At 42.1% G+C, this 144,179-nt stretch overlaps 5 protein-coding genes across 8 annotated transcripts; 3 read left to right on the top strand and 2 right to left on the bottom strand.

The window, feature by feature from the left end:
* Positions 1–42,288: 42,288 nt before the first annotated feature.
* Positions 42,289–49,442, bottom strand: LOC306748162 (eIF5-mimic protein 2-A). Its single transcript, XM_079231294.1, has 12 exons — positions 49,335–49,442; positions 48,595–48,668; positions 47,952–48,128; positions 47,679–47,773; positions 47,530–47,595; positions 47,237–47,372; positions 45,300–45,409; positions 44,906–45,076; positions 43,870–44,016; positions 43,608–43,746; positions 43,254–43,376; positions 42,289–43,001 (listed from the first exon to the last, which is right to left on the bottom strand). Exons 2-12 carry the CDS (start codon positions 48,656–48,658, stop codon positions 42,967–42,969), a joined length of 1,263 nt encoding a protein of 420 aa, XP_079087420.1. The 5' UTR covers positions 48,659–48,668; positions 49,335–49,442; the 3' UTR covers positions 42,289–42,966.
* A 9,154-nt stretch (positions 49,443–58,596) lies between these two features.
* Positions 58,597–102,218, top strand: myo1b (myosin IB; the record flags this gene model as incomplete). 4 transcript variants are annotated; one of them, XM_079230635.1, is made up of 30 exons in its annotated part: positions 58,597–58,722; positions 61,081–61,196; positions 74,610–74,704; positions 77,415–77,519; positions 78,827–78,873; positions 80,330–80,393; positions 82,092–82,190; positions 83,314–83,417; positions 85,341–85,488; positions 86,184–86,302; positions 86,896–86,982; positions 87,124–87,189; positions 90,257–90,361; positions 92,127–92,189; positions 92,336–92,536; positions 92,814–93,040; positions 93,156–93,356; positions 94,317–94,410; positions 95,577–95,726; positions 95,824–95,892; positions 96,005–96,091; positions 96,503–96,589; positions 98,397–98,483; positions 99,738–99,812; positions 99,924–100,058; positions 100,383–100,489; positions 100,606–100,738; positions 101,132–101,284; positions 101,837–101,967; positions 102,074–102,218. In XM_079230635.1, the coding sequence occupies 30 exons, from the start codon at positions 58,597–58,599 to the stop codon at positions 102,204–102,206; spliced, it is 3,414 nt and encodes a 1,137-aa protein (XP_079086761.1). In that variant the 3' UTR covers positions 102,207–102,218. The 4 variants fall into 4 exon arrangements, with proteins under 4 accessions (XP_079086761.1, XP_079086762.1, XP_079086764.1 ...); XM_079230636.1 differs by lacking the exon at positions 96,503–96,589; XM_079230638.1 differs by lacking the exon at positions 98,397–98,483.
* A 14,183-nt stretch (positions 102,219–116,401) lies between these two features.
* LOC306748063 (uncharacterized protein) lies at positions 116,402–118,624 on the top strand (the record flags this gene model as incomplete). Its single annotated transcript, XM_079231185.1, has 3 exons — positions 116,402–116,864; positions 117,834–117,994; positions 118,292–118,624. 3 exons carry the CDS (start codon positions 116,402–116,404, stop codon positions 118,622–118,624), a joined length of 957 nt encoding a protein of 318 aa, XP_079087311.1.
* Positions 118,625–120,343: 1,719 nt separating this feature from the next.
* On the top strand, positions 120,344–131,552 carry cfap65 (cilia and flagella associated protein 65; the record flags this gene model as incomplete). The annotated part of the gene is made up of 34 exons (XM_079230565.1): positions 120,344–120,421; positions 120,825–120,994; positions 121,081–121,183; positions 121,578–121,744; positions 122,003–122,211; positions 122,319–122,455; positions 122,543–122,768; positions 122,908–123,176; positions 123,271–123,465; positions 123,599–123,804; positions 123,950–124,106; positions 124,311–124,439; positions 124,701–124,952; positions 125,057–125,196; positions 125,331–125,415; positions 125,533–125,679; positions 125,839–126,004; positions 126,399–126,527; positions 126,639–126,852; positions 126,995–127,114; positions 127,329–127,419; positions 127,564–127,649; positions 127,788–127,854; positions 128,091–128,201; positions 128,611–128,802; positions 129,117–129,275; positions 129,438–129,578; positions 129,748–129,864; positions 130,027–130,161; positions 130,245–130,295; positions 130,398–130,579; positions 130,680–130,811; positions 130,990–131,367; positions 131,477–131,552. The coding sequence occupies 34 exons, from the start codon at positions 120,344–120,346 to the stop codon at positions 131,550–131,552; spliced, it is 5,217 nt and encodes a 1,738-aa protein (XP_079086691.1).
* Positions 131,553–132,094: 542 nt separating this feature from the next.
* LOC306747506 (FAST kinase domain-containing protein 3, mitochondrial-like) lies at positions 132,095–136,139 on the bottom strand (the record flags this gene model as incomplete). Its single annotated transcript, XM_079230563.1, has 9 exons — positions 132,095–133,023; positions 133,121–133,235; positions 133,392–133,461; positions 133,596–133,767; positions 133,948–134,033; positions 134,209–134,377; positions 134,491–134,678; positions 134,940–135,090; positions 135,261–136,139. The coding sequence occupies 9 exons, from the start codon at positions 136,137–136,139 to the stop codon at positions 132,925–132,927; spliced, it is 1,929 nt and encodes a 642-aa protein (XP_079086689.1). The 3' UTR covers positions 132,095–132,924.
* Positions 136,140–144,179: the final 8,040 nt, after the last annotated feature.

The following is a 144,179-nucleotide window of genomic DNA, read 5'->3' as shown; positions in this document are numbered from 1 at the left end:
GCAGCACAATTCAATTCCATGCACTGTAACTGGAGGCCAGGGCACCAGGAAGTAATCTGACAGCCACGTACGGGGGGAAGGGCATCAAGCAAGAGGATCCTCGTTCAAGTCTAAGAAATATAAGGCCAGCCTTCTACATATATTATATATTATATTATATTATAATTATTATTATATATATTTCTGTCAGAACAAATGACAGAAATAAAAATACAACAAAATACAAATGAATATTTTAGAATAAACAATGTACTAAAATTAAATAACAAAACACAAAGATAATGCAAATTAATTGTAGCAGTCATAAAAAAGCAAGCAGGAAAGTGCTCACTGGGAGACACAACATGTTCTGCCTTAAAACCTGGTACCTAAAAGTCAAACAAAAAATACACATCCAGAGCCAGCAATCAGAGCACTTTTGCAACAATTGCCGAGAAGAGAAAGAGAACACTGCTTGGGACCAGATGTGTGTGTGAAAGAGAGAGAGAGTGAGAGAGAGAGAGAGAGAGAGAGAGAGAGAGAGAGAGAGAGAGAGAGAGAGATCTTAACAAAAGGAGGTGGATGCACTGATGGCTACTAATAATTTTCTCCAGGCAAGCTATGGAAATAAAAAACTAATTGCAGGAAAGCGTTATGTAAATAGCATTAGCGTGAGTAGAATGATGAGCTGTGATGTGCTTGAAGGTCACTCAAGGCCTTTGTCTGTTCTTAGCTACTAAGAGCACTGATATACAACAACTTGAAATGTGAAATACAAAAGAAAAATGGTGAAACCTAACCTTAGAGTTGCTAAGAAATAGCACACAGCCACAAAAATAAAGACTGTTTCTGTATATTCCCACAAACAATGTTTTGCATACAGAGTTTTAGAGAATTATTATTTCATTAAGAATTAATTTGAAGACCACAAGAATAAGATTCATATTAAGTGGATGAATTGTGTTATATGAGTTTTAGCCTCTGCTTAAACCCTGTTCTCACAGACTAAATAAATATTGATAGGACTCACAAACCTCGCTCAAAAAAGTTGATTAAATAGTTAATTAGTGATTAAATACGGCTTATTTGCATAAAACCTCTATATGAGTCAACTGGGAGTTCCCACATAATTGCAACCCAACTAATAAATTAGTATATTAAAAATGCAAAAAAAAAAATGTGTACAGCCTGCAAGCACCCAACAGACACATATTAACAGCACCTCAGGGCTTGGTTTTGAGAAAAGGAATATTTCAAGCATAAATGTGTCTCTGGTAGTCTTGCCCACCAGAGAAACCTGCCCATAGCCTAATAAGATAGAGAGCAAGTTTGAGATTAAATAATGAATATTTAATATCTGATGAGTCTTCAGTTTGATGGCATATTAGGGGCATTGTCGGAATATATAACATTATATGAAAAACACGGATCCAGTGAAGGGTGGGTAATATTGCTAGACAACTCTCATCTTTAGCGATCTAAATTGGTAAATGTACAAGACAAAACTCACAAATGTAAGAGAAAAAATGTACATCTCTGAAAAAAACTTTTCCTAGCAGTTGTTGGAAAAGTTCACTTAAAAACACAAATGTTAAAAGGTCAGTGGATCACCAAAGTCGTCGGGATACATTGGCTGGGGACAATTAGTGTCTGTACCACATTTTGTGTCAAACCATTCTGTAAATGTTGACATATTTAAATGTAAAATTGAAAACTTTGACCTGCTGCCGGTACTACATGACAAGTCAGGGGATCACCAAAGTCAGTAGGATTGGGAATGGGAATATCTGTGCCAAATTGAAAACATTTAATGCTATAGTTGCAATATTTCAATTTGGATCAAAACACTGAACCGACCAACTGACAGCCTGACATTGCCATCCCTAAAGTTACACCACCAGCATGGCTCATAGAAATACTGCAATACAGCTGATTGTTGGCCCTGCTGAAGGCCATCACTGGAATACATTTTCCCAGGATGCTGAGCGGTGTGATAACGCGGTAATTGGTGCACACCCTCCTCTTCCCTTTTTAAGTGAGAACCGCCACTCCTGTCCACTTCTTACGACACTAAAGAAGCGTCTCAGACAATGTCCTGAGCCGTCAGCATATCAGGGAGAATCTCAACCACTGCTGGCGCCTTGCCAGTTTGAATTTTGTCAAAAATCTGTCAAACATTTCATCACACAGCAAGTTTTCAACTGATGGCAGTGTCCCACCAAAACATGGAGTCTTAGGTTTGAATATTTCCCTCAGTGTAATCATCATGTAGCTTCAATGAAGAGCTGATACAGAATATATACGCCTGCAGTTAGATAAGTCACTGCCAGACACAACAAATCACATCATTTCCTGTATTTTTCAACTTACTCGTGATCTATTTAAACCTTTCATCCATGATATAAATCATTAAATCAAAATAAAGAATACAGATTTATACTTTAAATAGAGGTAAATTGACTGACTGTAGTTTACATTGTTACGGGTTTAGAGTTTCAGAGAGATTTGTTCAACTGGAGGATTGCTGATACTTGCAAGATCCCCAACTGTCAAAAGTTTCTTCTTTAACAGGAAGCTGATCTATTTCAACTCAGCACATTCCAATTTATATTTGTGCCCCGACGTTGTGTCCCGTCCTCCCCTGCTGTCACTCTGCTGTCCGTCTTACAGTGCTTCCAAGCTGCTCATCCCTGTCGTAATGACCTCCTCAGGGACCTGGAGGCACTGTCTGCAATCCCCATGCTGCTTGGTGAAGGTCTTTGCCACTTCATGTGAAACAATAAAGAGCGGTGACAAAGCGTGGTGCCGACTGTCCTCTTGTTAAAAGCTCTGATGGCAGAGTGCATAGAAAACCTTCACACTAAGATGAAAAGGACAGTAACTTACAGGGCAAAGCCCTCTCTCTTCGTGCGATGATGGAATGGGATGGGGAGCAAAAAGTCTCTTTGATATCGACTCTGTTTGACAGCCATTCATGCTAGCCTGTGAAACAGATATCCTCTGAATAGAAATATGAGGCAAATTACCTGAAAGAGGAGCAAGCTAAGACACATGCTGTAGTATTCAAAGTGTGGTTTTGAATGTAACTTGTGGTTCTATTTTTGTCCTGCAGAGGTGAGGCATGTACAGAATGTTGTTTTGTATCATGGAAAAGAGGGATGATGTCAGCCTTCTAGCTGTGCATCAACCATTACATATCATATAGTTTCAATTTATAAATGTTTTGTCTCTATAGACGACAAGGGAGAGAATATGAATACAATCTAATGCAAAGCAGACCGTGAGTATCTATTGTATGCGGCAATGTTAAAAGGTCCTGAACTGAAGCACTATATTATTCTAAAACTAATGTTTAGTGCTGCAGGCCTTGCACTCTGTGGGGAACACTCAAACATTGCATGTCTGCTCAAGTAGAGTTTATGCTAGAGCGGCGCGTTTCCTCAATTTATGATATGTAACCGCGACTCTGGTGCACTTAGGTAACCACTTCAGGATGTGCAAATATTTCCCCAAGTTTGAGTCTCCGTCCCACAGCAGGGCCCTGACTTTCCAAAAGTGGCAACTCTGCAAAGAAAACACCCATTTGTTCCCTCCCTTCGGTGCACTTCTGTGATGATTAAAATCCAACAGAATCATTGAAAACAATTAGAATCACGTCCAAGCTGTCATGTGCTTGACATGTGGCAACCCCCCTCCGGCTGCAGCTCCAGATCGACTGGTTTCTCTTATGGTAATGGAACTGTCTATTTTGGGATAAGGTTGTGACAGTAGCAACTCATGCGACTCTGTCATCAGTCTGCTGGTTTGGCATTAATCGTTTTGGAAAACAACAGTGGTTGTTCAGGTGTCTTTTATGAATTATTGCTGGAGGTAGCTTTCCCTGTGGATAAGCTTGTTTGTGTTTGTATTTGACATATTTCAAGGAGATGTGGAAACATGGGATGATTTATTGGAATAGTTGAGATTCTGTTTGTGTTTGAGATAAACAATGCCGAACCAGTGGCGGAAGAAATACTTAGATACTTTACTTTACTAAAAGTACCAATTGAACTGTGTAAAAATACTACAATAATGGTACAAGATCCTACTCAAGTTAAAGTACGGAAGTACCAGCTAAATATACTAAAAGTGACCCATTTTATGACATTATTAGACATGAAAGGCTTCTCCATCAGAAGGTAGCATTTTGCTGCTGTAGCTGGACAAGGTAAGTGCCCAACTACAGTATAATTATGGAACAAATGTTTTAATGAATAGAAATTAAATGTGTCATGCAAAGAAAATGTACAGGTGTATAAATGTGTCTAAATGAAGCTCTACTGAAAAGGCAGGGTCCATGCTGGTAACATTGAAGAAGCAATTAATGAATTCTCCGATGTATATGTGCAGTACAAAGGTACAGGTATAAATAGACGGGGCTTAGATGGCTGAGCATTGTACCTTTTGTGTTTCGGTCAGATGCTGAGATTAATCAGCAGGGCACCTCTATAGGACCGATTTCTATAACCAATCTCCCAGAGCTGTGATCCGGATGATCTTTTTTGGTCCTTCGAACAAAACAGGAATCATGAATACAGAAGGAGGGGGAGAGCAGCCCCTCCAGGCCTCGTAAAAAGCGACATTAAGCTTCCCTAATTAAACTGAACTCTCCCCTTCCGAACGGCACGCATGACTTTGGAGACTTAATAGAGCCTCCTTGGCTCCTCTCTGCCTCATATTGGTCTCCTGCACCAGCTCCACTGCTGGAACACTGCAGGCTGCAACAATCAATACAGAGCAACTTCATGAATAGAACATATCTTCTCCATTATAAACAGTTACTATTTTGAACACGCTGGCCATGGAGGAATGGCTTGATTTAAATGCATTGCATTCTGAGTTACACCACAGTTTACATCTGGTAAAGGTAATCTGTAATCCTCTGTACTAGCCGAAAGAAAAGAGCAAGCATGCCCTGATTGAATGAATTACACAAACATCCCCGCACATAAACTAAGGAGCATTATTCAATTCTGGCAAAGTAGTGGCAAATCACATTAATGTTGTTGTGTGTGGTTGAGAATGCTGTTTGTTTTCCATTTGCCTTGTGGGCCGCTGTGTTACTGTGAGGGAGAAATTAACCCAAATTAAGGATAACGTACCACATATGAAAAACAAAACACTCAGCAAAAACGTCATATTTCAATATGGTCCTTTCTGAGATCCATTTTTGACAGCTGTGCAAAGAGACTGCTTTGTTTTTCTGTCCCGGTGGAATTCATTTGGGATTCTCATGAAAGCTGCAGGTAAGGCCAAAGAGCACAAAGACTGACTAGTGAGCATCAGAATACACAGAAATCAAGAATTTTGACATTTCGTTCAATTGACACCATTAGACACGTCATGATGAATAACGGAAACGATAATACTCCTTGTCATGGACAAATAGCACCATACAGTCACCTTTTTCCTCAGGTTTTGTGAGTTTGTGAAAACATAAAGCTTTCATCAAGTTCTTATCATCTGACCAAGGGTTGAATATTCCCATCAGCGACACAAAAGGTCATGCATAAAAGCTTATGGAATTCTAAAGATCACTTTTGGTGAATTTAAAGGTGCTATTCGAGATTGGGAGCATTTCTATTGCCTCTCGGTGGCTCTTAACACGGCAACGGCTGAGGATTAACAATTTTCACCTGAGGAAGAAACGTAAGAGGTGGGGGGGTGCTATGCTTCAGCTATAATAGCCATGTGCGCACACTGAAAAAGGGCGAGCTCGCTCACATGCACTAACAAGCACTAACATAGTGCGCCGACTACGCCAACAAAGCAAAGAGATGCTCTGATAATACACACAGAGGGAGAGCCGTTTCAGTCTTTGCTCAGGAATTATATTACTCCACTATTTCTTTAAATAACAAATAGGTGTTTGCTGCTATATTAAAGCTCTGCAACCGGTATATTGCACCTTTACAAACTAAAATAACAACAATGAGCTGGTTCATGATCAGATAAGAACAAACAGTGGAGGACAGAGATCTAAAGTGCGTCTTCCCTGAATTACAATAGTTGTGAGCCAAAGGGACTGTGCTTGTCCATCCTGTCCTTCTCCTCTTGCCAGAGGCTCCACTGCTGCGACCTAAACACCTCTGTGATGCCGCGCAAATAATTTTTTCCCTTGATGCACAAAAAGAAATCAATCCACACTGTCATCTTGTCTGTATTAACTTACACTGTAGGGCATGAATGCTGCGGGTGGACTCCAAAGTGATTAACAATGTTGCATTCAGATAGATTTAGTTACATTCAGATGAGGCAAGGATGCTCTCTCATCAATATCTAGCAGCGTTTTTTTTTTAAAGATTGATGGAAACAAGATGCTGTTTTTCAGTCGTCTTCCAAATTTGTGATTTCTCAATTCTGGTGCAGAGCTACCATAATGTCTTCAACAGGGCCGCGTTGACAAAGAAGCCATTGTTGGGCAAACAATCATTAACATGCAGTAACACGAAGAGAGCAGCATGGCAGGAGAAAAACGCCACTCGTTATCCCCAGCTGGTGCTCTCGTCATAATTCAGAGAGCGTTCTTCATGTTCATTATAGATCCTGTTTGTCACTTTTATGTGTAGCACTTTGCGATGTAACCTTGCATAAGGATTGCTATATATAAAGTAGGGCTGACATCTGGCTGGTTGGTCGATATGGCCTTGTTTGACCAAATGTGATAGAAAGAAACAGAGAAAGAGAAAGAGACAGAGTTATTTGATAAAGTTACTTGTTTTGCTTCTATTCAGCAATAAAAAAAAAACGGTTCGAGTCCATCTTCCCAATCCTGTGGACTGGGGGAGATAGAGAACATTCTGGACCGCCCTCCAGCTGAAGCTGCCCCTGCAGGGTGCCAGTGTTTGCTCTGTCCTTGTCTCAGTCCTCTGTCCTCACAATTGTGCTACTATAATACATAAAGTTGGCGGCCTGCCGGTGGTGTTGGGGTGGTCGATTAAAGCATGTTTTGGCAGGTGGAGCAGGGGCTCTCGTAACGGCTTGGTGGGGTGCAGGTATAAAACCAACCTGACCCGCGCAACACTTCTTGATAGGCTTTGAGTGTAAACATTTCAGAATTGGCATATTTAACTATGTTTGATCTAATCTAATAAACTTGTTTTGTTTGAAATAGAACTGTGTTGCTGTCGCAATAAAAACATTTCCTCTGGTGTCTACAGGAGCTGCTCCTCCTGCTGAGTTTTCCGATGTTTCCTAATGAGTTGCTCTCACTGAATCACATCAATTTGCCTGTTCTGTTCCACATAATAAAGTTGTGCAACCCATGAACATCTTGTTTCAATCCCGACTCCTAACTGTTTACAATAAGTGCTGAATACTCGTGGCTAAGTTAGTGATTAGCCAATAAAAGGCTGCCGCTCTCACTGTTTTATTGGTGCGCATGTGGCTCTTCCTGGGGGGGAAATGTGTATGTGTGAATCTGGAAGCTACCTGCATGCAGGGTTAACTTCTGCACATCAGATGGGACACTGAGCTCCCACAGTTAAAAAGACTTGACTCCAACATTAACATCTTGATGTTGTTTTCAGGACATCTGCTAATGTGGTCAACTATATAAAGGATTTTGTTCATTTAGCACTTCACTACCTCACTCAAACTACACTTAAAGCTGGAGAATAGGCAACTTTGGAGAAAGCAGCGAGAGCTAACTAGATTTTAAAATGATCTGACTGAAAGAATCTGTGCACCTCCCTCCAAAGTCAGTCCCTCAAAACACATGACTACTGCCAGACTGCTGCTGGAGGGCGAGTCCTCAAGCGCAGCGCATCGTTGTTATTGCTAACCGTATCCAACTACCTCAATAAGCGCACTGGCAGTGTGTGCAGTCGACAGGCAGGAAGGCCATCCAATTATTTCATGCCAGCCAAATGAAACGGTAGGACGAACTTATTACAGAACCACGGCAGCCCCAGATACCTGATTATTTTTCATTTCATTTATTGATTTCTGTCGGGATGTAAAGAGAATTTCAACAAATGTAATGCGTCTAAAATAAATTGCAGACCCTCGCTTTTACCTGGAGAGTAATACAGAATAATAAATTCTAACCATAATGAGGATGGAGGGTGCTTGCCTGAGCATTGGACACAGCGTCACCAAGCAACATCTGAAAGCTGTAACGGTATAAGAGAGGTTCAAGCTATTGTACATTGAAGCATGAAGCTGGTACTGCTTACTGCTACAGCAATTATGCAACCTGTTGAATTTGCATAATTTTCCATTCTGGCCTGCATTTATGTTCCCAATTTACAACAAAAATAATGACGCCTTTACAAATCTATCTACCTTTTAAAAAAACAGTCTGTTTCAGCAGAGGTATAGTTGTGGAGTCCAGGAAACCAAATGACTATCCTTGAAAAGAAAAAAATCCCCAATGTGTTTCATTTAACACAAGGTAATACAAATTCTAATCCCTGTGACAGAAAAGACATCAACTCGTCCACTGCACTGATGTAAGCCTCACACCTCCAAGCCAGAAATGAGACGCAGAGGGGTGGACAGAAGGTACACCTGAGACGACTCCCCCATTTTTTTGTGCGCCGCAATCTTTCTGAGGCTGTACTTTGTGATGGTGTCGCATGGGATTGCATTGTATTAAAAGGTGTTCCTAATAATTTGTGTCACATTGACACGTGTGGAGAGGTACATGTGTTCAGAACATGGAGACAGGATAGAGAGCCGGTCAGACTGGCAAACGGACATGGTTAACAAATCAAGACTGAGACAGGTGATTACATCTCACAGTAAAACTCGCCAACGCATTCATTATTGATATTAGCACATCAAAAAACTTGACCCTGTTTGGTGCAGGTTTTTCTCCACCTGCTATGATTGTCTATGTCTCCTGAACAACGTCTGGCACATTTAGCTGTCTCAATCGTTGGATTATTCTTTGAAGTGCCCATTGTTCCATGTATTTTTATCCACTGAGGTTTTCATTTGACTGCCTCTTTGTGCGATTAGACGGTCTGTGGTTAATACCAGGGAACTCAAGGCCGGTTCACCTTTGTTTTTTCATTTGATTTAAATTGATCTAAGTATTCCTGTGACTGTAATGACCTCTTATACATGCTACAAAAATGAACCTGGACCAGAACATGAATGTTTCTAAGTAGTGGAATTACAAAAGAAAAGAAAAGAAAATGTTGTAACATCACTCTCATAATGTCACTTCTTTGAGATGAGCCTTTAATGCTGAAATGTCATACAATAGCACCATTTTGTCTTGCTTATATTACCCCTGCACTCGGGGAGGATTCACTCCAGCTCACTGGGTCAAAGCAAAAAGTGTGTATGACCTGAAATCCAATGGCACGTGAAGGCCAGGTTTATCAGCGGTGCAGTTCCTCTGGACGCGCTTATCTTACTCTGTTCCCCGGTATCAGCTGCCAACATAATTTCACTGTAAAAAGGGAATTCAAACTATTCCCATTGCTAATTATATTACTGGATGTTTATCTACCAAAATTGAATTATTTTAGAAGAGTGATGCATAACATCAAATTATGAATTCTCACCTAGGAATGTTTCTATGTGTGGAACCAGGTTCCCACCTAATTAAGGCAGAATAATTACTTTGAAAAGTTGTTTAAGTGTTGATGCTTTATCCGGCTCCTCTGCTCAGGCTTCATTAAGGGCTTTGTCTTGTTGTGTGAAGAAACAATGATAGCACAATGGATTCAAAACAAAGCAAGTCTGTCGACAGTCTAACTTTCTAACACATTCAAAACTTTTGTCATGCTTGAGTTAAAGTCAGTATTTTCTGTAATGTGCAGTTTAATTGCCAGGTCAATACTGTCAGTCACTTTAGCCACTGAAATACTGTGCAGGATACTGCATTTTATTTTATGTTTGGGTTTCTGCCCCTATACCCTACACAGATACATATCACTGGACTCAGAGTGCTTTTGCACATTTCATCTTATTGTTTGGGGTTTAGTGGGCTGTAACTTTACCGTTCTGGTCTTCTCATCCTGGTTTTCAAGTTCTTATACGCCTACTGTATGCTACCTGCACAGTGGCAAAAGGCAGACAGACAAGTTGGTGATCATAAATACAGTGAGTTAAGAAGACATATGTTTTGGGGGGGAGGGAGTGGGTGGAGACCAAAACAGAGCTTAAATGAGTAAATATGGACTTGCATTTGCCAGACACGTGATACCAAATACATGCTAAATACTAGCACCACTTTGCCAACACATTTAAAATGTTAAGGTCAAAATTTGAAAAGAAAAAAACAACCAATAACGCAACTTTAAAAATATGTCTGTTAGCGCGTACAAATGAGTGGATGCGTGGTGTAGCCTCCAGAAGAACTAAGTCAAACAACTTCTCTCGTTCTTCCTTGATGACAAGTAAAGGAGCAAAGCAGCTGCAATCGCGATAGCAGGGAGTTGTCCAGTCAACACGCAGGGAGACCGTCCAAAAAACACACCGAACAGCCGGAAGTTTGACTCTTTAATACACGGTTTTCCGTCATGAACATCTAACATTTCTATTGGCTCTAACTTGTCTAAGAGGAGGGGAATCGTGTTCTCATCTTTTCTCACAAGGCTGGAACATGCAACGACCAGTCTGCTTCTCTAATGTCAATACACTGATAAACAGGTGTGAGTGCAAAGCGTGGAACCTTGAGGAATGTTTCTCACACAAACGTCTCACAGACAGTATCTGTTAAACTGACCTCACACAACTTGAGCTCTAATAGACATAAGAATAATGAAGTGCAGAATATCTACAGAATATAACGATTTATATTATCACTCATCACTACATGGTCTGATACTATATTCCCCCAAAAGTACACATAGACCCATGGATTAAACAAAACATGTAACAAGTAGTAAATAATAAAATGCCGCATGGAAACAGCAGCTGAAATGAATATGTCTTAGTACCTTGACACTAATTAAACAGACAGTGGTCAGCTGTATTTTGGTTTATCCTCAACAGTTCCTGTAATACAGTGAATAGTTCATCCATTTTCACTTGTTCAAAGCCTATTGTGGAGAAGATGAGCCCCTCTAGCTCTTCTGTGATTCAAAATTCAAAGGTTGAGGCACATGGGGCAGCTGTCGCTCAGCGAGAGGAGTGGGCCGTCCTTTAACCACAAGTTGGCGGTCCGATGCCCGGCTCCTCCTGTCCGAATGTCCTCGACAACCCCAAGTTGCTCCCAGGCCACTTTGCAGCAGCTCACTGCTCTGGAAAAAATGCGTCGGGTGGGATGGGTTCAATGCAAAGGTCAAACATCATGTATGTACCTGTAATAGTAAAGTTCTCTGGTCTGTAAAACAAGATCGCTATAATCCAGAGCAGAAAGCAAACCACTGTTAGGAGCACGTTTACCTTCAAAGAAGATTCAATCCATCAAGCCACAAGGCTAGTGTATTCTCTTTATTCAGATTTAAATATTTTGTACTTTTCCTTTCAAGTGAAGTATTTTCCATTCTGTTTTGTCTTTTATTGTCTCTGAAGGGTAGGATGTGCAATGTGAATGATGTGCAGTGTGGAGAGTAGGCTACTCTTGCACACATATGTTTTTGTTAACATCTACAACCCTGTAACCTTGCAACTTTGAATTCAAAGATTTTATTCACAAGTGAAATTGAATGAATGCACGTTATTTACGCCATACTTTTACAGTTTGAAGAGCAGGCAGCAGGGGATGGACCCCAAACCTAGATAAAAGATGAGCCGGCAACGGGAACAATGCAATGAATTCATGCAAGTGGAGTACAAGGTTCAGTTCCAGTTTGACCCCTGCACCCTCCCACTCTGTGACGGAGTGAACTCAGTTTGTACACACTCACAGCTAAACGAAGCACCCTTCTTCGCCATTCAAGGCACAAATACACAAATACAGCTGCAAGCTTTGTGAAGAACTTCCATCTATCAGGCAAGGAAACTATTAATAATTATTCAAAATCAGAAATACTGTATTGAACCATGGGGGATTGAGTTGTGTTACAGCTGCTCCCATTCCCAATACATAACCTAGAGTCATAAAAGAAAATATCCTTAAGAATACGTATATAAAAATATGTGCTTTATACTACAATATAACGACAATACATGTGCAAAGATGAAAATATGTTACAATATGGAGGAGCTCAAAAGTCTGCCTGTTATGTTTCATTCAGGGCAAAATACTGCTGGAACCATTCTTTCCTGTTTGAACCCTTGTACAGCGTGCTCTTCATGTACTGGACATGACTTTTTGTAGCAAACCTAAAACAACATTTATTCTAGAAAGAAGGAATTTCTACAAACTAAAAGCATGAAAGACCAATCAAAAATATAGATTAATCCTCTAAGCCATGTAACAAATCAAGCATGTGTGGCAGGTGACCCCAAACTGAGCAACAGTGCATATGGTGTATATAGATATATAACACTTAACAATCAAATAAACAAACAAGTATAGTTGAAGGTTTATTTGATCCTAAATGCAATGTAATCTTTAAGTTGTTAACATCTGTATTTGTCTATCCTAGTGTGAGCAGTTCATGAGTAAATGTTTGTACAGGTAGTTGCAAGGAACCATTTAGACGCAGCTGTTCCATTATAAACACAAAACGGTTTTGCATGGGGTCAGCGAGGTCAGCTGGTTAAGTGAGCTTCAATGTAGACTCGCTGTTGGAGGGTTTTATAACCCACTTCCACTCCCCACTAATTGGTTTGGGATGGCATTTAATATGGTGGACCCTTCACGCGACGTGCAAATGGAGTGGAAGTGGGCAGTTAGACAGTGTGAGTCCAAATGACAGAATGCCAATGTCGCACTTAAAGTGATATTTAGAGACATTCTAGCATTGAACAATAGTGAAGGCAAACATGAATCTACTACCAAGTACAATCTGAGATGACATTACATTTGTTCCTCAAGAAAGTGCTAGAGGTCACAGGTCCAGGCATGGCCGACGGTCTTGTACATTGTGATGGTATTTTGTAGTTTATGGGCTTAAATGAAGACACATCCGAGGGCTGATTTATGTGTTGAGTTCGCAAAGCGCCGCCACCATTGCAGCAGCAGTGACAGAGTGGAAGTGAATGGATGTTCTACTACTTCTGGTCACATTTTGCAGAATTCAAGCCAGCATGCATTTCTTTTATCATTTGTAAGGGCAGCTCCAGTATATACGAAAAGTTAAAAGATTTGTACATTTTGGAAAATAGTTACACGTACCATCACATTGTCTCGTCACATGAATATAGACATGACAATGGATAATATATATTTATATCATCCAATTAAAATCTTTCAACTTTTAGTATATACTGGAGCTGCTGTATTTCCCTTACATTCCTCACTATGGCAACTGCATTGTCTTCTTGAAACCTGCAAGAAATGGAGACATAAAGTCAGTTGGCTATTTTAGTCAGGAACTAAAATATGTCTCTTTTCTCTAAAATAATGTGGATATATAGTTAGTTCATATACAGTTCTCACAGTATGTGAGGAGCTCTCCACTCACCTCCATTCAAAAAAACCAAAAACCATTCAGGTCTGACAATGGCTGCAGTGTTGCTGATTGCACTTATATCCATAACCTCTAAAACGTAGGTCTTTCCATTCCTGACTGTCTTTTGCATAATGAATGTGTCCACGAAAAAGAGACCAATCATTTGATTCAGAAGAGGTGTGTTATGATGTAACACTTCCTCCAGCTAAGTGTTATAATCAAAATATAGTCATTAAGGCATAATATATATATATTTTTTTTAAGTAATCTGTGTATTCTCCTCTTGATTTGATGATATGGGCTTTATTGGGGCGTTGCCAGGATGTAATCACACACCTTGATCGTATCTAGACTACACTGATAACATCTCAGGCTGCTTTTGGTCAGATATCCAGCAATGTCATCCATGCAAGGCCTTTGCATACCACAGTGCACCCTCAGCTGAAAACATGATTCATGACCCAATCATGCAAGAACAATTAACATTGGTAAAAGCTTTTAGTACATATTGACTGTAATATATTCCAAATTTACTGTATGTCCTATATCATACCATTTACGGTGAGCAAATAGATAATTGTAATTCCACAGCTTCAACAAGGATAAGTTGATGAATGCATTATCCCCCTACACAAACATTCACCAGAAGTGATCATCACCACTTAAATACTCATCATGTCTTGTAAACTGGTGGTGAGAAGGACGCATAAAAATGTCCCTGCAGTCAGTGGTTTCTCAGTTCTATATTAAAAATGTGAAATTAGCTCCGGTCACCTCAGATGCACGTCCATGGTGTAATAAGAAATGCAATGCAAACTTCAATGTTCATGCGAAATTAAAATTGTAATGAACATAAACGTGATATGAATGCAGATCTTTAGAGATGGTTGCGTATGCAGACTGACCATTGAGGAACTTCAGTTAGAGGCACACAGTGCAGTGACTTGAACTCCTAAATTGAGCATCAGTCCTGCAAACGCTTTACAATCTCTACGCCCTGCTTTAGCGTATGATTGTAAATCTGTGCCAACACGAACAAGACCTCTTTTCCCCTGGTGTTCTTCGCACGTTGGGATCTCCGTGTCTACTTTAAATGTAAAGCTCTAATGAACTCATTAATACACACCTCTATGTGCAGAAATGTCATCCTGTGGTAGCTGTTATACTTTAGATTCAGGACACTTATGTTTTCTCATGAAAAATAAATGCCATGTCTAGTCCCTGAAGACGATGGGCGTGCCTTTAATGTGGAAGTATAACTCTAAATCCTGCCGCTAATCCAACTTAATTCCACATTATAATCAATACTTTGCAACCGGTTGCTTCCATGCAAATTCATTCCCATTCTATGATAATCTTTTAATACAGTCTTACCATCTCACCAGTGTTCCTGCTTTGTTCTCTAACCATGTTGACAATGTGAGTCATAGAGTTTTTGAATTTGCCAATTGTAAATTGTAACTGACACAGCATTTCATTTAAAGTGTGAGGAATAGTCTAAAGCTTATTCTAATCACATCCTCTGAAAATGAAAATGGGACACCTTAATCTGCCCGTCGTTGTCAAATTTAAAACCACAGGTACTCAGACTAAAACTTCAAGATAGCAGACAATCTAGAGCGCCGCAGTGATGAACAGGCTGAAAGTCAGAGTTGGGTAGTTTCTGAGGACACAACTGTCTCCCACTGGGCTGTTTGGCCCTTTACGAAGACCACAAGATGCACAGGGCTCCATGCTCCCTCATAAAGCGGCACAGCATGCATGACAGGATGAAACCCACAGAAAAAAGGCTACGAGAATGAATTAGCAGCAAGCAGCTGGTTTGCTTTCTTCAAGTGGAACAATGTTGCCCATCTTCTCTGATCGTCTGAGCTGCTCAAGATGGTGTGTGTTTGAGAGAAAAAGTCAACTGCAACACATATTTCTCTATTAACTGCATTTGGTGGCATACAGTTAGCTGCAAATAAACGCATTGAAATGCATGTTTAAGCTCATGTAAGACAGCTACTCATATGAGCCTATATTTACTTTTATTTATATGTGCATCTTGCATGAGAAATTACAGCGGAGGTCACATACAATTATTCATGTTTAAGTTTGTCTGACAAGCAATTTAAAAAGAAAAAGACATGTCTACACAGGAGACGCTTCCACTGTGTTTCTCAGTCGTCTACATGACAGAACAGACCACTTCTATTTCAATCAATCCAGCGGTTTACAAAGCTTCTTTCTTCAATTTTACACACGTATACATCGCAACTTTATGATTGTGTGTTGGAGTCTGAGCCAAAACATGGGAGACCTACTGTTAACACTGCCTGTGTGTGTCCTGTATAGACACAGATGGAGCAATGAAGATGCTGGTTTGCAAACTTGCTGCTCACACTACGTCTCCTGCATAGGCACAGTGTTAACACCCCGTTTTCACACATGCTGCAAAGCGTAAGCAACACCTCGGCAGCAGATTCAGTCCTATCAGTGTCCACACTGGATGCATTCGACCACTGTTCTTCTGTGTAGGTCAGAGCCCTCACTTTACTATCACTGCAGTTCACGGAAAACAGAAGGAAATAGACCTGAAGTTTAAAGACCTTTTTCCCCCATGTACTTAGGTTGTTTGGGAGGGAATTGAAGTACAAAGTGTGTGACTTTGACACTGGAGACTTCTATTTGCATTTCCTCCTGTGCCATAAGTCAACATCGGAGTCTCAGAATCTTTCAGCTCATTATCTTGATTTTTACTTCACTGTTTTTGGTTCACTTTTACCGCTCTAATCGGCTTCCTTTACACACGCAGCAGGCAGCTGTTTTCAGAGACAAAGCTCCAAACTGTGGAAACCCAAACTGCACCTAAGAGAGACAAGGTTAGCAACTAGTCAGTTAGCAACTAGCTGGACGACAGCAAAGCAGAGCCAAAAGGAGAATGAACATTGGGTTTTGGTTGGTGGCCAGACTTGCAACCCCAAATGACTGCTAATGCTCTGGGTGTTTAACTAGGCATCCGTTTGCTAACAAGTTGGCCATATTAATTGAAAAGGTCAGTCTTGAGTTTACACCGTTTTTTGGCCAAACTATAAATAATTTGTAATTATCTTTACATATAAGTTATGCAGGTTTGACGATAGAAATGCAATGAAAAACAACCTGTTTGGTCATTTATAATTGAGGATGTATTGCAGGATCTCAATTCCCTTGCAGCTCTCCAGCTTGGCACAACATAAACGATACAAACATATACAGGACGGAGACATCCGATACGCATGTACACACAACCAAATGAGGTCATCTTGTTAGCTTGCCACAGCACAACACAGCACTGACGTGCACCTAATACAGTAGTTGTTTGTGGTTACATTGACATGCATGGACTGGAAAATACAACTAGTGGTCAGACTTTAACAAATATAAGAATATAATATATGTTTTCTTAACTGATAAATACGTATATAGCAGTAGCCTAGGTTTATGCCATGCGATTGCTTACACATGTTGTCCTCACATATGTATTTAACAAGCGATCTGTCAATCATGCATTGTCAGGTGGGTTTTTATTTGGATGACAAATGGGCTTTTAAAATGAGGAGTTTGACGAGGAAAACAAATTCAGCATCATAGAAAAGTGTATTCAGACAGTCAAGATCAAGTCAAGCATTATCCAGTGTATTGTGTTGTAGACCTCACATCAGCACTTGACAAAGGGTTTACATGAGTCGTGGGGCCCGTCTGGCAAAATATTGATGAGGGCCCTGAAGAGTCTGCCGTGGTCTCCACAGAGAACAGATGCTAAAACATGTTTTAAACCCACTTCTCATCACACGTTTAGTCCCCCTACTGCCTGAGTTTTAATGCCCCAATGATGCACATGTTCACATCCTTTTATGGTCTGAAATCCTTTCATCAAAAAACAAGGGCGATATTAGAGCACAGCTCAGGAGTGAGCTGCATGCTAAAAGAGTGACTACGGGGTGCAGCGACTCGGTGAACCGGGTTCTCGTTCTCTTCCGCGCTCATCCTCCTCATTTGCATTCACAGTGGAGCAGCTTCCTTGCCAAGCAGCTCACACGGCGAGGCCAAGGTCAGGTATTGTCTTGCTGCTCATACGCATCAGACTTCCCAGGTCCAAACCCCTCACACCTGACTGCCCCCACAGATAAATGTCTTTGAACAACATTGATGCATTGGCAATGCAAGATCAACAAGTCTCTGGTCCCACACGCCTTATCAGTGCAAGAGAAAAGCTAGTCGTCGCCATGCAGATGAGTATAAGAGTAAATAGAAAGTATGGTCTCATTTTCCGGAGCCTGCCGCACAAGCTGTATGCAATACCAGAAAATTACAGAACGTGCCGGCATAAATTACTTTTCAGCCAGACTCTTTATTGTTCTGGAAGCATGAAATAAGTAGCGCCACAAAAGAAGCCACGATGCCATCAGTTGGCGGTGTAGAGCGATCAGAATCCATCATGTCTTTGCGAGTGGCTGCTCAAATATCCAAATGCTTTTCGACAAAAATGACACCGCGCCGAGATTGTTTTTTTCTTTTGTCTTCTGTCAACACTTTAACAAAGCAATACTCCTAAAAGTTTCTAATGGTCTCGGAGAAACTTCCGAATGACCTTTGCACAAAGCTTTACAAGGCATATTTTGTCAGGTAAGCTTTCCATGGCATATAAATGGCACATTTAGAGTGAATTAACGTCTTGAGCTGTTTTTAATGTCACACTTGCTTCGCTGTGACCTTGCATGAAACATTTCCTTCTCATCTCACGTTGATGATAGACTGCTGCATTTTGGTTTATGAGGATTTCATGCTCATCTCCTCTCTCGTATGTTATACCAGGTGGCAATCTGACAATTCAACGATTCCATCGCCATTCTTCAGACACGCTGTCGCTACAGCTCTGAGCGAACACTTCCCAACATATTTGTCCTTCCTCCATAAAATTGGAATTGTTTTACTTTCCATTTTTCAGACCTTCAGTGACCAGTGTATAACGACAGAGCTTATGATGCAGTAGAATGCGAGAATGTGTCAATCTATGAATATGTTTCTGTGGTATTTTGCATGAATTATAATGGCTTTTGTGCGAGCACATGCCACCTATTTTAAATGAGCAAGTGATCCACATGACTTACAAAGTAAAATGGGAACAGAGGGATTGTCAGACGCTGGGATGCATATAATTCTGAATGCAATATGCCTCTCACTCGCCTGTTATGCCATCTGGAATCGTTTGGGGAAATGCTGCAAGGCACGTATTTTCTAAGCAGTAAGTGAAAATGAAAATGTTGTGTGTTTGTCCCGATCTTTTGCATTTGTTCTGTGTGTAGCTTTCTGTGTAGCACAATCCACAACACTTCTACTTTGGTGTGGCTCCTACACGGTTTTGCTGTTTCTGCAAAGGTGCAATGTGGCCGACATTAACCTTATGTGCACCGGACATCGCATGTTTTATTTAGAATGTTATTGCCATGTGAATCACTACAAATATAATCCATGTGAATGGACTCAAGGCAAAATCAAGACTGAATAATGTCCATGCATTTTAAATCTGCACCTGACATGCTCCTGTCTCTTTGGCCAGATTGCTCTACATTATTTATCATTCAAAGCACAGCAGCATACGTGAGACTTACCGCTCATTGTTTTTCCAATAACTTGCAATGCAACTGTATTTGGCTAGATTCATATATAATATACACTTACACGTACAGACAAAAGTATGTGGAGCTATTTTTGTATAGTTTTAAATAAGGAAAAGCAATATGTTTTAGACAACAGTACATTTTAACAGTGATAGCAACCCCATCCAACAGCTGTTGGGTGAACAAAGCCGTATGACTCAACATCAGTGGTTCACCTCACTAATGATCTTGTGGCTGAATTTCCAAGTTCCAAAAGTGTGTGGAAAACTATGCCAGAAAGGTGGCAAATCCATCTTATTTAGGAGCTTATTTAGGAATATGGTTTTAAAACAATCACATATAGGTGTAATGTTCAATGTTTGGCCACATAGTGTCACATCTAGTTAAAATAGTGTGAGTGATTTCATTATTTACTTTAATTTTCAAGAACAGTATTGTTTCCTGACTGACTGGATGGTGGCCAAAACAACACATTGAGAACCCTCGAACGTAGTTCTGGTCGACAATTGAACCATAAATCAATTGACGGCAGGCAAGTTGAGGTAACTATAGCAACAACACAAATGTCAGCTTGCCCTTGGGACATATCTGTTACTGTACCATGAGACTGAAAAGTGTACAAAAGTAATTACTGAGCAAGTGGCAGTTGCTGAAGAAGACCGTGGGATTCAGTTAGAGCATCTAGTGGACTGGCTGAACCTTGAGGTTCCAGTATTTCACCATGAACAATATGTCTGCTTCAGGCAACATCATTAATGGGGGAAATAAATCTCACCATAAATAGTTTGCCTTTTTTGACAAAAGGTTTTGATTTTAACAGAACCCGGTTTGCTAATTTGGTAATCATCATATAAAGCAACTAATATTCGCCAAGCTTCACATTGCGGTCCTCTTTGCCTCCATCCTCTTTGTTATATCAGGACACTTAGTGCATACTTCACTTTAAACAGATACGATTGATGTTACATTTCCTACTATGCAATGCATGGAATACCTGTGCTATTAATGAACACCTCATTATACCGTAGGAAATTCAAATCATCTGCCAGACCTCTATACTACTACTAATACTCTGGAACATCCAGTTTATGCAACGACTGACCCACATCTTAATAATTCTTCAACCTCTGGGTTAAAATGTTCCCCACTTTTGATATACTGATCCCGTATTTGCAAGCCTGAGTTGTTTTAAATTCAAGCCGGTCGTAACGCGGTTTGAATCCTACATGGCTACACAGTTGGAAACGGAATTTGTGTTTTATTAATCAGGTGCCTTGCAGATTTTTCACTACAAGCTATTGTGCATTCCCGAACACATTTGTACCTCAGTAATCTGTTTGGCTACATTTTTGCTGCATTATTCAGTTATGCCCTTGGACTGCAGTCTTTGGAGCAACAGGGAGCCCCGTTGTGGAGAGAATGGTATATTCACTTTTACCATTGTAACACAGAGCGCACATATGTACAGTACCTGGACATGCCTCCACATACAGTGCAGCACAGACACACACATGCCATGCCATTGAAGTTGGGCTTGATCTTTAGCCTAGAGGCAGTTAAACACATAATGTGTGTCTTTGCCGTGGCGAGCTAAAGTACAGAGCACTGACATTAAATTGGAAAAGTTTGCGTGCTTGAACATCCATTGACGGAAAACCATGTCTCATGTGCCAAGGCTAATGGCATAGTGAAGTCATGATAAAGTGGATACAACTGACAGGAGTAATCGTAAAATCTCATGTCAGAAATACTGCTTGGTTGACCTTTCATTCAGCGGATGTATGAGGATGATCCCTTTTCTTGATCAAACCACCCGCAAACCCTGAACTTTCCTTCATTTAAGGGTATCAACATGAGCTGTAAGCAAACAATTCTGCTAACTGTACAAATAACTAAATGCACTGCCACAGGGACGGGACAATGTGATGTGCAGCTTGCTTTAATTAAGGGCTAATTCCTGTTAGTCTCAAGGGCTTTAACATTCTCCTCTTTAAGAGCACACGACAAAGAAGACAGCACGATAAAAGGTCAGCAGGTCTCGAGCTTCTAGGTTTTGTCCGTGCATGGCTTGAGGCCTTTATTAAAATGAGTGGCATGCACTTTCTGTGGAGCTCACTGTGTGGTTTGCACAGGACAGCCTTGGTAAACAAGCTCACAGGGAGGAATCATCCACGTACAGATATAAAATAATTCATGTTTGGATTCACACATTGAGAAAATAGGGCATTGGTCAGAATAAGGTTTCTAAACATGGCAGCTCAGTCATTCAGGGCTATAATGTACATGTTTGTGATGCAGGAAATTGTCTTTATAATGCTTCCACCATCTGAATCGTTGAATCGTCCTTCAATGTTGAAGGACGATTCAACGATTCAGATTGTTGTAGCTATATCTTAAAAAATACAACATACTGTCTACTGTATGTTAAAACATCAACGTGAAATGAAAGAAAAAAAGCTATTCCAAATTGGAGTGTGGGTATGAAGTCAAACTCTCAAAGCAGAACTGTTTCGAGAGGCTGTCAGCGCTGTATATGTCAGAGGAGCTTCACTTTCATCTCCATAAATGAAACTGAACAATGATAACAACCCCGATCCCAGCAGATCAAAAATCGAGATGAGCTTTCTGAATCTTTCTTGCATAACTCCCTGCAGGATCTTACCTTTGCTGTAGCTGCCTTGCATTGCAGCCAGAAGGGAAAGTCATCACTAATTAACATGTCAGAGCTGGCTGCTGCCATTTGAGCTCCAAGACACTGATTGACTCATGGCCCCGGGCCCCTGGCATGAACTATTCAGCATGCACTCTAACACGTCTTGAGGCAGGGACAACAATGCCACTAGGGCTTATGAACTATATAGTCCACTTAAGCTTTCTCTGTTTCATTAGTGGCGCTGTCCCTTTTTGTTGTGGTGCAAGATCAGACAAGGGGATCAAATAAAGAAAATGAGCACAGTACAGAAGCACTAAGGTGATCCCGATGGCTCATGCGCTTCCAATCCTTCACCTGCAGATTTGCTTGCACTGCTCATCGACAGGTAATTTCCATTTAAATAGGGGGAGTGTTTGGTGTGCTCTTTCTAAGGCAGAGAAGACATGAGTGGATTAGCTCCACACATGGTTACCACGCTCTCACTGAAGTATGCTAACATGAAGGACACCTGTGATGAGTCTCATCAATCTGCAACCTCCCACATTGCAACACACATCATCTGCAGACATTCAACAAAGCTCTGATTAACCCCCCATGTAACAATTTGATAACATCACTGCTTGTACATTCAACGCCGCGGTTGAGTGAGCAAGTCCTCTCACCTCCCTGAGTGCAAGCCAAATTAACAATGAGCATAAATCCATCTGCCAGATTTGATTATAATATAGAGAACAGTAAAGCCAAAACAGAAATGCCATGCAAATTATTCTAATGCTTATCCTGATATAAAATATGGAGTGACTGCAGCAATGTGAGGAAAAGTGTTTAGATTTCCGCTCACACCGTCAACATACTCGGCCCATTCATACCGAGACCTGCAGGGTTTTTATTATATTTATAAACATGCACATAATTACAAATTACTAATGTACTGTCAAATTAGTAATTATTGAGGATGATTCACGCTCTCAAACCCTGCATGTCGGCTATAGTATGCAGGCTGCTGGTTTCCAGTACGGGCTTCTTGCTATTCCAGTTCAAGCGCTGACTTAATGTAATAGTGGTGTGTTTCTCTTAAACCCAATATAATAAAGACAAAATGCAGGGGCAAGATAACTATAATGCAAAAATTACCCTCAGCAAGAGACCTTATTTTGCAATAAGCGAGTAGGAAAAACCCCAAGCCAGCTCCATCAACAATTTTGGAAAATATGCTCATGACCGTGTCTGCCCGTGAAATAAGTATTCATATTTCATTATACCAGACATTGTTTAAAAACATATTTTATATACCAAACAAACAACACATTTAGCTCAGGTGCTATATCAAAGTAATTTGCAATCAATAGCAAAATTGCAAAATTGGCAACCAGCAGCACTAGACATCATAGTTTGCAAGACAGTAATAAAAGCCCAGCGATTCATGCTCCAATAAATCGAATCTCAAGCTGGTTATTGGTTTTGGACACACCTTATCAATTCATCTTTTCATGTTGAATTCCATACAACTTGCTGACATGCAACAAGCGTTCAACACGCCCAATCAAAAACATCACTGACAATGCATAAAAGTCCATCCACCAACTGTTCACGGTCAAGATAATCACTATGTTGATTGCTACATATATCTGATCTTAGCCCATGGTTATGTTATATTTATACTTTTTGAGGAGGTTGCTATGGTGCCCCACTGACAAATTGGAAAACGCTTGTTACTCCAAAGTGCCCACAGATGTGGAAACTGCACACACAGTCGCAGCTGTACAGCACATGTTATTGTTTATTGTATTGCACATTTCAATTTCTATTTATGTTATTGTATCAAATATTAATATCAGAGCATGCATATGCTAAACAAAAAAGGGAGGCAAAAAGGACTATGCCAAAGCCATGCATTTTGATACATGGCACCATGTCATTGGGAAGCAATAATCCAGAAAAGTGCCAAGAAACTAAATTAGCAAAAAATACAAACGCTTACAGTATTTATTTTATAAAGATTCTGATATTATATTGCTAATTTTAATTTAAGGGTTATTTCTCTGTCATTTTATAGCAGCTAACAGCATGTGTTATTATTTAGTAGAGCCTTGTTTATCCAACTCCAGGGTATATTGTTCTGTTGTTTGTAACTGCTTTGATTAACTAAAGAAAATCAGTAAGGGGAATTAAAAAAGCAAAACCACAAACAAGTAAAGCTGGAACATCCAATGCTGGGATTTAACTCAATATATCTGAGGCAGTTTTTCTTTCTCTCAGGTGCAGTGTTATAATGTAATGTCAGGAGCTCATCAGATTCCAAAGGACTAATTGCAAACTTTATTTGCATATTGCAGACGCAAATAAAGTAGTTCTCCCAGTTTTTCACATGTCCCGTTCAATCTGCTGTAACTGGAACAGCAACAGCCGTGATCGTGAAGGTCACTTAGAGCCGCTGTACACATATTAATGAGCCGTCGCTAATGGAGATACCGTAATAAATATTGACACTATTGATTCATTGCGATGGATCCCGGCTCTCACGGCGGCTGTGTACTTGGTCAAGTTCATTTTTCCTCATCTGTTACTTTTCATCTTCCCCACTTTCACACTCCATTACTGCATGTCGGTGTCTGGCACACTTGCAATTGCAGATCAATGTGGATACTGTGTCTGCACCTCCCCACTGTGCCATCCATCAACCATGGATACATGTTAGACATTAATAAATATACCATCTTTTAAAAGTTTAGAAGTACCACTTACATGGAAACAATGTGAAGAACACTACTTTACATTGCGGTAGATTGAGTTATTGTGCATGACAGCGATCTGAGCATCATTTTGGGACAATAACCATTTCAATAAAGATTTTGCAATAAAGCGTGTTGTGCTATTAGTTTACCAAATGTGACCAATTTCATTGATGCAAATCTATAATAACTTACTACTACTACTCACAAACGCTTATTAGGGTATTACAAAGAATTAACCATGTTTCTGCAATAAATTGACAAATGCTCTTTTTCAACAGCAGTCTGCATGTGGCTGACCCATATACTGTCTTAGCATTTATAGCTCCTAACATCAGTGGAGGGACTCCTTTGATTAAGCCTGGGTAATGGACAAGACAGAAATGCCTTGTAAAGCACTATCGTGTTGGCTCCTAATTGCCTGATGGCTTAAATTAAACGTCAGGCTCTTATTCTTGACTAATCACACAGCCTCACAGTTCCCAACCCTCCTTTAAACGGCACTCGCGTGACTTTTTGCTCATGTCAGCGCTCCGTTAAAACGGAGTTGGCTGAAAAAGTGGCACTTAGCAGGACACTGTACACAGATGAAGCCCGGGTGTAGTCAGTTGAGGCGACCTGTCAGTGCTAGTGTTACAATTTGTCTCCACGCAGTTACCATGAAGCATAAATCAATAAGCTCTCAAACAGCAACCAATTGCAGTTAATTTCTTACATTAAGTATCAATCCGTTGCACATTACTGTCACTCCGTAATATCTGCGTAACATGTGAGGGAGCAATAAAAGCCTTCTGTTCAGTGTGGCTCCAACCAAGTGTCAACTACTAGGCTACTACCTACCACACAAACTTAACACATTTTGTCTGCATGTTTTATACTCTTCCATTTTTCAGATACAAAGTGCTCCCTGCAGGAACAACGAAGGAACTGTGAGGAGAAGCTTTTTGTTTCTCGGGTCCAGGAGTTAATGCCTTACTTCTAACCTTTAAAATGATGCCAGCTTGGTCTCAAACCTGCACACAAATGCATCTGCTCTGCCTGTAACCTTTAGAAAATTGCAGACTGCGTGCTGAAAAAGAAATCAAATTACCCATCAAGAATAGTATGGATAACATAATATGATTAGTACAGGCCAAAAACACACAAGGTGCATTGGATTGTATAGTCAGAGTGTGTTGAAAATGGACTGCTCATTCATTGTCTTTTTCTAAATTCATCAATATTTTTTAAAGTGTTGCCCCCTGCTGGATTCAGCAATGTACAGGAAATGGGAACTTGTGCTCAGAAGTATTTTGACTTAACTAAGGAGGATCAAAATTCAAATACACCAGCTGTCGCCCACTGTCAGTCATAGGAGAGCTGGTCAAATTACATCTATAAACAAATGTATTCGCCAAAAACGTTTGTAGGATGATCAAAAGTAATGATATATGATCCATGGTTGCTTCAGTTTTCCGAATGAGGAATAGAGGATACAATTAAACATGACGTTTACCGATCAGTGAGTTGAAATGTGTTCAGAAGGCAGTAAACATTGGTTTTCATTCCTAATTTCATTAGCAATCCAAGCAGATCAGTCTTGGAAAAAGCTCCAGTGTGCATTTATGTGAACCCAATTGCTCATGGCACCATTATGCCGTGGTATGCTTTGACACCAAATACTTTATCTGATTCAGAGGGATCACGCTGAGTTGAATAGCAATGTGTATTTTGCCTCTGAAATACAGAAAACCGATGCTTCTTCACAGGCAAAGGCTTCGACAACTTGGGAGTCTAAATGCTGGCGTAGGTGAAGAGAGAGTTGGAGGGAAAAGGTTCTCCCAACTGGAAATATCCAGTGAAGATCAGTATAGGCAAAATAGTGATTTCTCAAAGACAAAAAGACAGATACAGCTTTGATATTTAAAACACAATATCAACCGACTGTCTGGTTCACTGAACACAGCAGGCTACCTGAATGTGTAGAAATGGTGATGAGCTTCCAAAACTGTGGAAAGAGATAGTCGGCACACGCCAACAGATGAGAAAAAGTTGATCTTTTCTCGCACGTGTCACCAAACGTGGGAGAAAAGATCTCCTTTGTTGATGCTTTGCAAAAGCTACTCACTCAAATGGTCCCAGTCTCCACAAAAAAATACCATGTGACAGCGAAAGAGAGATATTTGAGATAGTGAACGGTGCCTTATCTCTCTCGTAGGAGGTGGACTCCAACACATTGAAGGATCTATTTCGGTGCTGCTTCACCTCCCTGTGTACATGTCGTGAGATCTTAAGATCTTACTTAAAATGCATGAATCCCATTCTGTAGCAGCCTGGTGCATGACTACTGCTGTAGGTGGAGAATAAATGAAGAAGAAAAACACATTTTTGAGTTGAAGGATCTTTAAGAATAACCTCTCATCCGCCATTCTTTCAAACTTTTCTCCTTTTTCTATGAGAAAAAAAGCAGGCGGCATTAGGTTTCTCTCCAAAAAGACATTTTCTGTGTATACGCATAATGTCTGGGAGACAGGTTCAAGACCGGTTCAGCGCTGCTTTCACCAATGCAGTGCGTGAAGGATTATCTTTTATTGTCCAGGATATTGGTCCTTGCTATGTCCTGTGCTAATGAAAGCACATTCTCCTGTAAGCATCTGGTAATGCTAACGGATAAAAAGCCATTCTCCTGTACAATTTTTTCCCCAACTTCACTTGGAGCTAAAACGTCAAAAGATCATTTATATCAGTACTTTCTGGATTGCTCATATGGGTACTGCAGTTGAGGCAAAAGCTTAATGAACTGCCGCTGTGTTTCCCTCTTCATACGGCCAACGGTGGGAAGGCTGAAAGTCAGGTTTAAAATGATGTAAAGTCAAACCTTTCAACTCGGCTCAGCAAAAGACTCTGTGATTCCTTCAAGGCGTCGGGCCCCAAGAGGCCAACAGCAGCAGATCAGAATGGAAGGTAAAAATGAGCATCCTCCAAAGCCGGGTGATTATTCTTAGCGAGCCAGTAATTACGAAAAAAGCCCAAAGAAGAACAAAGCACATCCATTATTCGAGCCATTGCACAGCTCCTAACATCTTAGAGCGACACATGACTCGCAGGATGTATCCAAGACATTGTGCATTGAACACTCTGGCAGACTGGGCACACAGTCAGTGGGCGAAGTCGTCTATCATTCTGAATCTGACAGACAGTTCAGGTTATTGATTTTACGAGCGAGGCTTGGTGGGAGATATCTATGAGTGCCATCAGAGACCAAAGAAGCTCCCACTGCTGAACATTTATAGGTTCACTAACTCTCTGAAACTTCCTGTGTTTTCCCCTGTTCAGACTGTAGTGAAGTGTATAACAAAAATCAATGAAAGGCTTCAGGGAGGATTGTAAAACCTCTATCATGACTCAACAGTTTTGAACTCATGAACTTAATGAGCAGTTGAGCAAAGAATTTGACTCTCAGTCAAGGTGCTCGTTGCATAATTGGGACTATTTTAATATGAAAATAACAATAAAATATTGACGTCCCCCGCAGCAATCAATCCAAGCTCTTGACAATGTTACCGATTATTCATACCAGTGTTCAGATGAAAAGCCTCCATCATATAGTAAAATAGACCCAACACCATTATCATTGTTGCTGCAGTTAGCATGCCATTCTTTGTAAATGATGGTTGTGAGAATCTTACCTCAGGCGGCTTCAGTCCATCTAAATAAAAACCATAAATAAGCGTGAGACCACGACCCTGCTGTCACGCTCCATAACGTTGACGTGTGGTCTATTTTCCTTTCCACTGCCAGGGGGAATTTGCAGGTGAGAACCTCATTCCAGAGAGCCGTTGAGCTGTACATGCACACTGCCCCTTCTTCTTCTGCAAACCAGTCATTCAGTCAACTTGGTCTGTTTCATTCACATGTTTATGAATGCGTTTAATTCTGAAAGGAACTACACACACAACAGGGTCTACTGGACTGCAGCCCAAAATGCAGTCAGAAATATTAGTAATTCATGCTTTCAGGGTGTTATTATCACGATGAAAACTGAACCTGACAACCAAAGGCCACCTTAAAAGTGTTTAATAAGCCTGCACCTTCAGTGATGGCTGTAGTTGACATGGATATGCATAAATACACACACACACACAGGCACACACACACACTGGAGTGTCACAGGTAATTATTTGACAAGGCCGACATGTCTCATCTGTTGTCTTGCGAACAATGAGCTGGAGCATACAGTGGGTCTCACAAGCCTGCTATCAATCAAGACAGAGGGATTACAGTGGACTTAGGTTAAGCTTTGATTTCCATACACCAGTGGTGGATATACTGTGTGGTTGTACCGCTCTATTTCTTTAATACATACTAAAAAGAGAATAAACCAGCTATTATTTGTAGTAGTATTGTATTAGTGCTATAGCTGTTTTATCATATTGACCTGAGAATGAGTCATTAAAGGTGCCTCGTGCAGATTTAACATTGGAATTATAAAAACTGTACGTTTCATCTAAAATCCAGTGGCATTTTCCTCACATCTATTTTTATACTTTCATTTTTCTTTTTACTGCCACCCTGCAGAAATAAAAACATTGGCTAACTTGATGGCGCTAAGCTTGTGGGCTTGATGTCACTGGGCGCCGTTAGAAACAATGAAATGTTTGGCTGCACACCGCCGCTCTTTAGCTGCAATGCCAGAATGTGCTCAGAAAGTAGCGAGAGAGTGATCGTCAGAACACAGGAACAGGACTCGTGACAGTCCGCTGGATTCATAAGCCAGAGCTTTAAGCAGCGTGGTGCTGGGGGACGTCGAGCTTTGAAAAAATATGATACAAATCAAACCCCAATGCTGTCAGCTATTATAGGGGTGTGGACAGAATAAGAAAAACACTTCATGATAAAAAGAAATGCCAATGTCCAATTAAATGTATTTATTAATCACACTGACATCATAATTTAGTCCAAGTTAAACCCAACATGATCTCATAGAAGGTTGAGTCATTGTGGATTATTTACTTCAAAGTTTAATGTGCATTGTTTTTATATTAACCTTTTGAAAACCCACCTATTTTTAGGCCTCTGCTCAAAAAATGCATACCCAAACTAAAAAAGGTATATCTCTGCAACCACTAGGGCTATTTGAATAATTTTTGTGTTATAATAAAAGAGTAGAATGTGAGTTCAGATGCGTAAATATCAGTCTAAATCTTACTGGTTATGAGTAAATGAAGAAGTGAAATATATAGTTGTTATAATATCTGCCATAGAGCCCATCAACAGCCTTTCCAGATAACTGGTGGGATTTTTACTACTTGTATCTTTCAAGCTTCTCAAAATATTTTAAGAAGTGTTCCATCATGCTGTCACGGCTCCTTGCTGGTACAGAGTTGTTTGACTCTGGATGGGAGCTTTTTAATTGCGCAGCGTCAAAAGCAAACAAATTGCTCCTGCATCTTCGCAGAGCGTTCTCCTTTCCCATTTTTCGCAGTGGCATAAAACGGACAGAGAGCCTTTAGCTTCATTTCTGTGATTGTTTTCTAAATCAATAGCCAGATCTGTTTTCGTAGATTAGGTCTGAAAAAAGGGAAATGTCCCCAGCTTTGTTTCTTGACTTTCCTTTTTTGTTTCCTCTCTTTTTCATCTTCTTCTTTTCAAAATCTGACATTTTGCAACAATCTGTTTGGGTTAATGCGGTCACAGCTTTTGTGTTTATGAAATATTCCACAACAGATTCGTATTTAGCTCATGCTAATCAAGGATCGAAAGAATGTGTTTTATAAAACTGTAAAGTCATCCTAGGGTTTCTCTTCAACTTCCTTCTTACTCCCACATGTGAGATTCTTCATACAAACCTTTATTTCATCAAAACATAAACAATTGGGGTCCTTTTTAAAACAATGTGAGCAGAAGTGCCATACAGCTGCCCCGACGAGTACAAAGTCAACAACCAGAAGATGGCTGCCTGTCTCGCCCAGGAATCACTCAACAGTTACCGTCACCACGGCAACCATGAGTTGCAGGTGGGGACTCACACACACGCGTTGAAATTGTCTGATTAGACTGTTTTTCTCAGTTGCTTTATTACAGAAAAACAAACATAATTGCTATTTAAACTCCACACACACACATGCACACACACACTCACACACACTCACACACGCACACACACTCTCTTCAGGGAAGAGGTGCAATGAGGTGAGAATTTGTTGATACACCACAACATTTAGCGCCAACTGCTTTAACTTTCTGTGTTCACATCCCCTAAAGGAGATACACATGCATGTGTGTATGCCAACGCAACACAACTCCTTCTGCTACACGCCAGTGCTTATCGGGCTCAGTCCTCAGCTAATGGTTTACCCTCATTCAAACTAAGACACTTAAATGAAACCTCAACTCCTTCTCCTTAAGCCCATTTAAGTCTTAACGCTACGATTCTCAGCATCAGCTTCTCTCTCAGCAGTGAGCAGCTTTCCCATCGCAATTTCTTCAGGAATTTTCACTCCCCGGTCTAGTCGCCTCAGATATTCTCTCTCACTTTTTCTGTCCACCCAATTTCAGTTGAACATTCAACTTATTAAACGTGTAATATTGGAATTAAATGTCCAGGTGGCGTACACACTGCTTTAAAAAAGAAAATCTGGAAACATTTTTAAAAAAATCTATGGTAGCACTTTAGTTGCACTTAAATGGCACTTACTGATCGCACTTAGTAGCTTAGCTTTGTTGAAGAAATTGTACTTTCTTGATTCTTGTTGTTCTGTTTGTACTCATGGTTGAATTGCACTTATTGTAAGTCGCTTGGGATGAAAGCGTCAGCTAAATGAAATGTAATGTAATGAGTGAGACCAGAAGATTACCCGCCTGGTGTCTGCGATGTGCATTAGCCAACGCAGCGGGTGTCTGGCGCTGCTTAGCTTAGCTTAGCATGAGGACCGTGAGCAGCATGGCTCTCTCCAAAGTGAAAGATGACCACCAACACCTGTAAAGCTGTCTGATTCCCATGCTGTTAGGGGGTGTTACACGATGTACTTGTGTGTGACCTGCACCTCTGATACAACCCAAGCTATTAGCCTGGAGACACACAGCATCACTGCAGGGAGGACGGATGAACTCCTGTCCATTATGAAATAGTTACAGCTCATAACCCTTAAAACCAGACGTTGGTTCAAGAAATTAAATATAACATGCTAATTAGTGAGCTTTATGGACCCAGGCTAGCTGCTTCCAGTCATTATGCTAAGCTATAATAACCACATCCTTGACTCTAACTCACAGACATGATACTAAAATCAATCTTTTGGCCTCACTCTCAGAAAGAGAGTGAAAGTAAACAATATACTATTTAATATGACAAAAAACAAATGAATAAGCATTATAATAATATGTTTATTATGTAGACTATTATATTTAAAAATCTTGTATTTATGAACCGCTGAAACAGACAACAGCTAATGGTTAAAGTGTACAAGATAATCATTTGAAGACTCTCTTTCTACATCAAGGAATTCACACCAAGAGCTATTAAACAAGGTCAGCCGTGTATTCACTCAAACCTGCTCCTTCTCTCGGTTTCGTGTTTAATTCTTTCACCGAAAGGGTAGAAAAGGCACTTCCTGTCTTCTATCAAACGGAGATCAGAACCCCTCAGTGGAGTGCAGGGTGTATACCTTTTAAAACTTGTGGCCGAGTCTAATACATTCATTGATGCTGGTCCAACCCCGCACTTTGGAAAGAGAATGTTTTATTCAAAGAGAAGGAAGTCTCACCTTTATAGCCATGAAGGCTGGGTGATGTGGGCATGCACTACATGTATCTTTAATATCTCCATCTCATTCTTCACCTTATGGCATGGCATTTTTTTTTTTCCTCTATTCATATTGTCCATGCTTCCAGGCTTTCAAGAAAAAGACTTTCTTCAGAGACGGTAATGACATCGTCTCCTGCATGAGGTTATCTTTGGGCCTCGTTCCGGAGCGAGCGACTGGAGATGTGGAGCACAGTAAAACATTTTTTTGCAAGCACACTAATTCTATTTTGAAGACGAATGATATGCAATCAAAGATTGTATTTTTATTTGAGCAAAAAAAAAATCAGTGCTGAGTAAATTAATTAGCATGTTTGCTTGTATCCATATTAATCTTCAATAATAACCCCTCACACTCAGATTTACTCACAATCTCTTGCTCAGTGCACTGGCAGACCACAAGCTGAGTGAGCGGGGTTATTATTGCATGTTAATATAGATACTACTGTGGGAAACATGCACATGAATTTATTGAGCAGAGAATAGATTTTGGTTTGCTCAAGCTAAATATTTTGTTTTCCTTTATTGAGCACAGAATAATTTTTAAATATTGTTTTGCTTGTGGATATTTTCTCTTCAAAATGTTATTCATATGCTTGCTATATATTTATTTTATATATGTTTTCTGTTCTCCAAATCTCACATTGTTCACTCAAGAAAGAGGCACAACAATAACGCCATAATTACCCAAAAATGATGTGCTTTTATAATGCGCTTAGTTTGCTTGCTCTTGCCTTGGATTTAGAATAGAGTTCACTTTTCAATCCACCTTAAACTTTGCTAAAGCCAGTGACACTGTTTGTTTGTTTTGAAAAAAGGTATTTTCATATTAGTGGCCAACAATGCATTCAAATAAAACCCTGGATTCCTAGTCATCCGAATTATAAGCGAAGAAAAGACCGTGCAATTCTGAAAACATTTATTGCAAAGTTCATTTTCTTCAGCAGTATAGCTTTCACGCGGCGTGGCTCAACTGAGCACAACAATTCGCAACACTCGAGTTCCAGTGTCATTCTTTCGGAAGAGCATAAATCTGACAAATGTTTGCTGTGCCGCAAACATTATATGATACAATGCCTTATGTTGACTCTGAAAGTGAAGGACTTTGCTCCTTTGCTGTTGAATGTGTTAGTGCCTTGCACATCAATGCATTTCCAGTGTGTGTGTGTGTGTGTGTGTGTGTGTGTGTGTGTGTGTGTGTGTGTGTGTGTGTGTGTGTGTGTGTGTGTGTGTGTGTGTGTGTGTGTGTGTGTTACAGTTCCACTGATGCTTTTGTGTCAGTTATGGAGTGAGTTGTATTCATACTGCTGTTTTAATTCTCACCGTCTGCATGACTTAGTCCCACTGTCTCCTATCAGCTGGCGGAGATGAATCAAGGCCTGCTGGATGCTCACTGAGGCACTAACTGTGCCGGTTATTCTGCCTCTCAACACATTTACAAGCTGCAAAAGTTATTACAATTCAAATCCCTCATCCTATGGATGAAGACACATACTATATACATATTTTTTTGACATCTTTGTTCCGTTGAGTCAGGCCCTCCATGGTGCAGCTGATATTGGTTTGCCTACTATATTTAGGTACTCCGGGGAATAAAGGACGGTTTTGAGAAAATATCGTGCATTCTTGCTCCATGTTCTTGAACAATGTGACAATGGAAAGGAAATAATGGTGTCAGACTTTTTTTCCCTGTGAAAGGGTTTTTACTATCTTTATTTGGGGGACTTTTTCCTGATCCGATGTGAAGTCCCGGGACAGGGATGTCGTATGTGTCCATATCGTAAAGCCCTTCGAGGCAAATTTGCATTTGTGATTTTGGGCTATACAAAATAAACTGAATTGAATTGACCTTGAAAATCACAGCTATACTTTTTAATTAGTATCCAAATATGTTTGTATATTTTAATTCATTTCAATCTCAGTCTTTTCAAAACAATCGGTGCACCTGATATGCTTTTAAATGCACCGGTTTGCAGGTTTGTCATCAACCTTAACCACTGTTACCTTTAATGGCTGTGCAAATTTCAAGCTTCAAAGGAATGACCATTTCAATATAATGTACTCACCCTGTTTTACCATGAATTCTTCAAGAAAACTAACCGTCTCAAACAACAAACACTAACAACACCTTCGTGGTATATTTCTGCAACATTAATTTCACACAGTATTAGTATAAAGCGTCTTTCAGAGATGGCATGTGGCACCTGTGCCATGCATCTGCTGATGCGGGTGAGGAGACGAGGCAGAGCATCGAGTCAGTTCAGCCTCACCTCTGCTGTAATTGTCTCAGGAACACATCTGCCTCCAAATGGAGATGCTCTTTACTTCTAATAACAGAGCGGGGAAGAAAGCAGAAAGCCGGCGACAACTTCAAATGCGGAAAAATAAAAGAGGAAATAAAATGTTGCTGATAGGGATTTTTGCTCATGTAACATTATGTCTCACCAGCAAGATTACGCACCACATTGTGGGCATGCACAGCATATTTCATGTCCAATATCGTTAAGCACCTGAGCTTTCTGATTATGATGATCAGTTATCTAAATTGAGGCCTGGCGCTTAAAAAGTTGTATTCAAAATGTACAATTTGCACAAAAAAACACATGGCCTGCCTTTAGCAAAGATCACCGCCAATCAAATACATATCTCTCAACAAGTGAACAACCAATATGGTGTGATGTAAATCTGCTTCTTTTTTTTAATTCACTTTCTCACAGTGACGTTGAAGCAAAATGCTGAATTTAGTGCACCACAAATAATCTCTGACAGCAATTAAACCCCGTGCCTTAAACCTTTGGAGTAACCTCAAAAAAGGTGATAGTTTGCGGGGGTTAGTTAATGTTGATGACCGCATGTATAAACGTGTGCCCTATTTTACTGATAAACGGCCACTTGAGCTCTCAGAAGAGCTATTCGGTATCTGTTACACTTGCAAAAAGGCAGAGGAGTCGCATCGCTCCTCAGACATGATTCATCTTTGACATTTTTAAAATTCAAACGGTGCACAACAGAAGAATTAAAATGACGGCCACCGACACTCCTCGGTGCATCCACCAGAGGTTTCAAGCAAGGTTTCACCACAGCAATGTCTCAAAATGACATGTATTTTAAATGAATATGACAATTAAGAAGCGTAAAAAGGGAATCATTTGGCAAATAAAATGAATGAAATAAATAAAAATCCTATCCTTGCAACTCGATAGATGCCTTGTTTCTTCTGAGACGATACATATTAAATTAGACTGGGGAAAAACATGCAGTGAACGGCTTCTACAGGCTTTGGCACTCTGCAGTGAGCCTCACTGAATCATGTGTGTGAGTACTTTTCTGGTGCCTGAGGGCCTCTAACAGTTGAGAGTTCTGTACCGCCTCTTCAATGAGCCCGGCAAGGTTCTTATACTACAGAGGCCCGAGTACAATGTCACGGTCAGATCAGTGCAAATTAAAGTGCTGGCTGTGGTACGAGTGCATCACATTACCTGTGCAAATCAACTTTGACTTGCATAACCCCGGAGAAGCAAATATCAGGGCAGGATCTCTCAGTTTGAGACGCGTTTCCTTTTCTCTGGTTGCTCTGTACTATTGGAAGACTTAGAAGCTGCAATAAAAGAACGCTAACAGTGTTCACGTCACGGCATATTTTACTGCATGATTAATTACTTCTTGGTCATAGAAGCGCGTCTACTGAGCCACACTGGATGTCAGCATGAAGCTGGTTTAATTGGGATGCTTTTGACCTGCCTGCCCGGTGGTGGGCAACGATGCATGGAGGGGAACCCGTACACTTCACACGTACTGCGGGGGAACAGTGTGCTACGATCACATTCTTTTTGAAACAAGCGCCTCGCATAATTCACTTTGAAGCCAGCGAACAGTATAGTACAGGTGATACTATCATGGCTTGGTGAAGAAGCCAAAGTTGGGGAAAGTGTGGACCTTTAGTCACTAAATAAAGCCACGTCGACTCAATGGGTGCCGCTCAAAAGGTGCACACTGAATATTATGTGCGGCACAAAACCGAATATGATAAAATACACAGAAAGTAAAATGATGGCCATGATCCTGCTATTGAGCTCCACCTCCCACCATATTGCTTGTCTCTTAAAAATCTTTCTGTCTGGTTTATTCCTCTTCATTTCCTGCTTTGAAAGGCAAAATCAATACGGCACGATGGCTTTCACCTCTCTGCAGTGACAAAAGACAAAATCTCCTTATTGTGTATATTCGCTGCGATACATAACAATAACACAATGCTGGAGCAGAACATCAAAGCAAGCCATCGCATGAAGGATGGGAATGTAAAGCTCTCCATACAGAATGTGTAGAATTGCTACATCTGTCAATTTCAAACACTTCTCTCCCCTCAAGCAAATTGTTTTTTTTAGTGTGATTTGATGAGTTTTCCTGCATCATGCAGGCTTGCTTTAGAATTAATAATCTGCATTTGTGTAATAAAAACAACATAACATAGTGTGCCAACACCAAGGGGAATGTCCACAGGAAAATAAACATTGTGAGAATTGACTCTTCCCGCGTGTTTTCTTAAAGATAGAGAGTAATAACAGTGGGTAAGAAAACTAAATAACAATCTCTCCTCTAAAAGACCCTGGTCAATGTTCGAGTTCCAGTACATAATGTGTGTGTGTGTGTGTGTGTGTGTGTGTGTGTGTGTGTGTGTGTGTGTGTGTGTGTGTGTGTGTGTGTGTGTGTGTGTGTGTGTGTGTGTGTTTAAAGGCTATAAGCAATGCAGAAGTCTCAAGTCATGGCACTGCATTCTAACTGTAAGAAAATCAGTTCAAAATCTGGTGAGCTTCTCTTGAGTTTTGATGCTCCTCGCCTTCCAGAGGGCTTGAGATGTCTGTCACCTTTCAATAAGTTTGTTATTTTCTTACTTTCTTATTGAATAGAATATCCAGTATGTGTTTGGTTTCCCGCTACTTGTTGTTTTATATGTATTTGTTTTCCTTCTTTCCATCATTTCTCATTTTGGCCTGTATGTATAATGTGCCACAAACGCCTCTTCTTGTTCAGAAGCAGAATATGAAGAGCGTGTCGTCTCTATATAAACTTGCTGCTCTGTATACTTCCCCGTACTTTAAACATGTACAGCACAGGCACACTGAACAACCAGTCAACACCACGTGTCCAATAGACAGATAACGACCATGTGCTACTATTTAGGTACAGTAGACGGATGGTTAAAAGAGGTGTGAAAGGAATCCGTTACTGTCAGTCTGCGACAAGCATCCCTCAGAAGGTGAAGAGAACTGTGACACCAACTCCACCCTTCTTTTTTATTTTTGAAAGCTGTGTAATAATATCTCTGCCCTAGCATTTCACAGCAATTCATACGCTTACATAACAAGCAACACTCACACAAGGATGAGACCACAGAGGTTAAAATGGTGGCGTGGTCGAGCCTTTCCGTTGGACTCAGAACCATTGGCCTCTGGTCTGGAGAGAGCCGGACCTCCACTCATGTTTTGGACAGAGGTCAGGCCCTATTGCAGCAATTTAGATTATGACCTTGGAATGACGGCTGTGTTCAAAGAAGAGCTCACTTTCACTTTGACAAGGTGCCTCACAAAACAGATTCAAATAAATGAATCATTTCTTAATTGAGTTAAGGCCAACATTTTTCACACAAAAAGATGAATTTCCTGTAACTGAAAAACAACAACACCTTCACATTGAAACATCTGTTCCCTTCCCATGTCATTAATCTGCTTGATGATCTGGCTCAAATGTCTAGAGTGACCTGATGAATAATCTTGTGCGTCCACGCTCATTATATCAAACCGCGTTCCACACTTTTTAATTATTATTTCAATATTTCCTCAACATAGAAATTATATCAAGGCCTTTGCTATTCTCTCAGCATAATCCATGTTAAAAAAAACACACAAAACAAAGATGACAGAAGGAAACTGGATCAAACAAAAGCTTTTGTAGTTTATCCCCACACTATATCCACATCTACCTCATTTCTTTCAGCTATTATTGATTCTTCCCAGTAAAAAATAAGTCCTTTATACATTGGAATATAGAAGTCTATAAAACAAGTAATCACCTTGATATCAGATTGAATGTCATTGCTTCAGTGTGAGATATTCTCCTTCGCAGGGAGCATTATCCTCCTCAGTTTTCTATTTAGACAATTTAAAATATATATATGTATATGTGTGTATAGCCAAATAAATACATAAATATATTAGTTGGATTTCACATACAGTGCATACGACTAAGAGAAAGTAAGTAAAAGCCTTCCCTGCTGTTTACCTAATCTGTCTTTAGGGAGATTTTGTTAATTTCATTTTTAAGAATGTCAATTGTTTTCATGTCTGGGTGGGTGTTATTGAATATCTGCAATATTTCTTCCTTCGTTCCTTTTTATTTTTTTAAAGTAGTCATTTAATATTAAGTGCATTCCTCCTCCCTACTCTGCCATTCCTTTCAAAAACAAACAGTTTTGTAGAGGCTTTTTCATGTCTTTCCACAGCCTGTCTGAGTCCCTAGAGCCGCTGGTGCATAAACGGGCAAAAGAAAAGCTGAGAGCTGCAAGCAGACCGAACGCTCTCTCCCTTTCGTTCTCTCGCCCTCCCTCCCTTTCTCTCAGAGTTCCACAGTCATTATGCCACACTCCAGGGAGACTCGTTAAAAACATTCTGGAGATGCAAACTTTCATTCCATTTGCAAGTTATCAGAGCAGTTTGTCACAGCCAAAGTGTTGTGATGTAGCCCTGGCGTTCCCATGAGGGCTCTGTCAAAGTGCCCACCCCTTCCCTTACACTTCTTGCACAGCTCCAACCGAATGCACTGACTGTACCTCCAGCAGACCCTGATGACAATGATTAGAAGCATCGGCGGAAGCTCTTTAACAAGCAACGCGAGATAGAGCAGGCGAGAGGGACAACATAGATGCTCTTAAAGACTCCTTAAGAGGTTATTTTTGCGGTGGATAAAAAGGGCATGAGACGAGTCCGTATCCCGGTAAATAGCCCTTGAGTCATTCTACGTAGCCCTTGAGTCATTCTTTATCAATGTAGGCCATCCATCCTTTTACTCCCAGTCGTTTGTGCACAGCTATCACACTGCTGAAGAGGGAAAAGGACAAGCCAAGAAAGTAATGATGTTTGTGATGAGCCTGTGTGTTGACTGGAGTCGAGCTGCTAAATCCCCGGACTCTCACAGCGAGGCCATTACACACTCCCAGTGTGGGCCCCATAAGCTGGCAGAGGGGCTTTCAGGGGCCAAAGATGCCCTTATTTGAGTCTGTGGTGAACACCAGATCAATGAGCCCTGTCTGCACAACTTGTGAGTTTCATCCTTTCAATTATTTTTGTGGCGCTCACCTTTATGAGTTGTTTTTCAACCCCTCATGTTGGTGACCTTTTGGAGGAGCACAATAGCCACACTTAGGTTATTTGAGGTGATCCCCCAAACTCAACATTCAGAATCCTGTTAATTTCCTAATAAAGAAACATACATTCCTGGGACCCGCTGAAAGGTTGTTGAGATACAAATAGAAACGCAGTGATAACATCTAAAAGGTTTATAGAGACTGTACAGTACTTTCAGGCAGTAGCCACGGTCTAAAAGGTCCAAACCTGGAGTTGTCATCTTTAATTAAGCGGCCTCTGAAACGGGGTATTATAAGTGATGAATAACCTTGAGAGTAATGGTTCCAGGCCACAGCATTAAAAAGGCAGCTGCGTGATAGCTGCCTGCAGGAGAGGGTAGCAGTGTTGCCTCCAGGGACGGAGAGCAACACGAGCGGAGTGAGGACAGCTGACAGACAACGTTGGCTGTCAGTCTATAACCCCAAAAAAGAAAAAAAAAACCTTAGCCCTCTTGGTTTTAATTAAGAGCTTAGCAGCGATTTCCTGTCACAGTGGTGCTCAGTTGTCCATGATATGACTACATTGAGGCCGGGGGGCTGCACTGCTTTAGCATGTTTGGCAGAAGTTGATCCGGGGACAAATTGGCAGCATTTGGTGAGCCAACATGTTGATCCTCATTTCCATATTTCACCTGTGTGCTAAGCCCAGCATTAGAGCGGCCTTCCACAAATACTAAAGCAGCAGAGCAGAGATGGGAAAAATAGAAACTGGCCTGCGACGAAACGCTGCTTGAAATGCAAAGCAAACAGATATCGCTTACAATTTGCACAAAACAAAAACAGTGCATCTATTGTGCTCAGCACATCACGGCTTGGTCGGAGGCGGGTGGTGTTTTTTTTCTGCTTTTTTTTTTCCTCGAAAAAAACCCAGAGTAATTATCTCAAGTCTTCTCACTTCTCATTCAAACGATCCATTGCCTCGTCTGCCTCTGTTTTCTGACAACATTATTCAGATGAGTTGTGCATTGCAGTCTGAGTCGTGTTTACTGACCAAAGCCGCAGTGTGAAATCCAGAATAATTGCTCTCCACAACTCCCCTGGCATTCCCTGGCACATTGCACTGGGCTGTTCAGTTCAAGAGGGAAGTCCAACAGAGACAGGATTTTCCAAAAATAAAGCAAGTATAATGTTCTTTTCTATTTTTCTGACACACGTTGCGTCATTGAAGAAAAGAAAAAAATCTAAATTACAAAAAAATATGTTTGTTGCTGCAGGATAACGAGATGAAATCATGAATGGTCACTTAGGGAATGCTGACACGCATGGCGTCCCTGTCACTAACAGACAAGCCCACATCTCCCCACCTCAAGATACAACTGTGAAAACCGTAAGCCTTGGGACACCTACTGTATATCCAGCAGCATAATGTAATTGTTTGAAAATGGGAGCAATGTGTGGTGTGAAGCAGCACTGGTAACCAGCAGATAACGGCCCCACCAAAATGGCATTGCCAGTGCATAGGGTGCATCATTGTCATTCATACACACACACACACACACACACACACACACACACACACACACACCCTTCCCAAATGTCACTCTCCAAAATTGTTTCATGTTCTTTAGAGTGACTAAATAAAACAAAAAAGGCGCACACATCCTCCTGGGACAGAGAAAGCACTGGTGTCGGATACTTTGTAGTTCTGCCTGTGTCGAATACTTTCCAGTCTTGTTTCTTCAAAATGGCTTTTTGAGCTCAACTCTTAAACTGTGGAAGGCTTTAATGGTAGGAAAGAGCATCTTTTAAGGGACTTACTGCCATCTGTTGGTACCGAGTGAAATTGATGATTAGTCAGTTACTCTGCTGTACTGTACAGTAGACTCCTTTGGACTAGAATATATTACCCATCCTATGTAGGCGCTTGATAAAATGTTGAGAATTCAGCTTTGCCTTTACTTACAATACTTCCTACCATCACCACTCCAGGCCTTGGGTGACTGTATGATGGCTGCTGAAGTGAATCATTTTCCTCTGGAAGATAGACAAAAATGCTCCAGCATGCATGAATGGATGGATCATTTCCAGGGGAAGAGATAAAAGTTCTCGACTCAAAACTACCAAAAAAAAAGTGGTTTGGTTGGTTGGGAAAATCAATATAAAGTTTCCTGACACGGAGATCACCTGCCATGCATGTGGTTAAATATGCACTCAAAATTCACAATTTGTTTTGTAGTAGGTCATTAAAATGAGCGGTCTGTTTGTCAGACTTTGTAATATGACTTGAAATGAATGTGCATGGACCTCCGTTTTCATAACATCTTGAATCACTGTCTCACTCTCATTTTTGCACGCTCGACTGAGCCATAATTACCAGTTAAAAGTGAGACAGAAGTGAGGTAAGCGGGACGGTTGTTTGCACCTGGGGTCACGCATGCTAGGCTGCCTTTCTTGATTACTTGATTAAGTGGGGCTGCAGGAGATCAAACAATCATGTGACACAAGAGATGGATTTCACTTTCTGTTCCATCGGCGGTGTATTTTTGACTAAAATATTCGTCTAACGGTTCATGATATTTTCATTATGCATGTTCACACTATAATGGTGATTTGATAAGTAATTAGTAAGTAGTTTAAAAGTAAATCCAACAGTAATGAAAACCATTAATTTCCCTTTATTTTAAAAAGTCAAACTGTATGGTAAAGGAAAAAAGAAATACACTTGCATGGTTCTGTTTTGTAAGATGTAGAAAACAATTAAAGTTCATTTTGTGGGGCATGGCCACCATAACCTCTGCTTGAAATGGCATATCTCCATCACCAATAATGGAGACAAAATCTAAAAACTGGCAAAACATTCCAAGTTGTCACATAATTGGCAGAAATGCAAAATGAGGTTGCAACAACGGTTTGCCTTTCAGAGGAGCAAGATATCATGGCTTCACAGACAGACCTCTGGCAAATTAGAGTTCCATGACTAAATATAATAGCTGTGAAATATGCCTCCAAACGGGCCAATTTGAAAGGGAACCATCTGTCCAAAAAAAGTCCCCCTTTGTCACATAAAATGGGTTTCGATCTATTTAGCTAAATGTGGTTCTGTGACCGGCTCCAGAGGAGTACAGGTATTTATTCAGAGAGAAAACATGGTGGAAATTAAAACCATATTAAAGCCCTTACATTACAGTTGAACTAGTTATTAGGAGGTAGGGAATAGAGAAGGAAAAAAACAAAATACAGACAAGACTCCTGTAACGAGTTCTTCTACTGCATCTGGTGCTATGTTAATGTAGAAATAGAAATCAAAATGGTTGTTGTTAGAGGTCGAGGTCTTCAGTCTGCCTCCTCTTCCTCAGACTCAGACGACTCTGTAAAAATAAAAAATAAAAATCAGTCAGCACTACGCTACGTTACCATAAATGCACACTAAGCATTACCACCAATGTCACTCAGAAGTAGGACTGAAACAAGAAATAACACACGGGATAAATCGATACGTCCGTTTGTTATTCAGAAAAACAGATAACACACAAACCCATGGTATGTTTTGGCATTCTAGGGCTGCGAGAGGTAGAACCAAAACCACCATGTGATTAAGGCAGAAAAGAAGAGACGCTTACCTTCTTCTGCGTTCTTGAGCCATTCCACAAACTTTTTCATCTGTTCAAGGAAGACGCTCTTTCCTTTGGCAACGTGGGCTTCGTTGTACCACTTAAGAATCGCCTCCTCACTCAAAACATCCGCTTTGAGAAGACACAAACAAAAGCATGAAAAAATAAATAATCCATCCAACATGATGCCAACAGCACAAATATTTCCACAGGTGCTTGAAAAACAAATGTCGCCAAGCAGGTTTCAAACATCAATCAAGACAAACTTTTGGCGATAATCTCTGGCCATCTGGAATCACAGCTTCCACACTATAAAACTAACTTTTCCCCCGCAAATGTGAGGATGGAAAAATGAGCGTATACCTTTATAGAGAAGCACAACGATCTTCTGGAATGCCTTCATAAAGTGGATGTTGTCGTAACAGTACTCCTGGATCTTCAGCAGGAGAGTTAGTTCAGAGAGGCCCTGGGAGGTGAATGCCTTCAGCAGCGGGCTGTATTGCTGAGAAGGTAAAACAGAAGAGTTGTACAGGCATCTGATGCACCGGTCGGAATTGTTCAATTACTTTCACTTTTCCGGTGAAATGGCTTCGGGTTAGTAAATCAATTATCTTCTCTAAGTCACCTTTAAAAGTTTGATGGCTTGTTCTGTGACCAGCTCCTCCTTCTTGTTCCACTCCACCGAGCTCATTACACTGGCCCAAATTAGTCCAATCATCGTCTGCTCAGAGATGTTGTTCTTCTTGATTTCCTCTCGGACGTAGGCGATGATCTGTAAGACCCGGGTCCAGAGATGGAACACACATTATTGGAAAAGTGGGAAAACCACGGCAGACATATGCTGAGGGTTATTGCTTTTCAAAGCCTGCCGAAGTCTGAGGTACGAGAACCCTGGCAGGATACCGAGGCTTGCAGGAGCAGATAATATGTTGAGGTCGAGTGGATTTCAGCAACTTGTCATTGATTCACTGCGTCCTTTCCTCCAGCCCTCCTCAAGACAAACAGGTGAAGAGGTTAAGAAGAAAGCAATCTCAAGCTTTGTTTATACTCGCGCTTGGCACGCACAGAGGCGTTTATACTTTATGCTCCGTTCGTTGCATTGTTCTCCGAAAACGCCAGGGCGTACAAACACAATGAACTGTAAACAATCAAAAAGACAACAAGTGTAACCCGGTGTGACTGGCAAAACGCCATAAAAAAAACCTCCACAATACAGAGGAGGGGCTGTCATCTGTAAAATCATATTTTATATTCATGGATTACTTTATTGCCTTTGTACAAGCCCTGTGAAGTAGAAAGTCAAGTATTACATGCATTTTAAATTAACAAAAGGTTGAATATCCTATAAACAATTTTGATTTGTTAAAAAAAAAACCTCAAAACGAACTGGTCTTCTTTGTATAATCTCGACATGCAAATAGGGCTTTCATCAGTGAACTATTTATGATAGTCACATGATGATGAAGTTACAAAAACTCAGAGGTCAACGTCCAAGTTCTGCGACAATTTGAGGAGCCTAGGCGCACTGTGTTTGCGTCGCTTTCTGGCACTCACCGGCTTCACAGAGACGAGCATAAACTAAGTGCCGCCCTGAGTGGCGTTGATACGCAAAATGGGACTCAGTTCATGTAAAAGAAGTTTAAAAACTAATAAGGGCTTACATCTTTGAGGGGTTCCCCACGTGACATCAGCTCCTCAAGCTCTTTCTGCAGCTCCTTGCGAGCACCTATGGACTGCTGGTTTTTGGCAAAGTCCGAAAGCTCCGTCAGTCCGGCGTCCGAGAAGTACTTTGAGAAGTGCTCACAACTGCGCTTGTTGGCAGGGAACAGCTCCTGAAAAAGCAGACAGTCAAACATTGAGGCAGACCCTGTTTAGTCAGACATGAGCTTCTTCAGCAATTAAGAAGCCTTTGTTCATTAATTCCTTGAGTACTGCATGGCACAATCACGCAGATTGTTAATCCTATTTTCAGCAAAGAACCGTGATTGCAGGCAGACGGCTAACCCTTACTGCATTGGGAAGCATAATACTTCACCTGAGCCTCGTCATTCTCACCATGAGCCTGCTGTCCATGCCAACCTTCCGGAGACCGGAAGAAACGGAGTTGATGTCCTTTTCAGAAAGCCAGGATTTGAAGAGTTTTACAGCGAAGCACGCTGAAACACCTGAACAAATGCATAAACATTGGAGTCAGCTGTTGCGAACAGACCTGCCAGGATAAAGTTAGGCCTGAGTAATACATTGGTAAACAACCTCACAGGATGCAATTACTCAGGTTTTAACTGGAACGATGCCTAAAACAACAAAGATGCAGTCAACTAAATTAGTTTGGAACAGGTGTATTAAAAATGTCCAACCATATTCAAATTTCAGTGAACATTATTTCAGCGACATAGCAAAAATGAAATTCTCAACAACTCCCTTCTACCTACAGTTATCTTTAAAAGGTCCTGATACATTAAGAAAAATGGCTGTCATTGGGACCAACTGAAGCCATCCAGAAGACAGTTTCTTTTTTCCCCGCTAGCAAGACAATTGGCTAAAACACCAGGCCAAAGCAAAGCTTCACATCCTTTTGTTAGACAATATAAATTCATCCTCGTATGTAAAAAGACAAATATAAACATATTCACATAAATGATGGGCTATTCTGTCTTCTCAATGCTGAGTCTTCCGGTTCTCTTTTGCATTAGGAATGAGGATTATTAACTACTTATTTCAGCCTATGTGGGCATAGAGGTACATATTCACATGAAAGCTTTGACTTGAAGTGATGTTAGTCAAAGCATAGAAGTTTACTGCAGACTTGTATCAGAGCAAATCGGATTTCAACAAGATGCTGCAGTACAGTAAAGTCAAAGATATGTTTGAGGTAGTTTAGAAACATTGTCTCAGTTTCATAATTGGTCCTCTGAAAGGCAATATGTCCCACTCAGGACATAATCACAATTCTCGGTTCATCAATTCAAGGACTCTGTACCAAAATGGTTATTTAGTTATGAATTGATGTAGGAAATAATTACAATTCAAATCAATTTTGATCTAAAAAAAAATCCAGTATTGTAGACTGTAGTTTGATCAGCTGCTCTTTGTTGGGACAGGTTATTTGAGGGTAGCTTGGCATGTCTGTTTGTAAGCCTGTTTGCTTATCTATGGATGGATTAAAGTTTTGTGCATTTGTGACTGCCAACTGACTTAATTTCCCCAAATGTTTAATTTGTGTAGCAATGGTCTCGTCCTTGGAATTGCAAAGGATAATGCTTACTATACGGGCGTTTCAGAAAAATATAGTATACTCATATATACGCATGGATTTCCAGGTAAGTAAGAGCAAAACTAAATTAGATCTTAATGATGTTCATGCAGTTCAGAACCAATTCAGTCTCCTTAACTGAATGATCCCGAGTGTAAAACATTATTTCATTGCCTGATGGATCTTTCTCAGATGCGATTGTAGGCATCTACTGCTAAGCCTTTTTCTCTTTCCAAAAACATAGATTGGTGGTTTCAATCCCTCTAAAACTGAACTAGATTTGGGCCGGGAAATTGAGGGCATTTCAGTCTACAGCTTTTTCAGCAATAGACTAAACACTCCTTACTTTCAAATAACGGAAATTGTGCAGATTCATGAACTGCACCTGGGGTAGTGTCTGCGCTACGTATAGACTAATAACTGTAAAGTATTTAGGCTTGCATGAGGATATACATTTATGGTCATCTTCACGTTTACCCTTAAATTAGAAGACAATAAGCCATGCATTTTTAAAAAGACAGATTCTGGGAAGGAGTGTGAGAAAAAACAAAACAATAATCCATCACAGGTACTAGAGACAAATGGTAAAAATAATTCCAAGTTTAATAATTCATTTGAAGGTATGAGATGATTCTCCCCCCTACTTAACATATACTTATTGAATATCAGTCCAAATATTTCTACCTGCTGTTCTTTTCTGCAAAATAAACAAAACTAGCCACGCCAGATAAGTTGGTACCTTCTTTGACGAGGTTCTCATTGAAGAGGCTGCTTAGAATGGCTGCAGAGAGATTGCCATTGGCCAGCAGGATTCCTGCTAGCATGGCTAGCTTGTTGCGCTCAGACTCAGTGAAGCCCTTGAGAAACAGCAGCAGCTGCCAAAAAGCAAACAAACACAATCTTGAAGGCTGAATTAAGTTAGACATATTGATTTTTTGACATTCAAGTTAGAATAACATGGTCATGAATTCAGAAACTTGACCTGGAAAGGTACCATGTGCTCCTGTAAAGATGCCTTTAGCAAATGCAAACCTTTTTAATCTCCTCCTGAAATCCTTTCTCCAAGTATTTGTAACGCCGGATGAGCTTGTTAAAGACCTAAAAGGAAACAAACAATTATTTAGATTGTTAACTTTCCTGTGATGGCAGTGAACATTGAGCAGGAATTAAATGATATCCACCTGGGCATATGCCTGCATAGTCTCCATGTCCTCTTGTGCTTTGAAGAGACAGAACTCTGTGCGGGCCATGTCATCGGACAAGGTACCCCCTGGGGCTAAAAAGAAACAGTTTCAGAATTTCATGAGTTATGCTTCAAACCTCCACTGGGTTTTACAATTGCAACAATACAAACCGAACAATAAATATAAAAGCTTTTGCGAACCATTTGTTGCATGGCGGTGTTCAGCTCAATAATGTATGGAACTAATATGACAAAGAGTCCTGCTTCTTACCCAGCATCCCACCAGCCACCAGGATGTCGAAAAGAGTCTCTACATAGCGGCGGTAGTCAAGCTTGGCGCCAGAAGCATCAAGGAACTTCGCGACAGCCTCCAAATCAGTGCCAGATTGGTTCAGACCTTGTACGATGCTTTCCTGAAACTGGGAGGGATCAAACCTCTCCTTTTCATCTATTAAAAAAACAAAAACACACTTGAGTTTATCCTGCCACTTATGACCTTCTAAAAGACATGTTAAGACCAACATATAAATTCACACAGTATCTCCCTTGCATAAGGCATGACAGTAAAATCCTAGAGTAAAGTCACATTTACGTATGCATGTGTGCCTACTCTTTAGTGGCCGTGAAACACATCACCCTTTTAACTAAATGTACTTGCCACACAGTGTTGGGCCATATATTCGTCTTTAATATGAAAGTGGCAAAGTGTTAAATATCTAGTTTGTGAACAAATGGGCATAGTCTTTAGTTATAAAACTGTACAATCATATTCCTGTGTCTGTGATTGTAAACAGGTATGGGGTTGGATAGAAAAGTCAGTACTATGAAAAGTTGGAAGCAGGTGCTCTTTGTGAAATCTGATAGACCCTCAATTCCTCGTGTGCAGAATTGTGCGATTCACTCCAGTCGGTCACCTCTTTTGCGGGTTTTGAAACGCTGGCCTGTTAGCGTAGGCTTCTGCACCCTTTGATTACTCATAAAAGACACTCTGAAAGACAAGTTTAGGAAATAAGATCAGGACATAATTATGTTTAAAAATAATAATAATAATAATAATAATAATAATAACAAACACGCAGGCTAAAACCATGAATAATAACACAATTCTAGCCATCACTTAGTTAAAGTATATTTAACAACTGAAAACATCGTGTAAAACAACATTAAAAATGTGAAGGCCGTTTCTAAATTATCATTAAACCAAATATAACGTGACATGTAATGGAAACAAACAAGGAACGACACTGGACAGCACATTGTGCATGGGAAAACATACCATCCATCAGCCACCTTAATACTTAAATATAGCGTTAGCTAGCGAGCGTGAGTTCTACCAGCACGATGGAAAATGAGTAGCTAACGCTCCAACCTCGTGTTCACCGTTATGATGCGAATACATTAATATTTTTTCAAAATGTTGGTTAATCAAGATCTGGCGAAATGACATACACGGTGACACCGACAAATGGACGTTAGCTTAACGTGTTTAAAGCCGTGAATGTCTAACTTCAACCAACAACGGCTAACGTCAATGCTAACGTTGGGTTAGCTTAGGTTAGCTAGCTAGCTGCCGTCAGCCTGACGCAGTGCAGAAATAAGCTTAAATATGGGACCGTTGCTCAATTAGATTGGACAAAGACAAACAGCAACTCACCGAAATCCTCTTTATGCGCAAAAACAGTCAGTAAAATATAAACGAATACCACTGGTTAAAACGTTACAATCAGGTAGCGTTAGCAGGCAATTCCAGAGAAGAGGAAAGTGCAAACGGAACAACGCATGCGCATTAACGCCGATTCTATGTGGGTCATTACACTTGTGTGGGGTAGACGCAGATCACAAATTGTTTAAAACTGAGAAAATATTGTTGGAATGAACTAACCATAGTAACTGTCACGCTAATTTTTAGTATTCAATACAATATGGTTGAATTTACCGTCTGCCTATTTTGCAAAATGGATTGCAAACGTCAAACCTTGCAATTAACCCCCCTGGTACAGTTCGTAGTCATTTTGTTTAGTTAACGCTTGAATGAAATAGGCTACGCGTAGCCACCTATCTCCACAGTGCTGTGTCAGCGCTAAAGGGATGAATAGGGATCGTGTTTCACCCCAAACATTCTGAGCAGGGTCAGTTTTCTGGGCATCAGAATTGGTTTAACCCATAGACTGTGCATCAAGTATACATCTATATATAGCGTGCATTTGTATTTATGTCTACAGTGTATGGTTTCACCCTATCTACTGACACGACAAACTGACGCAGAGTTAGTAGGCGAGCATTAAAGCATGGGTCAACAAGTCGTTGCTATCTATCATTAAGACACAGGAGGGGGATGTTGTGCTATCCGGTGGTTAAGCTACCCGTCTATCGGATGAAGGGACTACTTTAATGTTGCGTTACCATTCACCTCGTAAAGCGTACTTCTGAATCCTACTTAAGAGTTTAGGCAATTATTTATTTGGCTTGTTTTTTTTGTTGCCAATATTGAACTTGTAGCCAACGACTGCTATTGTCTACATATGCTAAAAAATAAATACATTATTACTATTTAAAATGCATGACTTTATCACATGGTATCAGTCCATTCATCCCACATCCATCATTTGTTCGTTAATCTTCCAGAATGTTCTATCCTCGTTTATAAACCCACTCTCTGGCCCAAAGTTGGATTATCGGAAAAACACAACATTTAAGTATTGTTTAGATTTAGTTTATTTTGCCCATAATCACGGCTGGAGTCGAAGAGTGCTTCGCGTGTCAAAAAAAAGAAGAAAAAAAGACACCGCCAAAAAATTCCCGACAACATTTGAAGGCATCACAACCCCCACCTCCCTCCGCGCTGGAGGTGATTAAGGGACGCTGGACTAGCCCAGAGACGCCGCTCCAGCCACTCCCTACGCCCGGCGGACCCTCGCACTCCCAAATCCATCCAGAGCTTCATTCAAAGTGCTGAGGTCCAGATGAGAGCCACGTTCAGCACAGCAGACACGAGTTAGACTAAAGGCAGCGGCGTAAGGGCTTCAGGAGCCACTCCAGTCTTGGAGAATCACCTCTGGGATCCTACTTTTTGTTTGTTTGTTCCTAGAGTGGATTTAGGACGAGAGGGAGCGACTCTTGCAGAGGTAAAGACGCACGTTTTGACGTCTTCGGTTACATGTGCTGAAAATGCAACTGCTGCGATTGTGTTTGAGTCGTGTTCTTTGCACTGTTGCAACTTTCTTTTCCAAAGTTAACTTGGTATTGTCTTTGGACCGTCTGCTTCCCAATTCATTCATATCTCCTCATTTCGTGCAGAAGAGAAGGAGGGGGGGAAGGGGGTGGTTGGGATTTTTCTTTCTTTCTTTCTTTTTAAATCTGTCTTTTTCTTTGTGTTCTGGTTGCATTGGTTTGATGATTTAAAAACCGGTAGGACTCAGTGTGTCGGACTTTACTTCGCCGTTTGTCTCTTTCCAAACCCGAAGTAACGCTGATTTGGCAACGCTAATGGAAAGCGCGGTCGCTAATTGCATACATCTGCGCGTTTAAGTGCCATCTTTGTAACTCACGAGAGTCGAACTTCGTGCAGAGGACAGCAGCAGATGTATCAACTCACCCCCCCCCCCCCCCCAAAAAAGCGCTCATTCAAGAGTTGAGTCTTTTTCGGACGGTGTCGGAAGCCCGCTCCATTTACCGGCGAGATAATCCTCGGATCATCACACAAGTGAACAATGTGTGAATGTAAAATGGGCGTTTCGTCTGTTGTGCAGGGGGGTAAAGGAACACGGTCAACTCTGACCTTTCACGGTGGGATCACTCAAAGTAAAATCTTCCTGTTTCATTCAAATCTCATCCTTGCGTTATGTGCTTATGATCTGTGGAAACACTTGGATCCATACAACAAATGATCAAAGTCAGTTTTAAACTGACTAAAGGTATGGTTTGCCCTCCAGTCACCCTTGGGTTTTGAGAGATCTTTAATGCTGCTGCTGCTGCTGACTGGAATAAATTACTGCTCGGCACGAACTGCATGAATGAAACTATTCACCTCTCTCAGAAACATCCCAAAAGTTTCTTCTGGTTGGAGTTGACCTGCTTTCCTTCTCTGGGGATCCCCTTGTGGGATCTAGCCTGGGACTTGTACCATCAAATGGAGGAGGGGAATGCCTTCTGGGAAGAAGAACTGTAGGGAAAAAGACTTCATCACTCTACTATTATTGCAATATTCTGAGGTGGCATCGGATAATAAAAATAAACCTCCACTTAATCATTATGTCATAGGAGAAATGCTTCTGTAAAAACACCATGGATGCATGTCATGTTCTTGTTACTGGAGAGAAAATTAGATGTGTCAGTGTTTTTTTTTTTTAATTGGAAACAGCAACTGTGATGGGATTTCAAATGTAAGTCAAGGCCTCCAGAACCTGCTGATTGTACTCCAGTCTAAACACAAGTTTTTCCTTGACTTTGACCCTGCCTTTCATTTTGTTTTGTAAGCGTGAAGCGGTTCAGTCCAAACGATGAGCATTTGCACACATTTCCAGAATAAACGCATTCATGCTTAAGTTTTGGGCCATAACTGATACAAAACATGACTTCAGTGGAAACGTGACACACGTTCGCATTCTCCTCTCTTTAAATGTTCTAGTTTGCGGCGTGCCTTTTTTTTTTTTTTTTTTTTTTTTTTTTTTTTTTTTTTGATGGAAAAATCTTTCTATGCTTGGCACTACTTTTGAATCCTTCAGTTTTCAACTTGTAATTCCATCGGTGAACTTGAAATTCCCAACAGGATCAGATGGGACTTTTTTTTTAAAATTATTATTATAAATAGGATTGTGTCTTTTTCTCTTTGTGGTTTTCCACAAATATGTCCCGCCTGTTAGCCAGAGTCTCAGTCGGGGAGCCAGATGGGAACTTTATTACCCGCGCTGATCAAACAAACAGTGATGTAAGATGACTGTGAAAGCTAGTGTGTGGCAAGCCTTCAGAGTCTCCTGGAAAAAAAGTAACAACCTTTCAGCTCAGACTTGGAAGACGTCAGTGAGTGGGGACTGTTGGCTTCTCGAGTAGCTCTCCTCAGCGGGAGCTTGTTGGCTGGCCTGCTTTCAGTTGCATCAGTGTATTATTATTTTTAAGTGCCAAAAGCCTCCTTCATGAACACTGTTGGGTGAGATGCAGTGGTCTAATGTTGTTTGTTTGTGTGTGTGTGTGTATAGAGGAACAAAGTCCCCCGGCCAGCGCCATGGTGATGAATAGTGTTTGCACTTGTATGGCCGTAAGTCGTGTGTCTTGTGTTGGCCCTGCATCAACAGAGGTGGGTGGACCGGGCCCCACGCATGTGCAGCCCCACTGGCTGGAGCAGCCTCTGTTTAAAGAAGTACTTTCTGAAGACTCATCCAAAAGAAGTAGTCACACCTCCCTGATTCTGTGCCTCATCAGCTTTTGTGATACACCAGATCCCATTTGAACTTTTGGTTTTCTGTCATGTTCCTTCAGAATTGAGAGGGTCTCCACCACCCGAACAAAGAACTTTCCTTGGAGCTGTTCGACTGAGAATTTTCCACCATTCCGTTTAATTGTGAAACTCTCTGTGCCGAGCCTCACCGTGGAGCCGGAGTAATAACCCAGTGCATTTTCATTCAGCTTACCGTTGCTTTGTTAAGTCCACTACAGCTGCTTTCTCCATTCACGTATGGCAAACCAAGCCAGACCAAGTGTTTGACAGCCTGTTCTGCAGACGACGCCGGCGCTGCTAATGCAGAGCAGCCTGGGGAACATTTGAGTGTAGTCGTGTACTTTAACACGGTGGGGAAAAAGAAAATAATGCAACCTTGCAGGGTTCTCCTGCGTGCTTGTATTTGATAGCTAATAGTGGTTTGGCCACTTTAGAGCTGTTGGTACTCATAAAGTTCAACGGCTTGGACCATAAGGATGAAAAAACAAAAATAGACGGTCGACCATATTAATTGTACACACTGGGGATTTCATAGGCAGGGTTTTTATATACAACTCCACCGGCGCTCGCCTCTTTAAAAGCTTTACAAGTGGACTGTGAGCATAGATAGGAGCATGCTTTATGTTCTGTAGGTAATGGCATTTTTTTTTTTAAACTTTTTTTTTTTTTAGGATTCAGACAGTTGCCTGCCATCGTCATTTGGGAGCTGTGTGTGTGGAGGGGGCAAAGTTAACCACCACCTGTTTCATGATGAAGGTTTTAAATTCTTTGTAAAGGCTCATAGCCTTCACCTGATCTGTCCATGGTGTGTAAATCACTCTTGGGTTTTAGTGTGTTTTACTCCAAAGGGAAATGCGTATGAGGGGACATCAGGGTATGCACTGCCACTGCTCTAGAACAAAAAAAAAAAAAATGTAGAAATCTCACGTGACGTTACCAGAACTGGTCCAACTTTGGCAGATTATTCTTCCGATCATGTTGCTTTCAGTACGCAGCTGATAAAGTGTGTTTTCAGGGCCTAACGCAGACTGTTGTTATCGGTCATCTCATTTCAATCAAGGTTTTGTATGCCTGCTGGATTAATTCTTGTATGGTTGTTTGCTCTGTCGTCATTGTGATTACCAGCTGTAGGCTCATGTTTTGCAAATTTGCCAGTCGGCCTGCTGTTTGAACTGTACTGTAAATAAAGCGCAGTGTTTGTTTGGGTTACAGGTTTATGTTTAACCGAACTGTGGCATGAAAACTCCCCATTTGAATTGCAAATTCGCTTTTGACGGACAGAAATCATCAAGTCGGCAGTCATATTAGCGTGCCTGCAATTGGAGCGCCAGTCTGTTTGTGTGCCAGCCTTTCACACGCACACACACACTCGAACAGGTCTGCACCTGGAGCGGTGTTGAGACTCTGGATTCCAGGTCACTTTCTCAGGCGGCGGCTCGCTCTCTGCCCCTCTGTCCTCTCTGTTCTGGCCTTCACTTTTGGCACAACCCAAAATGCCCTGCTGCTGCTCCGTCAGGGCGGGCTTTAATCTCCATCATTGCCAGCAGCCTGTGCTGTTGTGACTCCCCTCAGACAAGGCCAGCCTGATCTGAGGAGGGATTTTTACAGACTGTTACGTTGCACATTGTATTATCATTTGTTTGCACACAGGCGCCTCTGTGTCCTCAAACAACCGCTCTCAAGGTAGAATGACGGCGGTCGTCTCTCGGTGTAGCTCACACGATGCCCTTTTGCTTTCTCACAGGCCGCACGTCGTTGTAGCCCGGCGGCCTGCTTTGTCGATCATGAGGACAATGGCCATTTCTAAATTGGTACCCACGCTGAGCGGCTTTATTTCTAATCATGCACATGTGCCCTGAGAAGTAGCCGCTGGTTTAATGACTCCACTGTTTTTAGTTTAGTATTTTCACAAGTACGCGTGTGTGTTTTGCATGCATGTGAACGCCTGCACGGTTGTTGACCTTTTGGTTAAGTGACTTTTTCTCCTCGCTAAGCACAGAAGAGGTCACGTGGCCTCCGCCTAAGGCCTGTAAATAATGTATGTACATTTAATGGCGTTTTTTCTTCTTCATGTTGCTTGATCTTGCTGGGGGAATCTAGGTCAGCGTCGGTTGCAGGAAGCAACGTGCGTCTCATAATATTGCTTGTCTGCATCGAAATCCCAGGTCGACCACATACAATCACACGCGCCTCTAAAAACAGTACTTTAATCTGTTGGAATTATAGATCATGCTGCAATTTAAAAATGAAATCCTGTGACTTGTACTGGATGTCATATGTAGGATCAAAACAGTGACTCCAAAACAGTCGTGTCCTTCTCCTGACATTCAAGGTGCTCTAGTTCATTTTGCCAGCATGCTGCACATTGCATGGCATCAAGGGGGCGGGGCTGTTCGGTGCCAGCCGCAGGTGTTCTATTTATTTTACGTTGCTGATGGCAGTGGATGACTAATGGCAGCGTTGTACCAGGACGTAGTAGCAAAAAGTAAATTATTAGGGAATCGTATTCAAACACTTTCCAGATCTATGTTTTCGACTCACAAGGTCAGCGTTCAACGTGCCAAACTTAAATGATGTGTAAACCCCCATCTGCCACGCACGCTGCCAGCCAGGTTTTGGAGAGCGCACTCAGAAAAGGGAACCTGCATCCAGATGAGGGTGTTTGACCATAAGTTTCGCTACATCACTGATTTCATGAGATTTAGATTTGAGATTAATAGCGGCTCAACCATGTGGGCACATGTGATGTTTACCTCTTAAGCAGGCATCACAGAGATTTAATCAATCTCTCTGATGCATTTTGCATCAGAGAGATTGATAAAGCGGGACACTTCTAATCCAGTTATTTAGTCATTTTGAAAACGGGTCATACAAGGGTCCCTTTTGCTTTAGACGGATACAATGAGTTTGTAAAATCATAATTAAAAATGCAAGGTTTGACTTTAGCAAAAATAAGCAGACAATTTTATATATATATATATATATATATATATATATATATATATATATATATATATATATATATATATATATATATAAAATTTTTTTTTTTTTTTAACCAACATAGACGGGCTATATTCTCATCTCTCCACCACTCGGCAGTGAGGATAATCCCCTGAGTTTAATCAAGGCTGTCAGGTTTTTCCTCATTCTCCCCCCTTTGGATCCAGTGCAACAGTTAACAGCAGGCAGCAACTGCTATTAATGGGATTGTGTCACTCTCTGCCTAGAAGCCAGTTCCAAATCTGGGGTAGTGGGTTATCAGCAGAGGAGCTGAGGGCACGCAGCATCCAGGCAAGTGCAGACGGAGGCAATATGTCGTCGGTCAGACTGGCACAGGCACTCGGGCGACATGCGCCCGTTGTATTCTCCCCCGGGTCATCCGGAGCTTCAGCATCTGTCCTGTTAATACCAGACTAGACTCTGCACTTTCACTGTAGAACGTTAATGCACTTACTGTCGGTACGTTAGCAGTAGCTGGGCAACTAACTAACTTTGCAGTATTTGTTTTGACCAATATTGATCGTGGGCGGCTAATGCATACGTCAACCGATGCTCTGGATGACGGATATTCAAAGAGGGTCAGGCATCGAGTGCATTTGTAAGTTATATAAATGTTTGATTTTAAATTTCCGACTCTAGGAATCTATTCTATTTAAACTGATGTAATACTACTCGACAGATGACATATGTTGCGAGATCACAGAGCAGGGGGATTGCCGTTTCATCCCTCCAGAGAATCGGCAACTATGTGAAGAGGAAATGACTTGATTCAAAACACGGCAGACAGCCGAAGCCGCTGGTAGACATGAGCAGTTGGGATCGTTTGACACAATGCCATCAGACAGACACATTGCACTATAGTTGGTGTGCACAAAGTTACAGGCCTCACTGGACTGTTGGTTGACAAGTGATCAAATATTTCTCCCACTGCTTTTTACCAGCCTCAGAGTTGAGAGAGAACTGTTGCGGCCTTTTTTTTTTTAAATGTCTTAATTGCAATAAAATATCAAAACATTTTCAACGTTCTTCCTACTTCAGTCTTGAACCCACCTTTTTTTTTCAAAGATTTGTTTTCATGCCGAGTGTGAGTGGTTTTGGAACTTGAGTCTTGCCTCCCACGAAGAGCCTGGCAACTTCTTTATGGTCCAATAACACTGTTCCCTGCAGGGGGAACAGAAGCCGGGGGAAAAGTGAGGTGGAAGTCTACGCAGGGATTCCATTTGTACTTCTACAGGAATGTCTTATGGCTCTGAAGTCGCTGCAGAAAGTTGGTTTGACAGCTGATGGGGGGGGGGGGGGGGGTTTACGTCTCGGAGACAAAGTGAGGGTTTTGTGCAGAAATGTTGGCGCTTCAAGTCGTCCCGTTTTGGCTGTCGGCCAATTGTTTCAGATCACATTCTCTATTATCCTCTGATCCAGTGGTTTAATCCCCAACGAACTTCACACAGCACATCTTTTGCTGCATTATCTGATATTTCTGTAATATTAATCAATGCAGAACATCACATTTCCCCCCCCCATTTGGGAAAAAAAAACATGTCTAAGTGTGTGGGTGTGTGTGGCTTTGCCATATCGTTATTCTGTACCAGCCAATGTCTGTTTCTGGCAAAAAAAAAGACAAACTTTACTCTGAGCGGTGAACAATAGATGACTACATGGCCTCATCTAATAGCCTGTTGTGGTCAGCCTGTCAGCAGCAGACATTGGGTTTTTAGCGCAGCAAAGCCCTGTATCAAGGCCCTGAATGTATCCGAGGCCCCTCTTTTATCTCCAGCCCCATAGCATCGGGATTACTGTCCAAAAGGAGACGGGAGGCAACACTGGACTAAAAACTGCCAGCCCCAGCAGAGTCTTTGTCACGGTGCACTCCAGCCCAGATCCTTTACTGGCGACAAATATTATATTGCTGCAACAAGCAAGAAGGCTACAGACAAAAACTATGGGCTGTTTCTTTGATAAGAAGCTCCCAAAACGGGAGCAGATTCCAGCTGAGCAGACACCCAGAGGTCAAGGGCAAATTTCCTTAGTTATGCAACAGCCTATGAGACATTCTCACATGCCAAGGAACTGAATAGCCAATCAAAAGGCCCCGCTCCTCCCCGGGAGTCGAACCGCTGCTGTACAAACATGTCCACCCCGGAGTTTGTTTGCACTGGCTAAGTTTAGGCCTGTTTATTTACTGATCAGAGAATGCCTCTCCAAAAACCTTTGTCGGAGTCCTCACAATAACGGACAACAAACGTAAAATAATGGCCTACTGGGGGTGATAACGGGATCCATTTCTGGAACCTGCGTTGTTCACCAGAACACATGAAGTCCAGCAAATAAGTTGTATGCGTTTTATTCTTCACATTCAAAGCTATTATTTAAGACTTATTTTAAACCCCCCCCCCCCCCCCCCCCCCCCCTCCATTGACAGTAGTTGTGATGTATCTCTTTCCTTTGTATTTCTGTGCAGGCGGCGACACCTGCAGCCAAAATGGAGGTGAAGACGTCACTTCTAGACAACATGATCGGGGTCGGCGACATGGTCCTCCTCGAACCCCTGTCCGAGGACTCATTCATTGAGAACCTGAGGAACCGCTTTGACCACAATGAGATCTACGTAAGTCTACCACATCCAAGTCATGAAACTGTTGTATTCAGCGCTTCCAAAGACGTGGCGGCTTCCCTCGGGAATCACTTGGGATACTTTTCATGACTCCATTGTTCTTTCATTCCCTCGCTCATTTAAGACTCGACCACACTAACCGACCAATCCATGAATCGCATCAGTAAAGAATGTAGATGATGCTTCTTTAAATGAGGCATGACTACCAGAGCTCAGGGACAAGAAGGGGCTGGTAGGCTGGCCGGCCATCTCTAGAAGAAACGAGAATGATGACCTATGCTCAACGCTCTGGACGTCAGCCCTGATGATTACAGCTCTGGTTGCTGTTGGCTCACAGGGCTCCGGGCCCGAGGGATGATGTCACCTCGTATAGCGATGATTGCCTTCGCAGAGCGCTAGATATTTTGCCGCGATGCAGCCCACATCCTGCTGAGGAATGGGAATTGTGTTTTCATATTTCAAATGCCCTCAATTTTCTGTCCTAAACTGTAAGCTCTTGAGCTTTTTCTTTCCTGCGGGGCATTGACCTACATGTTTGGGGAACTACTTGAAGTTTATTATTTAACTTCATAAACGTTCCTCCAAAAGGTGCACGATCTTAGTATTTCAGAATTTTTTTTTCTTCTTCTTTTTTACTTCTTCATCCTTTTGGTTTAAAATGTGACATTTTCATGGAAAGGTAAATCATGGCTCCAACTCTCTATAATGGGAGTTTTTTTTTTTTTGGTGGCATAAGCTGCACCTCAAGAGTGATGACCAGGAAAAGCACCGGAGCCCATACTTATCCAATAAATCTGTGGTGTACAACTCTTGCATGTGAATGTATTTTTCCCTCGTGAGGCATCATTCCTCGCAAATGGTCCCCCACACCAACCTATCATATGACGGCTCGCAGCAGAAGAAACATGGCTTTGTTTTGCAGGGCGACGGCGCACCATGTATCCAATAACTCGGTTGAAAGTCAAAGGGAATGAAAATCGGCCCGTTAACTGATGCCCCGCTACTCGTGTCTGACTTGTCCTCTTTTTCTCTGCAAGAGGAAGCAATGAGTGTTTCTCATGTTTATTTAATTCCTGAAGCCCACTCTGTTTGAACCATGATTAGCTCTGCATTGTGCGCTGCATGATTTAGATGTAATGGCCTCTTTTCCTTCGCAGAATGATCAGTCCCAGTCTCCATCCTAAATGGATTCTCTAAAAGTGTAACTTGCATCTATAAGTCTTTCTATGTAATCGCTGAAGTTTCAGTCCCACCCATTTTTTTTTTTTATCTTATTTTTTTCTCCGCCATGACCTTAGTTCCTCAAGGCTCTTTCATTCTAAGTTCCAATTTTCACATGATCTTTAAATAAACAGAAGTCATATCTATGCACAGATTTACTGACTGAGTGACAAATAAATATATTATTAATATATGTAACTGTTGGGAAAGTGATGAATCACCCACGCATTCTGCTTTGGATCTGAAAAAAATGCATCACTTTTGATGGGAAAGATTGGGATATTTTTTGAATGCTCCGAAAAAACATTTTTGGTATACTTTCTGCTTATGGTCAAGGGCTCTACTTTTTGCACCTTTTTTCTTTTCTTTACCTATCCTCTGCTCTTGAAATGCTCTCTTCTCGCCTCGGGTGGACTCATGAACAAGAGGCAGTAGGCGGTCGTGGTGTTGCCACAGGGAAGGCCGTGCTCCACTCCTGTCGAGTGGATTATGCAACGGCCATTACCATGCAAAGCAAATGTTTTAGGATGAGGTTGTAAAGTGCTCTCTGTGCTCTGTTTTGAGCGTAGGAGGACGATGATGATGATGATGGCTGGTTACATTCGCTTTCACAAATATCCAAAGTGTTATCTGTTTAACAGTACCTGAGCGGATGTTACATAAAAGGTGTTTTATGTGAAACGGAGAAAGCAGTGCTTTTTTATATTTGATATTTGATCAAAAAAGGAAAAACCCACTGTTGACCCGTTAAATATCTTGCGCTTTAATAACATGTTATGTAATTGGCTAATGCTACATGAACGATTTTAGATTTGATTGAGAGTTGTAGGTGTTGCATGATATCTAGGCCTGTTACGCACCGGTATGGCATCATCAATACTTTAACATACACTGACTGAAACCCGCCTTTAGCACCCTGACCTCTTTGCAGTCTGTGTTTACTGCCTAGCCCGCAGATTCCATAAACTTTTCCTTGTTTTAAAGTGTCTTGAGTTTCACTTCAGGCACTGCATGCCTCAACAAGGCATTAAGAATACCCAGTTCGAAGAAGCTGAGGTAGAATTCCTTGTTGGGCACCAGTCTGTGTAAAAGTTGATTCACTAAGCGTTTGATTTCTCCTTCTGCCTGCAGACTTACATTGGCAGTGTGGTGATCTCCATGAACCCCTACAGGTCCTTGCCCATCTACACTCCAGACAAAGTGGAGGAGTATCGCAACAGGAACTTCTATGAACTTAGTCCACACATGTGAGTCCGCCTCCCCAATCTCCTCCATAATAATAATAATAATAATAATGTACTTTATGTCCTGCTTAAGGCCACTTGGTTTGACAGTGTCTTTCATGCGAAAATCTTTCTTTGCTGCAGCAAAGAACGGGTGTGGATGGCACTTCAAGGCTTTGCTAGTCTGAATATTTTGAGCCAGAACTGGCATCTGTCTGAAGATAGTTTTTTTTTTTTTTTCAAACCTCTGTAAGGATCATCAATTTGGACCCAGTGATTGATGAGGGGGAGGGGGTTGATCAGTCTGGTGCTCTTGCTGGCCATTCAGCACCGTGGCACGCCATCTGTCCACCGGCAACATTTAGGCAACATTGCTGTGAGGCTGCCAAGATAAAACAAAGCCTGGCACTCGTCAATTAGCCGGCTGTGTCTCTAGGCTGCAGCAGAACCCCTCGGAGACGGACTGAAAGAGCGAGAGTGCCCTTGTCCCAGAGCAGACGTACTCCCCGCAGACAAAAGCCCGCTGCTTTACTTTACAGCCAGCTATACAGAACTGCCATGACACAGTTTCAAACTGTTTTTCCCCCTTTTTTTTTTTTTTGCTTCCTTAAACTTCCTAGTGTCTGTCCTTCCTCTTTTCTTTTATATACTATAGTGGGGGATTGCTGGTTTGTAAAAGTAGTTTTTCTCATGGTCAGCTGCACAGTGCACTGTATTAAATACATGCATCAAGGTTTTAGGAGGTATCCAGAGCTACATGTAGAGGGATGACAACTTAAAATGACATTCCCTATCGAAATAAAGGTGTGTGTGTGTGTGTGTGCGTGTGTGTGTGTGTGTGTGTGTGTGTGTGTGTGCGTGCTTTGGTAAACAAAGCGCATCGCACACAGCATCTAAATGACTAATGTCAGAAACACAAATATTTCACTGGACATGGATGAAGAATGTCCTTTGTCAATTTCCACGTGTTCCCAACCGATTAACTGCGTCTGGACTGACGATAACCAAACGTGTACGTTGCTATAAGGATACTCCAAGGAATGTTAATAATGCTGCCGATAAACAACATTGCTGTTTGGCAGTGGACAAGCACGTTAAAAAATGCTCTCTGCTCCTAACTGCATTAGCACAAGATCACTTAGATAGTTACCAAAGGTTAAAGGCTAAATAGCAGACCATCGTCAGTATTTTTAGAATAATTCTCATATCATGCTGAACTTAATCCAGTCGCTTTAAAAAATAAAATGCAGTGATGAGTGAAACATGTACAATCACTGGTATGTTCCCTTTTTTTGTTTTAGTTCTTGACTAATAAATGTCATGAATATGGCCAGTATGGCTACTACTTTAGTGTCTGTCTGAGCCATTCCAACTCATCTGGCTAAAACTTTAAAACCAAGACTATGACTAAGCCATCTGTGAATCCACAGAGCCAGGTTGCATGTGTTAAAACAGAGAGAATAAGATGTAAAGAAAAATGTCTACTATCCATCACTGAATAAAGCAGAACCAGCTGCAATGGAAGACGCAACCAGAAAACTGTCTAAACTAAACTATAGGCATGGTGAAATGGCCTGCAACATCTTTATTCTCAATGTCTGCATCTTTAGTGATGGATGACTTGGTTACACTGTCAAAAAGAAATGCTTTCTATTGACTGAAATGTACATCCGCTCAACATGCTGCAAACCATCTTACCATTAGTCTTTAAGTAAAGAAGATTAAACCCCGTTTAAAAGGGCAGACTCTTGAACGGGCCCTAAAATGCCAGTCAAAGGCAGATTGTATCAACATGCTACATAAATTGATCTTAATCCTCGCGTCACGCCATCTGGACCAAGCTTTGGGCTTTGCATTGATCCGCCTCAAGTAATGTTAAACCCTCAGTCCTGTCAAATGCATCAGCACAGTTATTCTGAATGTCATGTCCATGTCTTTCCCGTAGGCTACTAGAGCTTTGGTCACTCTCATACGTTACCATCGCGTCATCAATCAGCTCATTATTTATTCTGTCTGGAGCTCCAAGCTGTCTAAATAAAGCATGAGAAGAGACGCCGACTTCAATCTGCTTTAAGTGCAGGAAGCCCGATGACAAGTTTACAGTGTTGGAGGCGGCGCTCCATTTACTCCCATGAAAGTTGCTCGGTGGCGCATGACGCAAAGATGGATCTTCCAGGCCTATGCTCTTCCTTGGACTCCTAACCATACTGTGTTGGTGCTTAACCTTCTCCATATTGACTGTCTTGTCAACATAGGAGATACATTTTGGAACGTGACTTTCTTTATTTTTTGAAATGCACTCTTATAAATCTAGAAGCAGCTGGACAGCTGTGGTTTGGGAATTCATTTGATGTTATTTGAATGAATTTGACTTGACTGGTATTCAGAGCAGGGAGCCAGCATCACTACAGGGGATTTAATTGGGTGGCGTGTCGGGCCTTAAACACCAGGCAAATTATGTATTTGCCACTTTTCATTATTAGAGCTCACTTATCTTCACATTAACTCGGGTACTTAATTTTAAGGCGAGAGTCATGTATTTATTAGACAATAGCCTTCACCATTGCCGTATAAATAACGGAAACAAAAATAGTTTGAGAATCAGCCCCGCCATACCATTTTTTTTTTTTATTTAGCTATAGCTCTGCAGTCATACAGCTTTGCAGCAAAGATTGCTATATTTGAATTTTGAACACGGTCGAGTAAAAAAAAACAATGCCTGACATGACATTATTTTTGTATAAATCTGAACATTTTGTATTTCTTTATTTTAGTGTTTTGTTTTTTTGGTGCAAATATATATATTTGATATATGCTAAAAGAAGAGTGTACAATTCCTGGTGTTTCCAAACCAAAAAAAGTTTCTGTTTTTCATGACCTTATTCTTTGCACGGCTGAGCTTCAACGGGCTGAGGGGCTTTATCACTGCAACGACTTTAGGGATCAGTGTTTGGCTTTAATTAAGGTAGCATCAGGGGGTCCTAGGAGTCTTCCTCTCTTCGCCTCATCAGACACTTGAACAGTGAAACGTCAGCAGCTCAGAACAGGTTGCATCAGTCAAGGCCAAAGTCGTTCACGGGGATGTTTTGAATCTGCCATCGCCCCTAAAGATGTCGGGTTGTATTTATGAAACCACAGGGACTTCCTGCGTGGACAACCTGATGGGGCTCTGTTATGTTCAGGTGTTGGGCAACTCCAGGTTACACTTTCACCGGCAGGTTTTTTTCCCATGACCATGGCGTGGCAATAAAGCAAAGGATCAATAAATAAATGAGATGATAATGATGGCCATATTTTTAACAAATCAAAGAAATACAATTGCCTTCTTGAACTAAGTTAGCGCTGCACAATCAGCTAATGATTGTTTACAGACGTAATAATCTCCCAGCCTGATGGGGATTTTTATTCTGAACATATTCAAAAGCAAAAGAAGTCTTCAGTAATCCTAATATCAGTATTGTTGCATTTATAGTGCATGTTTTTTTTTGGTAGCATGAAGCTACTGACTTTCTCCCCTTACTGTCACTGCAAAGAGTTTTGACGAAACAAATAACAAGCAACAGATAATTGCGCAACCCTTAAACTCCCTTCAATAACAGCAACAAAGTGTAAATAACACTACCGTGTTTGTTGACAGTGCCCACTGTTGGGATGAGATGAAAGATTAATCTATTTTAAGGTTATTGGTTAAAGCCGGCTAACTGGCTGAGCAGAATTGGTTTTGTCAAACGTGTTACCTTTTTAATTAATGCCCTTGCATCATCATTGGCTCGTTGCTGATGTGTCTGCATCTCCAAGGATGCCTGATGCACCTTGTGTATGAGTGGTGGTGTTTGTGCGTCTTTTGCATGAGCACAAGTTTGGAACGATGTGTGTGTGTGTGCGTGCAGGTGTTCATCCATTTCACACCTGCTCTTGTAATCCCTAGACAAATAGAGGTATGTGTTTGTGTGTGCCCATCAGCTGGAGGGAGAACTGCAGCTGGTCCCCTATCTCTAAACTTGTTAGCAGACTAATTGCCTGTTAAGTTCCATCTTAATTAGAGTTAGGCCTATTGCAGATTTAGCCTGGCTCTTGTTAAGCCTGAGGCCACTACGGTACATATTGATCAATTAGGAAAAAGGTGGATGTTTCCATGCGGTTGTCGTGAAGTTTACCAAATCACATTGTAGAGATTGTGATTCAGGTAAAACACATTTCAACTGAGTTGAAGCAAGTGAGCCATCATGAAAAACACGACAAAATAAAAAGGCATGAGAATGCATGTACCAGTTACATTAAAATATATATTTGAATGTATAAATCAATTTTATATCTTTCTTGAAACCGCAATAATCTAATTTCCGGAGAAAGTGACAGATGTTTCATACCAACAATTTAAAACTAAATGCAAGATTCATTTAAATTACATCAGGAAAGTGTACCATTCAGTCCCACATTTGTGTAGTATTGACAAGCTGGATGAAAGAAAAAAACGAAAAGCATGTGGCTGTGCATGTCCCTGGAAATGTGAATGAACTCTCCAGCTGGGTTTTTAGAGGACCACTCATGTGTCCATCATTTGCATTGCCGGCCAATTTAGCAAAATGCTCCTTTGCCCAGATGAGACGCCTCGTAATTAACCGGCAGGTGTTTTTCTCCCCTCGACACAAAGTCAAAGCATTAGAGATGAACTAATCAGTGGCCTTTCTCCACACACAGCAGCATTACAGATGGCCTAGAGTAATTTTTTTCGTATGCCCCCTGCCGCCCAATCGAGACCCAGATTGAGAGAAGTGTGTGTGTGTGTGTGTGGGTGGATGGGCAGCTAGCCCCACGTCTCTAGGGTAGGATCGTATTTCCCCAAGGTTTAATGAGGTATTGAGACCCCTGATGCTCTCTGCGCTCAATACCTAGTGCCACGAGAGCATTGGTTGCAGGCGGGCATCATGGCTAATGGAGCAAGGAGGCTCCATGTGGGGCGTATGTCGGGGTCTTCAGCTGTTCTGCACATGGTTGGGACAGCTTGGCTATGAAATCTGCTTTTGTTGTAGAAGTTTGACACCAAGGAATATTATCCCCTTATCTCCCTTCATTTTTATCTTAAGGCGGGTGCAATGCCTTTATGATGATACCCAGGTCACGTAGGATTGTAGCTCAGTCTTTTACTCCGTGTGACAAAGATCTTGGCCTTGCTTTTGTGAAAGGCCTGCGCTTATGTCAAAAAGCGCAGAAGACCAGAGATCACACGTGGGGGAGGGAGCTACTTGCACCGAGTGCCTGCCTGACCAGGATCGCACTAAAAGCATTCCCTCTAAGCCATCTCGTCCTAAGTAATGTGTATGTTTGCATTACTACTTTCTCAACCTTTTTGCATGGAAACTGTTCACGTGGCTTTTGCTGTCATCTCGTATTTCGCTCCATTAGATGCATTGTCGGCGTGTGAAGCCCCGGCATCGCTTCAGGCTTCTTTGTGCTAAACCACTGCCTTTTTTTTAATGTGCGACACAAAACTGGCATTGAACCATGTGTCTAAGGATTAATCTCAAATATGAGTAAGAGCCATAAGACAGTTTGTATTTGCAGTATGTTTGATTAAGATAAAAGACCCATGGTAACATAGCGTGGGTAGGATGGACTTTGGAGCCATTTGCTGGATCGTGGCTTCATAGCTGTGGTTACCTTTCCAGTGTCGTCAGTTGGAACGCTGATTAAAAGAAAAAAGGTACAAGCCGGAAATTCCCTCTATATAATTTTGTTTCGGCAGCCCACCCAAACCCAGTTGCACCCTTGTATTGGTCTTACCTTCAGAAGTGTGAAGTAGTGAAATACAGTTCCAATCTGACAAAATACTGTATTCACCTACATGTGTCATGGAATAATTGAGTTCCCCAAGTTGATATTAGCTGTGTGACTGCAGCAGACTCAAAAGAAAACTGATATCGCAAGAGGCCCTTAATAAGACACAATAATGTTAGTAATAATAGTCCTATTAAATATCCTTGTTTCTTACTGTTAAATAAAAGAGCCACGGACATGCATGTCTTTGTGAAGCGGTTCATATCTGTTTCCATCATTGCATTCCTTTATTCGGTAACAAGCTCACACCACATGTACACTGAAGGGAGTCTTATATAAGACAGATTTCAAAGAGGCCTACATGAATTGCCGCACAGAACCTGAGCGTAGGTAGATGTAAGTAGGCACTTGTTGAAACGGCATTTTGACTCAGGTGGGCAGAGTGAGTCCTCTCCAGCATGTGTGTTGGCGTAATGGTGAGCGGGCTGAACCTCGAGGTGTGTGTTCCTTTGTCCACCCACTACTTCAACTCAAGAATAAAATGCAAATGTATTGGATGTAAGTGGATGATGTAACCATTCATAAGCCACTGCTACATGTTTGCATAGAGGCATTAGGTCTATTCGACACAACACATCCAACAGTCTGAAATCCTATCTTATCTTCAAGGACTTTTTGTATTGCAGAAACATGTTTCCTAATTGCATTCATGGATCTTATTTTTGGATATGATTTAGTCCTAACTCAAGGATTTTCCCAAGTTAGGAATCCTTGGGTAGAATGGCATACGACTCATCTTAAATTACTTGCCATAGGACGCTGATGCTAGTTCAGACAATAGTTTTTAATAAGCAGTTGTATTTATTGTCATTTTGCATATTTAATTTCTAATGCTGTGTGAGCCAGGTTCTGTTTGTTAGCCCATCGTCGCTGCGACTACTAAACCTAGTGGCAATCATGAATAGTGAACGGTTATGAATTCCTGTTTTCAAAGATAATGCACCAACCTGCTGATAGGTTAACGCGATACTGATTACACATTGCCTGCGCTGTCATGTATCGCTTCTGTGAGCATAAGATTTTCTTTTATAGATTTTCTTTTATCTGTGGCCGTCCCAAAACCATTGTAAACTCCCTCTATTCATAGCTAGAACAATGAGTATTGGCTTTTATCTGTGTACACAGCTTGCATAACAACACGTTAGAGGCGTACCATAATGGAGGTAAACAGATGAGACTCACGGCAGTGTAGAATATTGGTGGAAACTATCAAGGGGCACACATATTTCCATTAATTCAGAACTATTTTCTTCATTAAAAAAAAATGTTGCGTCATTATGTTAAGACAGACTCTTTGGGTCAAACTGTTACCGAATCCCCGTTTTTAGGCCTCATCTGTATTTTAATCTGCTTTTGTTGTTGTTGCATATGGCCGTCCACAGCTGTACTGTAGTTGCCGTGATGTGGACAGTGTAGGAACATCGGCTTTTGATTGAGGACCGCAGCTCCTGCTGCTGAGCGGCTGCAGCTGGTGCACGGTCACAGTGGGGCCGCGTGTGATTGGTCACATGAAATCAAACAAGCTGTCAAACGTGATTTGGAAGTCATTTGTGCAGATTGAGGATTCATTTGGGTGCGGAAATGTGGCCAAGACCTCCCACAGGACCCGACTATGAGCCCAGCGGGTCAGGCTGACACGAAACTGTGAACGCTAATGGGGAAACTAATCGGACATCGCAGCGGGGTTAAGCTCGTGTCAGGTAGTGTCCACTGCCAAGCTAGCTTTTTGCATTAGAGCTTGGGTCATTTTTATTAAAAAAAAGTTGATTAAATGGGGTGGGGTGATTATCAATAGTTATCAGTGTTTTTTTAATTTTATTTAAGAAATGGAATCTAGCTTTACTACTCTGTGCCCAATTGAATGTTGGATGCAGACATGGAGATTAGCTGTTTGCCTGCAGTCAAATTACATGTTGAGGTTATGTTATGTTCACTTGCAACATGTAATGGAACCCTGAAAGCTGTTTTTCACTCAACTTTTTGTTGGAAGTGGTCTTTATTTTGGCCAAGACTGCAGCAGGAACCCCGAGTCTGTTTTTTTTTTTTTACACAGCAATCCCACAATTTTGCCGCCATTACGCCGGCTTTTCTTTTCTACACTGAACCAAACAACTCTGTCCGTCTAGTAGTCTGTGGCCTCCTCATTTCATGGTGCTGCTGCAGGACCAACATTACACTGTCGGTCAGACCCACAATGACTCCGTCTGTCTGAATGGGCTCAGCGGGTCAAATGGTCATCCTATGTAGCCTCTTGCTTCTTTGAAGAGGAGCCAAGTGATCTTGTACTAAAAATAAACAAAATAAGGCACAACTGTTTATTTCTATGCAGTCTTTGTATGTGTGCACTGTGCAGGCAGTGTTGCGATGCCTGTAGGGCTCAAAGATTACACGTCATTCATTTTTCTTTTGTACTTCTCATATGGGTCAGAGGTCATCCTCAAAAAAAGAAGAACTGTGTCTATATATAATATTGATGAGATCATTCCAATGCAACTGAAGTTAAACCAGTTTAAAAATGGTCATTCTAGTGACCGTGACAAGTTGTGTTTTAAATTGCAAGGCCTCTGAGAGCCGGCAGTGCCACAGTTGAAGGACACATGGACGAAGACAGGAAGTCCTCAAACCTGACAGAGCTGGAGCTTGCTGGGCTATAAAAATACATCTTGTTCCTCTGTTTCCATCATCCTGCCTGTGGCTGTGCACATGTGCACCCCCCCCCCCACCCCCCCAAAAGTATTTTTCTATATCTTCTAGCAAAAGGCCTTCATTCATCATTGTTGTCTCACAGTCTTTAAGCCCCTTTAACAACTGATAATTGGGAGTCATTTGAATATCTTTTTAAATATGCTCCATGCTGATTCCCTCAAACCCACTGAAAGAGCCTCAGAAGAGTCTTTGTTCCGGTGTTACTTTGAGGATGTCTTGCTAACTTACTCAGCATGCTCCTTTCCTGCTTCTCCAAGGATCAGACAAACAAGTTGAAGCTGTGTATTCCCCTGCTGTGGAACACTAAATTGCTATGCAGTAAAGTAAATTAAAGCCCTGGACTTTAAAGCCCCCACCACCATGTATGGGTGGGGGAGTATCAATGAGTAATTTAGCAGAGGTCTCGGGCAACCCTGAGCGAGTGTTGATAAATTAGAGATCTGCAGCGCTTCACCCTGAGCTTTTAATTTAGAGTTGGAGGTATTCGTTATTGCTCCTTTATAAGTTGCACACTGAGGGTGCTCTTTAGCTATCATGACCTTGTGTCAGATCTTTTCCTCACCACCTGTGTTATAGCAACACATTGCCAAAGCCAATACACACAGATGGGCCACATCTGTCCGACCAGCACGTTCGTCAACAATCTGAATGCATGCCGCTGTGCTGAATCTTTTGTGTGTGTGTGTTGCACCAGCCAGCGACTCTTCCACCTGGTCGTAAAGAATCAGGGAAGTGTGGCTTCCTTGCCTGCTCCAACAGAGCCAGGCGGATTTCCTGTGGCCTCTGGAGGAGCCAGGTCACGCTGAGCTCAAAGCTCCCCCCCCCATGCATACAAACACAGAATAAAAACATAGCTGGATTTAGCATCAAAGTACTGAACAGGTTTTTGCATTTTGCTGCTGGATAAAGAACAAAGTTGCTCTCTGAAAGGCGTATTTATATGTGCTGCCTGTCCGCCGAAGCCATGGCTCTGAGAGAGACAGATTATTATTATTGTTTGCAAAAGTCCTGCCGTCTCCCAGTAGCTGGCTGGGCTGCGCTCCAGCCCATATATTACAGCTTCATTAGCATGTATGAATGACGCCCTCGGAGTACTCCACCCTCTTCAGAGTCGGGTCTCACTGCAGGACCAGTTACCAGAGGTTGGTTGGAAAAAAGAACTGACTCGGCTATTTTCTACTGCTTACCTCATACCAGTGTGGCTTTGTGTTCACCGCTGCCACGTGCACGGTCCAAATTACAGCCTGCCGGCAGATGTGAAGGGGAGGTGCCAAGTGGCACTTATGGTTCAAGGCGCTCCCCTCCTCTCACACACACACACACACACACACACACACACACACACACACACACACACACACACACACACACACTGCTACACACACACTGATCAGGGAGGCCTTTGGGATTTTAGTGCCTCACTCACTGCTTCCTCTGCCTTTGATGGTGACCTTGGTGCTTCATCATTTTTGAATTCCATGTTTGTGAAGTGGTCCAGCCAGTTGCTATTCATACTGCTTTCATGGTCCTAATGACAGCACAATGTTGCAGCCGCAGGGGTGAACATTAATTAATTCCAACTCTGCCTTGTTTTTCTTGCTTTTGTACATGGGAATAAAATAATACAGATTAGTATTTTGTGAGAGGTCGGTGGTGGCTAAATGTTCAAAATTCACACATTTATATAATCTGAATATGCACAATTTTGGGTGTGGCTGCACGCTTCTCCTGACTTTCTTTGCATATTGTGATTATGTGGTGGCCATTCATATTTGTGTGTGTGTGTATATAAAGGACCTCTCACTCCTATTTTACTGCCCTCACCTTCCCCTGGTACACTCCCCCTCCCACTGGCCTTCTCTGGGGGCGACATAATTGTGTGATGATTTGCTCATTGTCAGGATGAGGTCAGGCAAAAGGAGTGTTTTCACAAAGCAGACATCTGCTGCGCTGTGCTGCCCTTTTCAGCAGTGACGTAATGTCCTGTGGCGAGTCTCGTCCACACAAATTCTGTGTGCAGGAGAGGGTAGGGGTTGGGCTGTGATTACAGATTGTGTGGGTGGGGATTTCGGAGCAAGAGGCTTGTGCCAGACGCAAGAAGGAGAAAAAAAAAAACAGAGGGCTGTAAAAATGTACATTAAATGTTCTCTGTAAAGTTAATTTTACATTCAGAATTTCTCACCAGAGCAAATCCCAAGTGTGTTTTATGCAGTTCTTTCCATTCTAACCCTTTGCAATGCAGATTTATTTCTCAATTTATTCTAAAAATATTTTTTTAAACCTGCTTTGTTGACATCCATATTAACATTGTTTAGCCACCTTCTGCCCCTCAATTTGCTAGGGTATTGCTTAGTTTCTTGGCTGCTGATGATCAGTGTGGCCACATTGCATAATCTCCATGCAATATACATGTATTGATGTTACCGTCCTGTGCAGTTTGCAGGGATGTTTTGCTTCACCTGTGCTTTAATAAAATAAATCGGCGGGCCTATTGACTCACTACAGCAGCTTGACTCAAAGGAGGTTACTTCTGCACTTGCATCCCCGATTTCCCGAGGGCGTGTCGGTGGACGACCCACGCTGGGGGCCGACGAGGGAGAGCACTGTGGTTGCCGGGCTGCATGGGCTCTGGTCCCAAACAATGTGTGATGGTGCAGAACCCTAAGCTCCATTAGAACCCTAAGCTCCATTAGCCCGCCTGAGCTTTAACTTTGTATTGTGGCCTGGAATGCATTCATCTGTCGGTCCATCTCTGAGCAAACTGTCATGGCTTCTTACGCGCAATCAGCTACTTCTCAAATTGGAGGTCAGTGTTAGTTCAGCGTGTGATTATACGCTCCAAGTTCTGCTCCTAACCGCACTGACTTCACTGATGCATTTAGTTGCTGTACCCCAAATTAGATTATTTATTTTTTTTCTTCAGACATTAGCTTCTTTTTCCATGTCTTGGTGTATTCGTGGCTATTTGAACTAGATAATGATTTGCAGCGTTGCAGTTCAGCGTACAGACTGAAATGCAGCCTGAACATCTAGCTGAGGAATCACTTTGAACCCTGTCGAGCCAGATTTTTAGCTTGGTGCCACGCTACGTTTTGATATCTGACGAGAGCTTTGCCTCGACAAGTAAATATGACTTCAGCAACCATGCTCTGAGTTCAACATCCCATTTCAGACCCACGTTCAATATGGTTCGTGTTGTGTTAAAACCCCTGTCAGCATCTGTAAATGTCAGACATTCCTTCCTGCCCATGTCTAGCACTCTCATATTAATACTTAATTAATGGTACTCAGACCTGGAGTGCCCCTAACCCCCAGGCAAGGAATTAGACCAAATTAGACACTGGGGAGAGACCATTGTAATGCATTCCTCCAAAATTACCTCAAGCTATATTTACCTTGTACTTGATGTAAAACACAAGACTTAAAAATGTTGCTCTAGCTTGATATTTAAACCGCTGTGAGATTACTGTAATGTTTAGAAGCCGCTAGCTTTGACTCGTATTAAGACATGACCCTCCTGTAGAGATGGCTGATATCAGAGATGTGGACTCAAGTCACACATTTGATAAAGACTTAAGACTCAAATTGACGAAATCAAAAAAGACTTTCAACTCGACATGGACTTCATTTGGACTTGAAACATAAAGTTTTGGACTTAAGTGCAAATATTTGTGACTTGGAAAACTATGACTTTGCCTTTTCGGGATTAGGGATTCATCATCTTGCTCAAGGGCGCCTTTAGCCTCCTGCTTCCCTTCTGTGATGGTGCACCAGTATAGTCAGACTCAGAGAAACTCTCCTTTTAAACCTGACTCACCATTATGGTCTTAGATGATCATTCTTCCAACTCCACTTTACCGAGTCTACAACATTTCCAACAGCACAAGGCATAATCACAGCTATTACCAGTTATGGTCTTTGGAAGAAAACCATCCTGAGTAATGCCAAAGTACGGGGGGATACAGGAGACTAAGTGAGTTAATTTTCAGTCTCGTGTCCTGCTGGAGGAGAAAGTTGGAGGATGCTCCTCGCAGCACTGTACATGACTGTTTGCTTGCCAAATAAAAGCTGCACAACTCTTTAGTGTTCCTTCTTTGTGCCACACAAGATTAAACAAAAGAAGTGTCATTGTGATATGGCCCTCTCACCATCCACACCCTTCTCTCCAACCTTAAGGGATTTGTCTGCATAAAGAGAACAAATAAAACATTGTTCTGGAATTCAGTGGGGGCTGAAACTGCAATAATCAGTCCCACTTTCCCATTGTATCACTGTCCTGGAATGTATAACAATAGGCTTCACTTTATAATAGGCACTCTACTTTTATCATTCACTAATCCACCCAGGGTTATTTTACAGTGAGTGATTGTATTAATCAAACACCCGCCAGGGCACAAAGCAGATTCCTTTTTGTTTTTCTTAATAGCGGCAGAAAAATGTAAACTAATTGTTTTAACTGTCACATGTGGAGGAAAAAGGCTTCTAAGCATGTCATGGTTCTTGTTTGCATTTGGGTGCAGGAGCTTGAGCAGCATTAGTGTCAAAGTTAAGTTGGGAAGAAAGGAGCAGGAAATGGTCAGTATTCCAACTATCAAAGCCAAATCCCAAATGTGAACCAGCCGGTGTGGCTAAATAAAGCTGCAAGTCCCTCCAGTCCTGTGGCTACCGGTACTCTCTAGATACGACCTAATTCCCAATAAAGCTGCATGCTATTGATTAGGATGGACGCCATGCGGCCTGGCAGAGCACTGTATTATTACTCTGAACTTCTTTTACCCCAGTGTCTCTCCCAAAATATCCTGGAAAGTACATTGAAAATAAGGATGCTATGTAAGCTGAGGACATGCAATTGTACCATGAAAGCTTATGACTCTGTGCCCTTTTGTCTTCCAGCTATGCTTTGGCGGATGAGGCCTACCGTTCACTGAGGGACCAGGACAAGGACCAGTGCATCCTCATCACAGGGGAGAGTGGGGCTGGGAAAACCGGTATGTCACCAAATGCCCACTCCTTTTTTCTTTCTTTCTTTATCTTGACGTCTGTGCACTCAAGGTCGCATTTAATTCTCCACATCAGGCAACATGCACTGCGGCCCGGCATCGCCCTGTTTCAATATGCCTGGATCCTACCTCACCTTCCAGCTGCTGATATCAGTAATGCATCAGTAAAAACATGAAACACTCTTCATCTTACTAAAATGATGAAGGGTGAATTGGATCAACCCACAAACCTGGGCGGCGGGGAAACGGGAGAGTATTTTAACAAACGATTGAATTGCTCTGTGAAATCAACTCAATCGTGCAATGCTCGAGTTTAGCCGAAGACAAAAAAAATGCTTAAATGATCCACGAACAGCTAATAAGCTAATGCATCCCAGGAGAGACAATAATGCATCATCAGGCCTCTCATCTGCTTTTAGTGCTGAACAAACATTTGTTGTAAGTGTAGTCAAACCGTATTTTGTAAAGACAGCTGTAAGATGAGGGTTGTTTTGTATAAAGCCACAGTGCAGATTTAGATCAAAAAGCAGCTTGATGCAATTTTTTTTTTTTTTTTTCCCGAGAACGGCATGTTGGTACATGAAACGTGACTAACTCTTTGATGACCTGCATAAGGAGAGGGTGTTAAATGAGAGAGGTAGACGAATCAAAGTAGACCAGATGGTTTCCTGATTGTCTGACACGCTCACGTCTGACGGTGCACTGGACTAGAAATACGGAGCCGGCTGATGTTAGAGGACGCCGTGTTCACGTCCCTGGTTCTTTTGATTTATTTGATATCGTAGTAGTGTGGTCGCGTTCGGCTCGGGAGCAGTACAGTGACGTGGTGCAGGTAAAATCCATATTGAGCTGGCGGAGTACAAACTGCAGTTTATTAATAAAAAATAAATTCCTGTACTGTAAAGACGCAGACGGGCATTCATACTTGGCTCTTGTTCTCACTCACTGTTTGCTTCATAGTCACACTCTGGATTTGCATGTGTGCGACCGACTTAAGTGTCGGAGTAATTTGTAGTCGCAGCGTCCATTTGGTTCCAATTTAAAGTGAGAAATACTGAGACGAATATATAAAATACATTTTCTTTGTTGGAATATTTAGACCTGAATATTGTACAGCGACTGTTCCATCATGTATGGATGTGCCTTCCTTACTATGATTTTAATTCCTCGCCCTGCCCTTGTTTCTTTGTGCTCTGCTGCACTGATGCCAAATCCATTGCCTGTATTTTTTTTTATGTGACGCACGCAGTGTTTATATTTGCACATTGATCTCTGTCGAGAGCTAATATCTAACAACGCAACTTTCCCCCAGTAGAACTTTGGCAGCAGACATCAGGATCCACCAAGCCGCACAGCCATTTTAACAAGAGCCACTGTCAACGCTGTGAGATTGTCAGTCACACACGATAATAATAATCATTTTGGTCGGGTAATGCAGTGATACAACAATAAAACGGTGCCAGTGGAGAGCACAGCAAAGTATGACGGATCGTGTTTTGCACCGGCCTTTATTTGGGTTCTCTCAAGCTCTCATGGATATTAAAAACCCCACTCCCAAGAAGCTGTTCAGCCAAGTTTAGGAGATAAATTTGGATTTCAGTAATCGCATCGGCCTCGGAGCTTTGTAGTGGAATAAGGCCATCAAAAACTGTGCATACCCCATCGATATGGGTCATTGACTTTTATGTCTGTTTCTTGTGCTCCGTCTTGTTGTGGCTCCCGTATGAGCAAGGAGCTGTGACCAACAGTATTATCAGATGCCAGCGATGGCGGACAGGAGACATAACATTGTTGTTTTTTTCTGCTGCGAGACATGACTGGGGGAGTTTATTTTGCTTCCCTGAGACAGGGGGGAAAAAAAAAATGCAAAGATTAAGCAGTGTGTACCTTGTTGCTCAGCAGAGCAGGGCCTCTTGATCTCTGCATTTATTTTCTCCACTCTTTCCCGTACCTCGGCAAAATGTACGAGCGCGTCTGGCGCCGTTTGTATTGCCGGGCTCATCAGCAGTCTGTACCAGCAACTTCTGTCGAGCTCTTTTCTATCCCTGCTTGGCACAACACTCGCATCATCAGTTTTAGGTCACTGTCATCTCACTGGACAGGAGAGGTGATCCAGATGCCAGCCGTCATCCAACGAGGCATGCCACTTGTTTTCAGACGAGCACAAGATTCCTTTTGAGCCCTTGTCGTGTTTTTCATCCAGAAAATATTTCAAAACTTGCTCTCTCTCCCGAGTCTTCCAGATCAGCTTCGGCTCTTACACGAGAAGTGGATGAACGGGGATCATCTGTTGATCCAAATAGTCGGGTTTCTTCAGTTCATCTAATCGGTTCCCAATGAAATCCGTCATTTGAATGATGATAACCTGATGCAATAATGGGCACGGTCTAACTAAACAATTATGCTGCCTCCTCCCCCGCTCTGTACCCAAGCCTAATGGCCCACACCCTCTCTGTTGGGTGTTGGGGGGATGAGGTAAGAGGAATTTGATAGGGAATGGTGAGACGGGTGGGCGACCTCTCTTTGCTTCTATAGTGTCCAGCCAAGGCTTTGACCTAATAGTTGTTGTGTCTGTGTGTGTGTGTGTGTGTGTGTGTGTGTGTGTGTGTGTGTGTGTGTGTGTGTGTGTGTGTGTGTGTGTGTGTGTGTGTGTGTGTGTGTGTGTGTGTGTGTGTGTGTGTGTGTGTGTGTGTTCCAGAGGCCAGTAAGCTGGTGATGTCATACGTGGCAGCGGTGTGTGGGAAGGGCCAGGAGGTGAATAAGGTCAAGGAACAGCTGCTGCAGTCCAATCCCGTGCTGGAGGGTGAGTACGCGTCAGTCACACTCGAGCTAATCCAAGCGGCTGGATCGTCTGAAGCTTACATTTGGAGACTGAGTCTGTTTTTAACGGTTTGATAACTTACATTTCAAATGCGCCTCAAAATGCAGCTTCTTTTCCCAAAGTTTGAAGACATAAATATTCGTACATTGTATATTTGCAACCTGTCGCCCACCCTGCATAGAGTATTACGACAATATTTTATTATGTTTGGTTTTGGAACACGTAATGACCAGACAAATGCATTTAATCACTGCTAAACTCCTGATTATCAGCTAAGGAACACAAATAATTCGACTGCAAAACATTTTTGATTTGGTACGTACACATGGGAATTGTACTGTCACAGACAAGTAAGCTAATCAGCAAAAAAACTTTTAGTGGTTGTGTTGCACACACTTTTTATTCCTCTACTTCGGTACACCAGAGACACACACACACACACACACATATACTCCCATACCGTCTCAATCTCACAGCTCAGTGCTGGCACAGAAACAGCTGTACTTTAATTGGGGGCAGTGGACAGGAAATGCCCGTGAATGATGAAGCTGTATACCCGGGTTGAGTTGCTGCAGAAAAGCCTGCACATCTGCAAGAGTTTAGCTCCCACCAATCTAATTGCCCCCACGCTGAAATAAAGGGAGGGGGGGGCACAGTTATCGCGCTGCGCTCAATGTGCCATGCGTCACGCTCGCTCTGTGTCATTCGCTTTCTTTCAGAACCTCTATCGGTTTCATTTGTTGTCAACCAACAATAGAAAACGCACAATAATCAGCCATTTGTCAGCAATCAAGCTGATACGCTAATAGCGCCGCGATGCATGACACAGATTTATGCACATAATGAGGCGTAGATGTGCACACATGTTTAGTGATGCATTTTTTTTTTTCAATATCTTTTTTTATGATCACACTCAAGCACTCGTACGTGTGTTTAAACATGTTTGTTGTTTGTTTACAAGCAGTGGCACATATTGAAGCATTTTGACTTGACTGTGGTGTGACGGCAAAGTTCAGCCGCTCCTAAGCCTGGAAAGCCGCGGTGCTTTGACTAATCCACGCAGAATTATGGGGCTTCATCCGTACAAATAGCTTTGACATCCAGACCATTTATGATTGACGGCTAGATGCAGCGAGGCACAACGATGAGGATCATTCGTATGTTTTGGTATATTTGTAAACGAGCTTTGGTTTGTTTTGATATCATTGGCTATGACGTCATTTTAGATGGATTAGCATGAATTATACATCGTTTGCAATGTTTTAATCATGTCCCATTATGATTTTCAGCCTTTGGAAATGCCAAAACAGTGAGGAATGACAACTCTTCCAGATTTGTAAGTATACACTGAATTGATGAACAACTAGTGTCGTTTAATTAGTTTGCGTCTTGAATGAGGCTTTATTTGGGCTGGATAAGTTCTCACAGTAATGCTGTCCAGACACATTAGCCTTGGGATGACTTGATGGTTTAAGAAAAGGCCGTCAGGCTGATGTTTTTCTGTATACACGTGTCCTTAAGTAATTCATGTTAGAACGGGTTTCAAAGCAACAAATCAAAGTCCTTGAAGGGGATGCGGTCCCATATCATGTGAAGACATACAGTGTATTGGATCGGTAACGGCAGGCCCTGCACGCTTGAGATATTTCTCGAGCACACGCTAGCTGGCCTGTGAATGCTCGTTACATAAAGCACACAGAACAAGGCCTTCAACGGCAGACCAGAAACACGACGGACTATCCGTTTGTCCAAACAATTGCACGCGTTTATGAATTAACTGATTTTTGATTCATGAAATCTGATGCTTATCTCGATGGCATCACGAGAATGTTTCAGCGTGTAGACGGATCCAGGAGAGGATTTATTTCCAGGCAGTGGCCGACTAAAAGAAGATGGGTGTGTTTTTTGTTTTTTTTTTGTTGCTTTTTGTCTGCCAAGGAGTTCCTTCTCACGCTGTCTGGATCGTTATTTTCAGGGAGGCCCAATCCAGCAGCATCGGCCTGCTCCAGGTTTCTCTCTTATGACATGCCATTGCATCAGATTACCGATCGCACCACCGCTAGCGCTTTTTAACATGTTTATTTAGCTGCAAATTCGTAAAAAAGAAAAGTGAGTCGGTTTATCGGAAAACTTCCAGGACACGATGTGTGCTTGATTTAATTGGCTTTTCCAATCACGATGTCAGGTTTCCTTTTCACACTCTGTTCAATCATCTACCTACATTGGTACATACAACCGCATGCCTGGACTTGCAGTTGTAACGGGGAGCTTAAAAAAGGATTATGCCCCTGATCTGTTTATATTTAGGTAACCTTGGCATAAACCTCTAGACGAGGACCGCAGGCCTCCCCACTGGATGCCAGTTCATCAGAGCCCCATCAGTTTATCAGAGACCTATGAATCAAACTGCCACTTAATTTTGCTGAGTGCAGCAGGCTTATTGGGATTGGCTGGAACCCGCTCACCAGCAAAGCTTGGCCTGCTTTGAGGACCTGTCTGCTATTAATACATCAGAGGGAGGGGTGAATAAACACACAGGACCCTGTGTTCTAGCATCCAAGTTTCAGCTTGATCTGTCAGCAGATCGAAGGAGAGAGACAGCCTGAAATGTTTTGTTTTAGTCCTCCAGTAGAAATAACTTGGCATGGTGGGGGGCTTTCCTTCTCCAGCCATAACAGTTTATGATTGGCAGCTGGTGCAGAGTTTTGGCCCCACTGTGTTGAGTGTATATCGAAGTTCAGTTCCACCCACAGACACAAGTCTTGTTCTAAATGTTGCTCTCTTCCCCACAGGGAAAGTACATGGACATTGAGTTTGACTTCAAGGGAGATCCTCTGGGAGGCGTCATCAGCAACTGTGAGTAGTATTGACATGACAATGTACGCGCCATATTTAATCAGTCGTGTTTCATATTAGCTTTAGACTTTGGGGAACGCTTCATTGAAACTAATCTCGGACCGAACGGGACGCTCACACCTCCGCCCTCTCGCTTTCGCCCCTCCGCTCTTTTCTCAGTTATCTTGCTCCTGTTCACATTGTTGCATCTGCGCTGACTTCTCTGCCAGAGGTCACAGAAAGAAAACGAGGAACGGATGGCCGAGACACAAATGAACCTCTGTCTGTGGGCTTCGAGTTAGAACAACACAAGGGACTTTCTGTGAAGAAGAGCCACTGACATGTGACTGCTTCAGACGGGGCCGGCTGGCCCGCTAGACAGATGGACGACGATGCTCTTGCAAGGCAAAGCCTGGATGGATTTCTCTTTCCCTCCCAGCTCATTATTTTCCCCTAGACGTTCATCCATCGATTTCCCCGGTGCTTCCTACAACTGAGATTAGACGGCTACACTTTTTGAAAACCCAATCCTCCATCGCTTCAATGATGCAGTGGAAAGTTTTTGGCAGCCAAATCAAAACATAACAGGATATTGTTCCCATATTGCTACTTTCGTGTGAGTGTGTGTGTGTTTTTGCATTTCCTAGTGAGAGGAATCAGAGCGGGTTCAGGATGCTTTACTACAGAAAATTTAAAGCTTTTTTTTTTTTTTATAAAAGCAATGAAAAGATGACTGAAGGGTTTGGCTGGACACGACGTGAAAGGTCACTCCAGTTCCCATTTCAGAGACTCTGCACAAACGTAAATCAAATGCGGCCACGTATAATGAAAGCGTTCAACCCAAAGCAGAAATGGAGACAGTGGCTCTTCAGTGGTATTGTTCTTATCCTCTCTGCGTCTTTGACCACAGCTGCATATTCCCAGCAGCCAGCCACTCAGCCGTGGAAGTTGTATTATTGATGCGCTGGCTCTTATAGAGTCGTCTATGTGATCCGTGGCCAGTGAGTGCCAGAGATTCCCATTGAGCCTGTCCCAGCGCTAACGCTGACAGCCCCAGGATACGCTAACTAGAGCGCTCTAGTTGGCGTATCCTCAGATTCAGTGCGAAGTGGCCTCCTGTCCACTCGGCACCCACAGACTGGTGAGTCATAGTTTGTCTTCAAAGATTTGAGAAAAAAACGCCAGGAGCATTTTTATTTTTCATGGCTGGAAATTTGACTGTGGTTAAAATGGCAGTTCATGTGGATATTTGTCGTTCAGTCAGTTTTAATGTAAACTCTTGAGTCTCTGAAAATTAGATGTTCTTAGCAAGACAAATTAGATGCTATTATCCAGCCAGACTGGCAGTGAAGAGGATCTCAAGCAGCCTCAGATGCAGAGCTCTGCTGTTGGTCTTTAATTAAATCATACTGAGCCTAATGCGGCGAGCAGCCGATGGGTCCCCTTTTAATCAGCTAGTGTTGCACTTGGTCGGGAGCCTGGGAGGAAAGGCTGACGTTTGAAAGTCTTGTGTGGTTCTTTGAACCAGGAAGCCCTCTGAGCTCCATGCAGATGCTGGGCATCCTTTACACTTCCTATAGCGGGTCAGCCCCTTATTTACTGTTCAAGGACACCTCGGTGAATCACCACAGAAACCGTTCCCGTGAGGACTATTATTGGAACGTAACGTTGTTTTGTTCATCATGTGTCATCGTTTCCCTTTGTTGTCCTCTTTTTAAGATCTGCTGGAGAAGTCCCGTGTGGTGAAACAGCCACGAGGAGAGAGGAACTTCCACGTCTTTTATCAGCTCTTGTCTGGGGCCTCCGATGACACACTCAGTAAGTCCTAAAAACACTGGCATGCATTGAATGGACGCATCAAGGTATATACATTTTTTTTTTTTTTTTTAAGTGGAAGATGGAGGCAACCTTAACTTGAAGATTAAAGTGCCTCTCGGAGCCGAGAGAAATACTCGAAATGCACTCTTCTTATCGGCCCAAACCACATACTGGGGTTGTGAAATATTCAGCCTGATCGCCTGGAATAACTTCTGGCCTCAGAATACACACATCTGCTCGCAGGAACTAATGAATCAGACTTCACAGTAGCTGGCTGAGCAGTCTTGTCCAAAGGAAACTATATACTCGCCACCATTGTGGGATTTTCTGTTGCTTGTTTTCCTTTCGGTGTCATACACCAGACTGGTACGGGTAACATGAGCATGGAGTTTGTTTCCTTATTTTTATTCACCCCTTTTTTTTACTGTCATCTCGAAGCACCAGCATGCCACTCCTTGTGTTAAATTGCATACATATTTTCCAGCTGCACACAACACATGGCTGATGCATTAATGACCCGATCTTCCTGCCCGACAAACAGCACAGGGAACAAAAGGCTCGCCGTGAAACCTGTTCCCTCTATTTGCTCTTCAGAGGGCATTGTTTTATGTCCGGAACGCTCCTGAACAAAATAACCATCATTGACTCTGGAGCACACGCACATCAGAGGGGCCCGATTCAGCTGTAGTTAATGCTGCCGCTAATGAAATCCGACACATGCACCCACCAGAGGAATAGATTTCGTTGCTACTAAATAGAGGGGCTTTTAAGAAGGCCATTTGATCTTCTATAATAGTGTTCACAGCCGTAACTCCAAGAGCATTCCCTGTGTAGAAAATGTGTTTGCAGTGGGTTGGACAAATGTGTATTAAGAGCATGGGTGTCACATTTAAACCTTTTTGAAACCTTCAAGTGATTATTTTTTCTTCTAGAAGGTCCATTAAAAAAAAAAAGCTTGTAACATCATTATTACGTATTTATTTAATTATTTGTACCTCCCAGCTATTAGTGTGCAGTTGAGTAATGTTCATTTAATGTAAATAGTGAATTTTCCTTTTAGCCAAAACGGCTTTACACAAATGTAGTTTGAATAGCAACCACATGTTTGTGTTTTGTGTCACAGAGAAGCTGAAGCTGGATCGGGACTTCAGCAAGTACAACTACCTGAGTCTGGACTCCGCTGCGGTCAATGGGCTGGATGATGCGGCCAACTTCAGGACAGTCAAAGTGAGTAGTACATCCACGTATTTATTTGGATGATATTGCACTTTATCCTCATGCCGAGTCGCCCAGATGATATTTTAAGTACTGGCCTAAATAACTGCAAGTGGAAATGATCTCACTAAAACGATGATCACAGTTTTCTAAACCCTAAATGTGCTCTCTCAGACAAACAAAACAGACAAACAAAAACACACTCATCACAGTTGTCATGCCGAGATAATGGAAATCCTGTACAAAGGGTTGAGGCAGTGATTTCTCCTCATTTTCTGTTTGTAACAAACTACCAGAGCATACCGGTTATAAAAGTCCATCCTCTGGATTATTAAAACACTCCACAACGCACTCCCTCCCACATGTTGCAAAACCAACTGAACTTTGAACTGAACTTGAAAGTCAACTAAAACATGAACTACTAGTGTGACATTGAATAAACACAAACAATTCCATGTCCAGCCTTTTTAAATAAATGGTGAAAAGAGACGATGCAGCTGCTTCCTTGTATTTAAATCTGTTTGTGCACACGCATTCAATGTCTTTCCCGCATGCACGCTGTCGCTACTTGTTACCCTCACTGACGGGGACACGTACTGGAGGATGTTGTGTCTATAGTTGTGAGACTCTTGCTACTGCCCTCCATTGTTTCCAGTGCTGCTCCAGCATGCTCCGCTTTGCTGCTGCATGAGCCTTTGCAGGCTGTTCTGTCACATTCTACTTGACTGGTTTCCTTGCGTTTTACATCCTGCTTCTCATCACCTCTCGCATGGAGTTTTCTCAGTATTCCCCAAACAGCTGCGTTTCACCACCGGAAACACAAGGGGACATTCCCACTAAACAATGGTTGTATAGCCAACGACGGCCACGCTTTCTTTCAACATTTAGTTCAATGTTTGCTCTACCATTAAACTCTGGACCATAGTTAATGGTAACCCAAAGTAACAAAGTACATTTACTCGAGTAAAGTACAAGTCGCTCACAATTGTACGAGAGTATTTCCATTTTTTGCTACTTTACACAAACTGAAATGCATCTGAGGGTACATCGCATAGTACTTTCCACTTCATGTATCGGCTAACTTTCGTTACAAGTAACTTCAGATTCATATTAATAATACAAAATATACACAAACAAACAAACTACTACAATGATGGATGGAATATAATAAACATTATTCTGAAGTGGGCCACTCTGCATAATGTATATTTTTACTTCTGATACTTTGGGTATCATTTGTTGTTGATCATTTTTGTACTCTAGGTTTACTGAAAATCTTGACTGACTTTTTACTAGTAACAGAGTATTTCTACATGGCAGTATTGCTACTTTTATTTCAGTAAAAGAGCCGAGTGCTTCTTCCACCTCTGACCACAGCAATCGAGAACCATGAAGTCTGTTGTGTTAGCTTTGTAGAGGAAGTCGTTTCATATTTGGCACTAGTGTGGTTGTCTGGGATTCAGTTCAAAACATTTAAATATTTAATTGGGTAATTTGCAGTTTTTAATGGAGATGATAAGTTTCATGGGTTTGTGCTTCTCTTTTCTTGCCAACCATGAATTATGTAAATCAAATGGACTCTTAGCCCGGAGTCCCTCAAAATGGAGACCTCAGTCCGAAGAGACTATTCTCTTGAATTAGAGATTGACAAAAACATGGCGATCTGGTTGACTCGGCTTATTGGTGAGTGCAGCTCTGCCTTGTTCAAATCCTTTTTTTTTTTTTTTTTACTATTCCAATTCATTATCAGTTCTGGCTGCAGGCTGCAATACTAATGTGTGTCTCTATGACTGTGCAAACACACCCGTTCTGTGAGGCTGTCATTACAATGCATTTATAGCTCAGTTCCCCTTTGCAGCCATATGTCCATGCTTCTTCATAAGGTTCAACAACAGCTGATCTGTGACTTTTTTTGTTTTGTGTGTCCCCCTCCAGAATGCCATGCAGATTGTGGGCTTTATGGAGGACGAGGTGCAGTCGGTGCTGGAGCTGGTGGCGGCCGTGTTGAAGCTCGGCAACATTGAGTTCAAGCCAGAGTCGCGCTGCAACGGCAGCGACGAGAGCCGCATTAAAGACAAAAACGGTGAGTTTGACGGACGGCGAAGGAGAAGTAATTAGTCTCCACATCAAAATGTCTCTGATACTATCACTAATTTCCAACTTAATTGTAATGATTTGGCAGCAGGATGTAGTCGTGAACAACTAATGTTCAGATGCATATCAGATAAGTTGAATAATTTGATCATTTTATTTAGATTCTGATGATTTATTGTGAATATTTTTTACATTTAAACCGTTTGACCATCATGACCTACTGCCCCCTATTGGCTGCTTTGGTCTCTTCCTCAGTCACCCCTCACCTATTACTTTAGGATTTGCGTGACAAAAGCTGTGTCATCCTTTCCATAGATGTTCTCTTCAGGCAAATATACATTTACATATTTCCCCCTATGATTAATCTTCGTGCCACTTTTTCTCTCTCAAATGAATCGCAGGCTGTTTGCAGTCGCATTGCTTGCATTCGTATGCTCACATTTTCAAAGTCTTCTATCTCCATCAGCATAATTATCGTGTCATCAGAGCCATAATCATGTAGTCCGAAGTTGTTGTTTTTTGAGGCGTTTTAAATCTTCAAAACAAGCTGGATAAACAACTTTCCATCCATTTGATAGTTCAGCTTTGTGTTTAGCTGTAACATAAAATATAGAGTAAGAATAGTGGTCACAATTCTGTCAACTCTTATTTTCATCCCTTTTTTTTTTTTTTTTTCTTTTGAAGATTTGAAGGAGATGTGTGAGCTACTGGGGATCGAACAGTCGGTGCTGGAAAGAGCGTTCAGCTACCGCACAGTGGAGGCGAAGCTGGAGAAAGTGTCCACTACCCTGAACGTATCCCAGGTCACAAATCTTTCTTGCACCAGTTATGCCAATGTGTATTTATCCTACTTGCACACACACACACACACACACACACACACACACACACACACACACACACACACACACACTGGGCATGAAAAGATAACGGGACATTTTTCCCCCCTGACTTGCTCCTATGGCTGCCAACTCCCATCCATGTCAATGCAACATGAAAACCTCTCCATTATAGATGAGCCTTATTCCTCCTGGAAATTCAAATGTAGGTCATATTTAAGAGGTTACTGCGTTCACTCGGACTTCTCATGTGACGAGGGCGTTTTTAAACGTGGTCCTCTGTGTCCAAAGGCAGAATAGGAGAGGTGTCAGAGAATTCACCTGGCAAATAAATGTATTTTGTACAGCCCAAAATTACAATTTTGCCTCAGAGGGCTTTACAATCTGTACACATAATGTTGCCCCTCATGTTAAGTCTTAATGACTTGGTGCCTTTTTTATTTATTTGTATCCAAAACTGTTCACCTGTTGGAAAAAAAAACCTGTAGGATGTTTTCGTAGTCTGCAAAGATGGCGTAAAACTGAATTGATGCATGTTCCTCCCGGTCTATTTACAGGCCTACTATGCCCGAGACGCACTTGCCAAAAATCTCTACAGCCGTCTGTTTAGCTGGCTAGTTACCAGGATCAACGAAAGCATTAAAGTAAGTAAAAAAATGTAATTTTTTTTTTAACATTTTGTCAGTATGATTTTATCACCATGGTTTTTATTGTTCTCTATGTTAAACTGGCAGTGCACCCTTTCATAGTGTGTTTCTAATATTGACAATATTGTCTCCCTGCAGGCACAACCTAAAGCTCGCCACAAGGTCATGGGTGTGCTTGACATCTATGGCTTTGAGATTTTTGAGGTGAGACAAAAGGCAGAACAAACCCACTCTCCTTGTTCTAAGCCACCCACACATTTTATTACATTCAAAAGTGTTTAGCCTCGGGCTGTTTTTCATGTGTGTTTTTGGTACCCGTGAGGAGCTTATCAATAAGAACTGAGGGCTGCTAAAACCACACTCGCATCAGATTAGTTCAGCTTTAGTGCTCCCAGGGGTGAAATTATTCATTGTGGCGTCGTGATTTCATCACTAAAATCAGCATTTCACAGTAGAAAAGTGGCAACATTCAGGAACACAGGAACCGCACAACACATCATATACACGGTCAACGGCGTGACACTGTAAACAGTCTGTCTTTGATACTTCAGCCACATTGCATAGTACAGCAATAGGTGTGAGTTATATGGTTCCATTATGTCAATTACAGAGGGATGCATGTGCATGCAAACACGAGGCAGAGTGCACATATGGAATACATGTTGTTGCACATTTGCTTGATGCCTTCAGTCCCCTCCACACCCCCCCATCCCCATATGTTCATGTCTCTTTCATGTCCCTGCCTGTGCACCCCACTCACTCTCAAGTCATCCCTCTCCTCTCACTCTCGTGTTGTCGTCTTGGTCACCAGGATGGCGTAAGTAGCACCTGCACCGGCCGGTTTGCTGTGCCCGTGTGCATGCTGTGATCTAAACGACTTAATTCCGCTCCTCATTAAAAGGCGATTCAGGGCTCCCGGTGTGCAGCACAGCCACATGACTGAAGCGACGCGAAAGAAGCCGTGGCCCCGTTTGAATCATGACTTGACACACGGTTGCCAGTCTATTAGAGACACCCAGCTGAAACTAATGCAGTGTAACACCGCAGCCCTGCAATAAACGCTACATTCATAAAAGTTGCTGTAAAATGTGGCGCTTTCAGAGAGGTGCTGATGCAAGTTTATAGTCGTTTTGCAGGCTGCATTATGTTGACTCGTATTTCATTAAACTAAGAATGGTTTGTAATATTATTTTTTTTTTTTTTAAGCGTTTATATCAATGATGTAGACTAAATTCAGTTTTAGAATGATTTATTCCTTGCAGGGCTGTTGTGTTAGACTGCAGTAGTTTTAGCTAGGTGCTACTAACCGTGTTGCTGCTGTTGAATGTCTCTGTATAGAAATAGTTGACTGTTTTGGAACATACACTTACTCTCTATCTTACCAAGAGTTAAATGCGAAGATTGTTACCAGTCGTCATGTTTGTACAGCAACTATGAAGCAACAGTTTGTTAGCTTAGCTTAGCATAAAGACTGAAAACGGGGGGCCTGGCTGTGTCTGAAGGTAATAACATCCATCTACAGCACTGAAGCTTATTTAATGTCCCAAAGTAACTAAATGGCCTATTTCTTGGCTGGTAGTGGAGTTACTGCACCCAGATAAAAAATAGTCTGGCACATGTCGTTTTTTCTAGTTTGTCTTTTTAGCATTTGGGCAAATCCAGGCTAGCTAGTTCTACTTGAAATCAGATGTTATGCTCCGTTAAGAGAAGTCTCATCACTGTAGCTTTATATTTACTATACAGAAATCTACAATGATCTATCTGAACAATTCCTTGAACAGATGCAGATTAGACTAAAGTGGTAATTTATAAACAAATTATTTCTAGAACTCTTAAAGGCATCAATTCATTATGTCACGGTGAGTGTATGGCATCATGAACGACCGCCATAAAATAAAAGGAAGAGTAGAAATGCCATTTTGGGCCAGTCCTCTCCGTGAGCATGGCCTCTTTTTCCGCCCTGGAAATGTTGTCGATTTTAACTTGATTCCCCCTGCTTCGGGGCAAGTGAATCAACACCTCTGAGTTAATGTGACCATTAACTTTCGGCATGGTTTTAAGATGGCGGTTTCCTCAAGCTACTTTAAACAGCTTGCCATCAAATGGCTCAGTTTCAGGTGAAATATTCGTCGAATTTCAGTCTGGTGTCTGCTGCCGCTTGGGTATAGACATGCTATTGTGTGCGTGTGTGTTTGTGTGTTTATTAACGGTGAAGACGACCTTTAGGTTTCTCAGTAAAAGGAAATGAAGTCTTAACTTCAGCCACTGATCTCCTTGAGGCGATGTCTTCCGTTTCCTGGTCGCTGAGAAACCTTGCTCCGTCCTTCACTCTGAGGCTAAACACGCTGCTCTAACCACTGCTGTGTCCTTAGCAAATTAATGTTAACCTAACCCAGCACCAAATAGGGCCGTCTGCCAAGAAGCATGACTGACCATGGTCATAATTGACATCAATAATAATTGAGAAAGACTCCGTCAATGTTTAATGAAGTCTGTGACAATTCACAGGAACACGTTCTGAAAAGGTTTAGTCATAAAGTACACCAGCCAGATTGTCTGGTATCAGTTGTTCAATGTCAGATGGATTTCATGTTAAGTGATGGTTGTTAAAGTTAAGAGGTAGAGGAAGTAAGCTGTAGTTTATTCAAGCTGATTATTGCAGGTATTATCAGATGTACTGCTTTTTAAGATTTAGATTCCGTCTCCACGGCTCAAAAAAGACTGGATGTAGCGTTGCATGACCAATTTAAACAGTTAGAAGTGAGTTTGCAGGTTTTGAAAATGGGATTGCATCACTGTGGATGTATTTCTCAGATAAAATTGACTAAAGCTATAATTCCAGGAACTTTCTTTGGCTGCACAAAATGTGTTTAAAACCTCCTCTAAGGTTTCCTTGTGTTGGTATAACCGTCCCTTTTAATGAAAACACGGCAGGAAATTGATGGAAGCGGCAAAAGTTGGCAGAGATGTGACAATGCTTATGGATGTTTGGAGAGAGGAAATAATGCAGTTCAAGCTTTGAGAAATAAGAAAATGAAGCGGTAGTAGTTTGTGCAGCAGAAACGACAAGAAGCAAGCTCCCCCATTTAATAGCTTTTAAAATTGAACAGATATGGAAAAGTTCCACTTTCCCCTTTTTTGCAGTAAAAAAAAAAAAGAAGCTATTTCACTGACAACAACATTGAACAACGAGCGAACGGCCACCGCCATTATTCCACGTGTCGACTAAGGCTGGAACTGATTGTTTTTTTTCTTCCTGCCGCTCCCTCAGGAAAACAGCTTTGAGCAGTTCATCATCAACTACTGCAACGAGAAGCTGCAGCAGATCTTCATCGAGCTGACGCTGCGTGAGGAGCAGGAGGAGTACATCAGAGAGGTGTGTGTGTGTGTGTGTGTGTGTGTGTGTGTGTGTGTGTGTTGTGAGTAAACGAGAGTACCCACAGTGGACGCTTGTATAAATTACCCATCAAGCCCAGCCTGTAGCCCTGGAAACTCTCTCTCTCACCTGCAACTGTACATCTATATCCTTCAACGTGTCTTCAGCTCTCGGGTTGTTGTGTTGACAGTTCATCATCGCAGTTCCCCCGCAGCACGATTCCAACCTGGTTGCATCACTCATCTGTTAAACCTCTAAATCTGTATTCTCGCCCTCGACCTAAAGACATCTCTACTTCATTAATGTCCTCTACCCCGTCTCTGTCGTCTATCACACTCTTGAGTTTATTCTCTCCCCGTCTCCCCTCTGTGGAGTTGCAAGGACGGAAGTGATCCCTCACTCCAGCAAGAGTAAACACTCCCCGTTGTGGGCCTTAAAGCTCTGTTTGTTTTCAGAGCTCCGTGTATGTGAGTGCTGCAGTGGTGACCCCTACACCCCTTCCCCACCAACACCACCACCAATGATATCCCACTGCTGGCCTCTATCCAGCGTACTGCATGGGAAAATACCACGGGGCTGGAGAAGGGAGGGAGGACCACCAATCAGGCATTTTTAAATCTGTTTAAGCCACGCCTTTATTGAGCTCCCCCCTCACCCCCCCAAAATATGTCACATTGCTTCCATCAACCGACGCCATGTTTCCAACCCATTAGCAGCTGTGAATGAGATGTCGGTGATGTGTTTTTTTAATTTATTTTAAGGACAGTGGCCTGTTTTTAGATGGTAAGATGGAGAATGTTTTCCCTTTCCTCTCCAGAAAGGCGTCCTGCTCTGTCTCCGATGGTAGAAAGAGACCGAGCAGAGGAGAAGGCCTGGTGAACATTACAACAGTCCAGCAAAGACAAATATGGCTATGAAGATGGATGTACCAACTTTTAGACTAATTGTATTATTTTTAAAACGGCACTAAATGTAATGAATCAAAGATTGCTTAAACGAGGAATGATAAATGTAACTTTTAAAGGCAGCTAGTCCGTTTAGTGTTTCGGGGACATTTGTTCTCATTAGTCCCAAATGCCCCATGTAAGTGTGAGAGATATTTATGTGTCTAGACTGAGTGTAACCTCTGTGTATAACTATGTAAAACATATGCTTTGGAAATTTAGAGTTGGAGACTTGTTCGAGATTTACACATTGCCAGGTTCTGCGTTCATCCGGCCACTTCTTAAAAATATGTTCACCAGTGCATAATTTATCATATAAATTGTCGATGTTGTTCATTCTGTACACATCTGTTGAACAGTAACAGAAGAAGGATCCCACCTCTGTTGCTCTACCTGAGGTTCCCTCCATTTTTCATACATAAATACAATTGACATGACTTTTAAAGCTTATGGAAGAGACAGTATATTGTCTGCATTGCCAACAGAGGATGTCCCAAACGAAGACTAACTAAGTATAGGCATGAAAATTGGCAGCACTGAACAACTCTTGTTGTGGCTGCCATCAACTGGGGCTACTTCACATCAGCTATATTTAGCATCACAGCATCTTCAGTTCTGCATGATGAACTTGTACTTGTTGAGGGCCGCTGTGAAATCAGTGTTGATGAGGTGACTGTGCTTCATGTACTTGAACAGGTGCTTCGTGTTGCGTTGAAATACCACTCTATTCTCTTGAGTATCTGTTGGGGAAAAGATGACTCATTGGCTCAAGATAGAAAAGCCATTGTCTCTCTGACCTTTTTTTATTTCTTTTGTTACAGGGCATCGAGTGGACCAACATTGAATATTTCAACAACGCTATTATCTGCGACCTCATTGAGAATGTAAGTCACACTCCCAGCTATCGGAGAACCAGTTATTCAAGTGTTTTGCAGACTACAAAACAACAGCAGACCAGTAGCAAAGACATGACTCTTGAGTATTGAACACAACCTTTTTTTTCTATGCCTGCCTACCTTGCCGTGTCCAGCACCAAAGTGGCATCCTGGCCATGTTGGACGAGGAGTGCCTGAGGCCGGGGACCGTCACCGACGAGACCTTCCTGGACAAACTGAACACCATCTGCGCTTTACACCAGCACTTTGAGAGTCGCCTCAGCAAGAATTCCAAGTACATCACGGACCACAGCCTGCCGCACAATTGCTTCCGCATTCAGCACTACGCCGGCAAGGTACTGGAACATTAGTCTGTACAGAACAATAAGGCATTACTAGATCATGTTTGTTGAGCGATACAGTGTCATAAAGGGAATGCGGAAAACACTTATTTAACACCGGTATAGATGGTCATATAATCAGTGTATGCATCTCATCAGACAATTCTAACTAGGCACTTGGTAGTCTTAAAAACTGAAATGGATTACAAGGAAAATAGTTTTTGTTCAGTTGTGCTTCCACGATGAGGAGAAAAGGTGTTTAGTCACGTCTGTTCTCCCTGCTCATATCAAGGTGCTGTACCGTGCCGAGGGTTTTGTAGACAAGAACAACGACCTGTTATACCGAGACCTGTCGCAGGCCATGTACAAGGCCAACCACAGCCTCATCAAACAGCTGTTCCCTGAGGGCAACCCAGCCAAAGTCAACCTGAAGAGGCCCCCGACTGCTGGATTCCAGTTCAAAGCGTCCGTGGGGACGCTGATGAGGAACCTGCAGACCAAGAACCCAAACTACATCCGGTAAAGTCCTGTCATTACGAGTTATTAACCTGCCAGTCAAGGATAATTGTGAGATGTTCAGTATTGAACAGTATTGTAACCTCGGTGTGAACAACCTCTCTCTTTGCCTCCCCAGATGCATCAAGCCCAATGACAAGAAGGCCTCCCACATCTTCACCGACTCTCTGGTCTGCCATCAGGTGCGCTACCTGGGCCTCATGGAGAACGTCCGTGTGAGGAGAGCGGGCTACGCCTTCCGCCAGGCCTACGAGCCGTGCCTGGAGCGCTACAAAATGCTCTGCAAACGGACCTGGCCCCACTGGAGAGGGCCTGCCAGGTAACGGTCGTGTTTATTCCGAAGCGGTGACTTAATTGCTTGGGCAGCTGAGGGAGGTAGAGAGAAAAGGGGTCTTGTCACTGGAAGGCCGCCAAAACAAATTCCTCCTATGGGTCTTTGTGAGAAAATGCGAGTGTGGAAACTGAGCAACGCTCATAGGTATCTTTAACTAAGGCTCTGCGCCTCAGACTGCTCCCAGTGGAGTGACTGTGACCAGCACTAATAGACTGCAGTTTGAGTGGTCAGCTCCCAGGTGTGATTGTGTGGAGCTGTGTGAATGTGAAACAGGTCATTGCTGGAAAAGGGCTCAGATGGCTTTTCCTGGATAAATAAAGATTCAAAAGGGGGGCTGAACTTGACAACGGTTTACTCAACACACTGATGCAGTGTCTAAAAAAAGATATGAATCAGACTAGTAGTAGATTACACTGTCCTTTTTAGTGAAAGATTATTTTACTACTTTTTATATGATAATGTGTTTGCTTTTCTTGTGACTGAACTTATTTATCACGTACAGTTCTAGGTATTTGCACGCACCACCCGATAACTGTGCTTGACGTCCTCTGAGACACAAGCAACAGTGCTGCCTCATACTGCGCCAGTTGTTCAGCAGAAACGAACCATTCCTTCTCTGAGCCACAACATGTTGAGGCATTGCTTCCTCTATCTGTCTCCTCTGGTCCAAATCAGCCAAACTTGCTTGTTGCATCCTCTGTGCCGGTAAAAGCACTGATTCCTATCTGCTGTACCACACATTGGTATCTTGTTGTTCAGCCATACCTCAGTGCTATGTGCCGTTTCCTTATCCTCCCCCCGTCCTCCACATGTTGTTCTGGATTTGCTGTTTTCTCTTGTGTCTCTTCCCACTTCTTCTACACAGTTGCTCTTATGTTGTTCGTGGCCCCTCGAATGTCGAGTATGCTTTGGATGACCCATCTGACCCTTCTGGCTTCTCCATAGGGAAGGAGTGGAGGTGCTGATGGCCGGCCTCCAGGTCTCCGCCGAAGAGTTCTCCTACGGCCGCTCCAAGATCTTCATCAGGAACCCACGATCGGTAGAAAACAGATAAAGCAGCCCTGCGTCCCTTAAATGTGTTTTGTGGCCAATTTTGACATCTGCTGTGTACTCAGTGGGTAGATGAGGCTGTGTATGTCTAATGGTTGAATGCAACATGCTCAGCTGCCCTGCTTTCTCACAGTAAGATGTTTGTAAAGCAGGGTGAGCTGCACTCGGAGCCCCCACTTCAGCAATTAGCATGTAACCACCAGAAGAAGAAAAGAAAAAGAAAAAACCCACATGGTTTCACTTAGCCCACCCATCTAACATGGGAAATGAGCTTCTTTACTGAGCGCTTGTAGGCTCTTTAACAGCTCAAGCCTGCAGCGTTTGAATGGACTTTCCCTCCACCCGGTGAAAAGACCAACAAAGCTTGGAATAACATGATCTCATTGTGAGAGTTTTTTTTTTTTCTCTTCAATTTACTTTTCTATCTGATCAACGTATCTGCTTCATATATCTGCAGCTGTGAAATCACTTCATGGGGTCTAGTTTAGTGGATTTTTATCCGTGTTTCCAGACGATATTTCTTTTGGCTGTTAATCCACTAGCCACGCCTCTATCTTATTTATCGTCAAGGTATGGCGAGATTCTAAAACATGGAACAAGATGTGGCTTTAATAGTGACTATCTTGAGGGACATTATTGACTCCACTTAGAAGTTATGTAGTATAAAGATATTACCTTATTTAACCGTACCTTACATTACCAGCCGGATTAAGTAATGAGAAATTACCAGTTTTCCAACGCGTATGAAAAAAGACCACGATATGCTGCCTGCAGATGAACAAACAGCAGCGGTTTACAGCAAGACAATGCAATCTTGTACTCTTATCCATTTTTTTTTTTTGGTCTAAGCACGAGTCCGAGCAGGAAAGGGTTATCACCCTGCACCCCGCTCCTCTCGGCAGACAGATTGGACTTTGTACTTGGTATCACCGCATCAGTATTTGCTCAGATAAAAAAAACATTTCTATTGATCTCACAGAGGGAGAAGTTTTCATTTTATAACTACGACCTTTTATTGCAGAGGTTACAGAGACACCGTACTTGCCAAAAGGAAATTTGATGTTGATAGCTGCCAATTTCACAACGGACTTCACACTGTATAGACAAGTGTTTTCTTCTCGCCTCATGCATGTGCTTTGCACCTCTTCCCCACAGCTCTTCTTCTTGGAGGAGAGGAGGAGGCAATGCCTGCAAGACCTGGCCGCACTCATTCAGAAGATCTACCGTGGCTGGAAGTGCCGCACCCACTTCCTGCTGCTGAAGAAGAGTCAGATAGTGGTGTCGGCATGGTACCGCCGATATGCGGTGAGGCTCTTTGGGGAAATGCAATGCTCCAAATTGCGCACAAAGTAAAATTGACCTCAACCGTTTATTCCCCATCTTTTCCTTCTCTATCTCACAGCAACAAAAGAAATACCAGAAGATCAAGAGCGCCACCACTGTGGTGCAGTCCTACACCAGAGGATGGCAGGTGCGCACCTCCCTGTGAATTCCCTCTGTTTTTAGAATAAAATGTAGCCGGAAACTAGGCAAAAAATCATGACCAGGAAAAACTCAAATGTTTGCTTGTTATGTCTCACCAGGCCCGCAAACTCCTGAGAGAGCTGAAATATCAGAAGAGATGTAAAGAGGCAGTGACCACCATCGCAGCCTTCTGGCACGGCACCCAGGTACTGCTGCATTAAAGTACAGAAGGACATGAAGAGAGTGAAGTTATTACCACAACGCAGCACCAGCCTGTGTTTGTTACAGGCTTTTTTTTATTTTTGTCTCCATGTCGGGAAAAAGCTGCTCTTGAAGTCTCAACAGTATTGCATTTAAACCCTTGATTTTTCATCTTAAGCAGCGTTCCTGCCTAATTGCCCAACAGTATTACAGAAACAAAAATCTGTTCCTTACCAAAGCTGTCTTTGATGTTATTGCTGCCGTTTCCCTTTTGGTCCTGCTTCGTTTGCTGATCACACAACTGCCACTTCTTCTTTTTCTTCCCCTCCCCACTCCTCTTCCACTTTCCTCTTCCTGATTCTTTTCCTTCTTACATCCTCAACCCGTCTTACCTAACGCCCACCACGTCCCACCAGGCTCGGATGGAGCTGAGGCGTCTAAAACAAGAAGCGCGGAATAAACACGCTGTGACAGTAATTTGGGCATACTGGCAGGGAACCAAGGTATTTCCACCCAGCCGCAGTGTGTCTCTGTCCCAGCTGTCTTGTCCTCCCTGTTCACCATGTCCCATCACATCCCATTCCCACTATGCAAGCAGTGTAATGGAGTAGCAGCCCCTCTGAATGAACCTCGTTCCCGGTCCTTCCGTTACCCGCTGGCCTGATGTAATGTGGCCTTATTGTCGTTCGCACCGTTTCCTGTTTTGCAGCTCTGACGAGTAGAATTGTTTTGACGTGTCTGGTTGTTGTTGATTTATTTACACAGCTAGATTTCTCCACGTATGAAACTCCGCTCTCTAATGTTGTTCAGCCATGCAGTGCCCACCACACAGATGCTTTTCATTGTTACTTATGGCTTTGATGCAATTGGCTGACATAAAATAAATACGCGGTGGAATTTTGTCAATATGGCGGCACATATGTTGCTACTTTATAAAACCTCCGTGGATGTGTATAATCAAAGCCACTGTGCAGACTTTGTCGTCTTCGTTCATTAACATCTTATCAGAATTTACTTGACGGTGTTATCGTTTGACATATCCTTGGTTGTTAATAATCAATGTTTTATTTCATGGTCTCTCAACCTGCTGATGACTATCGATTTGGATTAATCATAAATACTCTTAAATATTTTTCTGTGTCGCAAGCGACCTTTGTTCTGCGTAAAAGGAAAGGCACCTTATTGGACAGCAGCATCTTTTATGAAGCTCTAGATAATGAAATGATGACGTCTTTCCTCTAAAGCAAAACCTTCTCAGAGCCGCAACACGCGAGCGCCACCGAAAGCTGCTCGCGTGTTGACGTGAACCACGCCGTTGTCTCATCCCTTGACATCCTTTGTTGTCTTTCGTCAATGTCTCCTCATAATAATTTTTTCACACCTACTCAGTACCGCCCACCTGGGACGAGTAATGTTCTGATTGTCACTCAAATTAACCTCCCCCGCAACTGCCACCGCTTTTCATCAGGCCCGGAGAGAGCTGCGTCAGCTGAAGGAGGAGGCGAGGAATAAACATGCCGTATCGGTCATTTGGGCCGGCTGGCAGGGCGCCAAGGTATTTGGGAAGCCTGTTGACTTGTCTTGCCGTGACTTTGCCGCCTCCATCGACACCCCACCCCCCCCCCCCATGCCCCAGAAAAAAACTCAACATTCCCCATCATTCTGCATAACCCATTCTACACATTTCATGTACAATGTAAAGAGGAGTCATTTTCACCGAAGCCCAAGTCACCACGTAACTCAAGGTTACATGGGCAACACCATTTTCGGGACAGTAACAGTCTAACACACATTGGCGGAGACAGACGGGGTCATGTTTTCTGTGTGTTTTCTGTGTGTTTTCAGCTTCTTCCTCCAAGGTCCATGCCTCACCAGTGCACGCTGCCTGCCCTCTGCATGACTTCTTTCCTCCTCGTGTAGTTAATGCATGTTTACTCTTTGCACCACAGTACTGTTTGTCTTTTTTAGAGGGAGCTGTTTTCATCCCTTCGAGGTGACCTTTGTTGCCCGTATTATAACTTTTGCTTTCCTCTTGTTGCTGTCAAAGTTCCACTAAATAGCACAAAGTCTGTTTCCGTTCCAGAGGTTCCCCTGATAAAATGTGTCATGTTTGTTTCTGGGGCCTGGAGCAGTAGAACTACACTTTTGCAGGCTCGCCATGGTCACTGTGTGTGTGTGTGTGTGTGTGTGTGTGTGTGTGTGTGTGAGAGAGAGTGAGCGTGTATTTGATGTTTGTGTCTCCCTCTTCTTCCGCTCATCTTCTCTTGCTTGTTCCCGCTCTCTCTCTCTTCTCGCCCGCCCCCTGAACAGGCTCGCAGGGAGCTGAGGAGACTGAAGGAGGAGGCCCGGCGTAAGAATGCGGTCGCTGTGATTTGGGCCTACTGGCAGGGACTCAAGGTACCTACCAGCCCCACGGCGCAGCCATCGCCATGTCTGCATCTACTCATCACCCCTAACCCTCTTCATCCTCCTCAAACATCTGCCATTTGCACACTTTTACAGGAAGCCAGTCTCCTCCTCGTGCCGTGATCACATGTTGTCCATAATGGCATTGTTTCAGACTCTAGCTTTCGATGCAAAGAGGTTAAGCACATTGGAACACGAGTGGTTACAAGTTGGTTATTGGCGGATATATTGCACAAACTTTTGTCGCAAATCCCACAATCGAAACAGTAAAACATTTGGTTTTATACATATAAAACAGATAATTATACTACTGCAACATATTGTAGTTCCACAAAGATTAGAAGAGCACAAACAGATTTATTTTCTACTGTGATCTCATCTTAAAGGGGAAGTCTGCCTAATTCAAAAGACAAAATGTATCCAGTGTACCCCGTGAATAAATATTTCCAGTTTATTTGAGGTGCCCAAAGCATTGAGAATTATTGCATAATCCAGGCCCTGGTTACTCAAAACAACCTTTTGGAAAGAAATTATCCGACAAGCTAACTTCCTCCTATTATTCCATAGTTTTACATGCATTTGAAATAATTATTTAGGGACAGCTGCTATTTTCCGCTTCTTTTCTTTTTTTTTTTTGCTAAAGATTTAAACCAACAGAGCCTGACTGACATGGCAGAGGCTGTCTCTGTCTTTCTGATCTGTTTTTTTCTAAATGTCTCCCGCCGTCTGCTTCCTCTGCATCTGTGCAACTAACCCGACATGAAGCAGCTTCGCTTTGTGTCCCCAACAGTGTTTATTTGACTTGTTATTTGTTTGTCTTTTAGGTGTGCAAAGTTTGCATCTGTCCTACTTCCTGGTGCTTATCTATTGCGTGACTCTCTGGTCGTCACACTGGTCATTTTTTTTGCATCGTTAATCTTTTCATTGTGTTGATTGAGCACAATGCAACTGTTCACGCCTCCATTTGTGCAATTAAGGTCAGCACGAAGGTCGTGTGTCACAACCATCATTGACTTTTCAGTCCGTAATCGTAGTAATTTCAATTAATTCCAGCAGCCTGGAGTTGATATTGTCTGTTCCAGATGTTCATTGTTTGTGGCTATCCAAACGTCTGTTCTAGTGTGCTGTTTGTGCAGACTGTCATCGTGCTATCAGTGTACTCCTTTCTGTCCTGCTTCACATCAAACTACTGGGTGGCAGGTGATTGACTGTTTGTTTATTTTGTTCCTTTTATTGCTGTAAAAGGTCCGCAGAGATTACAGAAAATTCTTCAGGGCAAATGCAGGCAAGAAGATTTATGACTTCACCATCCAGAGAATTGTAAGTGGGAATAGTTGCTTGCTCGACTAGATAATTGTGTTCCTTTGTATGAGCAAAAGGATATTTTCTTTTGTTTGTTGTATTTACCTGCATTTACGTCCATTTGTCCAGATGCAAAAATACTTCCTGGGCCTGAAGAGCACCATGCCTTCCATGTCACCCATTGACAAGAGCTGGCCTGCCAGGCCGTACCGCTTTCTGGATGGAGTCCACACAGAGCTGAGGACAGTCTTCCATCACTGGAGGGTTAGTCACCCGTTTGTGCCCTTCACCCATATTTAATCCTCCTTCTGTCAAATATTATCTAACGCACACCTGGTAGACAGGCCAGTAGTTCAAGGTCATCCTCTTTAGTCAAGCGTTCAACATAACGCAACATAAAACAAATGGCCAGCCAAGGGCTGTAACGACCAATCAAAAAAGAGTGACAATCAGTGCAGATAATGAGACGACAAGATCCACAAGTAGAAACTTGAATATAGAAGCTTGAACCGACTAACCACCAGGCAATACAAAATATGTAATATTCAATACAGCAACCCTCATTTGAACTGCTGTTTGTGTGTTCAGTGCAAGAAGTACAGGAGCCAATTCACAGAGGAGAAGAAGGCAGTTTACGAGGAGAAGCTGGAGGCCAGTGAGATCTTCAAAGATAAAAAGGCTCTCTACCCGAGCAGGTACCTGAAATTCACTGGGACAGAGTGCTCTTTGTTTCCGTGGTATACAGTAGGTATATGAAAGTAATATCTAAAAACCTCTCGGGCTGCATGTAATAGTCATGTCTTTGTTTCAGCGTGAGCCAGCCCTTCAGAGGAGACTACCTGGAGATCAGCAAGAACCCCAAATATCAGAAGCTCAACAGCACCATGGAAGAGAAGGTTCTGATGGCTGACGTGGTCAACAAGATAAACAGGGCCAACGGCAAGGTGAGAAGGATCACTCGAGCGCCAATGTTTTCAGCTCCCGTTCGCGCTAAATGGATCGTGAAGGCCAAACTTTAAGCAGCGATTACATCGTGACACCGCTGTTTAGACTTTAGCTCCACTTTTCCACACAGGCTGCGTGGAGCATAAAACTATTAAGTTGTTTTGTTGGGTATTTCACCCCGCTGTGCAACTATCTGATGTGTGTTGACATCATAACAGCTATCATTATTTTTGTTCCAGCCGATAGCAGGCGCGTCGGGACATGTGTATTATGTGTTGCGCTTTAACCCTGTCCCAGTTTCAAGATCAGATGGTGGCTTGGAAAATACAGCTAAGAAGACATTGCGCTATTTGTCGAGAGAATAACTTGACAGTTTCTGCTCCCGTCGGCAGGGCACGGCTCGAATCTTCCTGCTGACTAAAAACAGCCTCGTCCTGGCAGACCAGAAGACCGGCCAGGTGAAGGCCAGCGTTCCCCTGCCGGACCTCACCAGTGTGTCAGTGAGCACACAGAGTGACGGCTTCTTTGCTCTCAAACTCAAAGAGGTGAGTGAGGCAGACCTGTTGTGTAGATTTGGGGCAGATATGATTGCGTATCGATCCATCCAAACTATCCCTTTTTAAGGCCCGCTGAGACACAAAAGTTGTTACATGGCAGTCAACAAGCACAAGTATTGAGATATCTATAGAAACTAAACTGAGAAGTTGAACAAGACAGCATTTTTTTTTCAAGTGGAAGCCTGCAGTAATGTGGCTAACTTCTTAACTGAAGTAGATTTATCGTTTGCCCAAATTAAATTATGCTATATGTCGGGTTACAAGCCGCTCCTACCTCCAGTGGGTGTCCCAGCTGTAGCAAGCTAGCAGCAGCAGCGCTAGCTAGCACTGCTGCTACTGCCCGAGTCTGGTGTCTGGTCCTGCTGCCTTCGGTGGTTGTCGGGGAGCTAGCGGAGAGCTAGCAGGAGCGCTAGCTGGCTACAGCGGGGAGCTAACGAGGACACGACGGTAGTAGCGGCTTGTAACCCGACTTTTACGGTACATGATTACGTTTGAGTGTTTTTTTTTTTATTTTTTATTCATGCTCCCATTTTGCTTCAGGGGTCAGCCTCAGCCATCAAAGGAGACTTCTTACTCAGCAGCGAACACCTGATCGAGATCATCACCAAGCTCCACCGCACCGGGGCCACGGCTGCAGACAGCGAGCAGCTCAACATCAACATCTCAGACGAGTAAGAGGGTCGAGTGAATTTAAATATGGTTGCTCTGGACAAAGGATGCGGTTCGCCCTCTGCTCTGGATGATGTTTAATGACGCGCTAATGTTTCTGTGTGGCAGGTTTCTGGTGCAGTTCAAGCACGACAAAGTGTGCGTGAAATTCATCCAGGGAGCCCCCAAGAACGGCAACAGCGCGTCCTGCAAGCGCAAGAACAACCGCCTGCTGGAGGTGTCGGTGCCCACAACGGCATAGTGCGGCTCCCCTCGCCAGGTTTAGGGACGACCGAACAACGAAACCACCACCCACTCCGAACCTCTGGTCACAAGAACCATCACCCCAGTGCCCACCCTGAGCCTCTGAATGAGTGCAGTTATTTGGCTTGTTGTGGTGTTGTTGTTTTTCCCTTCAGTCTCTTCAGTCTAGCTTTACTCTAGCACCACTATAGATGTAACCATGTGCCACTTTTTGGCAAAGAAAAACCCCTTGTTTGGGGGATGCATGCCACAGAAGTTTGGTGATTTATGTCACTGGTGTTTTGTAAAACTGGGGTAAAGAGTTGAAAATGGAAGAGAGAAATGTCGCAAGAAACTTCTGTATACCAGTGGCAATGTTGATGATTGTTCTGCCTGTATGTTGAATTATTCTTCAGAGAAAAATGTCATTATAAGAACTTTGTGACGAGCTCCAGCCCCAACTGGCCTTGTCTCATCCATTTTTCAGCGTCTCTGGCTTTAAGCAGATGGCTTAGAATTTGAGATGAACTGGGAACTTTTGGGCTTGGTCTGTCTGATTTAGACTCTCTCAAGAACATAAATACTGCACTTGTTTTCACCTCGGTGTAACCAAAGGAGGATGAGCTGAAAAAGAATTTGATTGTACGTTTTATTTTCTATATATATAAATATATTTTCTCTGAAACGAAACAGTGGGCCGTTGAGAAGTCAAATATACTTTGCTAGATGATAGTAAAACCACTTTTGTATCCTCCTGTATGTGCCATTGAACAGGTCCCGTGACTTATCACGTACTGGTGTACAAATGCAAACGTAGAAAACCACGCAGTTGCTTGACTCCATTTTTCACAACATCCTTGCCAAAAAATGTTTGAATAGAGAGATCATATCGACCTGTGGTGGCAATTTCTTGTAAGTTTTGAGGGCACTGCACGTGATAAACTTCAATTCCTCCCCAAGCGCAGTACAATTCATAATCATTTTTAAGCTTTATTTCATTTTCAAAGAGTCATTGTATACTGAATTAATGTCCCTAACTCATAGGTTGTCATGTATGAGTCAATGGAAACTCTCTTTTTGAGGGACACGATTTAAAGATATTGACAAACGCAATACAGACCTTCTAGTGGAAGGTAACGGCATCTACCCATCATCATGTTTTCACCAGATCCAAAGCGTTCTCTGGTGCAAAGCAAGCCCCTTTCTATTGATCTTTTCTGTTGTGTGCAATAAAATAAATGCTTTGTCTGGCAAACCCAGAGCAGTCGCCCATTAGCTGTACATAGGCTCTGTAGGCTGTTGCCTGTAGCCCCGGCATGGACAAAGGCTTTCTGTGGTATCCTAATTTTAAATTGCTGTGTTTGTAAAATCGCTGTTTTTGCCACTGCAGCTTGAGTTATTGTAGTGCTTGACCCGTTCTGACTTATTGTTTTAATTTTCAAGGGTAAAGACCAAATATTAAGCGCACATGACCATAGATTCTTGATGTATCTAAAGAAACTGACCAGTCACACCTTCTAGTACGTACACGTGTAAAAAAAAAAAATTGCTACACAAAAAATTGCTACACACATTTACATACGAGCCAAATTGGGTTGTTAAAGAAGCAACTAGAGTGCTATATCTGCAGGTATGTTGACTATAATCTTTATTTGGATGTACTGGTAGTGGGATTTGTGATGCTAATTGTCAACCAGATGTTTCTCTGGTGACCGTGAGGGAGTAACGCAGACAAACTTGGTCTCGTCATGATTTGCAATCCAGGATGTCTTTGTGCGTTTTTGTGTGTAATTTTTTAACGTCACGCACACGACACAGGGACTTGAGAAATCAGTTGTCGTTGTCCCTCACCCAGAAACGATTGAGCAGAATGCCAGTTTTGATGTATTCTCTTTGTTGCCGCTGCACAGTTTGAATGTTCTGCTAAGGTGACATCTTCCTCCCCCTCTTCCTCTTCTATGTTTTGTATTTCAACAATGGCTTGCGCTGCGAAATGATGTCGTCTGCATTCTTGTGTGCCTAATGTCAACGTGTGCCGATAGACACAACATGGAAATGTTTCAGTAGAACTCAGTGTAACATTTACAAGTAATCTTTTTTAAATTAAATAAAAATCTGTAATAAATGTCGTTCTGGGATTCTGTGACACATTTTGTTATCCATTTATATACCAGCAATGCTACTTTGTCATCATCCACACCTACACCTTGAATGACACCCATAACCTTAAATCAATACTGAATGACAGATGCGTAATGTTTCAGTGGCTTTTGATGAAACCCTCGGTGTGCAGGCAGAAATCAGCCATCGGTTCATCGGATTATTGAATTTCACATTCCAGCAAAGGCTATTTATCAGCAGCATCAACAGCGGGTTGGCTGGGACTAAAACCTTTTTTGTGGGAGGTGACAAGCACTGATGCTGGGCGGCCAGGCCTTGTAGTCAAGCAGCTGGCCAGATGTTTTCCATCACATCTGGAGAGGGACGTTTTAGGGTTAAATTCCGCAGCTCGGGGAGAGCTGCCGGCAACAGGTCTCCGGGGAGCAGCCCTCCGATTGAGCACAGAGTGGTAAAAATAGCGTACCATTTTGGGCTGCCCGGTACCCGGTTCCCACCACTCTGCAGGCTGGGAAAGGAAGGAGGAGTCCCAGCCTCCCAGTGGATACTCAACCCTCAGTGGGAGTATGCACAGAGCACAATTCCATATCCTGCTAAACCAGCAGTGATGGAGATCTGCATCAAATCAGCACAACAATGTTGCACCAGACAAGTCAAAGGTTACAATATTTTTTTTTATTACCCTGTACTAATTCATAACATGTATCCAATTTGCTCTATTCATCTTAGATTTGATGGTTACTGATTCTACCACTTCAATCATCCAATTGAGTTTCATTTGTGGCAGATCATAATGGTATTGACATTCTACTGAATGGTGAACATGGAGCGCCATCTCAGAGTGAAGGTGAATGGAAGGTATAGACCCAGCTGCTGTTGAGAAAGTGTAGTCTTTAGTGACATCCCATGGATTTTATGTGACATTACAATAATAAAGACAGGCCACTGTAGTAGGATTGACAACAGTGAAGTTGTCCTTAATTGCTGCTATGTACAACTTTAATAAATTAAAGATCACAAAGATCATAAAGACCAACATGTTTGCAACTTATAAATTAGTTTTTATGCTTGTGACTTTATATAGGGTAACTTATAAACCACAGAGGTTGCAAGTTATTCCTGTTTGTAAATCACTAACTCAACTGACTCTGGAAAAATGAATATATATATATATATATATATATATATATATATATATATATATATATTCATTTTTATATTTAATATATATTCTCTAATAATGTATACACAGAATACTGATGATAGTTGACCATAAAGATCTACAGAGAGCTAATTCAGCAGATTAAATCAGTCTGTGATACTTATTCTAAAATGTGTTATGAAACAAATATGAGGACTATGAATATAAGCATGTCATGTAAGTTGGTATACTGTATCGTTTTGAAATGGTACCTTATCATGTTGCTATTATACCAAAACATTGTACAAATGTTTTCCTGAATAAAGCAACATTGTTTCGACTCAAAACGATTTCCAAAACAAGTGCCTCATATTTTTCATGGAGCTTATCAGCTGCAGCGGACTGTAGTGCTGCTGGAAATAGAGGCAAGAAAAACAGGTCAGTGCACTACAGTTATGGACTCCACTTGATGCTGTTTCCTGATCAGGTTACGATACCGGCTACAGCTGCATAGCAGTATAGACTGGAGAGAGTGGACATTTATAGCCTCTTTTTCTCTCTCTCTCTCTCATACAATAAATGAAAGCATTCAAATAATACACCGTCACTACTCCTACTCATCTGTGACTATTAAAAAGTAATTGCCTGGGGATAAAAGCTGCCTTTGTGGCGATGCTTACCTGACGGTGGCAGTAAGCGGTGGCCTGAAAGAGGGTTGTTTCTGATGACCTGCTGTTTTTCTGCTACTGTAGCATACAGCACGTCTCTTCGGGGTTTTTCTGATTGGGCTAAAGTCTCATTGATGTGATGTATGTCAGCGAGACAATGTTGTAAAGACGCCTCAGTTAAAGCACACAGGAACACTGTAAGCAGTGCACCCATTAATGTTCACTGTAAGGTGATGGAGTGAAGCTGGTCCTATTCTTGCTAAAAAAGAAATCACTAATCAGCTTTTTGGTTTTGCAAACAGCTTTTTCTCTTAATTATGTGTCAACAATTATATTATTTTACTGAAACTTTCAGTAAAAAGCTGTCTAATAATAATTGTATTGTCAGAATTGATATTTTAATTCTCAGCTAAATAATGTTAAAGTGTCTCTTTTACATATTGTGATGTTTCCTTAATTAATTGTTCAAGTAAGTACATGTTTGTCATTCTTTGCTCCTGAATAATAACAGTGCCAGTGGACTTCGTTGCATTCGTGTAGTTACAGCACAGACACTAGGGGCCAGTCAAATTCAGCGTGTGGGGCCAACAATAACCTCCCGGGGGAAACACTGACTTTTTTAGACTGAACGGAGGACATGTCAGGCTCCTTTGACAGTTTGCTCAAGAAGCTAATAAAACTGTTAAGATCTTGCTTTTATCAATTTAATTGAGAAGAATTAGATGTTGCTGTGATATCTCCTCGAAGAGTCCATGGATTAGCATTACTCAGGAGTTAGTTTCTCGTCTACCAGATGAGGTTTTTAAGTGTGTATGTTTGACTCATTTTTCTTCCAGACATCATTGCCTCCCCCCAAAATGCAACAGTGAAAACGCAACAACTACAAGTATGTTAATTGTGACCGCAGTTTGACCTGCAGGGTCACCGAGGAGACCCAAATAAACCAAATAACATTACGCCATGGAAGCTGCCATTGTAATGCCCCTGCTTGATAACTATGGCTTTTTCCAAGTCCTGAATTTACTGCCGTCAAGAGTCAATACGATCAAAGTTCAGTGTGAACTAATGAATCTCTAAATTCAACATCCAGCCCTCTCCTCCTCCCATCTTTCTCCTTCACCCAACCTTTCTTTCTTTCTGCCATGAAATTTAATGTTGCATATTATTAGAGATGAAATCTTCATGACTAACCTCCTTTCTACATAACATATTGGACCATGAGATATTGCCACAATGTGATTTAGTTGTTGTAATTTAATAAGCATATGGTGTGTCTCTTGGCAATACGTCTCCAGGGACATCAGAAGCATTTCTCCGGCTGATCTCAAACGATTTGATGTCGTTTTCACTCAGTGCACTGCTCGTTTTGCTGTTGTTTGTTTAGCACAAACAACAGCTCCACAATAAGAATGCCAGTCATTTTCAGGAAGGATCGATATACTTTCTCACTGACTCACACTGTGAAAATTGTTTTTTTTTGCAAGGCAGATAGCACATCCCATGTGTCCTGGAGGTTAGTTAACCGTATTGACTGCATTGAGCTGTCACTGCACCCAGGCTGATTTCATTATTGAGTGAGGGAGTTTAGGATGTAGATGTCAACACATTGGCCACCAGGCTGCTGATTTACTCTGACATAAATCTATGCTGTGATGTAAATGAAACCACACATCAAAACCAGAAACAGACTGGCTGTCGTTTGGTGGAAATGCATTCAGTGTCCCTTCCATGTGGGATAATAAGGTACTTTTGTGTTCTTCTCACCTTTTTATGGAAGCCCATTTCCGCATGTGATAAAAAAAAATTAAGATCCTGTAAGTCTTAATTATGATATACTATCTTTTAATTATGAGATGCTTAGTTGAAATTGTGAGATACTATGTTGAAATGATGAGATAGTTAAGTCATAATTATGAGATAGTATCTCATAATTATGACTTACAAGATCTTAATTTTTTTTTATCACAGCGGTGAAGATGGGCTTCCATACATTCTTCTTCTTTCCCTTAAACTATGACTTGTTTTAACGGTTGAAACAGGAGCAGAACTAACATCTTGGTCATTCTTCAAATGGTTGATATCATTTTTTGTCAACAACAATACAGCGTTTTCGGGGAGCATCTTTTTTCAATTGCTTTATTATGAATCTGCCCTGTGGTGATGGATGTGGACACATATATGGAACCAGAGAAGAAGAATCTAGAAATGTGGTAGAAATAAAGGCAGACGGGGGAGGGACGCCCACAGACTGAGACAGACACACATAGTATTACATTACTGCCCCTGGCAGTGTGTCAGGCAGTCTGGAGGGAGGGACAGGGGCTGGAAAAGGTCTGATTAATGAGTGTTACTGGGTGGTGGAGAGTTTGTGTCCCCACTCACCCTCGTGTCACCAGCACACTCAATGGCTTCATCAATTTGTAGCCATTATCCCGTCAATAGGCAAGAATGGAGGGAGGAGGAGAGTTAAGAATTGAGAGTAAAAAAGGGGCTTCTGCTGCACCATCTGGGGATAGGTGGACATGGGTGAACATGGGTGAGGCCAGAAGGGATCACTTTAGTAATCTCCTATTATACACACATAATACCAAAAAGGGGAAGATATAGCTGGGAGTTGAACATGGCCAAATGTTTATACTATTCTATTATTTAACTAGCAAACAAATTATGTTACACACATTTTATATTGTTGCTTGCCAAAAAAAAGAAATTTAGAAAAGAAAGAAAGACAGAAAACTGTCCATAGCGCATTATAAACATACTTATAATCTGCTTATAACGCTGCATAATTAAAGTTACAGCCACTCGTAGATATCCACAATGCATTCTAACGAGTCATTTTATAATTACTTATAACGTCAAGTATAATAATACTGTAGAATTGCTGGTGACTCACAGTCATTTTTTAGAGTTGTCATTGCTTGCTCTAAGTAAGGTGAACATGCATTTTATTACTTTTATTTGTGTTGTTCTTTTTTTTTTTACTCTTCTTAAAGAAAATAATGACCACATCTGTCAACAATCAAATATTTAAGCACCAAAGCGAAAACTCAAATTGCTCTATCCTTCTGTCCTAGTTCGTAGATTGCTTTTTCTTTTTTAAAGAAGAAAAAAGTAAGTGAACTAAAGTCTGAACAAGTCAAATAATAAATCATCACTATCTTTATGCTCGATTATCATTGTACCAAAAAGTGTTTGAGTATGTCTGCAAGTACGTGTGAACACAAGCAGCTGCAGAACTGATATGGATAAGCAAATAGCTGCACACACATCATTAGCTGCTCATTTACAGACATTAGGAAGGAGCACAGGGGAGCACAAGCGTGTGAGCGTGTATATCTGCTCACCATCCCAGATATGTGAACTTAGGAAAATGTTCTTTTAACACATTCTCACTCCCAACACGTCAGATATCGCTGTTTGGTTCGTGCCCCTCTGCATTGGAGATCAACACATTCAACGTAGGGTTTGTAGCCTACATGCATCGTTTCTTTTCAAAATAAACTCCCGCCTTCACAAAAATGTAAAGTTTTTACAAAATAAAAGTTTGACTTTGTGATGCTTTAATGTAATCAGCTTTATCCCTTTTTCGAAAGCCCCAAGGTCACCTATCCTTTTGTCGTTGTAGCTCACAGATACCTAAAACCTAATTAATTTGCATAATTGAATATATAATGTAACCCAAACTATTCCATGTGTGATCCATACTTAACTCCGGGGCTGAATAGCCGTTTATATTTTGTCCGAGAGAAGTGTAAAACAGACTTCTTAGTTAGTCCAGAGCTGCTCACAGTGAGAATAATAATTCTTCATTTAGCAGCTCATATGGCCTGTAATGACGCTCAACAACTGTTTTTTCATTGCACATTACTGTAACTAATTAAATTGTTCCGACTGCTATTAGACAAGCAACATCTGGGGTTGGGGCACTGAAAAGAAGCGAAGGCACAGATACTGGCAGAAGGGAAGGGAAAAACAAGAAGGAGGGAAGGTGTAAAGTCAGAGTGAGGGGGGGGTCAATTAGGGAAATGAAATCTCATCTTCAGTGTGGGACAACATATATCAAACAGTGACAGCCCCGCCTCTCAGCCTGTCAATCCCGCCTCAGTCAAAACGACCAATTAAAGCAAAGCTAATCTTCTGTTAACCCCTGGATAGCCTCACTAACACAGCCTCCTCCTGTATACAAGGACCCAGTAAATCACACACATGCTCCACACAGTATATTTATATTTGTGTTTCCTGACTTTTAAACAGCATTATGCTTGTGTCAGAATCAATTATTTATAGGGATTCTCATGAGAAATTCTTACTATCAGCAAATTAACCTTTTTGTCAGTATGTTATGAGACAGAATATCCCTTGTTGTTGACTGATGTTATAGCTAACACAGGTATTCATATGTTATATCTCTTCAAATGAACAGAAGCCAGACAAAAACACTGAACCTTTAAATACAACCAAGGAAAAAATTATATATATATATAAATATATATTTAGAGGACATGTCACCAATGTTGCTTATTGCCTCTTTTATCCAAATTGCTTTAAAGCCATAAATCACTTGGTCATTTCAGTACTCTCTTATATGAATCGTCCTAACTTGGAAGAATATAGGTTATTATTAATTTGAAATATTCAGGTACTGGAGCAATGAGAGGAGAAGAAGATGAATGAAAAGGGGGAGGGGAGAGGTTATACGGCAGTGTCAGGTGAGGTGGTGATAAAGAATGATGTGTTTCCCTTCATCACCTAACCCTTACCCTTACGCACACACAGGCATGCAAATACATGCACACAAGCCCATCTGATTAAACTCCACAAACATGGATTGGTGGGAGTGTTCGTTGACCACGAGGCTAATTGAACTGTCTCAACTCTGACAGCTTGGAGTGTTATGGGGAGAATGATGAGGACTCGTTAAGCAGGAGTAATAGTCATAGAAACGATGCACAGGAAGGAGGAAACTGATTGGGATAAGAGTCATCATTCAGTCGGTATTTTGTCAGAGCTACAGTATATAGTCATGTCTGAACAACATTGCGTATTGGAAATGTTGGTCTGTTGATCCACCACGTTGGTCCAGACTGAAATATTCAAGATCCCCAGAAGATGTATTCTACCGACTTCTAGCCCGGCAAGCAGTTGCATTTTTATGTTTCAAACTGAAACCGGTACATTTGCTTGTAATAACTTGGATGATCCTGTGCCAACATCAAGTCCAATTAAATTGTATAGACTAACTCTGATTGACTTGCACCAACATCCACACTCTGGCCATCAGCAGCTGAGTGCTCTCCAGTCTTGCTTGATTGCATCGCTGTGTTAAATCATTTTAAATGTGTAGCTATTTGCCAAAATGCATTTGGTATTTGCATATTGTCCCTTTATTATTTATAACATTTAGAGTGGTGATGTAAGATTGACACTAACCTCTTCCCTTGACTATATTTGGCACATGCTGATGCTCAGTATACATTAGGGTTGTGAATGTAGCTTGCGTTACCACAAAGAAGGAGTTACTCCTTTAGTGAAGATGGCACAGGAAAAACATAAAAGTTGACTTTGCAACTTTTATGTTTTTACTTTCAATAAAATGATATAAGAAAACGGTTCCAGCCTTCCTACAGAGAAGAACCATTGTGTACACAGAGTTTAAAGTAGTTCACAGCCATCATGTATTTGCGTTAAAGGAAGAGCTTATTTGGATAATGAGTATTTTGGGAACCTGACCCTGCAGAGCAGTCTGGGTGTCCCACAGAGCAACAGATGTTTAACTACTCTGCAGCCTGCACTCTGCCGCCCCGTCACTGCCCCCGTCTTTGAGTGTTAACCAGCTCTACGTGTGTCTGTCTCCTCCTCTCCTTCACAGACCTCTGTTTAGCACTAATTGGCTATGCGCCTCCTCTCCTCTCCCCCTCCACTTCTACCCCGAAGCCTCATCTCATTGTACTGTCATCTCACTGTTTACCGTGCTAAGTAATAATCATCCAATCTCAGCTCTCCTCCTCCTCCGGCCTCCGCTCCCCTCCCTCCTGTTCTCCTCCTCCTCCTCCGCTCCTCCCTCCTGTCCTCCTCATTATGGCGCGGTCTCAGTTGTGACGGCCGTCATTAATCAACTCGTTTTGAACGACGTTGAACCTTGCAACCCTGAACACCCACCACTGCCCAACCAGGAAATGTTCTATTCCCCTGCAGTCCATTAGGCCAATCAGAGCAAAACTGGGTCACGACAATAGATAGAACAATAGCAACCAAACGCAGATATGAGACTAGAACCCACAATAGGACACAGACAGCAGGAGAACAACAGGCTTTATTAGACTCTAGCAGTTGGGGATTTTCTTCTCGCCTTAATATCTCCTGGGATACATAGTCATATTGTACTTTACTAACAGAGTGGCCTTATTAATCTGTGTCACTTACGTCTGCCGATGAGGGCCACTTTAGTCACTATCATGGTTAAATACCTAATTTGGAACATTTTGAATGATTTGGGGGAAAAGACATTTTTCTCTCAATAAAGGAGTTGATTCTATTTATATTTCTGGCAGCAGCATGAGCTGAGTAGGTGTTTTGGCCACTGCAGTTATGTGAATTATTAAAACAAACTCCTGTGATGATATCAAACTGTTTTGAATTAGCCTCTCTCCCGTGCACCACCATGCAAGAAAGGCGTAACCGTTTTGCTAAGGAGGCCCGACAGAGTCGCCCACTGGGTTAACCTCTTACATTTGTGTATGAATAGAAGCAACGTGAATGGGTTTTTTTTTTACAGCTGAGGGCAGAGATGAGCTTTGAGTAGTGGCTCTGTGTCTCCCAGACTTGCTCTTGTCTGTTTTGACTCTTTAGTTTGCATTGTTGCTGTTGTCTATCTGGTGTGTGTGTGTGTGTGTGTGTGTGTGTGTGTGTGTGTGTGTGTGTGTGTGTGTGTGTGTGTGTGTGTGTGTGTGTGTGTGTGTGTGTGTGTGTGTGTGTGCGCGCGCGCATACAAATATGTGTGTTTGTGTTCTTTCATCTTCAAAAATAATACATTATTATACCAGACCTATAGTGCAGCCGGTGAGATCAAATATTGAAACACTAATTTGCTTGACATTTAAGATTATTTTCATTTATTTAGTGCGACTGACCAGAACAACACTTAATAGCACCTCCGAATTTTGGATAGTTTTGAGTACAGGACTGGCCAACCAAAAGTAAAATACTCAATGCAATCAATGCAAAATTGGTGTAAAAAAGAAAGCAAAGAAAAAGAAAGAACCAGGCCCAAATATAACCCAAACTTGTCTTCATTTCGGGCTTACATCGTGCCCAGGCTGCAGTAACTGCAGTGTGGTTGGATAATCTACAAGGTGCCGCCACACTAACTGCCGCACTGAAACCTGGATGATGAGATAACCACAGCTAGCCTTAGCTACGTAGCAACAGCTTGGGGATTTAGTTTATTATTATAAATAACTACTGGAAGTGTTGCTAAATCAAGATGAGGAATAAAAACCGAGCTGGACCTTTGCTAAAGCTTTTGACATTGTTTAAGCTAACTTTAAATCAGATATTTAAATGTATTAGATTGTAAATCAATTCAACATATTAAATCAATGTATTCAATTGGTTTTTATTATGAACACAGGTAATATGGACAGACAGAGAGCTAAAAAACATTTGGACTTTAAATAATCACAGTGAATTCGTTGAAGCGGCCCTGATTCATGACCTCCGGTTTAATAAATGTTGTTTTGGATGAAGGAATCTCATTAAAGACAAAAGATTTCCATTCTAATCAAACAAGATATAGGTTGACCTCACACATGCGATCATTCCATCCGCAGAGTATATTACTGTTCAAAGTATCAGGCTATGAATGTAATCTGTTTTTGAATAGATAAAATGATATGAAGAGGCTACAAAGACTATTTTGTTAAGGGTTATTAACAGGGCAATTTTAATGACCATAAATCACAATTCCAATCTATTACCACACATAACACCTCTCAGTGGTGTTAATTATTTTAAAGCAATGTTTTTAATATCTACTGAACCTTATCTATGATGTGATATTTCTGCTAGGAAGACAATATATGTTGTACAAACATTATTAAATAGTGAGATATGCTCTCCCAGATCTAATGTAGAACAGATCACAGAGTATTAATTATTTTACAGCTGGCTTTTACAACCTGGAACTTCACACATTGCTGTGACCTGTTTAACCATCAAGGGCATGGAAACAAATGTCCTCATCACTGACACATGAAGCATCTATTTTGTCATAAATAATGTTATGTCATATGATAACCTTTCATTTGCAATTAATGACTTCTTCTTGTTAAAAAAGAAAATGAAAAGATTAAAAAACACTGGTATATATTAATGCGGGTTTAATTTGTTTTATAGACTTTGTAGATAAAACATGACTTTCACCACATAATGACAAACAGATATTCTTGATGATTTCATATTCTGACAGATTCAAACAATTGATTATGTCAACAGCAGAATAATTACCAGACTGACACATCATAAACATGTGCAAAGTATAGCCAGTATGACCGCTTTCTTACAGTAGAGCCATTCCTCATAGTCATTGCTTCTGACTCCGTGTGCTCTACCTGTGGGTCTATCAGACTCTTAGTAATAATTGATGATATAACATGTTAAATATTAACCTGTTTCTCCTGAGAGATGACTTTAAACAGGAAACATCAAAGCCTCTTTATATGTATGTGTGTCTTTTGAGCCAAAGAAAGAAAGAAGCTTTATCACTTGCGACTTCATTAAACTAAGTCTTATCTTCAACTGCTGTTGTAATTAAAATCCTTTATATTTACAACTTGAAGAACACTGATTTCTGGTTCAAAGCAACGTCTGAAAACTGTCACATGATAATAATACTCAGACAATCGTTTGCCTTGATGGTCATACAGTATAAACACATGCCTGCACCCACATATGCATCTCTATGTCTTTAAGTGTATATGGTGTGTAGCTCAGCAGCTGTCGGTGTGTTTGTCTTTGAAGTGAGAGCAGTTTGTTTTCCCAGGCCTCTGACTGTCTCTTATCTGTCCAGTAAAAACCAGCAGGAAATCCCCACTGGTTGAACTGTGGCTGCTCGATGCAGATTGGACGCTGTTGGTGAAACAGAATGAGCACATCTTAAAGTATTACATTGAGGTACCGTTCCAGATCAGGTAGGAGTCAGCTTTAGGTTTGGCAACAAGATGTCTTTTGCAAAACTGTATTCATAATATAAAATGTTGTCAGGTTTTATCCAGTTATGGACCACTAGCTCATCCGGAGTGTGTGCCCAGGCGCTTGGCAGCGACCTTACGACCTGCGGCCCTTGCTGCATGTCATCCTCTCTTTTCCCCCCCTTTCCTGTCATTCTCCAGCTGCTCTAATAAACGCAATAAAACAAGATACTATTATATTAAATAATTTAAGGGCTACCTATATGCACATATCTTACTACCTTTTATCCGAATCCTTGCACATTATAACGTGTATTGTGATGCCAGACAGCTGCTCCAGGACTTTGTCTCACCTGTCCGTACTTTGTGTGTGACTCTGGTCGGCTGGGACAGAAAATGAGTTTACTCTCTTGTCAGTTTACTGCCCTTTATCGGCTCCATGGTGTGGTGATGACCGATAATCATAGCAGCAACCGCTGATAAGAACCGTTGGTTACTGTCAACCTTAGCGGGCCATAAAATGTAATGAAGACTCAGTTGTAAAAAGATGAATTTCGTCATACAGTGAGATTACAGTATAATCAACGCAATATAGTTTTCAAGTGTGTGTGTGTGTGTGAAGTTACACCTCAATCACACCTGAGACATGGGATGATATTTTAGGTCAAACTGCCAGACGGATAAAAGACTACTAGACTAAAAGATAGAAAGTCATCAAGGATTTTGCATGCTTAAGAAGGAATGAAACGTAAATAATTATTACTTTTGAATAGTGTTTGTTTGGAGGATGTAACATGCAGGAGTGCACCAATGCCTGCAATTAATCCTTTACTAGAAGGAGCATACCCGGCCCTTGTAGGGCTCTGGCCAATCACGACGCAGCAGACTTTATAGCGCTATTGTGTGCGAGTAATTTCTCAGCTCACTGCTGGAGGGGAAGTGTCTATGTGTTTTTTTACGCAGACGCTTAAGAGGAGTAGGTCCGACACAATACATCTCTTCGAGGAAAAAGTAGTGCAAATATAGCAGTTTCTGACAACTTAGCCTGTGCAGAAATTAGAGACACTTCACTTCAAAAGTTGTTTGAATCCACAGAATGACCACCACCATGGAGAAATCTCAAAACTTTCGTATTGATGCGCTACTGGCGCACGACGTGCAGCAGAGGACGGACAGTGATGCTGCGCCCCCGGGCTTGTGTTGCAGCAGAAGTCCCGGCGGCAGTCCGGTGTCGAGCCGCGGCTCAGAGACGCTCTCCCCTCATCCCAACCCAACAAACTCCTCTGCAGCCCTGCCGGGAGTTCTGTCCAAATCACAGCTCTTCAGCTTGTCCCAGTCAGGCTTCACCGCTTTGCACCAAGGGGGTCTCCTCGGAATGCACCCGGGCTCCACGTATCCTCTGGCGGCCCTCGCAGGCCAGCACCCCGCCTTCATGTACCCCGCCTTTACGCAGCTGGTCCAGCCGTACCCGGAGCAGCTGAAGGGGGCCATGGCGACGCACCCGCTGGAGCCCTGGATCAGAGCCGGGATGATGATACCCAGACTGGGAGACTATGGAGGTGAGTCTCCCGGTTTCCTGAACTTTAGCATTCTTCCTTCCTGTAACTTAAGATGGCGAGAGAACTTCATTATGTTTATCCAGATGTTAAACTATCCCTTCAAAATGACAATCCAAAGGTCAAAGTTAGCTAAGATTCAAAATAATAATAATAATCAGTATACTACTACTTCTACTGGTACTACTACTACTACTACTACTACTACTACTACTACTACTACTACTACTACTACTACTTATTCTACTACTACTACTACTACATTTACATTTATAAAAAAATAATGATATACTAATAATAATACTGGACACAACTACTTCACCTAATTAACATTACATGGATCATACATTTTTTTCCCTTTATTTTAAATGTTATGTAAATCAAGCAGTTGCTGTGTGTTTTGTTAATTATTTTTGTAATGGGAAGGTCAACAGCCAATATATTCATGTGTTTAGAGCTTCCTAACACCTGTGTGTTGGTTTTGAAAGGGCTGTGACATTGAGATGCTGTCTCTTAAGAACAATGTACATCATAAAACATGCAATATTTATTGTATAAAGGTAACACCTGAAATATATGTACTTAATCAATTGATAACATTTACAGTGTTTTCATTAAGGTAATGGTCTCCGGTGGTGTTTTATTACCCCTCCAAAGCAATATCCTCTCACCACGGCCTCACATCATGGCAATAAATGTTAACGGACAGAGAAAACAAGATATACAAGCAGGAAGACAGATGGGCTAATGGGCCTTCAGGGAAACCAAACTGGAAGATTTTGGGAGGATGCGTTTCAAGATTTTTTTTTTTGCATAATATCCGTCAATGGCATGCTTTTTTTCTTTCTGATTTTCATTTTTAGGCTTCTGTAGGCCTCTTTTGATGATAGGCCCATTATCCATAATAGTAGTAAGCGGATGAAAATGACAGAATACTCTAACTCTCTTCCTCTCTCTGTTTTCCCTGTTCAGTCCCGATCCAGGCAGGTATGTTGGGGAAGTGTCGGAGGCCCAGGACAGCTTTCACCAGCCAGCAGCTGCTGGAATTAGAAAACCAGTTCAAGCTCAACAAGTACCTGTCCAGGCCGAAACGCTTTGAGGTGGCCACTTCACTCATGCTGACTGAGACTCAGGTGAGAGAGAGTCAAAGCCTGCAGGATGTACAGTATTAAATATTGTATCACATGGTACATTGTTGTTGTAGTGTGAATGTATTCCTTTATACACATCCTTCCAAGTCACTGTCAAGTTGTACAATATAGTAGCTTACCTTCCTCATCTTGAGAAAGGGTTATGGCGCCCTCCTTTTTCAACATTCTTCCCATCCCCATGCAACTAATCCCTTCTAGGAGAAGGAGAACACATTGTTGCACCCTGAACCCAACACAACTAAATGTGTTTACACGGTTTAACTGTCATGATTTCCCCAGGTCAAGATCTGGTTCCAGAACAGACGTATGAAGTGGAAGAGAAGTCGCAAAGCCAAGGACCAAGCAAAGCCACTGACTGACACAGAAAGAGCTGGAAGGGATATTCACTGCACCAAGCCTCAGAGTGATTCACACAGCTCGAGCCTGGAGGATGAAGAGGAGATAGAAGGGGATGAGGAGGATGAAAAAGAGGAGATAGAAGTGCTGAGGGCAGGCTCTTTAGGCTCTGTAGGATTCATGAGGCATGCTGGAGGAGAAACAGGGAACTACAGTTCTTACTCTGAGGAGGAACTGGAGGAGGGAACAAGAACAAGAAGTGGGGTTTTTGCATAGTTATAAAGTTCAGCATGCTTTTATTGTACGTCGTTTTATGTTTATTACTCTTGAGAAAACAATACACAATGCAATCAGGTGCAGAAACATGGTGGCATGAAGAGGATCATTCATTTTTCACAGCCCAACATGGTGCCATATCTCTACCTGGTGCACCCAAATTATATCGATATGAAAACTCAAAACATCAACCCATAATAATGCCACATTTATGAATGTGAATATTGAATGGTTCAATGCTCAGTAATCTCTCTGAGTTATGACTTCAGACTCAACCAATAATTCAGAATTATATATATAATATTTACTTGTGATTTAAACAGTACAAACATACTGAAAGTTTATGTTCCTGTTCTGTCATTTACAATGAACTAATTTATCTATGAATGTACATGTACTTAAAGTGTATAAATGATTGCACTTTCATGGTAGTGGATGAAGAGACAGAAGGAATATCTTGGAGATTCGTGTTGTGAAGAGTGTAAGTGTTACATTGGTGTCAGGTCTGTTACAAATGTTGGCAAATATTTCACCATTATTTGCAATTTTTCCATATTTGTAGCAAGACAAATAATGGATTCATATTCACCCAATTCAAGTTTTGGGGTCTAGGTTTAGCTTTTTGATCATGAAATGTTGTTGTCTCATAGTCAACCTTTTGTTTTCTATTATCTTTTTGAAATTGCATGCTATATTTAGTTAAAGCCACACACATACACACACACACACACACACACACACACACACACACACACACACACACACACACACACACACACACACACACACACACACACACACACACACACACACACACAAAGAAATGGCTGCAGCTACTCTATGGTTTTCTGTGTATTTTGTAAACTGCTCTTATATGAAGCGTGTTATGTTGTCAATATATAATTTAACATTATATAATTTAATATATTTTACTCTAAACGCAACACTAGTGTTTTTGTGGAGGTGAATAGTTTGAAAAATAAAGGTGTATTCATATGTGTTGAGTCTAATCAAGAGAGTCAATGAAAATCAATGCGATTCACAATTAAAGGGACAGTTCATATTTATAACACAGGGAAACAATGCAATCCTGTCTGATTGGAGGGTGATTCCTTAATAACTTACAACTATGAGTCAAATGATCGTGTGTCCGAAATAGAAACACTCCCTAGTATTTATAAAAAGTAGTTCTACCAGTTCGCGAAGTGTAAATATCCCTCCTCCATTGCCGTAGTTACTATGGTGATTTCAAACAATTACATGTTGCAGAGGTAAAGCCGTGGCCGAGAAACTTTTGATTGTTGTTATCGGTGTTTTCACACCTGGATAGCAATGAACAACTTGGTTGTTTGACGTTTGGAAGAAGGTAAGAATACGTTAGTGTGTTTAATTTATAAATAGTGTTAACGTGTGCAGCTGTCAGCCCTCTATCCGCGCGTTAGCTCGGTTAGTTATTAGCGTCGGGACCGTAGCCCCAGAGGCCTGTGAGGACAAGTTAGTTAACTAGGTTAGTAGCGATGGTCTTAATTGACGTTAATTCCAAAACACTCTCAACTCGGTCCTCGATGTATGTTTTGGCTAGATGGCTCTCAGAGTGAAACTGTAATAAATGTGACAACTCTGCGAATTTACAAATCTTCAAACCACGGAAAACGCCCCTCTGGAGCTCATAGTTGTCATGTTGAGCTAACGCTGGATGCCTTCTGCCTTTTCCCAGCCATGTTTGCTGAGGCTCGGGGTCCTGAACCCTTGGCTCCAGGAGCACCATGGAAGCCCTCCACCCGTGGGAAAGACAAAGTAATGAAAGCATGAATTTAAACAGATTGGTGCCAATAGTAATGAATAACTTGTGGTCTGCTTTTAATTTGTAACAGACTTTTTTTTTCTGAACCTGTGTGGAAATTTGATCAGTTTTTGTCACTCGGAATAAGCAAAATGGCCCATGAGCCACAGCAGTCTATACCTATACCTATCATTTAATTACACAACTCAGTGCCTGTATAGATTGTGGCCTTTTCCGATATAACTATATCAGTGTGGCTGTTCAAGCTCTGCAATAAACATGAAATATTACATGTTCAATTTACAATGTCTTTAGGGCATCTTCTGAAGTTTCTTAAAAAGTCATTTGCGTCCATAACTTTTCCAAAAGTCACATCTTCTGCAACGCCCCACTATGCAGGATCCAGGGATTCGCCAGAGGCAGCGGGGTGGAAAGTATCAGCGGCAAGCGTCCAGCCAAAGAAGCTGTCTATTAGGGTTGGAATTGAAGCCAGAGCTGGTCTGGGAAGACTGGGACCTGGGGAGAGAGTTCACCCAGACATTAGTGTTAAAGAATATTCATCGCAAGCTGCAGAAGCTACACGTCAGGTCTTACAAACTCACATGGTCATACATATGCAAACACATATATAAGTTATGTATTCGCACAATATCCTATCTTTGAACCCTCACAGGCCTCCAGCGTCCAAGTTTTTCACCACCTTCATTCCTGAAATAATAGTTCTCAGCCCAGGGACTTCTTTCTCCATGCCAATCTGCTTTAGACCACTCCAAAGGGTAAAGCATCACAATCTTATACATGATGCATCTATTAATATATCTTACCAGTTTTTGAAAGTATTGTGGCCCAATGTGGGCTGAATTGACATTTCAAGACAAATAAGTTTCCAGTCTTACCATTAGAAAAGGTCAGATACTGTAAGACTAAATAACCAGTGTGGATGGTTGAGGGAGATGGGATTATTATAAAAAAGAAACTTTGAACATTTTAGACTATTATTATCTTCTTTTTATTATGAGTATGTAGTCTTTGTTGAGCTGACAGCACCATAAGAAGCAGATGTGGCTTTAAAATGATGAAAGATCATCATCCATAAAAAGAGATGTAACATGATCTACTCCTCTCTCCTGTCTTTTTGTCTGTGTGTGTCTGTCTGACTTCTTGGGACAGTGTGAGTATGAAGACAGCATTGAGTTTCAAGGTAAAGATGGCAGCCTCCAGGTTTGTCTCCGTGCCATCATTCCCTGTCATGCCCTGGAGGTACCTGACTCTGTGCTGCTACCACTCTGTGCTGTTCAAAACTCCTCCAATACTAATTTCCTGTTTAAAAATGTCAGGTATGTATGATATGAGTGTGTTTTAGACTAATGCAGGAAAGTAAGAGGGATGAATAACCTGGGTAGAAAGGAAGCAGAATGCTTCATATTTATATTTTGTACTTTATGTTCTTATTGGTGTGTTTGTGCTTTGCAGAAAGTAGTGAAACAAATCACGTCACACTCTTTCTCCTTTCACTCCACTTCCCTCTTGTTAATCAATCCCTCTCTCCTTTTTCTGTGTCTTCCCTTTTTTCCTGCATACTCTTCTTCCCACAGTAAACTCCAGACATGCTTCCAGTGGAAGTGCACAGCACCGTTCCAGCTAAGCCCTGAGCAAGGCCTGTTGAAGCCCGGTCAGGAGTGTCGCGTCACTGTGGTCTTCCGACCAGAAGAGGCACTAGTGTACCAGCAACAAGCCAACTGCACTTTTGGAGAAGAAGGGGACGAGGAAGAGAGCTGCTGCAGTGTGCTGCTGCAGGGACTAGGTACAGTTAATAGCACTAACAAAGGAGACAGGATGAAAAGAGAACAATAACCCACTGACCAATACTCTCCCACTTTCCTCTTGTCTTGTCTCTGACTTCCTTCTCAGCCAAATACCCATGTCTTCAGCTGAGAAATCCAGGTAGCAAAGATGAAAAAAAGCAGTGTGGTCCAGAGCTGCACTTTGGCTCTGTGGCTGTCGGACAAAGTTTGCAGAAACACTTTGACATCTTTAACCCCTCCCCTGTAAGAAGCACACAAAGATACACAAACGCAAAACGTACACTCTCAATGACCTTCCCTATCATCGCTTTTTTTGCCGCTCTCCTCCAGGTAACTGCGTCATTCTCCATTTCACGACTGTCCAGTGGGGTCCATTTGTTGGAGTCAGAGTTTGGCTGTGATATGACCAGGGGCAAGGTGGCACCTGGAGGATCGCTCCGGGCTTTAGTCACCTACACTCCTGCTGTGGTGGATAGTGTCTCTGTGGAGTACTTATCTCTAAAATGCAGAGGGGCATTAAATAAAACTCTGCTCAAGCTCATTGGAAACTGTGTAGGTAAAGGGCGCACATAAAGGAACACACAGCGTATACATAACTGGGTACTCCACTAGCATATTTCCCCCCTTTTTTTGCATGAAAAAAAGGGAATCTACAGCTGGATATATACATACACACTTCTTTGTTTTGTAACTAGGTCCCAAAGTGTCCTTGTCCTCCTCTGTGCTGGACTTTGGCTGTGTAGAAGAAGGAGGAGCAGTCGTACAGACAGTGGAGCTGGTTAATTCTGGGCCGGTTGAGGCTTTCTACCAATGGGACCTTGATTGTACTGGGAACAGTGTGTTCAGCATCCAGCCAGCAAGTGGCACCGTATGCCCACACACCCATACCACGCTCAAGGCTGTCTACAGGCCCACGCAGCCTATTGCACATCACAGGAGAGTGACATGTATCATACTGCACAGGGTAGGAGCCAATTATGCAGATGAATACACACTCACAGCACACGCACAAACATCAGCAATATTCATTCTATCTATCTACTTGCTCTTTCCTGTAGGACCCCATATTCCTTGACCTGATTGGTACCTGTCACTCAGCCCTCCGGCAACCAGTGATACTGAAACCTGAGCACTTGGTCCTTTACAAGCTTCACTGGTACCGCAGACATGACCCGCCAGACACTCTCACTGCCACGCAGCAAGAAAAGGAAGTACACTTGGACCAACAGGGAGTGATCTGCCCGGTGGAGGATGTAAAGTGCCGGAGGGTGAGATGAAACGTGCAGATTTGTCTTGATTTTAAATAATACATAAGAAAAGACACCAGTAAAAGGCACAGTATATGTTTGGTATTATCTCTCACTCTTTCTCTGTGTCCTTTTCTAGAAGTCACACCAGGAACCAGACAAGAGAACTCCCATGGAGGAATATTATCAGTCCTGCTTGGGTTGCATGGATCCCCTCTCTTGCAGTGCTGTATCCTCCCCACATGTATCTGTGGTGCCCAGTGAGCTACTGTTTCATCACAAAACATCTTCATCCACTTCTTCTCAGCCTGTCTCCATCACCAACCACACCAGGGGGACACTCAGGTATCAGTTCTTGCGCTGGATGGTGGCTTCTCACTCTGGCACTACGAGTGCACGCGTTGTGCTTCTGAATAAAACCTGACTAGAATATCTGTTTTATTGTTTTTCTTGCTCGATCTGGTTTCTGTTGCATGTGATTCTGCTCCAGCCTGGTGTGGACCGCTGCCCAAGACTCTCCGTTCACTGTCTCTCCCTCATCATGTGACCTGGCTCCTTTAAAATCCACTTCATTCAGAGTGACCTATGACCCCAAGCAGCTCAATACTCTGCATGGAGCGCAACTTGAGTGCTTTGCATTCTATAAGGTAATGCTGTTCGATAATCTATAGATGAAATTCCATCACATCAAGTGATTGTGCCTTTCTCTTTCTGAATAAATATCTGAAAAAAATCATTCAAACCATTCAAATCTGTCACCTGGCTTTGTTGAAAGGTCAACTACAAAAGAATAACAGTATAATGCAACACATTTGGCTGTGACTATTGTGTTTCTTCCCTGGATGCTGCAGGACAATCATCAGATAGAGGGCCGACTGCTGTGCCCACCCTGGTGTGTGACTGTCAGAGTCACAGGCCATTCCTTTCAGCCAGGCAAAGAGCATTTCATCCCATGCTGCTCCTTACAGCCTCCTCAAGTGGTGAGATACAAGCAAGAGAAATAACTCAAATGTTACATATCTGTCTCTCTCTTTTGAAGCCTCTCATTTGTCTGTAGTTGTGCCGTTCTCTCAGTAAACAGGGAACAAATGAAGCTATTTATGCTAATCATCCCAGAGAGAAAAAAAGATGAAGGCCTTGCAAACTGAACATTTTCTTTGAAAGCTGCATAAAGGACATTGTACCACTGCCATGCACTAATATACAATACTCTGGTAACCGTAATACTTTGTTCTTTGAAGGTGTTTCCAGCCCTTAGAGTTCTCTCCTATCGGACAGTGCTCCTCCAGAATCGTGGGGACCTGCCCCTCGGTTTCTGTCTGGACCACAGCTCAAACCCTGCATTGGCAGAATCTGTGTCCGTAGTGCCGACCTGTGGTCTGATCCAGCCTGGGAAACACCAAATCCTCACCCTCAGAACAACCCCCACGGAAGACAGTCCAAAACAGGGATTCAGTCTACACCTTCAGCTCAATGCAACTAAACAAACAAAGGTACCATACACACTACACGGGCACACAGAGGACAAAAGCTGGAGCACTCACCACACTTTGCTTGCAGGCTAGTTTATCCGTGCATCTGTTTCTGTGTCCTTTAGGAACTGATAGTTGTCAGTGTGGTGGAAAAGCTGTGTGTGTCTCTTGAAGGAGACAACAGTTTATATTTCCAGCCAACATCTGTGGGCTCTCGGACGCAGCGCTCCCACCACATCAGGAACCTCAGCCGCCTCCCTCTACGGTCGGTTGACACCATGTTTGTTATTCCAGGGCTGTATTTGTGACATTTTTCAGTGTGTTGTTTGTAGTCTGGACTTATCCGAGCATCATCAATCTTGTCTACAGCTGGCTTTCTGTGATTGTCCTTTATGATAGATTCCAATGGAGCATCCCAGAGCCAGACCAGGAGCTTATCTTTGTTGAACCAGATGCTGGCGAACTGCATCCCAATGAGAGCTCGGTGAGACACCGAGAGAATCATGTTTATTAAAGCAGAGAATGTGCTTTTGATGAAATGTCTTAGCAACTAACTTTATTTACCTTTTGTACTATCGTTTGTGACTGGTGGGCATTACAGATCCAGACATGGTCCTTCAGCCCACTGGGAGAAAAAACATACACACTCAAACCTACTCTCACTTTCTGGCCGACCCAGACTCCTGGATGTAGCAAGTCACACCTCACCCTTGAAGTGGTGGGGTCGGGCTCTAAAGGAGTCATAGAGGTGGGACTGTCATTTTGTGTCATTGTATGTGTGTGTGCGTGTGTGTGTGTGTGTGTGTGTGTGTGTGTGTATATATATATGGATGTATATGTGTATTTACTTGAGCTGTATGTCAATTGTCAAGCAGTGTATGCATCTTTGTTCCCCCTCCCTCCCCAGGCAGAGAAAGCAGTTCTGGAAGTGGGAGAGATTCTGGTTGGAAGCTGTCGGGCAATTCAGGTTCCTCTGGTGAACAACAGCCCCTGTTCTGTCTCCTTTTGTCTCTCTGTGCAGCAGATACTTCTGGATGAGGATCTTACTTATGACCCCGGGACTGAGCCAAAAGGTATTATCTTGTGTGTGGTCCTCGCTGTCTTCTGCATACTGTATTTACATGATTGATCAACTCTCAGCAGAGGTTTGATTTTAGCGTGTCCAATTGAAGATCACTGCACAACCTATGTGGAACAATTGCAACTTACCATTACTGTGACCAATCAACCATTTAATGCGCTGTAAATGAAACAATCTGTGAAAACAGAAATTGGTTCCATACTGGTTTGTTTAAAAAGTAACTCCAACTACGTCAGTGTGTGACCTCACCTGCTCTAACTTAACTTAAAATGATGGCCAAATAAAGATGGACATCGAGTGGAAACAAGATGGACTGCTGACCACAACAGATACAGATGTAGTTGCTCCAGTGTTGTAGACTAGCAGTGTCCTGTCTGGCCCTTTAGCCCTACAGCTGGACTGTGAGAGGGGAACCATCGTCTCACGCTCCACAATGCTGCTGCGATCCACTGTGAGACCACACAGACGAGCCCAGTACCTGTGGACCATCAGCTACCAGATGCTGAATGCCACTGGTAGATGGAAAACACTAACACTACAATCCTGAATTGTTCTGCTATTTTGTTTTCTATTACCTTATACGTAATGCTCTTCCTCTTTCTATATCTGTCTGTCTCTCTCCCCAGGATTTGTGTCATCCCCTCCCCAAGCAGTGTGTGAAGTGCGAGCTAAAGGTGTGTTCCCCACCCTGCAGGTGATTGATGTGTGCAGTGGTGGCAGTGTGGGCAGACTCAGCAAGGTGCACCTGTGGAAACTCTTCTCACTGGACAGCCTCAATGAGCACATCCTGTCCGACCCGTCCCCTGCAGAACTCACGTACAGAACCCCTACCAAGGACAGGTGAGGGGAAGAATACATTCGTTCTCATTTCAATACTGTTTCCCGATAATGATTTGTTTCTTTATTGCAAAAGACAATGGAATAATACTTGGATATTATATGTTGTCTTTATGTCTTCTCTTCCTGCATCTAATCTGAGCAGTTCTCCTCCAGTCTTCACCAAAGCCAGGTTGGATTTCAACTTCAGTGGCACTCCCATGAATTCAGAGCCCTCAATTTTTATGTTGATGTTTCACAACCCGGGCTCCATCCCTGTAGACTGGTGAGTAAAAAGCAGAATGTAGAGAATACAGTCAATCTAAAATAAAGATAACGACATTCAGCCTTTTATTTATATGTGTCACACATTGCTCAATGTATGTACAGTATACAGGGCAGTGTCCTCTTCTATGGATTGTGAAGTAGGGAGGAATTTGAACAGACTTTTTTCTACTTATCTTTGATTTAATGATTTTTGGCCTTCTCTTCAATATCAGGGCGTTCTTGTTTCCAGTGGACCAGCAGATAGAGTTGGAGTTCTGGGCAGAGACGGGAGAGCTCAGCAGCACTGAACTGTACCAGATGAAGGTCAGGCATGTCTTTTCTTTAAAACAGGAATGCCTTTTAGATTTCAGTACGTGATTAAATGTGACTGAGACTTTAATATTTCAAAAGTAACCTTTCTGAAAACCACACTGACACTATGTTCACATTTCTTCATATCATTGACAGGTTCAAGACAACCATCTGTTCAGCATTTCTCCCCGTTCTGGCACTTTGCTCCCTGGCCAGCAGAGGGCAGTACACTTCACCTACAGGTCAGATATTATTGCAAGGAATAAAGCACAGAATAATACAAAAGACACTTTGCTATTATAGGCAAGGAGGAGAGTTATGTGAGAGCAGAACATACTAATATTACGATCCCACAATAATCTAAACTTTGCCCTTCACAGCCATGACTTTGTCGGGACGGATCGGCTTCCTGTCATGCTCAAACTTTCTTATGGTAGAGAGATCTCGGTGAGGCAGAACTCCATATACATTTTCATGATCCTCATTTATTCTTAGTCTCACAACACCAAAAGCAAATTTGATTGACTATGATGGTAGAATCTAAATTTAAATTACACTTTTTTGTCAGTTCATTGGTTCTATTCCTGTTTGTCCCTTGACCTAATATCACCTAATATGTGACTAGGTGTGGTGAACTAATATTTGGTTAACATCAAATGCGTCTGATGTGGTTCTGTGTGTAGCTGAACTTTCAGGGGTTGACGGCGGAGAAAGACACGCCCTATCTCCACTTTGCCTCCAAACAACATGTCTTCACCTCTGTCACTATTGGGGACTGTACTCCACCGAAGCAGGTGTGTTAGATTTCTCCAACATGAAGCCTATTATGAGGGGCCTATTCACAGTGAGCTGAAATATATCACACATTATATACATTCATATATGAACTCATATTCAGTGAAACGGCTTCCACGGAGGTATCCTGTTATTTAACTTGCACCACTGGATTCCATATGAAATCTCAACATAGTTGTGATCCACAAAGCAGCAATTGGCCCATACAATGCGATTAAAAATCCTTTTTTGTTTTGTCAAATACAGTTTCCATAATAACTGTGTTTGGAAATCCATTGTTATCCACTGACATGTGTTCCTTCCTCCCTGTTAAAAATACTTGTAACTGTTAAACCTGAGCTTAAAAACCTGAGCTTCCCTGAAAGGCTATACAAAACCCGGGTGACTTGGCATTTGTTTTTCCTGCAGGTGTATGAACTACACAATTGCGGTGCAGTGCCAGTCCGTTATGAGGTGGACACAGCTGTGTTGTCACAGCTAAAGGTGGACAACTTCAACCATCCAGTGCTGGTCTGCCTCAATCCAGAGGGCGAGGTCCTACCTGGGAAGACGGCCATGCTGGAATGGATCTTCTCTCCATTGGAGGCTAAGGTGTACCATGTAAGGATTGAGCCACACTGCCTTCCTTCCTCTGCCCTCTTAGCATTGTCCCCTCAAACTTTTTATCCAGCTGATTTGGGTATTATGTATTGTAGGCCCCATGCTTCTCTCCCTTGTACACGTTTTGTAGCATTGTAATCCAATTTATAGCAATTTAGAAATGAAGCTGGCACGGACAGATACAGAATTTAATGAGTTTTTATTGATTGATTTATTCAGAATAATGACGCATACCACCATAACATTTCTACCATTAGCTAAGTACCCCAGTGTCCAATCCCTTTGATTGTGATTCTGTCTTTGTGCATCACCAGATGAGTATTCCTATCCATGTCCAGGATGGAGACTCCACACTGGTGAGGTTTGAAGGATGTGGGTTTGATTCTCCGACACTGGGCTCCACAAACCCATTTAACTGCAGCGGTACTAAGGCATCTGAACCCTGTGTCAAGAGGGTGCCCTTCCCGGGACAGGTGGGAGCAGTTCTTGTCTTTCCAAATAATTATTGTAATACTTTAATTCAATCTGCTTAATACCAGCAGTCTATTCCTTCATAAGTCTTCTGTTTTTTGTATCTGTGACCATTTGAGCCTGTATGCATTCATCTCAATGTGTCTATCTGTGTGTGTGTGTAGGTGGTATTTCTGTCGGAGGACAGTGTCTCTCTTGGCAACATCCCTGTCTGCTCACGATCTTCAAGACTCCTCTTCCTGACCAATGTGTCCCACACAGACTCCTCTGTCCACTATGAATGGGACAAGCAGAGCTATCAGCAGGTACAGAACGGTGCACATGTAGCCTGTGAATAAATGTCACTTTTTTGAAGAAGATACAAGCAAATCCTCCCGCTATGTGTCGGACCGTCTGTCATATACAGCGCAAATATACCAAGGTTGTACATCAGGGATTCTCACATGTTTGTACGTGTGTTTTGCGTTGTGTCAGGTTGTGCAGATCCACCCAGAGCAAGGAGTTCTGTGTCCAGGGGAGAGTGCCCTCTGTGTCCTTACCTTCACCTCTACTGACTACCCCACTTGTTATCAGCTAGATGTCATCTGCCAGGTACCACAGCAGTGCTAGTGTAGATCTTTTTTTTTTTAGCCTGGTGAATTTTAGTCTAATATTGAATGACATATTTTGTATTTTGCTTTAGCAGACAATTGTTTGAAGTTAATCTTTTCTCCAAAGTACGGATGATACAGTGTTCTCTCCTCCCCTCTCCAGGTTATCCAGGAAGCCGCGCTGAATCGGTATCGTGATGCTTCGCAGCGTTGGGAGGAAGAGAAAAAGAGACAGCGAGATGAATTCACTATCAAGGATAACAATCTTACAGAAAGCCGAAGACTTCTGATAGATAAGGTCCTTCCTCAAGTTCAAATAGATATTTTTCGACAGCGATGAAACAGCCTTCTTCGCCATAGTTATCCTTTGTCTTGTTACAGGAACCTGCAGCAGCTCCAGTAAGAAAAGGGCCACCACTCAGGAAATACAAGGTCTTCATTTGCTCGTGAACGTTATCAAATTAAATTATAGACATGCAATAAAACAAAAACCTGGCTTCATATCGATGACGCCTCTCTTTCTCTCCCCTCCAGACTCTTCCTCCCATCTGTGCCAGTGGTAGCTGTGAGCGTCGGGCCCAGCGAGAGACCGCGAAATCACCGAGGTGCCCGGAACCCCCACGACCTGCTCTGCTGCATCTCGGGGTTACAGCGCACTCTCACGGGCTTCTGGAGTACCTTCCACACCTCGCTGACCAGTCCAATGAGCACTATAGGTAAAGCATATGAAGTGTACGCTTTGCATCACCGGCACAAAGACAGACTGAGCTTTGATGCACACCACCGAAACATTTACACGTGTGCTGTCCTACAAAGATGCTTCCAGTCAGTCAAGCCCCAGCAACCTGAAACATCTTCTTTAAGCACTTCCTCTTCTGCTGGGCTGCCCTCAACGACACATGGCGCTGAGAGAGACATCACCATGCATGCACTCACCTCTCTGCTCAGGTAACACTCACACGCACACACACACACACACACACACACAGAGAAAAGACTTGGATTCAGACATCCACCCTGACATATGCACCGGAGTGATCTCACTTGTTTTTAGGATTAGCTGTTAGATGTAGCAGGAAAGTGTGTATCTGTGTGTGTGTATTAATGCGTCTCTCTCCTTTTCCAGGGGCGTACTAGATGATCCAGCCTTCACCCATTCTATGATCACTTTGCCATCCAAGCTCATCACTAAACGGCCGCAAGAAACTAGTTCCTTTCACTGCCCCACATCTCCTCCTCGCCTTACACCCAAACCTCAGGTTCTGTCGAGCAGGACAGCGGAACAGAAACAACAGCACAGCACAGTGGACAGTGAGGGAACTGCGGGGCGTCTGAGAAACCAGCTCCCAACGCAAAACACACCACTCACTGAGCATGCGCCTGCGAACATGAGTGAGGATGTTTTGCTGAACACCCTCCAGAACCTGATGATGGAAGCTGTCAGAGGAGAGCTTGTCCTCACAGCGCACCCCCGCACTGTTATGCTGCCACCTGTTTTTACCAGGTGGAGACAGACGCACACTTTCTGTTGCCTTGGTAGTTTAACTTCCCTCCACTATTAGTCAGAGATAAAATGTTACACCAAATGGCTAACATATTGTGTGTTCCATTAGAACCAGGAAGATGTACAAAGCCATGGCGGAGGAGGGAGAAATCATGAGGAACAGAACAGAACCAGCAGGGATTTAAGTCTCTCCATCCAGCATTTTCCATGTTCTCTTCATCCCAACTGCAAGTTGCTGAGAAACTTCACACTGGCAACAATATAAAATGTTCCCACTGGTGACTTGCTATATTGTGAACTAGATTTTGTTTCTCATTGCATTTGTGTGATATTTTGCATGACTGTTAGATGACATGTGGATGCAGTATTTTACCATTTACAGAACATTTGGATTTTAATTTTAACAGATCAGGTTTTGTCCCGTTCCTTTTCTTTCAACCGTAGACCTCGATTGCTTTTTTTTCACTGTGTTGCAATGTTTGACTGGAATCAAATTACTAGCAATAGCAGTCAATACTGTAATTTGTTTAAGTAGGGTAATTTCTTAATAGCAGTTATTGACATTTAAATCTGTTAGTTTTTGTACAATAGATCTGAAATTAATCAAACCCTGTGCAACACGTTTTTCCTGATATGAAGAATCAACCACCAGTCCAAGGATGATAAAGATTAAAGGCAATTTATTGTATACCTTCAAACATCAAATAAAAGCATATTTCAAGTCACACATTTGTACATCTCATGTACATTTCATTTCAAACATCTCGGGCATCTTGTTCAGTAAATAAAAGTCACATTATTGTCCTTATTCCAAAGGAAATCGGGTACCAACAGCAGAACAGGGCAGAGCTTGAAACAACAACCCTGACACTCATATCGCATGAATCACATAAATAGTCCATATTATGTTCATTTAACATAGTAATTTTAACAGAATAATAATATAATAATAAAATAATAAACATGTGCAGTATTATTTTCACAAGCTTTGCTCCATAATACCAGTGACAAAGCCAGTTTAACAGCAGCTATTAAAAATAATGCTGAACAGAAGTCATAAGGTGCCAACATAAAATAGTCACACAAAAGGTCAGGGACAGTCATGCAGCTGCTCAGACGGACAGGTTTTAGCAGCTGACATTCTAAAAGTGATTTCATCTTCATTGGTTTATCTTTCATGCAGAACTATTCTTTGATTTGTTTTTACTTTGTTGCTCAAAACAAGGCAGGTTGATTCGTAAAATGACAAAAAAAAGAAGGTTACAAACAAACAAACAGGCCGGATACCTCTTTTACACCAACTTCAATTATTCCTATGTTTCTTGGCGGTTACTATCAATGTTTTAATCTGCCTTATTAACAGACATTCTCGCATTAGGATATGCATGAGCTGAATCTGAATATCACAGATAAAAGTATTTCCGTTTCTGCCATGACTTGCATCTTCTTCACATTGTAGACAAGTAGAGCGCAGCATCGCTCAGCTAAAAACCAGCTCAGCACCAACCAGTAAAAGTCACGGAGGAATCTTTCGTTGAACTTGTTCGGCAACAAAGATCAGCGATTGAACTTGAAGATGGTGGGAAAGATCTTGTTGTAAAGATATTGGACCTGTTCCTTCTGAGTTATCAGTTTCTCAAATTCAAAGTAAGGGATCTGGTAGAGAAGATGATTAGTTGTTAATGACTGCAATGCTTCTTATAGGGGAGGTCACATTGGATAATAATGCAATGATCTAGTTCCTCAAGCGTACCTGCACCACCTCATAGCCCATCCTGCGGAGGTGTCTCCTCTTCGTGGCTTCCTTCCCCAGCAGGTGATGTGTGTTGCTACAGAAACGTTTTTCTCCATCCAAACACAGTGCCACCCTACACATGACACAAGACATGCAGGAGGAGTTTACATTATCAGTTCAGAATACGCACAAATGTCATGCGGCTCACTTTTATTTGGTTCAAAATGTAACTGATCGGCGTGTCGATCTGCTTGCAGCCGTCGAAGGCTCTGCAGAACGTGTCTCTCACCTCCTGTAAGTGTGATCCCACTGAGACAGAGGCAGAATGTATCCCTTCTTATCCAGGCATACCTCCACATCTGGAGAAAAGTGAACATGGAATCCGTGAGTGCAGTTCAGGTTAGCCATCGACTAAAGAGAGGATACGCTTCACCTTTGGTTTCAGTGGATATTTCATAGGGTTTGCTATATTTGTATATTTACTCCTGCTTACCTATGGTGTAGCCACTGTGAGTAAAGATTCTGGTGGAGTAAAACTTTCCCCCCAGTAGCTCTGTAAGTGGCCCTTTGACCTCATTGTAGAGGAGAGTCTCCATCGGGGTCTCAAAGGCGTGGTCCACGGAGGAAAACCTCTTCACATGGAGGAAGTAGGGCAGTCTGGGACCCTGATGAGGAAGAAAGTATGGAGAATTCATTTATGCTATCATTTATCTGACTCAACTATTTTTCTATTACGACATCGCTTAATTTACTTGGCAACTACTGCAAGTACTCTGACACTCTGTTACACTATTTGAATAATAGTAGACTAAACGTACTATTCATACAAAAAAAAAAAAACTCACCCAGTAGTAAGTGCACTCTAATGAGCTGGAGAGATGCAGCTGTGTCAGCTGTCCCAGTGCATTCCTGTCCAATGGCTCCCCCTGTGCTGTAAGACAGACAAGGACAGCTTACATCACAGACATTACGTACACATTACATACACTGACACAGCTCTATGTGTACATGTGGAGTGACAGCAGCATGTGGAAAGAGTGGCATGATGCAATCCAATGTCATTAAGTCTACTTTAATGTTCTTTGGGTAAGCAGCCTCTTGCATACCTTGCAGCCTCTGCAGGAAGTACGGGCTGAACACTTTGGACATGTAGTTGAGTGGGAAGCGTTCCAGTTGGATGCAGGCGTGCAACACCTCTATCAGGGAGCGGGGCTGGAACTGCGAATACCTGGTTGACAAAATGCTCTCCAGCTTTTTAAACATCTCACTGGAGCACTGAGGAGCAAAGGAGACATCAAGTCATCAACTACGCTTTACGCGCTGCTCTTTCCGTTTCATAGTCTTTTTAAATGTAGAAACAGTAATGCAGCATGATTAAGAGCCCTCACCTGTGGCAGATAGTTGAGCCTCCCCATGGCGACAATCTGTTTGGCAATCTGAAGGGTGGCGTGCCTCTCAGCGTGGCAAACAAAGTTCTCAGCCACAGCCTCGAAGATTGGCTCGGAGCGGCACTTCATTTGCAGACAGTACTCCATGACGGTGCTGATCAGCTCTGGATCACACTTCCCCAGCCTCCCTGACACACACACAGTACTTCAGGATTAACTCCATGCCTGATCCACTACATTACATTTAGCTGACGCTTTCATCCAGAGCCACTTACAATAAGTGCGTTCAACTACGAGTACAAACTCAGAACAACAAGAATCAAGAAAGTACAATTTCTTCAAGAAAGCCTAACTAAAAAGTGCTATTAGTAATGTAATGGCTGATCCATTTAGAGTCTAGACTAACGTCCTTGTTCCCCTAAAACCCATTTGAGGACATTAAACCCCACCTGGTAGGTGTTTCTCCAAAGCAGACAGGAGCTCTTCATCATGGTGTCCCAGGATCATCAGCGCAGAGAGCACCTTGATAACTTCATCATCACTAAAAGCTTTTAGGACCCGTGATGCTCTGTGACTCAGCCTCAGCACCAGGGAAATGGCCTGTGAAACAAAAGGTCAGCATTATAATCCTTCACTTTTCAGCGTAAAGACACTTCAAGAGAAGAGAAAACGTTCAGTGTCCCTAAAGAGACCTGCAGCTTAGAGCCAAGCATATCGGTGTGAGATGTTTAGAAATGTCCAAGTGTAGCAGTAGTGGCTGCTCTGCCTACCTGTCTCTGCTGCAACTTCAACAGGGACTGCAGGATATCGCTGACTTGGCTGGCTTTCAGCCGGTGGACCATCCGCTGTGTGTGTCTGTGCAAAGTGGACAGCATGAGCCTCTGCCGCAGGCTGGCAGGATCGTGACACAGAGCCAGCAGAGAGTAGACCCTGGCAGCCTCGCCGGGGGAGACGACGTCCTCTTCTACGGCACCGCACAGAGAGTCCAGGACCTCTGTCGCCATGGCTGACTGCCGGCCTTCCAGGGCGTAGGCCACCTCGCCCAGGTGGCAGAGCTGTGGCACCCAGAGGTCCCTCCTGGAGAGGAGCTCCAGGCACTCATTTATCAGTCCGAGGACGAGAGGGCTGTGGGCATCCAGGCCAAATTCCACACATGCTCCGAGTAAAGTGGCCAGTCCGTCTGCCCTGTCATTGCTGGGGAAGTCTGCCAGCCGGGAGCACAGCTCAGGGATCACATCCCCTTCGATCAGAGTCTGGATGTTGACCAGTGCGGCTGCGTTGCTCTGTGGCTTTGTGTACGGGATGTATGGAGAGAGGTGTGGGGTTGGTGGTCTTGCAGCCGTTTTAGAGGCCATGCGTCGGCCACATTGGTACACGTTCAGGTCATCCTCAGTCCTCCCTGGTCTGGGCACCGGGCCGGGCAGATGGGCTGCACTGGCCTGCTGGACCGCCGCGGTGGTGACCTGCGTGCTGTGAAAGGTACGCACACCGGTTGCGCACGGGTGTTGCGCAACAGCAGTCTCGCAGGCAAAAGCAGCGCATCTGCTCGCTGGACTGCAGAGATTAAGACCCCGAGTGAGAGGGAAACAAGCCGAGGGCCGCTGACACGCCGCTCTGACGGAAGACGAGAAGCAGGCGATGGACTTCATTGTTGTCGAAGAAGTGACGTAACGACCCCTTCCTGTCTCGAAACACAGTTAAGAAAAGGAAAGTCACCGTCAGGGCATGTTCCTGCTTTTACGCACAAGGCTTGACTTGGTTGAGTCCAGAGGAAGATGAGCGGATTCAACACCCCGGTGTTGAATCCGCTCATCTTTCCCACAGTTACACACACACAGTTATAACACAGTTACACACACACAGTTATAACACAGTTACACAAGCCAACTTTAAAAACGGATGTAGCGGATGTGTTTTACACGTATGATTTAAATGTAGATAACATATCTGCGCCAAATAAACTCTACCTTGTCTTTCAGATTGTATACGACTTACCTTCACCGAGACAGGAGAGCCATGAGGAGGAGCGGCAACATATTACAACACTCGCCTTCAGGGTTTGATAACGGCTTGTGTAAGGTGACATGTGTTTGCACGTGCTGCCCCTCCGAGGTCAAACTGTGAACTGCAGGCTGCCCGACGTGCACTCGCGTGCTTTACGATTGGCCGAGCCGAGCCGAGCCGATCCGAGCTGAGCCGATACACACAAAAAAAAGAATCTTATCCATCAAGGAAATAGAACAAAAATACTTTGTATATAAAGATAATTGCATGCAGGTTTCACTGCTCCAAATAAGGCACGAGCCTGCAGTTGTGTTAATGCATTGTCAACAAATGGATTTGTATCAATATTTTTTCAATCTAAAAGTTGTTAGCACTGCTCTATAAAGCATTAGCAATATTGATAAAGCCATTAGTCACAATGTAAAAATTGAACTTTTATTTTTTGATCCCCAAAGCCACTCAAATAGTCCTTCAAACCACACTAAAGCCAATACAAAATGCACAGAGCAAAGAATACAAATGAATATGTGTCTGTGTGTGAATTCACAGTATCATTAGGTGTTTAATACATTCATAACATTTCTAAACTCAGTTGCATTGCTATGTTGAAAGTTGTGTCAGCAAACCTGATGACTGACTTCCTCGTGGTCCTGCAGGCAGTGCTGATAGTCTTTAACAATCCCCACAAGGTGGCGCTAGATACAAACAAACTGATTTGCCTCATAGATCACTTTTGCCTCAAAACACAGCTGAGCTTAATGTATCCACATTTAAAGAACAGGCCGATATTGGCCAGCAGAGAACTTGCGTCAAACACGTGTGTCCCAGTCAGAAGGTTCTCCGTGGAGCACAGAGCACCATAATGGAATCACAAAAGCTGGAAAAAAAGTCTCTATCATTCAACAAACAAATGAGAACATTGTATTCCCCAGCTCTAATACACACATGTCTAAAAACAGTTCAAATATATTTCTTTTTGTCAGCAATGCTTGCAGATCACATGTTTGTGTGGCATGTGTTTTCCTGCTGTTAATGACTGAGATATAGGCTACTTGTTTTTGTGAGCGTAGATTGTGATTCTGGGGTTTAAGAAGGTCAATACCGGAATGTGCTTCTGTTTAAAAAAGCTGTGTGTGTGTGTGTGTGTGTGTGTGTGTGTGTGTGTGTGTGTGTGTGTGTGTGTGTGTGTGTGTGTATGGCTGGCGAGACACAGAGTAGTGCATGAAGGCTGATCCCGAAAGTCATCTGCGCCCCATATCTCCAAGACAATCTTTGTGTGTGTGTGTGTGTGTGTGTGTGTGTGTGTGTGTGTGTGTGTGTGTGTGTGTGTGTGTGTGTGTGTGTGTGTGTGTGTGTGTTACCCATCTGGCTGGTTCCCCTTCTATCTCTTTGCAACACCACAAGCCCTCTGGACACGAGTTGGACAAAGAAGAAAGAGTGAAAAAAGACCCAGAGCTTTCAAATGGTGAGCAGGGCAGACCTGATAAGATCTGTTATAATAAAGTTACTGTTCTGCCGGTAATGCTGATGAATCACACTGAATACTCACTCTGGCTGTGTGTCCATGTCTGTGTGTGTGTGTGTGTGTGTGTCGTGTGAGGGAAGTGGAAAAATGTGTGTCAGTTTTTCATTTTGTGATAATACATTTGCACTGCTGCTGTGAAACTTTTAAACACGAGGAACCATTTCTTCAGCCAAAATAAATACCATGAAAGAACTTACTGAGTAACCAGCTTGTTGTGATAAAAACTACTCATTTTAATTGTCATGAAAAACACTTAACACACTCCAGTACACGAGCATCTATCTATGTACTCACAAACATGCGGTGTCTGGGAATAACATCACATCACGCTTTGGCTAAATCTAATAATCAAAAGTTCAGCAGTGATGTTATCATTACTCATGTCTACTCTGTCCCCGTCTTGCCTAAATTATTGCTGCTATTGCATTGAAAAAAACACAGTCCAAATGGTTAACTTCCCTGGGAAATTTAGTGCGAGAGTTCATCTTACCGACACTCACGAGTTTTAAAACTTGACAAAAGACGTTAAATTGGTTCTCTGGCATCACTGCTGTTGGAGACCATGTCAGGATTCAGTTCAAATGTAAAGGTCCCTCATTGTAGAGAGTGAGATGTCTGTGTATTGTGATTAGAAAGTAGATCTAGGTTTCGATATGAGTACTGTGAAAGTACTAGAACACTCAATCCATGGAGAAATGCACACAGTAAAGTTGAGGTGTCACTAGAAGTGTCGCTAAACTCTACACTTCTAACGCAAGAACTAGAATGTCATTTTTTATATTTATTTACAATGTGAACTATGAAAGTGAAAGCTTTTCCATCTCATGTTTTGAATTTGGCTTTCCCTTTATAGTTCTGCCTTTACAGCAATAAAATAATCCCCTGAAACGAGGTGACAAGTTATTTATAAAGCAATAAAACCTGGCTAACTTGAGAGCTAAGCACAGACACCATGTAGTTAAGTTTTCTTCCCCCTCCCTGTACTGGTGTACAAATATGGAACAGATTCCGCCGGAGATCACTTGAACAATTCAGATTCCTCTGACAAGTCAAGTGAACTTACTGAGAACTGATCTGTACCTGGTTCACTTGAACCTTCAGGTTTCACGCCTTACTTAGTTACAACTAATCCTTCCAGATGGTCAGCTGGTTGTGTTGTTTAACATCCAAATAATGTGTGTCCGCTTACCAAAGGGTCACTGAGCTGACACTGGCCCAGCCCTGTGAGTGAGAAAAAGCAGCTATATGTGAATCACACCAAATTATGTAGCTTTTGTTGACAGATTGCAGCCATTCTCAGTGAGAGTCATGTGGGATTTACTTTCATTACTTGCTGTAACAAGACTGTAATTTTGCATAGCTTCAGTTGCTTCCACTTTGAAAACAGTCTTTCTAGACATGTAAAATCATGTGGCAGCGGGAGGTATCAATATTTTATACTACAACCTCTCTCACACTTTCAGTATGTGTGTGTGCCAGTTATGAAGGAATTTCATGAACATGCCTTTCTCCTGGGGATTCCAGGGATGACTGTGGTTTGTTTTAAAAAGGTTAGGACCGTCATGTGTTTCTGATTTAGATCTAATTCAAGTTGTCACATAAAATATTAGCTCTGATGGGATTTTTTTTTTTTTTTAAATCTATTTTCGAGCATAACCGCCCGGGAATGTGTTTTGTGGTCTCTGTAGGGCGGGCGAGGCCTTTTTTTTTTTCTTCTATGGAAACAAAAGGGCACACGTGTGGTACAGAAAAAGAAAGACAGGAAAAGAGAAGGAGCGTGAAAGAGGATCACATCCAGAGATAGGTGGTGCATTCTGGCAGACAGTAGGAATCCATTTCACGCCCAGATGAAAGCAGTGTGAGAGGGGGAATGTGTGTGTAGCCGTTTGATAGGTGTGGCAGGACAGGGGTTAGGCCTGTTAGCTTTTCCTAGGCCGAGGAGGGAGGGAACCCTCCATAACCCGGTCCAATGCTCTCTCTGTTCAATCAGTGACAGAACAGACCCCAGGGGAAACCAGAAGTTATTGCAACTGATTATTTTTCTTGATGGTTTTCTGTACAGATGTACCTTCTCAGATGAGATCGTCCAAACACGGTATGACGCAGTATACAGTACAATACAGTATTCCAGTACAGTGTGTAACGGTATTTTATAATGTGTGACATGAAAGTGGACCTTCTGCTGTGCAGGAGGCTTCAGTATCAGGGTACAGCTAGTTTCGGTCCTATATTCAATGTGAGTTTTGGTAAAAAAAATCCATGCTGTATTAAGGCACAGCAGGCGCTTCGAGCTAAATGCTAACGCTAGCAGTGCAACTTGCTAACAGCGACTAGTCTTACATGGCAGGTATTTAGCGTGTTCACCATTTCAGTTTAGCGTACAAAGTGTTGGAGTTTAGGGATGCCAAAGGAAACATTGTGAGTATATTAAAAAGGTCTAACACAGAAGGGCATGGGCTCCGAGATCGAGTCCAGTCATTCGTCTCTTTCTCTAAAACACAAAATCATGTGTTTCACTCCTGTCATTCGTCTCTCCTTCTCCTACCAAACATCTCACAGTACAAAAACAGGGTTATAAGTTAAATGAAATGATTGAAAAATGCACTGTTGGCCGCGCCTAGTGAAGCTCCCGTATCTATCAGGGCGTTCTCCTTCACAACACTGGACTAAGTCCCTACAGATGTATTTTACATGCTGGAGGGACACGTCACATATCTCCAATCTGAGCTACGGTTGAGAAAAAACAGTCTGGGGATAAACAACGAAAGGGGACTTCAGTTGATCACCAAACTGTTTACGGTCAACGTGGCATCATGGGAAGGTGAAGAACTGATGGTTTAAGCTCATAAACCACAAATCGCGTACACTTCTCTCTCAAATCGTGCCGCATATGGACTGATTTAGAGCCGAGCGGTTACTTGGTCTTGCCTCAAATTTATTTTCAAACTGGAATACAATTGGTAATTCAACACACTGAACTTTTTCTTTGTCAAATCTAATTTGTACTTGTGCGGCAATGCAGTTGCAAGCTCAGGATAGAGAAGTCACTCATGCACATTCAGCCGCATGGGTGCATTCAAGGAAACTCCAACATTTGAGAGGAATACCAACCCCCTAGCATGCGAAACCTTTTACATTCACATCTTTGTCTTTTATTTACCGACACAATAGCTTGTAAGTGAAATCCTTTTTGCTTTCAGTACTGCAGTATATAATATACAATTTCAAAGTATCATTACACGGTTAGTGGTCAGTGCAGCTAGGTGTCTCGGTGGTGGTGAAAGTATGAAGCTGCACACAGACAAGAATTTGAACAATACATATAATGTACAATAGGAATCTACTGTATGTGGGCTGATGGCCATCTGGTTAGGGGCTGTGCAGTGTCTCCTCCCAGCAGGCAACTGAAGCTGTGAGCCAAGACCCCGGGCCCAACACCCTGCCGGACTTTGAAATCAGATCTTTATTGTCCATAAAGCCTCAGCCAAGTATGAAGAATCAGCCCTCCCTAACAAAACACAAGATGAGAGAGAACTTGGGGGTGAGTGAGACACAAACAGGGAAATGGAGAAATAAATTGGGGGAAGAAAGAGAGGGTAAGGTGGTTGAGAATGTCAATGTGGAGAGAGAACAGCCAGTACATATCAGAGAACAATGCTCATGCTCACAACTATGCCACAGTTATTTATAGGTCATTGAGAGATAACTCAATTTTCATAACTTTCTAATTTTGTTTCGGTTGGTCCCAGTTCACATATCAATACAGCACTCTCTACTGGGGTCAGCTTTCTCTACTGGAACACCAGAGTGTATTTTGTTTCAGCCACTCAATGCTCAATATTCACCTTGTTTTGACCACATATGAAGTGAGATATGAAAGGGAGGGAAACAATGGCAGCCAGAGAAAGAGAATGTATATAGTACAACTAAACAGTGTAGGTTAGAAATAAAGTTTGAAGAGCTAAGACACACCTGGAGGAATAGCAGAGAGAAAATGCATCACTTCTGAAGAGGTTGTTTCAAATGTTCAAATTTGAAAACATTTCCTCCAGGTGATCCTGAAATATCGCATATACGAAAAATGGGTTGGAAGTGAAGTCACAGTGACATTGACCTTTGACCACCAATATCTACTCAGGTCTTCCATGAGTCCAAATGGATTACATTCTGCTACTTTTTAATTTTTTAACTGTTCAAAAATGTTAAATCAAACTATCGTCATCTTATCAATGCAAAAAAATTCTGTAATTTCAATATGTTTTGAAAGATGTGACTCGTCATATCCCAAGGTGGAACCTGTAGAGGGCTGTAAGGCTGTACACCACTCTGGAGTGATTAGTGCTACACATACAATTGATTAAAAACATTTGAGTTTCACTTCAGGAAAATCAACAAGCCAAGCTTGTGGGTAGGTTTTATATTGCTTTGATGTTATGTTGATGTAATGTAATTTTCCAACTTAAAGCAAGATTAATACTTTTATGGCCCCTTTAAGACAGAACACCACACAAACTAATATAGCTAGCTACTTTTACACTGTGGCCTCATTAAGATGTTTTGGCTAACTTGTTAGCATACCATTACTGTGCAATGTTGCTAGCTCAGTCTGCCTGCTGTTTGGTGCTGGGCATGTTGTGTTTATTAGAGCTTTTTTGATGAAAACAGCTGCTGGTATCACTGGAACTGGAACACAGTTGAAGAGAATGGTGAGAGTGAATCAAAACTGCATCTAGAGTTAAGGGGAAAGGCAGAGCCCAGAACCCTCTCAAATTACGCAAAGTGGTTTGATCCATTGTTAATATAAAAATAATGATTGGCAATCTGTGGATATTTTTGCTTCCGACATTTTCTGCATTCCATTCAGTAAACGGCACAGACGCGTCTGGAAAGCCACTTCACGTCAGTCAGAGCACATCGTTCAAGGTAACTGAGCCCAAATGGCAAGATCATGCACGTAATTTGTAACCTCCAAATAAAGTCAACAAACAGCAGGAAGCAATCACCATCTTGATGTGAACACTTAACGAGTCATTCACTTCCCCATCACTACCTTCCAACTAACAGTGTGAATGCTGCATGAAGAGCGCACTGATAAACCTCTTTCTCTTTCTTTCTGCATATCAGATAGACATGCACATTTTCAAAGACCAATGCCCACATGTGTGTGTTCAGTCAAAATCGGAGGCAAGGAAGTGCTCAGCCATTTCACAATCGGCATGCAGTTTGTCCAAAAGTCCTTGTCTGGGTTCACAGACACTTCCATCTTATTATGAATCCCGTAAGAACAGGCAAATTGCTGTTAATATTATGGGTGAAAAATGTACATTCTGTCGTCTTTATACATGCACTTCTTTATTGCAATAAAGAAATGCGAAAAATGTGTCAATGTCATTCACTTAAACACTAATCATATGACTAATACGGTGTGTGTATATAATTATGTTTAGTATCCTTGGAATGAACACCCAACACCCCGCCAAATGCAGGTAAAAGTTAATTGGGGCAGTTAACTGTGATACTCATAATAAGGCTGCACTAAACAGTACATGAAGACTGACAATGTGTCCAAACACATTATGTGTTAGTTTTATTTGGATAGTGCGTAAACAGTTGGGAAACATTAAAAAGCTATGTTTCAACAGATTTAGCTCTTTATCCATAGCTACGATGCGTCTCTGAGGCCAAAATGGAGAAGAAAGATACATTTTCAAAATATCTAAACCTTAATATTTGGCTGCCAAACAGTTTGTCAAGCTATTCATACATACACATAAAACTTAGATGTGAACAATACAACAATATGTGTGTCAATATTTCTTGCATTACAACCAATTCCCAAGAAAGAAAGTAATTTTTGCACCACATTAAAGCAATTTACTTTTCATGCCAGGTTTTCCGCTTCATTACACTTCATGATATGTTGACCAATAAAAAGCATGCAATTAAATGTGACAAATTACCTCAAGCGAGTTTGATGTTCATGCTGCAGGGAAATAAATGGGAACAATCAACGTCTGATAGAAAGTTAAGGGAAAAGCATCAGAAGTTCTACAAAGCTACGGTGTGCTTTGGTCAGCAGCAATGTGATGTATACATGATCGAAATGGACCAAATCAAGCAAAAACTCCATTGTGTTTTCAGTGGACTTGTTTCAAGTTGT

Source organism: Taurulus bubalis (genome assembly GCF_910589615.1).
Source record: "Taurulus bubalis genome assembly, chromosome: 15".
In the NCBI taxonomy this organism is placed as follows: domain Eukaryota; kingdom Metazoa; phylum Chordata; class Actinopteri; order Perciformes; family Cottidae; genus Taurulus; species Taurulus bubalis.
The sequence above is the reverse complement of the archived record's forward strand: the minus strand, read 5'-3'. Positions and strand labels throughout refer to the sequence as shown.

What these genes read in the sequence shown, in the direction of transcription:
- LOC306748162 (XM_079231294.1), bottom strand. Translation starts at nt 48,658, where the DNA reads ATGAGTAATCAAAGGGTGCAGAAGCCTACGCTAACAGGCCAGCGTTTC. An exon ending in TTTCAAAACCCGCAAAAGAG is followed by an intron (nt 48,129 to 48,594) that starts GTGACCGACTGG and finishes TTTTTTTAATAG; the next exon opens with ATGAAAAGGAGAGGTTTGAT. An exon ending in GCTCAAGAACGCAGAAGAAG is followed by an intron (nt 43,002 to 43,253) that starts GTAAGCGTCTCT and finishes TTATTTTTACAG; the next exon opens with AGTCGTCTGAGTCTGAGGAA.